The sequence below is a fragment of the Lethenteron reissneri genome, chromosome 20, assembly GCF_015708825.2.
Source record: "Lethenteron reissneri isolate LAM-NWPU_2019-01 chromosome 20, ASM1570882v1, whole genome shotgun sequence".
NCBI lineage: Eukaryota > Metazoa > Chordata > Hyperoartia > Petromyzontiformes > Petromyzontidae > Lethenteron > Lethenteron reissneri.
Genome location: NC_083798.1, coordinates 12,196,038 through 12,317,933, shown reverse-complemented (window position 1 = coordinate 12,317,933; position 121,896 = coordinate 12,196,038). Strand labels below are relative to the sequence as shown.

The window sequence follows — 121,896 nt, the reverse complement described above, 5'->3', positions numbered from 1 at the left end:
CTCTATGGCTCAAGAGGTAAAAAAAAAACATCTGAACCTGGCATGGGAAACCCTCTGCGGGTGCCATGAATTTGCCAGATGAGAGGGCCCACGTCGGATTGGCTGGCCCCGTCTACACCCACACAGCGGCCACATCCAATGGTGCCGCGGCTTGCTTGGCCAGAGGCCAGCAGCATAAATAACATCTGCGTCAACTAGGTTTGTGGCTGGAGCCGCTGTTGCCGCTTGCTATTGAAGCAGCACCGTATACATACAAGGAGGGGGGTAGGGGTTGGTGGTGGTAGTGGTGGTTGTTGTAACGCCGCAAAACAACAGTGTCGTGACGGCCATTTGCCTTCCAGGAAAAATCGCAACGACGAAGAGGCGGGCTGTCATAAGTGTCCGTGTGCGCCCGTGTGTGTTTGTGTGTGAACACATTTCACGCAGAGAAGAGAGAATGGGTCGTCGTCTTAAAATGAAAGTTTAAGGGGAGGGGGAGGCCGCTGAGAGAGGAACCGAGACCCCGTGACACGGGAGCCGACTGGGGTTTGGCGTGAGAACGTTTCTCCCCTCTGGGGTTAGGGTTTGGGGTGGATGGGTGGGTGGACTTGCGAGAGAGACACAACAACAACAACATCAACAACAACAACATCATCATCAGCAGCGGCGGCGGCGGCTTGGGTTGTCAGTGGCGCGAGAAGAAAAGTTTGGAAAAGCCAACAGGTCGGTACGGACGTTTCGGTGGCTATTCTTCAATTTGGCGAGTGGTTTGTGTTTATTATTGACAATTTTACAGCTGGTCCTGCGTGCACAGAACGGCACCACACATTTGCTATCTTGTTTTGAGCAACGTTTTGAATGCAATGAGCGTTGTTGTTGTTGAAGGACAGGGTTAGGGTGAGTGGCATGGCATATGACCGTGTGTGTGTATGCATGTCTGTGTGGTGTTTGTGTAGGATCTGTGTGTGTGTACGGTAACCACATTTACTTATTTCCATCCCCCCATTAGATACTGTATTACATAATCTCGCACGCGTGATAACTGGCCGAACCGAGTACTACAGCGCTTGTTAAAGCTTTATAACACTGCGTCTTCAATGCTATAACTCAACAGCAGCCGTGCCGATTTAAAAGTAGATACGATGGACGGCCAAAAGCCGCCTGCCACTCGAGACCAGATGACATTTGGGGCATTCGATCTCTCTTCGACATCGGCCTCCCCCCCGTAATAATGATCATCGTGTACTGACGCCGATCAATTGACCGTCGTCAAATGTCAAAGTGCGCACGTGGTCGTAAAATGTTGACGCAAATGTCCCCGTTATCTCGGCTATTAGCGCGTGAAAAGCCAGAACCCTGCGTGCTTATGGTGACGGAATTATAATTTGGCTTGTTTGCACAAATCTGGACAACATTATGGAGCAGTATTAAAAAAAAAACCCCAACTCCTCGAGAAAACAACATACCGGTGATAAATATTGCCATTTGTCCGTGAATTATGGGTGAACTGCAAGGCATTTAATTGTTAGCACCGGCTTAGATTGTTTGTTTCTTGTGTGTACGCCACAATTGTGTCTTGTCTATTTGTGTCCGTGTGTCAATTTGTGCTGATTGTGTGTATGTTACGTGTATCTTCTTCGGTAGCTGGCTGTCCAGCACCTGGTCCAAAGGTCTGTTAAGACCATCATCATGTGTCTTTGTGTGCGTCAGTCTTGTCTATGAGTGCGTGTCAGTGTCTCTGTTCATCTATTTATCTGTGTGTGTCCATGTGTCTTTGTGTATCTATTTTTCTGTATATATTTATTTGTCTATCTTTATGCCGGTCTCTTTGTATCTGTGTCACTGTCTCTGCCGTTTTCTGTCTTTGTGCTGTCTCTGTATTTGTTTGTATCTATGTACGTGTTTCATTGTCTTTGTATAGCTGTGTATTTGTATTTGTTTGTATTTCTGTGTCTATATCTGTGGCCGTGTTTGCGTACCAGTACGTGTATGTGTGAGCCTGTGTCTCTGTGTTTCTATCTGTGTGTCTGCTTTAAGTGTGCCTGCATATCGGTATCTATGCACGTTCCAGCGTTTCTCTGTTGCATGTGGGCCCACCTTTCAGCGGGGTCCAAACATCTAAAACTCTGCCATTTTTTCGCAATGTTCCTCCAGGATTGTGAAATGGGTCGTGATGCCACTTATAGGATGAGCGTAATATCACCCCCTTCGCCACTGCTTCTGCCTGACATTGGACAAACGCACATTGTGATGTGAATGTGGGCAAACTCGTTCGAAAGCAGTTTTTTTTCTCTCCCCTCTCCATTAATAAAGTGCTGTAAGGTATCTGTTTATTTTGATAGACTCGTAAATTCAGCATTGCAGGGGCAGACTTGTGGTTCAGTGCAATAGCCGTCGGCTTAACTTGATTATCTTCCGATTGTGAATGACAACCCTGCCATAACACTCAAACTGATGTCGTTCACCTTGGTTTGTCTTGTACAAGGGCACACTGAAATAAACAAATAAAATAGCTCATTGCTTAACAAGTAAAGCTGGATTACAGTGGCAGATTAATTGTCTTATTTTCTTGCATAGTTTAGTGCAAATGTACAGCATGAAAACACTGCAACTACCTATACGCATTAAATACATTTTCATTTTGAGGTTTTATATAATTGCTACTCAAGGGGCAGCTGAATTGTTATAATGTTTTGCCAAAGAATAGCCATCACACAGTCAAAGGATGGTCATCCTGAGATTAAAGACATACATTTACAGATTCCAGTGATACAATGCTCTCTCTGTAGGATAGGGTGCGCATGCACAACGCAATTTCCACTGCCGTTGTGAATTCCACCGTCGATATTTCAGGCTTGGAATTCACTTGCCGCTCGCTTCGTCATCAATTCCCATGATTATTCCCGTGGTGTGGGCGGAAGCAATGGAGGTGAGGTTTTTACGACATCGCAAGCAGATAATTTTGGACATGCGTTCAGGAACTATAAATTATATCACGTCTGTGTAATTCGTCTATTTATGAATACAGAGACAGCTGGGCAGTGTTTACAAACTGTGGAACCGATGAAAAGAAAGCAAAATATTTGCCTAAATTCAAACGTGATTTCCTGCTCAAATGACCATTGAGACAGTGAGTGATCTTCTGTGTACAGTCCTGAGCCAGTAGTGGCAATTCCACAGTCCTATGACAGGGCGAGTGTATCCACATTGTAACCACTGTTGACTTTCCCACACAGTGATCCAGATTTTCTCGACCATAGAGGGATTATGGGTTGAATCAACCATCAACCAAGATATGTACTTATAACCTTCCGATTGCGAGCCGCCTTGCTGGTCGATGGCTATTTGATAATGAAAACCATTACCCTTACATTTTGATCTGAACTGTGGCATCACAATCCTGTACGTTTCCATTGTCCATGCTGGCTCCATCATTGTCAGAGCCATAAACGGAGAGTGATGGGCCGTTTTCTCAGAACAGTGGCTTTGTCTGTGCATTTGCTTTGACGTTTTCTTAAAAAGTACCAACGCATGGGAAATGTTTGTGATAATATTACCATCTTCAGACCCCCCCCCCCCCCCCCCACGAGGAAATTATCTATCTTAGTTATTGGAAGAGACGTTTTCTCAGAAATAAAATGTAAAGTGTGATTATTAAGTAGATCGTCTGCCCACTGTAATTCCAGTAATGAAGAGCAGGCCACATGGGGTTATGTGCAACATGCATGAGTGGATTACTCTTATAGCCATGTCCTTCTGAATAGAAAATTGACATTTGCGCATAATAGGATGCTCTGTTTATTACCGCAACAGATTCTGCCTTGTTTTAGTTATCCTGATTTAGCCTTTCATTTTAATTTTAGCAAAAGTGGTTTAATAAGTGCAGATGCAGCATTTGATACTTATTAAAAGGTTTCAATTAATTACGGTATTCTTTCACAACCATTGTCATTTGTCGTGGAAACAAGAGGCGATTAGAAAATTAGATTCAGACATATAGAAAAAATATATATAATACGAGCATTTGTTTATGTATTCATACGCAGACCTTTAAACGTTAAACATATCCGCAGCGGTGGTGTCAAATTTAATGGCAATTATTAACAGATGCATGCACGTTATGTCGTTTGATCATTCAGTTTCAATAGACTTCTGAAAGACTCGATTCGCACAAGAACATGTTTAGAACGTTCTGTTGATAATAATGAAATCGTTGGATGAGTGAAGTGAACACTGCATTTAAAATGACTGTATTTGCCATGAGTGGTTTCACAAAATTATTTACATTTTGTTGGGGGTTTGACCTTTGATCTGAGGAGTGTACATGTGTAACCACTCTACATTTGTCTGGTTAATTTCTAACTTGTAAAAGATCAAAGTCTTGCTTTGAATAAATCTGATTTATAACAATATAAAACCAATAGACAACTTCCCCGATTCACATTGAAAACGGCGGGAGCACACGCACTCAACACGTGGTGGGTGTCGTTTTCAACTATCACTCCTCGCATTATCCTCCCCCACCTTGCTCTCAAACAACGCCACAACCTTTTAAACAATGACATTTACTGAAAAGCAGCCACTGTAGGGGGAAATTTGGCTTGGGGTGTGCAATCAGTTTTCACCGCCAGCACACACTCACAGCACATGCGCTGTCGAGTAAAACTATTATTAGTACCACCAGCAGGCACGACTGGCTGCTTGAAATATGTGAAGTCATGATGTACTTGAGTGTCTTGTTTTTTTTGAGGCGGTCAGGAATACACTGTAGCGTGGCGGATCTTCGAGTTACTAGAATGCAGCTTGTGGGGAGGAGTGTGGGTTGGGTGGGTGGTTATTGGGCAATCAATTTGTTTTGAGCTCAGTTCTGGGCAAGTGGAGATGGAACACCGGATTTACGAGCACACGACTGACGGCGTAAGAAAACAAATACGCAGACAATGGCTCCTTCTCATATCCGTCTCTTCACATGGAAAAAAAAAACTAAAACAACTCACAAGTACAGTTTTACCTCGACATACGAAGTAGACGTGTTCCTGGAGATTCGTTCGCATATTTAAGTTACAGAGGCGTTCCCAGCCTCTGTAACTTACCATTTAATACTGTAAACGCATAATAGCTTGCCATTCATATTTTCAACAAAGACATTTTGTATTTAAAATAATTTTTTTATACTGTATTAAAATAAAATGAAAAAAAACTGACGTAAATAAAAAAGTGAAGAAACATAACTTTATTCTTATTTATACAGCACTGCAGATCGATTAATTTCTTAATCCTTTCACTGTATTTATAATTTTGCTTTTTTTCCTGTGCAAGAAAATGGTGCGAAAAAAATCCAACGTTCATTCTACCGAAGCTTTGTTTACCAAATATACATGTATCGAGGTATTATTTTATTTCTTACACAACCCACATCAGGCACGGAGTTCGATTTTTGCAGATTTATGCCACCGTTTTATCCCACGTCATAATTTGTATTTATTTAGCTGCAATGCCGAGTGGCGAAATTGGATCACGTGATGTATGTATGTTGAACTTCTTTCGCACAGTGCCTAGCCATCCATCGTGCTCATCAAATGTGTGGGGGAAGGAAGACAAACTCTAAACACAAACAGTTCTAAAGAAATTAGTAGATTTAAAAGTGCATAAGCTCCAGTGGCTACCTAATATCGGTCGTTGCCCATAAAAAAATCTGGTGGTTCACCAGCGTTATTGATTCAAGCAAGCCACACTGCTGATGAGACGCACTGTGTCGAAACCAGACCAGAGATTGCTTTGTACGTAATGCTGCGGGAATTATTCACTCCCAGAAGGCCGTGCGACTGATGTGGGTTGTGTCAGAAATACTTTGATATTTTTGTTTATGTGGAAAGATGAATAAGTGAAGGAGACATTTATCCGCTTATACTCACCGCAACGTCACCGATGATTTATTTTCAGTTGTATACTATCCTAATTATATATACTATATATAATGTATAATTTTATAACATCAGTACTTAATTGTAATACTTAATTGTAATATATAGTATAATTATATATTATTCTAATTATATGTAATTTTAAGTTATATACTATACTTTAGTACATTCAATGTGCTGGAAAGATGACACAAATCTCGGAGATAATTCAGAGATGGCTATAGATGGTACGGGAGAACAATAGACATGAATAGATATACAGCGCTGTATATAAATGAGACGTAACAGGAGAGCTGTAGCCCTGGACCAAATTGCCCGCAATGTGCCCAATCTTGTCAGATCTCAGAAGCTAAGCGGGTTCAAGCCTGGATAGCGCTTAGCGGGTTAACCACCATGCGCGAAGGACAGGCGTTATTGACAGTAGAGGGGAGTGCAGCAAATTGCCATATTGTTCTGTACTCCGTTTCACTAACTTGCACCGCCCAGCGTGGTGAGGCATGGTCAAACGTCCTCTCAAGGTGGTGTGGAGAAGTCCTCATCCAACCGGCGGATTAACAAACAGGCTGTGCATGTACCTAGCCTCGTGTGCAGTGGATTAATCAGACTCACAATTATGGTTGTCACCTTCCCAAAGTACAAAAAAACGGGGCATATCTTGGGTAGAAGAACATTTCGCACTACTAGTAGAGTGGAGCACTACATGTACTCCAAATGCATGTTCTTAAGGGGCGTATACCAGACTATTATTATACTATTATTACGCAACCGACTTTTAATGTCCCAGGAAAGTCTTACAGATTTCCCAAGATTGCCTATCTCAACATGAGGATAATCCTGGCAATCCCACTGCGTCGTCAAGAGTGCACATGACACCAGATCCTTTTGAGCTCTTGTAGCCCCAGCTCTCGATGGACCCACCGCACCACACTGTCTAATATTTTCCTGACTGTTTTTCACAACAAGCCCCAGGGCTCGGGTGAAACCCTAGTGAGTGCCACCCATTAGGGCCCAATAACCCAGCAGAGAGAGAGAGTGTGAGCTGATGCCAGCGGGGGGTCAGGAGTGCGTTGGGTTATATCAGACCCAAAATGCTGGAGGTCCAAAATGTGGTCTTGGCTTAGAGCCCAGGATGACCCTAATCTGGGCCTGAGATTCAGCCTGCACAACACGAGCAACTTGTTACTCAATGCAGTTATCCAAAGACGGGGCGATTGCACCACTGTTGGGCTGTGGGAGATGGCTTTAAAAAAACACGTATTCAAGGAACTCCAGCAGATTAAAATTGATTTATTTTCATGGCAGAAGAATGCCAAAGCGTAGCATTTTTAGCACTCTGTAATCGGTAGCGCTCCCAACACTTTGTGAATTAAATGGAAATGGCACGTGTTACGCGATAGCAAGCAACGACTAACGATGCTCCCCCTTCCCACCCCTGCTCTGTGTAGCCTACACAGACTGTTGGGGCAAGTGCTGCAAGTGAACCACCAATTAAGGGTGGCACATCGCACGCTCGGTACCCTTTCGAGTTTCTCCAGTGTTGATGTTCCCACCGCACGCACCTGCGGCATGTTCGGAACGTGGTCCCGAGGATCACTCCGGTGCTGGATTTTTGTAGCACAGTAACCATTGAGCCAACCGTGTGTATGCGCACGCACACGCATACACATGTATTTATGTAGGTGCTTGCGGTTGTTAAAAATCGGTCTTTTATTTTGCATTACCTGTTAGACCAGGGGTCGGCAACCTGCGGCTCCTTAAGGACTGCTTCGTGACCTTATTTATTAAGGACCGCCGTCTCATATTCATCACAGTGCATTGCGGCTCTTGAAATATTGAGGGTTTTTGAAACAATTGTTTTTGCTATTTTGGTTGCTGACCGAAGCGAAACGGTTACCAGTTTTTGCCGCACATAGGAATGTCGGGGAATGAACGTAACAACGTAGCACGTTTACCTCCTCGGCTGAGAGATGGAGGAGAGCTGTCCTAGTCTAATGGTAAGTACACTGGCCTCTGTCCACCCGGCAGTGTAGACGAAGATGATGCAGTCGATCGTGGTGGGGTTAAGTGTGGGGGTACTCCTACCTCTTCCAAGACACGTCTGTTCAGCATGGAAGAGTAGACCAAATACCCCCCCCCCCTCCCACAGCTAGCTACCTTGGAGGCACGGCCCGCCAGCAGTGTTCTAGCGATTGCAGGACTGTTCTACTTTACCTTTTAACGGAGATAAAGATTGTGAATGAATTTGACTTATCCCACCATGGGACATGCCAATCAAGTGCGTTCATTACTAACTTTCAAACCGAAATGGTTACCGATTCTTGAAACCTTACCGGTTTACTGGTTCTCCTTTAACAACCCTCGCCAGCACAAACAAAGGCAAAGATCCCCCGTGTAGTCTTGACAGACTTGGGGCAAGTGGTGCTAGCAAGCCTATTAAGGCCGGTACGGCACACGAGGGGGTGGTGGCCAACACCACGCCCGGCCACCTTTGTCTCCCTGGCGGTGATGTTTTCACACCACACCAGGTACTTATTTGAGGCTGAGTCGACCTAGGGAAGGCCCAGGACCAGTTCGGATAATCGTCACTGGTGTTGGCTCTGAGTGGGAATCTAACCCAGGTTGCTGGGTTTGTAGGGCAGCACGCTAATCGCTACACTACCGGCACACACACACACGCCGACGATTGGCACGCCTTAGTGCGTGCTGCAGCCCAAAGCTGTGTAATCTCTGCTTTGCTAATACGACAGTGGCCCACTGTACCATACCCACATGCATTCCATCCTCCATGGATTCCCGGTTAACATAATCCTCATCAAGACGGATTCGAACAGTTTAAGTAAAGTACATGGCAGTGTTTATAGCAGAGGCCTCATAACGAGGTGGTGCTGGCTCTTGAGAATGTTGCGTGGTTATTTTTGTCTCAATACTAAATCGCCCTGCTTGTTGCAGGTCAAGAGAATCAGTGGGATTCGTGATAATTCAATATTAGGTACGATAGACCATAACCTATAAACATCACCCCCTTTACAGCCATATTCCCTAAATCCTAACTTTAAACTCTTAACTCGTAAATCATGTACCCTAACCTTAAACCAACAATCTAAATCCCTAAACCACAACCCTAACTCCTTAATCCCAAAGATCTGACCCCTTAACCCAAAACGAAAACTAAAGATGTGACTTCCCTTATTGCAGCAACTGAAACCATAAGAACAAGAGTTGTGTGATTGGACAAAAAAAATATGTTCTTAATGTTCGTGCAGTACAGTATATATATGAAAAAAAAAATGCAAAGACAGTAGCGTGCCACAGAGTTTATTTCTGCAAAGTAGCAATTTTTTAAAATATTTTCTTTCATATCGTTGTACTCCGAGCGAAACGAGAGAGAGAGTGAAATAAAGGTACAAACAAAAGTGTAGGAAAAAATATTAAAAAACCCAACGTCAAATTGGGAGGGGGGGTTGGGGGGGTTGGCGAGATGTCTGAGACCGAGGATAAAGAGCACAAGCGCTGTACTTGGTGTTCTTTGTGCATCAAAGGCCCCCCCACCCCCCCGAGGGGCTGGAACGCGTCGAGTCGGCACGCCGTCTAAACAACACTGATCAGGCCCCGGGCACAATGGCGGTGGCGCGTTGTGGCCAAAGTTAACAGGGCCCAATTTCAAAGGACCACCGGCGTTCTTCGTGATGCTCGTGTCGTGGCAGCCGCATGCGCTGGCATTGTGCCCTGTTGTGGTCGGCTGTACACGCGCGCGTTCTGTTGTTGTTGTTGTGGGTGAGTCCTCAGTGCGGTGTGTAGACGTCGACACTGGGGGAATCGATGGGCGGCCGGATGTGGCACTAACCACGCTGCTCACTCGTGTACTGTGTCGGCCTTCACAGCTGCTGCTCACTAACAGCACTTGCCCCAACAGTCTGTTAAGGCTATGCGGGGGATCTTTGTGTGTGCTGAGGCCACGGGCTAACGCTTGTGGGGAGCGGTAGGGTAGTCAGCGCGCTGCGCTGCGAACCTGGCGAGCCGAGATCTATTCCCGCTCACAGTCAACAGCAGTGACGATTATTTGAACTGGTTCTGGGCCTGTTCTAGGTCGACTCGGCCTCAATTGAGTACCTGGTGCGGTGTGTAAACATCGCCACTTGGGAGACAAAGGCGGACAGGTGTGGTGGTGGGTCCATCCACCCCCTTGTGTGCCGTGCTGGCCTTCATAGGTGCTCGCAAACAGCACTTGCCCCAACAGTCTGTTAAGGCTATACGGGGTATCTTTGTATTTGTGTGCTGAGGGATAAGAGGACGAGAGATGACGTGGGCTGATGTGGTGCGGGAAGATATGGGACTGATTAGACTTGTCCGATGACTGGTACCAGCGGTGTCAACAGCGACCTTTGTGTGGGAGGCTCGTCAAGGATGCTACTGGGCAGTGCCAGGCTAGGTACACTTTGAGGCGACAGGGCAGTTGGAGGCAGAGCGAAGCTGGCACAGTGCGTTTATTTAGTAGCCATTCCCCCGCACCTGTGATGAGCATGGTTGGCTACGTACGGTGCGAAATATGTTCGACATACACACATACGTACATGGAACCAAAGCGCACGTAGCTCGGCACACGCGCCCCGCGATAACGTCGCTGCCGCTCGGACGGCGGTTGTCGGTGCGCGCCGTTGACGAGTGGCTCTTGCCGTCGCACAGGGTCATGTCGGAGCTGCCCTGCACGTCGGTGCAGAACACGGTGGTGAGCACGTCGGCCTTCCTCACCGAGGAGGAGGAGGAGGATGACAACGCGCCACGCATCTGCGGGGTGTGCGGCGACCGGGCCACGGGCTACCATTTCAACGCCATGACCTGCGAGGGATGCAAGGGCTTCTTTCGGTAGTACTCACCCCGCGGAGACCTAATTCTGCCACTCACCGCAGACCTCTCGGCAACCCCCCCCCCCACCACCCCCCCCTCTGTGCGCTCTTGGCTGAATGTTCACACATGGCCACCCCCTTTTCTGTTTGACCCTTTCACTTGTTGGTGTCTTTTACGTGTTTGTTGCTGCTGCTGCTGTTGTTGAGGGGAGTGGGGCTGTTTGGTGATATTATGGTGGATAGAGTACTGAGAGTGTTCCCGCGACCAAATCGCCCCTAATGTTTGCCCGATCTCATTAGTTCTCAGAAGCTAAGCTTCCCAAGGTGTGGGGAGGCCCTCGATCCTGCGGGGCATTGACAAGCGCACTTTTCGTGTACACGCACGCGTACTCCAAATGCGCGCTTTGAGAGGTTTGTTTTGTTACGGTGCAATATGGTACGTTGAACCTCCTTGGCTACCGTACGTAGCCAACCGTGCTCATCGGAGGTAATGCGGGTTGTCGTTGGTCGTGTGACCGCTGCTGTTTGGGATTCCGAGAAAGGCAATTGAAAATCTGCTTTTGGGCATTTGTTTGCTAGAAGCTGTGTGACGGCATTTTTTTGCCTTTCTCACTGTGGCCGCGCGTGTAGTGAACCCTGTGCATCGCCGTTCACGTCCTTGGGCAGCTTATCTCAGCTGTTGATATGAACGCTTTTGCCACAAATAGCGGAAACTTCATCAAAACGAATATAGGCGCAGGGTAAAAACAAGCACCAAAGATTTGCTGTGATATTATTTCAATGTACTTGTTTACCCAGGAAGCCTGAGTCTTATGACTGTTTCAGGAGGGTCTTTGTCAAGCTTCTGCAGAATGGGGTGATGTTACTATGCATAATCCCAATTGAGTGATTGGCATTTCTTGGTTGCATTTAAACGTTTGTGAATACTAGTTAAACTTTTTTTTTAATCTATGAGAGGAATCCAGAGATCCTGGCAGAAACCCATACAGAACAGGGGAAGAACATACAAACTCAAACTCCGTACAAAAGGCGCCCCAGTCGGGAATTAAATCTGAGGCGCCCTTCTTACTGAGAGACAGAAATGATACCACTGCACGCTACCCTGCCGCTCCAGACCAAGTCAAAACTGACACGTGTGTGGTGGCTATAATCTGCAATCAGAAAACATGAGCCGCTTCTGAAATCATGCACAAATGTACGATGGTGCAGTGTTATTTTTCGCAGCAGATGACATGCACATTCCCTCCTTTAATCTCTGATCGTTGTAATCGGACAAATCAAACGTGATGTACACCTGGCAGTGGAGATTATAGACTGCAATCGGAGAACAGTGGCTACTTGTTAAGCTATGCACAAACGTACGCCGGTGGCGTTTACAGACGCAAATAGGTAAATGGATTTGGCACACAGCCCTTCATTATCTTCTTGGTTCTTTCGGTAAAGTCACGTAGAATGGAAATAATAAAATAATAAAAATAAAACATAATAAAATAATTCTCACGACGTTTCGGCCACAACGCAAGCAGCTGTCCTCAGGTGAAGAACAGGTCTGTCAGAAAGACAGCGTCCGAAGTTCAGACGCTGTCTTTCTGACAGACGTGTTCTTCACCTGAGGACGGCTGCTTGCGTTGTGGCCGAAACGTCGTGAGAATAATTTTATAATGTTTTATTTTATTATTTTATTATTTCCATTCTACGTGACTTTACCGAAAGAACCAAGAAGATGAATCCCTGCAGTCACGAAAGCTTTAAATCGAAGCCCTTCATTACTTAAGTATCTTCAAGCAACATAAACTTCCGGGCCTTTGGTAGGGTTTTTTTTATCTGACACTTTTCACTTGCGTTGTTGCCAATTTGTTTTTGCCAGGCCTTCTGACCCTCCGTGCATATTGTGTACAGGCCTGGCTCCAGCTCCTCTCAGATGGTGGGGGGTGGGCATGGACAGTATTCCTGTTGTGTGGGGGGCCACCACAAGAAACTGAACTCTGGTGCTCCAAAGGGACATTTGGTGGTGCAGAGCCCACCCCAGCACCCCCTACGCTCGTTGGATATTTCAAGCCTTAGCTGCCAGTAACTGCGTGTTGGGACACGGACGGTCTGACTCCCCTCGTGATTACAGTGATCAGATCGACAAGACGTGGAGATCCAACTCTTGAATCAAATGGTATTTTTCTTTCACATAGTCATTAAGAGATTGTTGATTTCCCTAATAATTTTTTTAGATTTATTTGAGTAATGGATCACTGACTATCAATTTGAATACTCAATCGGATAATAGTTACGGGGAGGGGGGGTGGTGCGGGGAGGAAAATGTCACCTCTGTTGCCACGTGTGCCATTGCTGGAGCAGAGCTGTGGCTTAGTGGGGTGCCACGGTGGCAAGATGTTAACTACCTCGCCTGCTATACAGGAGGTATTGGGTTCGATCTCGACCCTGACGCCTGCATATTTGGAGTGTGCATGTTCTCCCCGGGGTCGCGTGGATTTTTCCCAGGTCCTCCGGTTGTTATATGCACATTTAGAAACATGCGTTTAGAGTTTTAGGCTGCTATAAACTTCCACATGATAAGCCACTTCGTTAAGCTGTCATTTGTGGCCATAGCTCTATGGGTCTTAGCTGTTAAAAAAATTATGCATGGGTATGGTCTAGTGATGTCATTGGCATAATTGGTGTTACGCTGGGCGTGGCTTGTGGAGGTTTTCCGTCTTTCAGAAGGCTGGATATGGTGTCAGTTGCCATTTTTTTTAAAGGGGCCCGACCACAGCAAAATATGGAGTTCATCACAATGTACGTAAATCTCTGCTGAGACGGCCCATGTGTACAGGAGTGTTATTATACCCTATATATTGTTACAATCCTTTAATTTCTGCGTCTTGGATTTCGTTCTCAAAAAGCTTTCACAGCCGCTTGCGCGCTCGTGCGCGTGTCTGTGCATCATGAGTTTGCATAGGCTTGCCCAAAACTATCGCTGTGTTTGATGGACTTACTTTGACTTGCCGTAACAAGAAACTGGCAAAATGCTACACTCTGCGTTGGTGACTGTAATCCAGGGTTTAGTTTAGTATGTTCCAGGCAATGTTCGGGGACACAGAGAAACTTGATATCTCACTCATTCAAACTAGTAAACTTTTCTTTTTTATTATACGAGGTAAGGCCGACTGAGCTATATAGCTCTTTCTCAGAAGCGACTTGGTCACTAATGATCGCTCAATGAAGTGGCTTATCATTTGGAAATGCACAGCAGCCAAATACTCTAAACGCATTTCTCTAAATGTGGAGGGAAAAACCGGAGGACCCGGAGAAAAATCCACGCAACCACCGGGGGAACACGCAAACTCCAAATGTGCAGGCATCCGGGTCTGGATCGAACTCACGACCTCCTGTATACCGGGCAAGGTAGTTAACATCTCACCACCGTGGCACCACCCACCTACGCATCTCAAGCCTTTGCTGCCTGGAAGATGATGAAAGCACTCCTCAAAACAGTCTTCATCAGCCTTCAAAGGCACTGCGTGTGCCGACAATTGATACATGCAGAATTATGAATGGTAATAATGTACAGCCCTTTGTCAATCCACTACTGGATGAAGGCCTCACACGTTGTCTGTTTATGACCACACGTACTTGGTTGTCGAAGGGTGGGGGTGGGCGGCCCCTTGATTGATTCAGATATCGCTTGCGGCTCTTTTTAGCCGTGGCCAGGAATCAACAAATTTGCATTGCTAGGTTCATAGGGTGGTGCACGAACGATGCGGTAATCGCAAAACATGGTCGATGCATCTGTGCGTAACGCAAAGCGATCATGAGCGTCGTTGTGGAGAATATAAGTCGCACAATAAATAAGCGGACATTGCATCGCATTCCTATATCTTTCTGTCCACGTAAAAATAAACATTTCACACATCCCGTCATCCAGAAGACTTGGAGCTGCATCATTTCAGCAGCTTTGGTTCAATACTAGCAAAACTTAGGACCAGTCTTGACATACAGTGTCTTATCAAGAGAAGTCAGGCTCAGGTGAATCAACGCTGGTGAACTGGCAGATGTTCTCGTCAAAGGATACTCTTTGTCTCTAGACATGGGCCCGAGTTCGATGTGAAGGTCTGTGTGTGTGTGTGCGCGTGCGCGCGAGTTCTATGTTTGCTTGGTGTCAACGATCACTGGTCTTCGAAAGTGTACTATGCCCTGCAATTTTACGACCCAGCTTTAATGAATAACAAAGCAAATGTCCCTCAATTCCGAGAAGGATCTGGACATAAACATGATTGGTGGGGGGGGGGATCATAGTTTGAAGGACATTCAAACACCTAAGATTGTAAAGTACTGGAAAGAGTGGACGTGGTCTCCCATAATAATAGCTCGGGGGGGGGGGGGGGGGGTGAAGAGGGCCCTTTAGTCAGTCCATAGTCCAGCTGATTGTGGTAGGTGAGGCAGGAGTTACAAAAGGTCATCATTCTTGGGAGCCGGGCAGAAGGTTTCAATAACAGCAGTAAAGGAAAAAATGGGATGTCAGATTAAGCAAAGGCCAGATAAGGCCAGGTGAGAGTTAACTGGGACAAAAAAACATGCCCTTTTAAAGAAGATAATGTGTGCAAGTACCCATATACACAGAGTGCACAGATAAAACAACAATAACAACTTTAAACAAACGGCAGCGTTTGTGTGGTACCCGACAATACTTAATTGATTCTTATGGCGGTACCCCGGGGTACAAAATAATACAAAATGACCGAGGCAATTAAATATTTTACTTCTGGGACACTATTTTTTTTCCAGGGGTGTACTTAACTTCACGACTGGGTCACCAATCAATACGAAATCAGTGCCACTCCGCGATGTCGTAACGCAGCGAGGACGATTGCGCCGAAACCCTGAACGCTCGTACGCACCGTAGTGGTGCATCGTGCACAGCTCGTCGAGATGAGTCGATTGCCGCATCGCCGACCATCAACAGGCTAAAAATTACAGCATCACGGACATGATGCGAGAGCCGGGGTACTATGGTACCGCCAAAAGGTTCAATTAACGCATGTCCCAACATCCGAAGCAAAAACAAACGTTAAAAAAACGACAGGCTCTCCTAAAGTGTTCACGCAATAAAATCAAAATAAGAGTGGAGTTGCAAGTAAATCGTCACTTTACAGTGCTGACAGCAAACGGAAAAGAGTGAAGCTTTATATATTTTTTTCCGTCATGAAGATTGCCTTATCGCAGAAAACATATACGCCTAAACAGGCCGACACTTTTGAACATTTGTCCTCATAGTTATTATCTGTTGGTGGTGAATCGGTCAACATTTATTTTATTATTATTTTTAAAAGTTGTGTGTTAACAATTGCTAACGTCCGGTTGGTGAGTGACGATCTAAACCAGTCCTGCCAACCCCCTCCACTTCTTCAGAAACCTGTGCCGCTCCATAAAATCTCTACATTTCTTGGGCAGGCCTTCATCCGTTGTCAAATTGAGAACGGCTGGAGTCAATAGAAATGCATGCCAGCGCAGTTATTTTTACTTGCATGCTTTTTTTTTTTATCGAATTACATTGTAGCTCTTCGACTCTTATGCAAGCATAGAACACAGCGGTATGAAATGTGTTGTGTAAAACCGTACGGGGTGGATGCTGAAATCCTCTTCAATTCAAAATAATGGAAGGACTAACGATTTGGACAAAGTAATGGGATTTTGTAATTGCGTTAGAAGTGACATTAAGGTCTTTGGCCGAGCAATCTGTGTGACAGTGTGGGAGAGGCGCGGGCTGCCCATGGGGCTCATTGTAATCGCGCGTCGTGTGACGTCATGCTTTGATGTTAAATTAAAACGCAGTGCAGACTGAAGTGATGAAAATCATCGGAGTAGACATTTATGTACGTGTGTATATGTATGTTGAACTTCTTTCGCAACGTGCGTAGCCAACTTGCTCATCGGAGGTGCGGATAGAGCAGATAGAGTTGCATTGGAAGTAACTGTAAATATCAATCGCTGGATGAACACCACCCCCAAGCTCCCGTGTCGGTCATGGCGGATGTTTGAGCATACTTCACTACGCTGGCCAGTGCGTGAAGAGGGCAGTGGCAGTGCAGGACCAGTTCAGATATCGCCCACCACTAAACGCTCGCCACGGCTGGGAATCGAACTGAGATCGCCAGGTTCTTAGTGCACCGCAGTGCACCGCAGTGTAGCACAGGAGCAGCTGGATGCAAAAGCACAGTTCTGGTATAAGCATGGTGGTGAAATGTTAACTACCTTGCCTGGTACACAGGAGGTCGTGGGTTCGATCCAGACCCTGATGCCTGTTTATTTGGAGTTTGCATGTTCTTTCCGTGGTCGCGTGGATTTTTCTCCGGGTCCTCTGGTTTTTTTCCTCCACATTTAGAAATCTGCGTTTTTGACTGCTATACATTTGTATTTGGCTGCTATACATTCCCACACGATAAGTGACTTCATTGGGATACCATTTGTGGCCAGGTCGCTTCTGAAAAAGAGCTATATAGCTCAGGTGGGCCTTACCTGGTAAATCAAACATAATTTGTACTTTTTATAGTTTTGCATGGTTTATAAACAAATGTTTATGTTACTGTACTCTGGTGAGGGGGGGGGGGGGGCAAAGGACAACTTCTGACGTTCGATTTGAGCCACAGCTGGTATTACTCGCAAAGGGGTGTGCTTATATCCAGCTTCTACCGAATTACGGTTTCTGGATTCAATGTGAATGTCGTGACTGATGATGCTTTCGAGCAGAGAGCGATCACTCGGGCCATCTCAAGATGGCAGAGAGCGATCACTCGGGCCATCTCAAGATGGCAGAGAGCGATCACTCGGGCCATCTCAAGATGGCAGAGAGCGATCACTCGGGCCATCTCAAGATGGCAGAGAGCGATCACTCGGGCCATCTCAAGATGGCAGAGAGCGATCACTCGGGCCATCTCAAGATGGCAGAGAGCGATCACTCGGGCCATCTCAAGATGGCAGAGAGCGATCACTCGGGCCATCTCAAGATGGCAGAGAGCGATCACTCGGGCCATCTCAAGATGGCAGAGAGCGATCACTCGGGCCATCTCAAGATGGCAGAGAGCGATCACTCGGGCCATCTCAAGATGGCAGAGAGCGATCACTCGGGCCATCTCAAGATGGCAGAGAGCGATCACTCGGGCCATCTCAAGATGGCAGAGAGCGATCACTCGGGCCATCTCAAGATGGCAGAGAGCGATCACTCGGGCCATCTCAAGATGGCAGAGAGCGATCACTCGGGCCATCTCAAGATGGCAGAGAGCGATCACTCGGGCCATCTCAAGATGGCAGAGAGCGATCACTCGGGCCATCTCAAGATGGCAGAGAGCGATCACTCGGGCCATCTCAAGATGGCAGAGAGCGATCACTCGGGCCATCTCAAGATGGCAGAGAGCGATCACTCGGGCCATCTCAAGATGGCAGAGAGCGATCACTCGGGCCATCTCAAGATGGCAGAGAGCGATCACTCGGGCTATCTCAAGATGGCAGAGTGCCCTGCCGATCTCATCGGCGAGGCTGGTTCACGATGTGCTTCTACTTTGGTGACTTTCCGTAACTTGTTCTGCATGTCCCCCTTCAAGGTGGTTGCTGCAAAACGTGTGTGTCGTTCAGATTTGCCGTTATTTAAAATGTCGATAAATTGTACGTTCGGGTTATGCCGGTTCGTGCTGTAGGACTTCTATGCTTTTGAGGACCTTAACAGATGAGATGCTCAGAAGTGGGGTGGTGGCAGGGTCACTGAGCTTCCAGTAGGGCCGGTCGCACGCGTTGATGTTAAATAAAGTAATGGGAGTGTCCGGTGAAACGTGAAGTGAAAAGAGATTTGGAGGGGGGCCTTTGTGACCTTATTAAATGAGTTGGATATTCCATGGATGACTTTATAGTGACACTGCAGGTCACCAACACTTAAAATATGTCTGCTTCTTTTCTCACTCTGGTACACTTTGGAATTCGATCCAGTCGTCTTTTTTTCCTCCCATGATGTTATTAACACTGCTGAATTGGAGAACGCATATTGCCCCTTATGTCTGATACGGTTGTGAGATGCTAACTACCTCGCCTTGTATACAGGAGGTCGCGGGTTCGATCCTGACCCTGACGCCTGCTGTAGTATTTTTGGTGTTTGCATGTTCCCCCCTCACCCCCCTGTAGTTGTGTGGATTTTGCTCGGGGTCCTCCAGTCTTTCCCTCTACACTGAGAAACATGGGTTTAAAGTATTTTGGCTGCTATAAATGTCCACATAATAAGCCACTTCTTTGGGCTATCATTTGAGATGGCCAGTTTTGCCTCTGAAAAAGAGGTATGTAGCTCAGTAGGCCTTATCTGGTAAAATATATATTTTTAGTTTAGGATGCCTTCAGCAGTGGGCCTGATGTTTCGAGTGGCGAATTGAGCTTGCTCGTGGTCGAAAGGTTACGAGTTAAACTCCTGGATTGGGGTTGACTCCGGAGGGATGATGGGCCCGAGTCGATAAAATTAGTACCACAATTGTGTGTAAGTCAACCATTGTTGGCTTATGGAGAGTTTGCCACCCCTCACCATAGGAATGTAGAATTTACACACCTCGCTCAGGGCTGTAAACAGGAGATGGATGTGGAACACCGACACAAAATTCTCATGAGCAAGAAATGACTTGGACTTGTTTTTTTTTATATAAAGCACTGTTTGTCGCTGACCACTTGGCGTTTTGGGCTTTTTGTGTGCGCTGTACGTTCAGCAACGGCGATTTTTAAAATACAATGGTGAGCGCTCGCTCGTTGCTGGCGCTTGGTACTGTCATCGTTTACGCGGTGCCCGGCGTGGTAGTTGGAGGGCTTACGTAATGCAACGGTTAAACTTTGCGGAAAGCGGCAGAATCTCGCCGTAGATGTCAACTTGACCAACTACAAATAAAAAAAAATGTCCTGCTATCCACGTACCCTGTGGCGGCGGCGGCGCACATCTTGAAGGACACAGCAGTGCCTTTGTTCTTCTTGGTTCTTTCGGTAAAGTCACGTACGTGACTTTGTGACGTGACTTTACCGAAAGAACCAAGAAGATGAATCCCTGCAGTCACGAAAGCTTTAAATCGGAAGTGCCTTTGTTGTTCACCTTGTTCATGGAGTACACTTATATTAATAATGATTTGTTTTAATCTTGACTTAAAGCCTTCGTGACTGCAGGAATTAATATTCTTGGGTCTTTCGGTAAAGTCACGTAGATAGGTTCAAAGAAAATAAAAAAAATAACAAAACTACGACGTTTCGATCGCAACACAAGCGGTCGTCTTTTCTTGAAGACGACCGCTTGTGTTTTTTGTTATTTTCTTTGAACCTATCTACGTGACTTTACCGAAAGACCCAAGAATATGGATTTGTTTGGACTAGAATCATTTTGAATTCAATTATATACAGCAGCTCGGTCTGATTTCCTGAGCTACGGAATCTACATTGCGTTTTTCAGATCAGATAATCAGATTAGTAGTAGGAAGCGGTTTTGTAGCGTTTGCAAAGACAATAATGGGAACTTATCCTCATTTATAACAAAATGTCTTAACTCTGGAGTGACTGAGAGCCGGAATGGTTCTCAAGCTACGATTGGACACGATGTATCAGCCTTCCAGCACGACGTACTTGTACGAGAATGTTTAAGCAACAGACCATGAGATAGAAATTAGGACATTGGCTGTGTTACACAGCTGAATTTGGCCAGGGCTTAATATGAAAAATCGATTTTGTTTGGAGTGGTTATGTGGAAATCCACACTTGTCAATATTAATTAATGCTTTCGCATCAATTGGCGGCGGTGGCAGACGTTTTCTCATGGCGGCAAACTCGGCCACACTTGGAATGGAATGGGTTAATATTTCCCTGCCATTGCCTTGGGCCTTTAAGTGGAGTTTTGATTTCATACACGCTCAACATGTTGTAGTAAGTATATATGGAGGCTTGACGACAGGATCGGAGGCACACTTATTTATTACACCAACACAGTTAGTACAGGTCACTTGGCTACAGGGATTCTCGACAGCTAACCCCTCTAGCCTATACCAACTCCTCCACTACGGGACTAGGGGAGGCTATCTGTCCCAGCTTAGTTAAGCTGGGACAGATAGTTAAGCTGGGATCCCGGCTCCCTGAGTCACCAGACCAGCTTCGTCTGGGCTCTCGGGGCCACGCCACCGGCTTGCCCTGGTCGGCCCTTAGAAGGACAGCGAGCCAGGGGAGCTCCGGGGCCTACACTAGCAGGTCTTCCGTCTTCTCTGGTTATAGCTGAGTCCCGACCTCGAGCCCTCGAGCTCATCACCTTTTATAGGACTCGCCCCCGAGGGGGGGGCCCGTGGGGGATACACATGCGGACGTCGGTGCGAGCGCCACCCTTGTGTACGGCCGTAACCCCGCCCCTTGTGTTTGTTGGCCATCCGTGGCCATGCATAATCACACCTCAACATTCGTAGCCATGCGCAATTACACCTCTACATCACCCCCCCCTGTACAGCTCGCAGCCGTCCCCGGCTGCAAAAAAATCAGAATAAAGGTGCATCCCTCACGAAAACCCCGTGTGTGTGCCTCGCGTAATTTTTTCTTTAACAAGAACAAGAAAACCTCAATAAGAACAACAAGAGGAAGAGAGAGAGAGAGAAAAAAAATAACCCGACGCACCCTCCCCGGATAAATACCCCAAGACCAACACATATATACACTCCGGACGCCACCTTTCCCATTGTCTGCAAGGCCCCCCAACGGCCGACCTCACAACACCCCTTCCCTTTTGTCCGCAAGGCCCCCCAACGGCCGACCTCACAAAAGTCTGCGCGTTTTGGCGCGCGTTCTCGCGGCGGGCCCGTCACAAGGGCCCGTCCCGGCACGCTCAGTGACGGTTGTAGACGGTCCGGGTGCAAGAGGGTCAGGTGTCGCTGCCGAGTGACCCCCGACCCCTCCGGGAGGGGTTGGTGGGCGTGGGCCCGTCACTCCCGTTTCACCTGGGGACGGAACAGTTGGCGTCAGGTCAGGCGAGTGCAGCGACGACGGGGAGTCGGCAACACCCTCACACGTTTGGCCATGCGTGTGTGTGTGTGAACCACGGGGCGGCGTGACGAATGGTTTTAACCTTGAGGGGTGCACATACCACCGGCGCCTCCCCCATTTGACGCGAACACATTGCGGCCGCAACACCTGCACGACCTCCACTGGCCCCCGCCACGGCCGTACCAATTTCGACGAGGTTGCCAGCGGCACCTGAGGACAGTGCAACCACGCCCTGTCCCCTGGTTTCCATTTGACCACCTGCACCCGCCCCAACCGAAGCCTCTCGTTCGCCTTCTGGCGGAGTTCAGAATTTTGCACGGCCGCTTCCCGCGCCTCAGACAATTGAGCGATGTTAAATTTAACGTGTTCGGACAAATTAGACTTCGCCTGGAGCGCCGAGAGCTTCAGCTGGGTCGCCACAGGGGGGTTAACTTCGCGCCCATACATTAAAAAGAAAGGGGAAAATCCGGTGGCCGCATGGGGAGCCATTCTGTAGGCCTGCAACACACCGGCTATGCGGAGGTCCCAATCCGTCTGGGATACCGACACCTGCTGGGACAGCATGGACGTGATGGTCCGATGCAGCCGTTCCACCATCCCGTCAGTTTGTGGGTGATACGGAGAGGTCCGAACCTTCTCCGTACCCAAGAGGTCGCACACCTCACGTAGGAGTTTACCAGAAAAATTCCTACCCTGGTCAGTAAGCAGCCGTTCCGGAGCACCCTTGTCGAGGACATAGCCCTGGACAAAGGCCTCCGCGATGGCTGCTGCCGACTGGTTCGCCAGGGGCCAGGCCATAGGCCATCTCGTGAAGTATTCAACCCCCGTTAGTAAATACCTATTGCCCCTGGGTGTAGCGGGAAATGGGCCAAGTATGTCCAGAGCGACGAGCTCGTTAACCCTGGAAACTTTTATGGACTGCAGCGGAGGGTTGGACCCCCTAGCAGGTGGCTTCCTCTGCGCGCATTGCGTGCATGACCCCAAGAGATCCCCCACGTCCTTTTCCATGCCCGGCCAGAAGAAATCTAGCTGGAGCGTGGCAAAGGTCTTATGAACCCCCAAGTGCAGAAGCCGCTCATGAACAGCCCATACCACCTTACCCCTTAAAGCAGCAGGCACCACGAGCCGCTGGCGCCGGGTTTTACCATCCCAGTGCATTAAAAGTCCCTGGAACAACCCCCACGAGTCAACGTTTTCCACCCCCTGGCCAACCCCCCCGGCGCGACGGCGCAGAGCGAGGAGGGAGGTGTCCTCCATTTGGAGGCGACCCCATTCCGCGACCGACAACCCCAGCAACGAATCCCTCCCTTCTTGCTCGATAGGACCCGAAACCGAAGGCGCATCGGCAGCGGCCACGAGGACCGAATCGGTGGTGACGTTCGGAGACCTACAACGCCCCGAACCCAAGAGGCACGCGCACTCCGAAGTGGGTGGCAATCGCGACAGGGCGTCAGCGTTCGTGTGGCGGAGACCCTTACGATATGTGGTGACAAAGTCATAGTCTTGGAGAATCTCCAACCATCGAGACAACTGGCCCGATGGTTGTTGAACCCGCAGGGCGTATTGTAGGGCCGCATGATCTGTACGGACGGTGAACCGCCGACCGTACAGATACGGGCGGTACTGCTGAATGAAATAAACAATCGCCAATAATTCCCGACGGGTAACGCAGTACCGCTGTTCGGCTGGAGACAGTACCCGACTACCGTAAGCCACCACATGCTCTACGCCCCCAATGAGCTGGGACAGCACGCCCCCGATGCCCGTGTTACTTGCATCTGTATCGAGCAAGAAGGGTTGTGAAAAATCGGGGTAATTCAACGGCGGAGCCCCCACCAAAGCATTCCGGAGGGCGCGAAAAGAAGCCTCCTCCTCCGGCCCCCAATGAAACCTGACTCCCTTGGACGTCAAGGCATGCAATGGTTTCGCAATCGTAGCGAAGTCAGCCACAAATCGCCGATAATACGACGCGAACCCAATGAAACTCCTGACCTCTCCCACAGAGGTGGGAGTCGGCCAGGAGCTGACGCATTCCGTTTTGGCGGGATCAGTGGATATCCCCGAGCGCCCAACAATGTGACCCAAATATCGCACCGATTCGCGGAGTAAATGGCACTTCTGTGGTTTAAATTTCAAATTGGCAGCCCGCATTTTGAGAAAAACAGCACGCAACCTAAGAGGGACGAGCATCTGAGCCCCCGGAGGTACGCGCACAGTTTTTGTCACGAGCGCCTGCACGGTGGCAAACGCCCGGCGCTCCGTGGTGGGGGAAGACAAAAATGTAACGCGTCGGCCCGATGGGAGCTCAATGCACCCCTGGTCAATCAGGATACGGATGGGCATTTTGGCCAAGAAATCCGTCCCCAACAGGCACGGAACCGCGAGTGAGGAGGAAACCAAAACAGGCCCGGATAATTTAATGTCTCCAATGCAGATAGTGGCGCGGATTTGCCCAATAATGCCCAGCGAGCCCCCGTTAGCAGCATAGCATGGCACGTCAACAGGGAGCAAGGGACGACTTTGAACGGGAAGGATTTTATAAATCAAATCAGATATAATGGTCGCCGATGCCCCTGTGTCAATTAAAATCCGCACCTCTACCCCATCAATATGACCGACCACAACCGATGATCCCGCCGACGCAGCAACGACACGATGGGCGAGCTCCGACCACTGACCCGGTTGGAGCGCTCGCCGCATTATAGAACAATCGCGCGCGACGGACGGGGAATTTGGAGCCCTGTTTGGTTGAGGGCGTGAGTGTGTGTCGGATGTGTGCGTGGGCCAAACGTGTGAGGTGCCGCGACTCGCCGTATTTCTCTGCTGGAGCTTGGGAGGAGACGGCGTGGCGTCCTGACGAGGTGTCGCCCCGCGCTGACGGGGAGCCCGGCATCCTGACGCAACGTGGCCTTGCAGGCCACAGTTGTAGCAGCGTGTGAGCGCCCCCGATGTCCTGGGCTGCTCCTGGCGGCTCGGTCCATTCCGAGCCTGTGGTGCCGCCGCTCTCCATTCCCCTCGCCGCTCCACCCCGCAGACCTCCTCCGATGGGAGGGCGGTAGCCGCCATGGCATGGCTGGCCGCCCCCTTTGCCGCCTTTCGACGCAGGGACCGCAAGCCCCCGTGGATGTGGCGCGCGACCAGCAGGGACGACATCTCCGCGTCGTCCTGAGCCAGGACGTTGACGTCCAGCTCGTCAGCGAGTAGCAGCAGCTTCTCGGCCACCATGGCATCCACTCCTTCCTCGTCCATCCTTGGGAAAGCAGCCTTCGCCAGAGCCAGGAGGGCCGTCCGGAAGGCCAGGGGTGACTCGTTGGCGCCCCGACTCCGATCGTGGAACAGCTGCCTGCAGTCCGAAGGCGGCCCATAGACGGCTGACAGCAGCTGCAACGCCAGGTGTAGAGTGGCGCGCTTTTCCCTCGGCGCCGAGGTGAGGGTAGCCAGGGCGTCGTTGTCCAGCATCGCTGGCAGCGCGCGTAGGGCCTCGGCGTCCGACCAGTTCGCCATCTCTTGATGAGCGATGAACCGCCTCTTGAAGCCGCCCCAATCTCCGTCAGCGCCGACAAATTCTTTAAGAGGCGGCAGACGCTGTTGTAAGGCGGCGTCCGTGGCCGCAGAACGCTCTCCGTCGCTCCCCGCCGATGATAGTGTGGGCGGGCCGTGCACATGGCATCGCCGGTCGCTCCGATGTTGACGCGCCGGCCGGCGTTGATGATGTCACGGCTTGTGCTTGGCGCTCAGCAGACACGTGACGCGGGCCGGCCCCGCCCTCCGCTCGTACTGTAGATATGGCGGGAAATTTGACCGCGAGCCGCGTCGGGGTGGCGGGAAACGTCGCCCCGCGCCGGCTGCCGTCGTCGACCCGCGCTGCTCCTCCAGCCCCCAGCCGCGTGATCTCCTCCAACGCGGCGGCCGCGGCGTAGAGCAGGTCCGCCAGGCGGGAGTGGGCCAGCCGGAGTCCTTCGGCCGACGCATCCCCCTCCTCCTGTCGTAGCGGCGCGGGCGTACTCGGCCCCGGCTGCTCCGAATCGACCCCGGCCATCTCTGGTGGTGATTCGGCCGCGGCGTCTTCCATCTCCGACTCCCTGGTACGTGTCGTCCCTCGTGTGTCCATCGTTGGACGTTTACTTCTGACCCCAGATGTAGTAAGTATATATGGAGGCTTGACGACAGGATCGGAGGCACACTTATTTATTACACCAACACAGTTAGTACAGGTCACTTGGCTACAGGGATTCTCGACAGCTAACCCCTCTAGCCTATACCAACTCCTCCACTACGGGACTAGGGGAGGCTATCTGTCCCAGCTTAGTTAAGCTGGGATCCCGGCTCCCTGAGTCACCAGACCAGCTTCGTCTGGGCTCTCGGGGCCACGCCACCGGCTTGCCCTGGTCGGCCCTTAGAAGGACAGCGAGCCAGGGGAGCTCCGGGGCCTACACTAGCAGGTCTTCCGTCTTCTCTGGTTATAGCTGAGTCCCGACCTCGAGCCCTCGAGCTCATCACCTTTTATAGGACTCGCCCCCGAGGGGGGGGCCCGTGGGGGATACACATGCGGACGTCGGTGCGAGCGCCACCCTTGTGTACGGCCGTAACCCCGCCCCTTGTGTTTGTTGGCCATCCGTGGCCATGCATAATCACACCTCAACATTCGTAGCCATGCGCAATTACACCTCTACAATGTTATGCAAGAATGGCACACCATGCCATCAGCAAGGCACGTTCTGGGAATTAACAATTTTCTCATGCAATATTTTTGAAGAGACTAGCACGATATTTCTGAACTGGGAAGACCTCGATTCAATTACCAGGTGCCACCATGTCAGCTTAACTGATCAACCACATACCAGCTCATAATAAAGTTTTTTTTGGGTTAGATCGCGTTATTATATATGTGTCGCAACCCTCCACCACCCGACACGGCCAATCAGTAAAAAATATGTCACGTTAACAAAACGCCAATTAGGTACTTCTTCAGCCCACCGGTGTGTTTGAAGAGTGAATCCACAACATTTAGAATTTGAGTACGACGTTTCGCTGGTAATTACATCCAGCATCTTCGGGCGATTTGCCAGAATAGTGAAGCCATCCACCTGCTTCCGGTCTTAAATAGTGCAGGATGACGTCGTACTCAACTTCTAAATGTTGTGGATTCACTCTTCAAACACACCGGTGGGCTGAAGTAACTAAATGGCGTTTTGTTAACGTGACACATTTTTTACTGATTGGCCGTGTTGGGTGGTGGAGGGTTGCGACACATTTATAATAACGTGATCTAACCCAAAAACCTTTATTATGAATAATTACTGGTCGCGAAAGCCTGCTACGTGTTAAACTCACTTACCAGCTGCTGCGTTAATTGCTTTGCATTTCGAGTTATTAAGCAAGGATGACTTTTTTCTTCCAGGGCAAGCAAAGATTTTGTTTTAGGACCTTGTGAAAGTATTGATGTAATCTACAAGACATCGTTTAAGTATATAAAAAAATAAACAAAAATTAGCAGCATTTCTTCTACGTGGTCAAAATAGAAAGTTAGGCATCTGGCACTTTAATGAACCGGACAATGCGTGTCTATCACAACACTTATACTACTTTATCATTAAATTGCATTGTGGGGCCTGCGTTTACAAATACAGGTAGTCCCCAAGTTACGATGGTCCGACTTACGATATTTCGATCTTACGATGGCGATAGCGATATGATAAAATTGTAAAATATTTGACATTTCGCGCGGCAGGCAAACGCAGCAGCGTACGAGGTACGATACTGAAACTTTATCATCGCCATCCTCCTCTTCCGACAACTAAGTTAGTGTAGCCATCAACAACCTAACATCGTTCAAGTGTGCAGACGACGGACAGAATCTTGGCGAGTTCAGTGCAATATGATACGTTACGATACGTTCAATGCATGTATGATACGTAGTTTTAGCGATTTCATTTTAAGGCTACCACGATACGATACATACGTCGAATGCATGTTAAAAGTTTTTATAGCAGATAGGATTTTCATGAAAAAACGTTCTATTAAATTGTAGTTCATATAGGTAGGCTAAGAATTGACCTTGTTTTTTACTTTAAATGTTACCGTGCAATACAGTATTGCAATTAATAAATACATACAGTTTATACAGTACGGTACTGTAAATTGCTCTGTTTTGCTAAATTATCACCAATCTTTAAGACTCCTGGGTAGGCTAGGCCATCTTCGACTTGCGACATTTTCGACTTATAATGGGGTCGTAGTAACGCATCTCCATCGTAAGTCGGGGACTACCTGTATTGCTGTCTGAGGGTGGAAGTGTGTTGCTAACCGACGACTGCTCTGCCCCGAGCCTCTTCTTGTGTGAAGCCACTGACAGTGGTGGATGATCGCTCTCTGTGTGTCTCACGTGCCGGTGTTATGTTATTACGTCGTAGATGGTCATTGTTATGCGTGCTGCAGCAGACGCTGCCAGATGGGTTGTTTCTTCTAAATCACGAAATGAAACGCTCGTCGAAGAGAAATTCGAAATGTGGTCATTGCACATGAAATAAAATCTCCAAATTATTTCGCGCATTGATCGGCCTTGGGTGCAATTTTTTTTATTACCGTATAAATATATATTTTTAGACAACCATTTGCTTTCACGTCTTGGCAATAATATATTTAAAATGTACGCACTGCTCTTACAATATGCACGTGGGTGTATATTGCCAGTGGTGTGTATCGTATGTTCTGGACAGTATATTCCTACGTGTCTAATGAACCGGGAATGTTTTCCAGGCTGAAAATGCAACAGATTAGCAGGAAAAATTCTCGCAAATCAGTGGCCGTCCAAAAACGGAATGTGCAATTATCCGTTTTTTTTTACCGAGGTCAAATGTGAAGCGTTAGTGCAGTGCACACATCATCCACAGCAGAGTGCTTCTCTAAATTGGCTCGAGGCCAACACACATCTTACTGTAAAGTAACCCCCCCCCCTGCCCCCCCCATTATAACCAGCAGCAACAACGTTAAATCTTCAAACCCCTGGCAAATACGTTTCTACGAGGCATTGCAGAACACGAGAGGGAAAACAAAAATCAACCCGCTTGATAGCGACAATAACAGCGCAATTCTGGGGTGGGGGATCACTTTGTTTTCCGCGTGATTGCTCTGGTAGTTTGTGTTTCTCTGATAAAAGCCACGAGTTAGCTCTGCACGCCGCTGTGGTTGGCGTGGACCGTGGTCACGGAGCGGGCGGCGTGCGGTGACATTTGCACTCGCGCTCGGAACTCGGCCGGCTTTCTAAGAGCCGTGCCACGTCTTTATGGGGCGGCCCGCTGTGCTTGTTTGTTGTTGGGGAGCACAGCAAGTGACCGCAGCGGCGGTGGGCGGGCGGGGGCGGTTAGCCACCTTGCAAAGTAAAACGACCGCTATTGCACAGTGTGGGTGCGTGTAGAGGCACGCCAGCTGATTGGCGATTTTGCTCAATCACCGTCCACGTGCAACGAATGCAGTGCGGCCCTTTTAGCACGTGCAAGGTTGCCTCCTGGTCCACGGTTTTCTCAGGATCGTCGTCTTGTTGAGCTAGCTGTGCTGGGAAATGTGTAAGTACGTGTTTAGTTTGTTGTCCTTCCTCTGCACCTCCGATTAGCACAGTTGGCCATGTACGGCGCGAAAGAAGTTTAACATTCATACATAATACCGCCTCTCAACAAAATGCATTTTACTTGTAGTTCTCCCCTCTTATTTCTAGTATTATGAGTGAGGTTTTTTTTTCTTCCATGACATGTCCTGGTTTTTGTATTTCGCAGGTGGCAATCCTAAGGAGGGTGGCATGTCCTTTGAGTTGAGGCGAGCCTGCCTTTGTGCTTGCCGGTCTGTGGCTCATAACTGTTATGTAACCGCCTGTTATTGAAGAAGGACGACGGCTCTAAGCTATTCACAAGCGCTGTAATAAAAAAAACATGATGTATTTTCCCTCCAAATCATGAATCCCACTCCTCTTGCCAACACATTTGGATGATGCCCAACACGTGCTTGCTGCACATTCTTTGGCCCTGCGATTGGCCGGTTTACCTGTCGTAGTTCCGCGTTTTTGTTTTAGGGGGGAGGGGGGAGTCAAACTCGTGATTTTAGTCAAAATGGTAGCCGCAGTGCCATGTTGTCGAGCGTTCCGTGCCCTCCTCCCTGCCATTCTTTTAACACCCTTGAGGCCAATTGATTTCGTGGAAACAACAGCAGCAGCGCATAAATCATGTGTCTATTACAGTAAACAAGCTGGCTTGAGTTACGCATATAAATGCAGAGCGGCGAGTTACTCTCTTTCCGACCCCAGCGGTAGTCGCACAGTGTCACCCATCGTGGTGAGACACTGAGGCAGGCCTATGCTCGGGACGTTACGTTACCACGAGGCCCACGGCAGTACGAGAAAACTCCTCCAGTCCGCAATCCTACGAGATAAAACTCCACCATTGCTTTCTTCCAACCATCCGCAGTTTTATTCTCCCCATCCTGCTTTTGTGGAACGGCCTCCTTAATTATCCCTGATTTATTTTCTCTTTCCCGCAGGTAAGCGAAGTAAATTCGCAGATAACCCACACGGGATAATAGGACTCGCGACATTTGACCCCCACGTTACCGTGGCTGCAAAGAGTTGTGTATTTTCACATTCTGTGGCACATGTCAGGGGGTGGGGGTATGTGGGTGTTCCAGAAATCACATGTTAGGATGATACAGGATGCAGAATCACTCTTATTGTTCCTTCACATTGCAAGCAGCGATTTCTCGCAGGGTTATTCAGAGTTTTTACAATCGTTTTTTTTGTTGCTGTCCGGGTAACTGCATGGAACACATCGGTAAATATGTGTTCAGTGCTTTGCCACATGTATAGATATATTTAGCAGCAAGCGTATAATTTGTACTTTTCTGAGACACGCAGGGAGCTAACACAGAGGTGAAATGGTCAGCACACTGGACTTGAAGTTCAGAGGTCGCCGGTTCGATCGGTTCTCCCAGCTTGGAAGCTGAACCGGCGCAATTTTATTAAATCCCCCCGCCCCCACCACCACCTCTGTCCACCCAGCGGTACAAATGGGGTAAAATGTGGGTGCGCTCGCTTCTTCCGCGACGTCTGGTCTGCACTGTAGAGTAGACCAATGAGCACTTTAGAGCTCCCCTTTTTAGTGGCGGCGCTTCCACCGGCAGTGGCGTGAACGAGTGAGCGACCAATTGCAGGGATGCACCTTTACCTTTAGTTAAGGCGAAACGAGGATCCAACATGCCGCCCGGTGACTTGTGCCGCCGTGCCTTTTGCATGTCGGCACTTGCAGATCGGCGCCTTCGCTAAAGTCCTGCTTGAATCGGTTGCCTCCGTTTGCCCTTCTGCCTTCCGGAACTGGGAATCCGGTTCTGAAAACGGTTACCCGGTTAACGTTTAACAACCCTGTTTTTTTTTTCACAAATGGCATAATCGATTTGGGGCAAAGGGGAGTAGACCACGGTAGGGTTTTCTCGATGACTTTTGCATTCCGGTCAAGGTATAGTGTGCTAATTCACAGACACTAGTAGGAGGTACTCTCTCTCTTTTATTCCGGCCTTCACAGCCTTAGGGGATGACCACTCACCGGGTCGGGACAGCCAACACGCCGCCAGACCCACGGCTTGAAGAGGGCGACGATCATGACGATCACGACGACGACGGCACGACGAGTTCCATTCCAGATCGCAGCAGCCCCGACTGTGAGTCGGAGCTCGCCTTTTATCCTGCCCAGCGTGGCCAGGCTCCGCCCCCCCCGCACCCCTCTCGATCCCCCAGAAGGCTCCGTGCCTTGCCCACAGGTCCAACTGGTAGAACGGGCTGCTACCCCTAATTCCATTGTCTACCAATCTCCCAGCGGCAAGCACTACAGCGACTCATTCAATGTCACTACAAAGATCTGACGGATCTCTCTCTTTCTGCGGGGTGTAAGGAATCTTGAAACTGCCCTGATCCAATGTACAGTACGTCGGTACAGTATATTTATAATTTAAAATAAAGCAGACGCCACATCGTGTGCGGCGACTCGTGAACTTGCACACATCGGTGAGCGCGCCGTGTATATGTCGCGACGTGTATTAAATGTGTGTGTCTGATCTAGCACGGCAGTATTTAAAATTGCTGTACAAGTGATTGTGCAGTACATTTTTTATTGCAGTAAAAGCGTAACCGATGTCCGTTGGGATTTTTTTTTATTGTGGTAAACACTCAAGCCCGGTACAACGCGTCCTGTGGTTTCTGGGGGAGGAGACAGAAAAGCCGTGGTGGGGGGGCTCCTTGGCCGTGTATAGGTGGGGGGAGGAATGCTCGGTGCCCACCAACGTGAATTTGTTTAACATTTTTTAAATTAACTTTAAACAAATTAAGACAAATGATGTTTGTAACAAAGAATTATATCTGGGATGGCTGTGCCGTAATTACAAAACCTTTGACCCAGCAATCGCAAGGTCACGATTTAAAAAATTAAATCCTTGTCATAATTCAACGGCCCGTAACCTTTTGTAAATTTTTTTGTTGTTCGTAAAAATATTTCACCTGGAAAACCCCCTCATGAAGCCGCACGTTCATTTACGCAGACAATCTAGCACGGGCCAGCCCAGTGACGACACTCAGCACAGCTCAAGACATCTTGAACACTGACCTAAAGAAATTGGAAGATTATTTCTACTCCTGGCGACTTCAGCCAAACCCAACCAAGACAGGATCCTCAGCGTTCTGTCTCAACAACGCGGAGGCAGAAAGTACGCTGACGATCGAATTTTGTGGTAAAGCCATCACCCGCGACCCACTCCCGAAATAGCTTGGAGTGGTGCGCGATCGAAGTCTCACTTTTAGGCAACACATTAAGCAGTTGAACAAATAGATAAAAACATTGCCGGGCGTGGTGCTGACCACCCACCCCGTCGTGTGCCGTGCCGGGCTTCATTGGTGCTCGCGAACGGCACTTGCCCCAACAGGCTGTTAAGGCTACACGGGGGATCTTTGACTTTGTAAGCAGCTATGAACTCGGCCACTCGAGTTCGATTCCTGGCAATGGGTAACATTAGTGGCAGATATCTGAATCTGACCTGGGGCAACCCTGGGTCAGCTTGTGCTTAAACTAATACCCCGTGCAATGTATAAACATCAGCACTGGGGAGATAAAGGGGGCCAGACGTGGATCTGTCCACACCATTCCTTCGTGCGCTTTGCCGGCCTTCATAGCGGTGCTCATGAACAGCACTTGCCTCAACAGCCTGTGTGATGTATGATTATATCTGTAATGTATGATATATTTGTAATGTATGATATATAATTTCTCCAAAATAGAGGTTTTTTTAGGTTCACTACCCTGGTTTCACAGTTGTACTGAATGGCTCTGCTTTAGGGTGGTAATGCATGATGTTTAGCATGAATGACACCAGGAAACACATCAGAAAGCTATACGTTTATTGTTTTTGGCCATTTTTCAATTCACTGCTGGGTGAATGAAGGCCTCTCCTTGCTGTGCCAGTAATGGAGGCTATTCGACCAAACTCCACCACTCTGCACAGTGCGAGTTGCTGAATGGGATGCCCAGGATGGCTTCAGATCATGGCCGGGATTAAAACTCGGGTCACCGGGTTCGTAGTGCAGCGTACACTAACCGCCAATCCACCCCATATTACCTCATTTCACATTTAACCATTGTAATATGTGGAGGAGCAGTGTTTGTGCAGCAGTTGGCAAACCGAACTATGAACCCCGCAATTTGAGCTTAACTACAGCCAACAGCAATGTCATCTGGACCAGTTCAGTACCCCCCCCACCTCACCCTCCCCCACCATTACTGACACATACTGACCAACGGGATGAGGTATGTGTCAAGTATCCACCACAGCCGACACGGTATCGGGAAGATCTCCAGCAGTGGATTGACAAATGGGCTGTGCAGTACGTGTGGCTGTACGTCTGTCTACTGGCAACAGCTGACTGCGCCACCGCCTGCAGACTCAACGAAGTCACAGCTCTCGGATTTGTGGGGTTGTTTTGGCCGTCGCCGCACGTTTTCCGCTGTCACATCCGACGTTTCTGGTAGCTTCTTCTCCACGTGGGGTGAAACGTCGAGCATCGTGCCGACCGATACGTTGAGATTATTTTGCTGCTGTAAATTTCCACACGATAAGCCACTTCGTTGAGCTTTCATTTGTGGTTAGGTTGCTTCTGAAAAAGACACTAATAGCTCAATGGGCTTTACCTGGTAAGGAAAAAAATAGACTCGTTTTATTTGTATATTTTTTTAAAGTGATTTGTTTACCTTTCCTATACTTGCCACTCTTGTCGTGTTTTTGTACTGTTTGTTGTTGTTGTAACGTTCTGGCCTGCCCCTACCGGACATCTGTGGCAAAAGAGCTTTATAGCTCATCGGATTCCTCCAGTATAAATATTCTCATTCTGACACGTGGCACACGGCCCGAGACCACACGTGGAGAGCGACATTGCTCAGCCCAGCCGCGGTAACGTACAGAGACCGCTACCTTCACAGAGGGATCGCTCGCACGCAGCCTTGCACCATGCCAGCTGCCTGGAAAATGCAGAGTGGACTTTGTGTGCACTCCCTTTAGAGCCCCATCTTGCAGGTGTTCCCATTTAAGTGAAGTGGATTTTTTTAACCAGGTGGGAGCCTGTTGAGACTACGAGTCTCTTTTTTTCAACAGAGAGCCCACCCCGGGGGTTACGAAGCCAATAAAATCAAAAATGCCAGACGTAAAGCCTTGAATTAGTGCTGCGTAGGTTTTTGCTGTTGTGGCTGTGTGTGGCTCTGCGTTGTGTTTTTTTGTTCATCGTACTGTCCAAAGCTTTTCTCCGTATGCTGGGAGCATCTCCCTAAATAAGCTAATCCCTTGAATTACATAACAGCTGTTATATATTAAATATACTGTATGCATATATCACAATGGATATTCTTTTCACAAATCTGGAATTGAGAAGCAAACTAAGACGAGTTACAATGCAATGATAAAAAAACATATTTACGGTACGATTGGCAAATCAATGAATGCAACTCGTTACAGAAAACTTGACTGCGAGGGTCAAGGTAAAGGTGCAGGCCTGAAATCTGTTGCTCACACCACTGCTGGCAGAAGGCCATCCGCTACAGAGAGCGCTCTTGAGTGCTCCTCCTGGAGGTTTGTTTTGGGCCACTCTTCCACGCTGGCCAGACGTCCCTCTCTGTAGCCTTAACAGACTGTTGGGGCAAGTGCTGTTACCGAGCACCTATGAAGGCCGGCACGCCACACGAAAGGGGTGGGTGGCCACCACCACGCTCGGCCGCCTTTGTCTCCCCAGTGATGATGTTTGCACGCCGCACCAGCTACTCATTGGAGGCTGAGTCGACCTAGAGAAGGCCCAGGACCAGTTAAAATAATCGTCACTGGTGTTGTCCGTGAGTGGGAATCGAACTCTGGTCGCCGGGTTCATAGTGCAGTGTGCTCACACTACTTACTTACACTTCACCACACCCGGCCTGCCGATCCACCAACGGCGAAGTAAACATTTCCACTGCTGGCTGGACAGAGGTGGTGAGGGGTGGGGGTTGTAAGAAACTTGCACCGTTGTTGTTTCACCTGACGTGCAGGTCGAGAGGCAAGAGTTGTTAAACGCTAAAGCGACCGCCGTATATTTTTTTTCGTCCGGCGCAAGAGCTGAGAAAAGTTTCACAGACTCTGCCGGAATTCACGGTGGAGCCGTGCGTGGCTCAAGCCGATGCCCCCACCCCCCACCCCCCCACTTGTCAGTGTGTTCGGTTTTTAGCGCCGCTCTTGTAATTGACGATTTTGGATTTTTGCTTTTCCTGGAAATCGGAATTCGCCCTGGCACTTTGCCGCGATTTGCATCCCCGTAGGAAAGCCGCGTGGGCACGGCCGCTGTGCCCACGTGGTGGTGATAGAGGGGCCGGGGGGGGGTGTGCCTCGATGGAAACTCGTGGGGGCTTGCTTTTAAAATAGCCCTCGAGCTGCTCTTGGGGCCAACTTCCCAATCGGGAAACTTCACTTCACGTGGCACACACACACATCATCATCATCTACGCGAGCGGAATGTGCCACCGCGCATTGCTAACACCTGTGGCGATCAGTAAAAAAAAAACTCGTTGCGGTGCCAAACCCGAAGCGGATAATAATCGCGGAGCAGTATTGCTCCACGTGGCGGTTGTTTGTCGTTTACCAAACCACGCCACCACCGCCTCCTGTGCTCGTAACGCGCTGTCTCACCGCCGTGTGATTTATTGGAAGCCTCTGTGAATGCCGATTTTAGTTGACCTGCTGCGACTGTTTACGCAAAGCTGAACACTTAACTCTGTACGGGCATTTGTACACCCCCTCGTCATATTCCGATGCTGTTTTTGTCTTAAGCGTGCCGAATTGCGACGCCTTTCGTGAATCGGGTTGCCTGGAGAAGTAAAGATTTCACTTGCTTGGTTACTCTTTCACCGCTACCACTGCTACGTTTGGTCACTGTGTCCGTGAACTTCACACCTTGACACCTACCCCTGCTGCCGATGACTCATTTTAACAGATGCGCCGTTTCCCCTCATCCTTCCACCTCATTGTTGAAATCGACCTCTCTCTTTCCCCACACTGCTCGACTCAGAATTACATCGGATCGTCTCCTTTTTAAATTTTTTTTTAGCCTCGCCTCACTCGATTCCCACGACGCAGTTGTTCGTCTCCGCCAGCTTTTAACCGCTCCTCGGCACTGTCTGCCGCTCGCCTGTTTTGGGTTTGTAGGCCTTCAGGCCCGAGCACGGCGATTGTGCTCTAAAGCAATAATGGGCTCAGGAACGCGGCTTTAATTGAATTGGACACTCAGTTTCAGATCTGGCGCAGGCCCTGGGGGAGCAGAACATCAAGCCACCGACCCACCCCCCCTCTTCACTCTTCATAACCCCCCACCCTTTTTTCCACTCGAGGCGTCACAGAGAGCGACATCCCCCTCCCCACCACCATCTCCCGCGTGTTTATCTCAAACTCCCATCTGACAGCACAGAGCCGAGTCAGGCAGAGACAGGAGGGGGGGGGGGCATTGGGATTCAGAAGAGGTTGTCACCCGGCCTCTGTGTGCGTCACTGGCTGTTTTTCTCCACGCAGATTTGGTTTGAAGAAATTATTCGTGCAAATGGAAGTCAAGTGCCCGCACTTGTGTTTTCAGACAAATTGAGCGAGCTCCGGGGCTTCAGCTAAGCCAAGTAAATAATAATGACGATACCGAACAACAGGGTTGCGATTTGCGCACCAATTTCCGCAAACATGCTGTTTTCGACCGCATTTCGCGGTAGTTTCTGTGACCCTCTTCCGCACAAACTTCCGCAATTTGCGGTGATTCCTGGGAAGACTTCCGCAAATCGTGACTTCGATTCCCGCCTATACCGGTGCCGTACTCACGCGGTTGGCGCACATATCTCGCGTCTACCCACTTGCCTCTGCCGTAGCTACTCTATACCTCCTGCAAATAAATACACTTTACTGCTAACGATAATAGCTCATAACATCACACACAGATTCAAAAATGAGCAGCACCCCCACCACCAAGAGCAAGCCTATAGTCCTCGAGCGCTGGTTCCTCGGCCGCCTGTGGCTCATGTACGACGAGGAGAAAAGCGCCTTCTTCTGCACCACGTGCTCTGCCGCCGGGCCGAGGTCGTGCATCTTCCACAAGGGCAACAAAGGATATACCCCGGGCAAGTTTTCCCTCGACCGCATCGTCGACCACGGCGACAGCATCGGCCACCTCAAGGCCGCCGAGACGCTCCGAGCGAAGTCGGCCTTGGAGTTGGCCTTCCAGCGCAGCGGCGAGCAGGAGCAGAAGAGCATGAGCGCGGCGGCCGGCGAGTCGGGCGCCGCCGACTACACGCTCTGGCATTCGCACGCGCTGCGGTGCGGCTACTTCATTGCCAAGCACAGTCTGCCCTACTCGATGATGGAGCACATCTGCGGCCTCGTGCAGACCAGCATCAACTCGTATGCGGGCAAGCAGGCCTTCTCCACTGCCAGCGGCACCTACGGCTCATACTGCTCGCGCGACAGCGCAGTCGACATGGTGGAGATCTGCAGCACGTCCATCTTGGAGAAGACCGTGCACGAGATGCGCGAGGCCAAGTTCTTCTCGATCAGCTGCGACGAGAGCACGGACGTGGCATCTAGCAAGAACGCCGTCGTCATGGGCCGCTACGTATACTGCAACGCCATTTGAATCCGCATGCTCGGCGTCGTCTCCCTTTCGAGCGGCAGCGCCAAGGCCGTCTTCGACGCCATCATTGAGCTGCTCGATGGCCGCGGCCTCGACATCGAGGACCTCATCGGCTTCGCGAGTGACGGTGCGTCCGTCATGACGGGCTGCAACACGGGCGTCGCCGCCCGCCTCAAGTCAGTAGTTCCACGTTTGGTTTCGGCACATTGCCCAGCGCACCGTGCTGCTCTTGCGGCAGAAGACGCTGAGAGCGAGTACGAGGAGGAGCGCATGCTCGTCGTCGCGGGCATCTACAACTACTTCAAGAGGTCGCTCCCGCGCAAGGAGCTGCTCAGCGCGGCCATGGACAAGCTCGGGGCCCCGCACCTCAAGCTGCTCCTCGGCGGGTTCACGCGCTGGCTCTCGCGCGGGCAGTCGTTGCACAACATGCACCGCCTCGCCCAGTCCGTGGCCGAGGTCCTCGCGGACGACACGAGCTCCGTCGCCGCCGCCAAGTACTACAGCTACTTGCGCTGCGTGGCCTACCACGTCTGGATCGCGCTCATGTCGGACGTGAGCGGCATCCTCAACATGCTCAGCACGGCGCTGCAGGCCGACGACATGCACATCGTGAGCGTTGGAGGCATCGTCGCCGCGACCGTCCTGCAGCTGCGCTACACCTTCTTGACCACTTTGACGCTCGACACCGTCTCGACACCGGCGCTCCTCGAGCTCAACGAGCGCCTCGGGGGCAACGTGCAGTCCGAGGACGAGGACGAGGTGGCGGCGACCTGTCGCGCCGGGGGCGAATACGTACAGCGCCTTGTTGCTCATCTCGAAGAGCGCTTCCCAGAAGAGACGCACTCCACGGTACGGGCGCTCGCCATGCTGTACCCAGACGAGATCGCCAAGGCGGCGCACATCCAGACCTTTGGCGTGCACGAGATCGTCGCGCTCGGCAAGACCTACCTGCCGGACGCCTCCTCCTCCGAGCTCGTGACGGAGTACAACCACTACAAGTACTTTGCCATCGGCAGCTTCCGCGGCGTCGGCGCGACGGAGATCCTCAAGGTCGTGTGCAGCAACTCGCACATGCAAAAGTCCCACCCCAAGATCCTCACGCTCATCAAGATCGCTGCGACTTTGGCGCACGGGTCTGTCGACTGCGAGAGGGCCTTCTCTCTGCAAAACAACATCAAGACCGAGGAGCGGTCGCTCTTCACGTGCAAGCAGTTGAACGCGCTTATGGTTTGCGCCCGCGACGGACCAAAACTCAGCAACTTTGATGCCGAAGACAACATGAAGCGCTGGAAGAATGCGAAGAAGAGAAAGTACATTTGCTCGTAATCACGCTCTGCCTTTGAATAAAGTACATTTGCTCGTAATCACGGCTCTGCATTTGAATAAAGTATGTGGTTCTTGTGCGGAAATGCGGAAATCATATATTCATTGCAATCAGTAGCTCAAAGCCCTGCGTGATGTTGGGCCTTGCATATATCCTTTCCAATAGAACGCATTAACGTGTTGTTAAAAGCACGCGGTCACAGGAGTAGTCTTTCCACCGTTTGCGGTTGACATTAGCAGAAATGCGGGAAAAATTGAACCCTCCTTCCGCATTTTCCATGCCGAAATCGCAACCCTGCCGAACAACAGGTTGTACGATCGGACGGATAGGCTACACCCCCAGTCTGTATATCAGGCGGGGTCCAAGTGCATGCCGGCTTTGCAGGAGCTACCGTTGTGCGAGTGCCCGTGACAAGGCTCGTGCCGCTGCCAAGTGATTGACGCGAGAGAGACGCGCCCACAAGAGCGCCTGCTTATTTGGCTAAATGGTGATGCCACCGCTGCTCGTCTTGCCTGGCGCACACAGTGAACTTACCGAAGTGTGCGGCCACCACGGTTTTCTATCTTCCCTGAAGGGTGGGCGGTGGGCCCCTCCCCACCTTCTGTGGCGACGCAGCGTGGCCGATTAAAAACACCAAACCTATTGGGCTCCGCATTGATTTCGCATAGGTGTTGCGTTTGTATTCTGTGCGCGTCCCCAGGTGAATTGCCGTCGTGAAATGCCATTAAGTATTGCGCCACAGTCGCGAGCTGTATAATTATTGTGTTATACCCCTGCTGTCCCACGGTGCTGAGGAAGGTATTTGGAATGTCTCTCCTGGCATATTTAGCCCCCGCTCGTTTGCGCTGCCTATTTGTGACGTTATTTAACGTTAACTCTTTTTTTAGAAGAAGATAAATGTTTAAACCCAAAATAATCTAGTTTTTTTTTTCAACGACCACCAATAACGGCTGCTTACAGAAATGAGCCCTTTAGGTAATCTTATTGGTTCTCTGTTATTTAGAGAACATTTTAAGATTGTCATGGGTTGAGATTTCAAATTCTGGTCGGGGTTTTTAGCCAGCCCATCATCTCTCCTGGGGTCGATAAAAAAGCAAGTCAACACAATGGTTTTTCTATGGATGGACTCGCCCCTGCCATAGAAATGCATAATTTTTACCACAGCCTCAGGGCTGTCAAACCATAGATGAGCACCAATGCCAAAGCGCTCATTTGAGCAGCATGACACCACTCTGGCTTTTGAACAGCCGCGTACAGAGATCAGCCTGAATGTTAGACAATGTGGTTAATCTCATTTGAGGCTGTCACTGAAGTCTGGGTATTCACACTCTTCGTCACCCTCGAATAAAACGACGTGTATATTGTCCGCGGGACGTACCTCATGGTCGGGGAGACTCATCGGTCTGCGGCGCACGCGCCTGCCTGCATGCGTGCGTGTGCGTTGTGTGCGTTCGCGTGTCGCGCAGGAGGAGCATGAAGCGCTCGGCCTCCTTCACCTGCCCCTTTGACGGGAGGTGCAGCATCACCAAGGACAACCGCCGCCACTGCCAATCGTGCCGGCTCAAACGCTGCAAGGACATCGGCATGATGAAGGAGTGTGAGTGGACAATGAAGACGTGCAAATGTCCTTTCACTACACAACAGAGTCGTGCCGGGACCCCATGTCGTGCAAGCCAAAAAGATTTTCCGTGTCGCGAGCGTCGCACGCGGTCAACGAGTCGAGATGCGCGTCGGTGACGCGGCGCCTCCGCCGTTGTTTTAGTGGCGCTAACGTACATTGCACACGAGGAGTGTCGCCATTAGTGCTGTCCCTGAGCCCGAATCAGATGTCTTACGAAGCATTGTATAACGGTTGGGTTCTGGATTGGCTCGGCAGGATAGCCGGTGGAAAACTAACCGTACCATGAGGGGCCCCCTGACTCTTTCTTGGCTCGGATGTGCAGGTGGAAAAGGGACAAAAGACAAAGGTCACCCCCCCCCCCCCCCTCTCAAATATAACCTACACGGGCTTTTGGGGCAAGTGCTGTTAGCGAGAACCTAATGAAGGCTTGAATGGTGGACATTTTGTCTACACAGTACTGATGTTAACGGATTTCCAGGCACTCATTTAAGGCTGATCCGACCTACGGGAGGTGCAGGGACCAATTCAGATATTTGCTACTGATGATGTTCGTGGCCGGTAGTCAAATGCGGGTCCCTGTGCTCGTGCTACTAAGTTGGACTGACAAAAGGGTCGTAGTGCCCTCCGCCCCGCATTACACTAACCACTACTCCACTGCTCTATCCACGCATGCACGCATGCACACGTGCACGCATACACATCCGGTCTGTGCTGCAGATGTGACCGTTCAGAACTGGGTGGAAAAGGGAGCTCAAAAACAACACGTCAAAACGAAACAAATCTCTGACTCACCATTGGAACCTCCTTTGCCAGTAGCAAAATATGATAATTGTTTTTTTACCCTTTTATCTGGAAACAAAACTGACACTTTTTTTTATAAGGAGTCTCTCTAAGAAAAGCTGTCTCGGGTGTGGACCAATCAATTTCGAGGACAGTGCATACATTATCAGAGTTGTGTTTTTTGTTTGCATTCCGACCGCAGGTATTGTGGTCAATGCAAACATGACTCCTTGTAAAAAAAAGGTGTCAGTTTTGTTGCCAGATAAAAGGGTTAAAAACCAATCATATTTTGGTACTGGCAAAGGTGGTTCCAATGGTGTAAATGCTTACCCCGAGCTCTCATTCTCTGATGGTGCATTGTCTTTGAGTTGTGCGCCTTTTGGCGTCATCTGGTCCAACACCATGTGAGACTAGGCTTTAAGAAAAGCTGTCTCGGGTGTGGACCAATCAATTTCAAGGACAGTGCACACATTAAATTTGATTTAAAGCTTTCGTGACTGCAGGGATTCATCTTCTTGGTTTTTTCGGTAAAGTCACGTAGAAGGGAAATAATATTATGTATAATAATATTATGTTTTATTTTTATTATTTTATTATTTCCCTTCTACGTGACTTTACCGAAAGAACCAAGAAGAAAAAAAGTGCATACATTATCAGAGTTGTGTTTTTTGTTTGCATTCCGACCGCAGGTATTGTGGTCAATGCAAACATGACTCCTCGTAAAAAAAAGATGTCAGTTTTGTTGCCAGATAAAAGGGTAAAAAAACAAATTATCAAATCTCTGACTGCAGTGCAACCGTGGCGCGCGTCAAGCGCACACAACAGAAACGCGGCATGTTTGTCAATAGCCACTGCCTTCAAAGGAAACATTATATAAAGGGGCGACATTTCAGACCGTGACCCCTCTTTTTTATGGCACATAAGCAGACTATGGTTGTTAAACGATAACCGCTAAACTGGTAACCATTTTCACAATCCGATTTACCGGTTCTGAAAGTCGAGCACCGGTAATTTTATCCAGTGGAATTTCGGCAAATGAACTACACACCGATTTGGTGGACGCGAAAGTACAAGCAGCACGGCGGCATAAGTTACTGCGTGGTTGCATGTGCCCTCGCTTGCAGCCCTGCCATTGCTCACTGGCTCAGTCACTCAGGCCACTGCTGGTGAAATGGACTCTACGAGAGGGAGCGCTCGAGGGTATTTGTCCTACTCCTCCACGCTGACCAGATGTCTCGGAAGAGACGGGGGCATACCCTCACTTTATCCCGCCACATGTGACCTGCCGATCCACTAACCTTGGCGAACCCATTCATGCTTCCGGGTTGGTAGAAGCACGGGTGGATTTTTTTCTTTAATAAAACCTTAACCCCCCCGCATTGTTTCAACTGCTGTGGCAGGACATGGAATGAAACCAGCGACCACTGTGCTAACTCATAAACCATGGCGGCTCCCCTTAATGTTCCTTTAAAAAAAAACTATTTAGGTATTTTATTTGCTCGGCGGTTTCATTTTACGTGGCAAATCCTGTAGAATGTAGTTTTAGCGGGTTTTTTTCCCCGTGCAATTACCGGTAATGTAAATAATACCAAATGTAACCACCCTCAAAGCAGACGCTTTTGAGGCTTGCTTGGGATCAACTGCGCGCTGCAGGGAGCGTGCGTAACTGCTCGGTGTCGTGCGTGCACCTGAGGCGTATTTGATCTCTCTGTCGTAGCAACTTTGAATGACCTCTGCCCGACCGGGTTTGTGTGTTTCCCCCCCCCACCAACCCCCCCGCTAAATTGTGATTGGTTATCTCATGAGCGTGAAATCAAATATCCGGCTAACTTTCTAGGCTTACAGTGAGGCAGCATGGTTGCCAGAGTGGTAACATGTGTTGCCTCACAGCAAGAAGGGCCTGGGCTTGATTCCCAACCTTGGTGCCTTTCTGTGTGGAGTTTGTACTGCATTTGACAAACATTCCAATGCCGAAAATTTACTTGCAAATTATTCAGAAGGAATTAACACATGGAAACATTGTCTCCCACTCACACAAACTTGGCAGGACCCTATGAAAAGGAGTCTTGAGACTGGGTAAACAAGCGGAATAATAATAATATTACATTTTTGGGCAGTTTGCCGTGTTGAGTGGCCCAGACTAGTCGCTTAAGAGTCGGAGCCTGGCATTCACACTGCATGCTAATAGCGGCTCGTTTTTGACAACTTGCGTTGATTACACTGGGCACTTCGTATGTAGATACATACGTATGAGTGTAGCCAAATAAATAACTCTTCAGTGGAGCCCATCATTGTGAGTTTGCCTAAAAGAGCACTTATTCTTGGTTCTGAAACGCAATAGCTAGCAGAAAGATTGCTATCCATCACGTAAGCTTGCTGCAAGATCACCTGTGGCTCCACCTTTCATCCCAACCTTGACAACTCCCCTGGGCCCTGGCGTCAAGTTGTGCACACAGCGCTGACGTATGTGAGTGCGTGCCTATCTGTCAACCTCGAGGTGAACCAACCGTGGCCCTCACTGCAGTCCATTCTCATTTGCTGCATTCCTAATTAATACAAAAACAACAACAACAAAACGTATAGTGCCATAACATATGAGGCCATTACAAGGCCGCTGAACAAGCGACAAAAGCGTTACATGTGAGCCATTAGTCCATAGCAATGAGCAATAGATAATGCACTTGATCCAAGTTGCAGCAGATGACCAAATCACCCAGAATGTGACCCATCTCGTCAGAATAACAGAAGCTAAGCAGGATGGAGCGTGGATAGTGACGACAATGCATAATAACTGTTGACGGAGGCTACTGTGGCGTTACATTGTCCGCAGGCAGGCAGCGCAGCAAAATCAATTGTGGTACTGCACTATGCCTCATTGTCTATGCTACCCGCCTACAACCCGCGCTGACCGCCACGGTGAAATATGATCAAATATTTAACACCCTATGACCCACATGGCGTTGGGAGGCTTTCATGCAGCAGTGGATTAACACAAGGGCTCTAGATGTACGTGTACTCGAGTCACAAAAGGCTAAATAGTGAAGAGTGCACAAAGCAACGTGGATTGGTGCATGCTTGGATTACATTTAGACATATAGGACACGTGGATCAGATGATATTTGCGAGTTATGTGCATGGTCAGTTTAACACGTAGGCTTCCGGGACCAATATTATCCATAAGAGGTTTTATTTGGGTTAGAGTGCGTAAATATAAATGTGGTGTTAAACCCGCCACCACCCGACACAGCCAATTAGTAAGGTTTGTCACGTAATCGAATTGTAAATGTTTTGGATTTGCTCTCCAACACACCGGTGTGCTGTACTAGTAACGAGTTGGCATGATTTGTTTACGTAACAAATCTTACTAATTGGCTGTGCCGGATGGTGGCGGGTTTAACGATACATTTATATTCACGCGTTCTAACCCAAAAAAAGCCCTCTAATTGATATGGGAATGCTGTGGTTACTCTCAGCTCTTCCAAAACGTCCGACCAGCATGACAGAGTTACCCAAATACCCTCGATAGAGCGGTCCCATGGAGCGCCCTCTGAATGGAGGCCCTCCCGCCAGCAGTGTCGTGAGCGAGCAGTTTCACAGGCTGCACCTTTCCCTTCACTGGAACATTCAGTGCAGGTGCTGTGGATGTTGAATTTCTTGTTTGGCGGTGTTGTGAGGGATGTGGCAGTGTATTTGTACGCACGTATGTTCAACTTCTTTTGTACCGTACATAGCCAACCGCGTTAATCGAAGGTGCGGGGGATAGACAACAAACTAAACACTAAAAGCAGTTCTAAAGAAATGAGTTTTCAATCTCGATGATTTTAAAGTGCATAGCTCCAGTGGCTTTCCTATTTCGAAAGAAAGAGCATTCCAGACGGACGCAAAAGCTCATTTTAAAGTGCGGGTTGCAGTGACCGGCTTTCTTCGATGGTTCGCCAAAATCTGCTGCGAGGATGACTTTGGTGGGGTGGGGCGGGGGTGTGCGGGAAAAGGGATGCCTTCATCCAGCAGTGGATTGGTCACGGTGATGACGAATAAAGAAGAATCGAGAACAGTTACTTCTCCTGCACCTGCCGAGTCTTCCGGAATTCTGTTTGAGTCTCCGTTAGGAGATGCGGCAGATCTGTGATCGTCAACCACTGCTCGACCCGTAAAGAGCTGCAGCGGATTTTATGAAAATATGCAGATGGTGCATCGGTTACATTCTAGAAGCTGTAGTCGCGATATTAGCTAAGTTTCCTTTTGCCTGTGCAAGGCCATGAAAGGACATAATGTAGAGTTCTATTGAATTAATTTATCTTTCATTTGTGAGCAGACGAGGCCCCGCATTGAGATAGGACGGCTATCTTTTTTTTCTCTCTCAAAGTTATTGTTAAACATTGTCCTTTCCCCCCTCCAAGGGTACACGATAACGAGCGATAACGGCGCTATCGTTAGAACCTGCATATTGTGTTCTTAATTGCGTGCTCTAACGCCGTCGCAACGGCCACTGCCATGGCATCGCACGGGGGTCGTTCACGTCCGTCGCGGTGATATCAGCAGCACGGTGTTGAACCGTCGGCGATCCCGCGCAAACCGCCACTCTTTATCCGACGCTGTATTCTGTCCGTCTTGTCCAAAGCCCGAGCGCTGTAACCATGGCTCTCGGGACCGCGGTAAATGACTTGAGGTGACCGCAATGTGGCGTTTTGCAGAATTTCATCGCATTGCGATTTCTTTGTTGATCATTTTATTTATTCTTCTTAATTATTTCCTTCTTCTGACACATTTCATGAAACAACAAAGTCGGTAATGAAAAATCTGAAATAAATAGCGATTATATGTTAAATTATTTATTTGCGATGTTTTTTCTCACCGAGTAACGGCATGGTAAATATAGAATGTCGTGATTTTCGTAGTTAGTTGAATTGCTCAATAAGGTCTTGTATAACTGACAGCATTTATGTTATGAGCGTTTTTTAATATATATTGTGAAGTTCCAATGATTAGAAGATATACGGCAGCTTAGCATTCCATGAACTGCAAATAACTTGTGAAGTGATTCTAATTCGGACTTCCAGCAAAGCACAAAAAATAATAAAATAACATTTTTTTATTCAATAACAAATTTATGGGAAACTGACGTCGCGATAACCATGATATCATACAATTTTAGAACGTACCCGAGTAGTAACGGACATGGCGAGCTGTTTAGCGAAACGTGAAGTCAACTACTTGGTGTGGAAGAAATGCCGCTGTTTGTTCGTTGATGAGACGGAGCGCAGATTAAAGTGTCACGCGGCGTTAGGGAGAAACTCTCGCAGCCGGGTTTACCGATGAGATACGATGTCTGTTTGAAACTGCGTCGACGTCCCGTCACGTCATTGCGTAGCATCTGACTCGTTATCCCGGCGTGAAATCTCGCCGGGCGCTGACAAATGACGAGCTGCTTATAGAAGGTCACGGACGCAGCCGGCACAAGGGAGGTCGCGCCCACGCCTTGGCGCTTTCATTTCGGTGACTCTGTCGGCTGTGGCAAAAAATAAATGTGAACGCGTGCACGGCTTTGCGATCTGTGTGGGAAGAGGTGGAACCCCCCCCCCCGGCCAGCACCGGGTGCCTCCTTTGAGAATCAACGAAATTAACGTGAATGCGAGGAGCAATTCTTTGCAACGTAAGTTGTAAACGATGGCAGGCGTATTGCTGTCTCGTCATTGTCAAAGTTGCGCCGCTTCTCTCTCCTGTCATACGCGGTTCGACTCAATGTGGCGCCATGGTGGCGAGATGTTAGCTACCTCGCTTGGTATACAGGAGGTCGTGGCTTCGATTCTGACCCCTGTATATTAAGAGGTTGGATGTTCTTCCTGTGTTCACGTGGATTTTTGTCTGGGTCCTCCGGGTCTTCCCTCCACATTCAGAAACGTGCTTTTCGATGCATTTCCACGTGATAAGCCACCTGTTTGAGCTATAATTTGTGGCCAGGTCGTTTCTAAAAAAAGAGTTATATAGCTCAGTGGGCCTTACAAAGCTAAATAAAAATAGTCTAAATAGTTTTAAAAAAGTTTTTAATAGAATGTATTCGGTGCCTGCAGAAACTGCCCGGCATGTGGAGTAAGATTTTAAGACGCCATGGCGAAAAAAATTACACCTAGCGCACAGCCTGGACACACTGCAGAGAGAAGGGTGAAACGTATGGGATACTACATTTTATTTTGCCTCCCCCTACCCACCACCTTCCATCGAACTTTCAAACTTAGCTAGTTTATTGAATGGACAATACCACCTTGTTTGTGCGAAACAAGGCCGAGCGCAATATCGCCAGCACACCGTGCGCATCCTTGCACGTGCGTTCCCGTCGAGCTGTGGACGCGTTTGTTTTAGGGGGCCGCACGGCAACACTCGCCGACTGGTGAAACCTGCGCTGCGGGGGGCACCACGTTTTGGCTTTTTTTTTTTTATTCCACAAGCGGCAGTCTCCCTGCATAGAGTTTCGGGGTTTTGACCATTTTGTTGTGCCCCATCGCACGGCAAGTCGGGCTCGGCGAGGATTTTTTTTACTTTGCTGCGACGGGCAGCCCCGTAGCGTTGGCGGGGAGGGCGGCTGTAAAGCGACTGAGCCCCCTACCTACCCCCTGCTGATGGCTCAGGCCCCACTCTGGATTCGATCTTATCTTATATATTTAAAATATATATCATGCCTTATTCCAAGGTGCTTCACAGCAATTACGAAATTGCACGTACGATTATAGTGGTTGAGATAATAAAGAGTGTGGTTGTTATTGAAAGTGGTTGTGTAGTTATGGGGACAGCGAGGAGAACACTCGGGGAAAGGTTAAGGAGGGGTAGTTGAAAGGGCTAGTGTTGAGCGTTGGGTTAGCGGTAGGGGTTGAGGTAGCTAGAGTCGGGAGCCAGGGGAATAGCAGTGGCAGGATGGGCCAGGGCAGGGGTCGGCAAACCAAATTAACAAAAGAGCCTTTTTTTCGAATTCGGGAAAGAGCCCCCCAATATTTCAAGAGTCGCAGTGCAATGTGAACACATTCCTGCGGAGGGAGCTGGTAGGAACGTTGGGTTGCTCGGTCAATGGCCAGGGTCAACGGCGGCGTGGTGTATTCCGCAAATATGGCCCACTGTGAGGGTGGGCACAAGCCGGCGTGAGTAGGTTAAACATTGAGTTTTATAAGGGCACCACGGGGTGACCAGCTCCTCCCCACCCAGCCCCACCGTTCCCACCCCCCACCCAGCCCCACCCTCCCCACCCAGCCCCTCCCCACCCTCCCCTCCCCACCCAGCCCCTCCCTGCACGACGGAAAAGTGCAATAATCCCCTGTGGGCTGGTGTAACCAGGTGGTTCCTACCAGTAATATCTGACGGCTGTCCTTAGATAACGTCACGAAGCAGTCCTTAAAGAGCCGCGGTCGACTCCGGAGCCACAGGTTTGCCGACCCCTGGGCTAGGGAGAAGAGACATATCGATCGCCACCCTCGTATTTGGGGGTTGGTGTCCCCAGGACAGCTACGTTCCAACCTTTGTGATTTTCTCCTTCCCGAGGTAGACGGGCCGGGCCAGCCTTCGTTCGCTGCGTGCTCGTGCGGTGATGTGCATCGCGCTTGGCTTGCATTCGTTGTCTCTGCTTGATGCTCATCGATGCCACCGATTTGACACGACAACGTTTAATATTGTTGAAGCTGGGAGAGCCGGCTTAAAGAAATAAAAATGTACCAAGTGTGTCTTTTTTTTTTCTTCTGCTTCTTTTACCGCATAATGGCATCTGTTAAATAAAAAGTGTATAATGCGTCGTGTTCCAAGTGACAAACTGTATCTATCGGTACCAGTTCCTTTAATCGGTCATTACAGCTCCCTGAAGTCTGGTGTGCATCAAATGTGATGTTGTTTTATACGATAATGACACATTACAGCAGTTGACCAATTATGCCCACTCAAAATCAATTTTCAAAGCCAATTATGTATTCGCGTCTAGACAACGTGCAGCAAGTGCACACAATTTGTGTGTGTGTGCGCTTTGGAATTAGTCATTTAAATCACGCTTTATGTCACCGTAACCCCTTTGCCATCATTTAAGGGCTTGCTGGCTAACTCGGCTACTATTAGGGCACCACGGTGGCGAGATGGGGCCTACCTTGCCTGGTATACAGGCCAAGGTAGTTAACATCTCGAACCTGACGCCTGTATATTTGGAGTTTGCATGTACTCCCCGTGGTCACGTGGATTTCTCCCTGGCTTTTTCTACATATTTAGAAATGTGCTTTTAGAGTATTTGGTTGCCACACATTTGCACATAAGCCGTTTTGTTGAACTATCATTTGTGGCCATGTCGCTTCTGCAAAAGAGCTATATAGTTCCGTGGTGTTGTATATATTGTGGGCCTTTCCTGGTAAAATAAAAATAGTTTCGTTTTAGTAGTTTTAGTATCTGTATAATTTAAAAGTCTGTTGCCTCACATGGACTATACTTAAATGCATAGTGTGCAACCGTTCCTAAGAATTTAAGTTGATGTAATTGGGCCTGGGAACATTCAGATGTATGCTTTCTGTCTGCATTTGCATCCAGAAGCAAGCTGTTGATTCTTGACTTAAAGCTTTCGTGACTGCAGGAATTCATATTCTTTGAGTCTTTCGCTAAAGTCACGTAGATAGGTTCAAAGAAACAAACAAAAAACTACGACGTTTCGATCGCAACACAAGCGGTCGTCACCGCTTGTGTTGCGATCGAAACGTCGTAGTTTTTTGTTAATTTCTTTGAACCTATCTACGTGACTTTACCGAAAGACCCAAAGAATAAGCTGTTTATTTTTCATATAGATTTTATTACGACTGCGTGGCAGTCGTCCAAGCAAAAAGAATGAGTGAGGTGCCAGGCCAATTGGGGACACAAATGTGGTCTCTCCAGAAATTATGAGGAATCTCGAAACTTAAACTGCAAACAGCCAATTATGACATTTCTACCGAATAAAAATTGAGGCCTAAATTGTGAACGTTAGACTTTATTGGGGGGGGGGGGGGGGAATTCCTTCCAGGATTCAACATGCAGTGGCATGTTGCAGGGAAGCACGCTTGTGATCGCTCATGTTGAAGTGTCTGTTCTGATACTGTATTCACACGTTCAGAGGAGACTCTTGCTAGAGTGGGCACAGCTGCTTGAGATTGGGCATTGATATTTCCGTGAAGTCTCTGTCCCTTTCCTGTAGCCCTTGCCCGTCCACTTGGCACTACCGGCTGGGCAATCCCTGTTGGAATCGTAGTCGAGTTTTGTAATAAAATCGTGAGAATCGCCCAGATGTATTCCTTCAAACAGTCCATGGCTAGCGCCCCGTGCCGTTTCCAACCCCCCATCCTTGTTAATAGAAATTAACATTTATCAATCGTAAAATAAATAACTTTGCACCCATTTGAGCCACCCATCAGCTCCCTTTGCCAAGACCTTGTGTCATAAATCATTTTGATCATTGCGGAATGGTCTTTCAATTTAGCGTTTGAGATTGTGTGCGATGACGCTACGACGATGATGGCGGTGCTGCGTGCGGTGTATATATATATATAGCGTGGGACTATGCGTTGTATCACATTTCGGTCATCTCGTCTTTTTCTGGAAAGGAAAAGGAGATATAAATTCAAGAAGTCCCTCTTCGGTTTCCTATGCCATTCTTTAACAAATGAAACCGGTCGTATCAAGATCATCATCGTTTGCATGTATGTAGAACTTCTTTCGCAACGTACCTAGTTAAAGTGCGCTAATTGGAGGTGCAACTTTGATGTTTATTATACCGCGCCTCCCATGCGGTACACAAAGGGGGTGATTGAGATAATTACTCCGCGTAGGAAGTGTTTGCAGACCCAAATACTACCGTGATCATGAACAACAGCTTTGTGTGCTTACTGCGTATGTGTGTTTTTTTTCGCGGTTGTGCTGTGCAGCTCTGCGCGACGTTGCGTTTCTGGGTTAAGCCGCACATGGCCGGCACGGTGTCCGTCATGCCGAGTGACGAGCGGCACAGCCCGCACGGAATGCTCATCGCGGAGAGAGCGGCAGCAGTAGCTTGGTGTACGGCCTGATCGCAACAGTTGCCCCCCCCCCTTCCTACCGTCGCTGCCCCCCCCCCAACCCCGATGTGGTCACGACCTCGCAGTGATAATGACGGAGGAAGAGCTCCAGAGGAAAAAGGAGATGATCATGAAGAGAAAGATGGAGGACTCCTGCAAGGAGAAGTGCCGGCCACAGATGTCGGAGGAGCAGGAGCAAATGATAGCCACCCTCATTGAGGCTCACCACAAGACCTACGACTCCTCCTACTCGGACTTCGGGCAGTTCCGGGTGAGTGGCGCGAGGATAGGACGATGGCATCCGGACCGGCTGCGTGGCAAAGTGGGTTTACATTCCCCGTCTGCTCATGACAGCGGATGGTGCGCGTTTTTTTTGTTCCGGTCCCATCCCCCCAGCCCCTGTGAACCCAGGAGTACGAATGGGTTCCACCACAGTTGGTCGATCGGCAGAGGTCGCATGCGATGGGGTTAAGTTTGGGTGCTCTTACCTCCTCCAAGACGCGTGGCGGGCGTGGAAGAGTGGCATGAGCAAAGCCATTGCAGTGCTGCACCTTTGCCTTTAACTCATGGTGTCACGAAGCAATAATGTGCATCTCGGCTCTAAATGCAGGGCTGCCCTGTGTGTGGGCGCGCCTGTGTTGGTGTCCCCACGCAATGACACCGTCGGCCCAGTGTGGTCTGGATATTGGTTGTGCAAGAGGCATTTCACGTCAAGATGTATTACATTGGTTGTGTACAGGAAATATATGAAGTACAGTATATGAAATAGTGTTATAGGTCATTGTAATAAAACATTTTTTGGTAAATATTGTATTTAATAATATTGGTCATCGATCTGCCTGTGGGCTTTGCTCATTGTTACATTAATGTGACGTTTGTAGCATGTTTAAAGCTTAGAAGTTCAGCTGAACTTGAAAATGTACGCGTCTACTTTATAGCATTGGCATCTGGCTCCCTTTTAATTCATCTTGAGCTTCGATCTATCTTCTTGGTTCTTTCGGTAAAGTCACGTAGAAGGGAAGTAATAAAATAATAAAAATAAAACATAATCAAATAATTCTCACGACGTTTCGGCCACAACGCAAGCAGCCGTCTTCAGGTGGAGAACAGGTCTGTCAAGTAGACGGCTACTTGCGTTGTGGCCGAAACGTCGTGAGAATTATTTTATTATGTTTTATTTTTATTATTTTATTACTTCCCTTCTACGTGACTTTACCGAAAGAACCAAGAAGATGAATCCCTGCAGTCACGAAAGCTTTAAATCTTCGATCTATCCACTGCTGGATGAAGGCCAATCCCCATCGTAGGCAGCGCCTCTCACTCTGCCTACGATGCAGCAAACCCATTTGTTGACAATAACGATTTGATTTTGATGGAGGGCCCCTTGCACCGATGCATCTCGGAGCGCCTTGCACACGATAAGCGACGCCCCCAGCTCCTGCAGAGCGGCATTCTCATCACCTACGGTCGCTTCTCCTGTCCCGGCGCCCTTTCCGGATTCCGAATTGATTCGTTCCAATAAAATATCTATCTAGCCTTTGCTTCCATTGTTCTTGTGAGCAATTCTTCGCTAACCTGAAATTTTATTTTCAAAACTTTTGAATACGTTCACCCCCTGGCACCCTGCAAGGATGTCAGGTGGAGACTCTGGCAGGTTGGCACTGTGGCAGGACGGCACCAAGTCGAACTCACCGACTGAGTTCGATTGATGACTCCAGCGCCTCTCTGTGTGGCGTTTCTGTGCTTTCCTCCTGCTCTGCGTGAGTTTCTTCCGTGTTTCTCTGGTTTCCTCCCACAGCTAAACATAGGTGGCATGCTTGGTTTTGGCAAAAGATCCAAATGTAGCAGGACCCTCCTGAAAAAAAATTGTTTTTGAACTGAGGGTGGCTTTCCGCTGTTAAATAAACTAATTAACGTAATTTCCATGCAAGGCTTGACGATATCGTGCATGGACTGTTGTTGGAATATCGTCGACAATTTACCCGTGTGACATGTCGTTCAAACCACCCACGCTGAGCTGTGTTGTGGAAAGCAATCGCTGAAGTGTGTTCGGGGCTATGATGAGCTATTTGTAACACGGTCCCCGATGATTTGATGCGCCGGGGATAATGCGGCACGACGGAGCGATGTAATGCTAAACCAGAGAGCGTGATAGCTTTGTCGATACAAAGTGTACTTTGTCTTTTTCACGAAGGTGCTTTCATCCCATTGATCAGAACAATTTAGCCGTTCTTGTTCTGGCTTTTCTCTCTCTCATTTGCACGGCTCGGACGCAGTTCGTATTACCGCCGAGTTCTCGACTACCACGCGGTGGGAATTGCTCTTTGGGCAAACGAATAGCAAAGACGAAACACGCTACCGTGGGTAACTATGCCATGGAGAGGAAATTATATAAAACTTTACATAACCGCTGCTTCCCTCTACGGAACCGCCTCGTTTGGCAACCTTTTGGCCACCGTCCTAAATGTCACCGACACTGCATTTATTGCTATTCAAGGCAGTGTTATATATATATTATTATTTGTGGTTGTCTGGCACCACTACCATTGTAGTGTTATATAAAAAACATTTGCTTTTATTTTGTAAGCTAATTAGGTGGCTGCAGATTGCACTGGAGGTGTGGGAACAATCCTGACCTCGCCTGGCCTCCGGTGAACCCGCGGGTCAGGCCACGAAGCTGGCGCACACATCGAGTTAATTTAGTTAAAAACATTTTTTTGTAATAAACGCTGGTGTGATTTATGCAATGTACTGCGGTATTATGTGATGCTGCCACTGCGGTGTGATGATCAGCACATTGGGCTTGCAATCCGGAGCCCGATGGTTCCATACGATCTCCCGGCACAGCAGCCTGTATATTTGGAGTTTGCGTGTCTCTCTCTCGCTCTCTCCTCGTGGTCGTGTGAATATTTCTCCGGGTCCTCCGTTTTGCCCCTCCCTCCACATTTAGAATGAACATGCGTTCAAGAGTATTTGACTGCTGCTATACATTTCCACGTGATAATGCGCTTTGGTTGAGCTCTTATTTATGGTAGCAAGGTCGCTTCTGAAAAAGAGCTATATAGCTCAGTGGGCCTTACCTGGTAAAATTAAAAATAGTTTATAGTTTAGGGTTTTAATCGTTTATCGTTGAAACGATTGGGCACAAACAGAACATGCCAATTTGTCACTAGTGCAGCACACCGATGTGTTGGAGAGCCAAGCCACAACATTTACAATCTGAGTACGACGTTTCGCCAGTAATTACAACTAGCTTCATCAGGCGACAGCCAGATATGTACTAGTTGGCTGTGTCGGGTGGTGGCGGGTTTTAACGACACATTTATATATTTACGCGATCTAACCCAAAAAAAAGTCTTATGGATGATATAGGTCGCGAAAGCCGACGTGTTAAACGTATTGGGCACAATACGTGCCCAATACGTTGTCGAGCGAAACGCGACTGTCTTTGGTGACCGTTTAATGCCATTTTCGGCATTTACGAGTGATGTCCGCGGAGCCGCCGTGACAACGTGGAAGGACCACAGTGAGCCGAATAAAAATGTATCGCAGAGTTATTTCTTTTTCATCGTTTGCCACAGCGGAGAGAGCGAGCTGTGAAAGAAAGCACTGTGGTAGTTGACCACTGTTTCTCTGTGTGAGCGCGGAGAAGGTAGACGCGACCTTATCGAACGCGATACTACATTTTTAAAAATGTGTGCACCCTTTCCCACCTCCCCATCATGCGATATCGTGTGCAGCCCCCTGTGCGCAAGGATGAGTTCGACTCGAGTGACGACTGTTCCATGCCGGAGGCTCCCACGGACTGCTCCTTCGGCTCCTCCACGCCAGGTGTCCGTCCACTCCGCACATGTCCACACCTTACCTGCACTCTTGAGCAGAGGACTGTAGCCCACACTGCGACTGGCGGTCAGAGTTGGCCAAAGGTACCTGGTGGCCCGGAGTCGAAAGCCAATTGGGGTGCCCACTTATTCCTGAGTGGCAGAAACTAAAAATGGGCCCATTGTGGCGCCTTCTTTTGTGTGAGGCTCAGGGCAATTTGTCCGCTGGCCCCTCCACTGCCCGACCCTCACCACCACCCCCCCGGGCAGCCAATTGTACACCCACACGGCGCTCATCGGTCACTACATTGTATGTTCTAACAAAAATAAAGATACTCTGTATCGCCTTAAGAGGATATTGGAGCAAGTGCTGTTAGCAAGCATCTATTTAGGCTGGCACTCTATACGATGGGGTGGATGGCCTATGCCACGCCTGGCCACCTTTGTCTCCCTAGTGCTTATATTTTCACACCGCATCAGGTACTTATTTATAGCCGCGTTTGCTTCGGGGAGACCCAGCACTGGTTCAGTTATTCACCACAGTTATTGGTCGTGAGCTGGAATCGAACCCGGGTCACTAGATTCGTAGTCCAATGCGCTAACCTCTACACCACCGCTCCCCACCCCATGTTATAACTAGTGCCTCGAACTGCAAACCTTTTCACCACTCAGTCGTGCTGCCACCCCATCAAGAGGTGTTGGTTGTGTTTTTACCGACAGTGTGACCCTTGTTATTCCGAGTTTCTGCACTGCCACAACGTGTCCTTCTAAAAATGATGGATGCTACCATTAAAGTTGCTTTAATAATTCTGCTAATGATTCTGGTCAAGCTCACACAGTGATTATTGTTTTTGGCCACAAGGCACATTTGTACATACTTTTGGTCCGAATGCTTCTTATACACCCGTAGACACACACGTATACATCGCTTGTATGGAAATGAACATAACATGTGCGTGTGGTTATTTTTTTTGATGCCTGCATAATTTGAATCATACTCCTGCATGTGCCACGAGAGACTGGGAAACTCATCGCATTCAAATCTGACAATGTGCTTCCTTTGGTTGGGGCTTGGGCATTTGTTGTTCTGCTTGGGTCAGCGTGACTTGAATGCCAGGCCTCTCCAAGTTATCTGCGTTGCCTTGGTTTCTGTAAACCATTTAAAGTATAATATATCCCGACAACCGGGCAGCTATCCAACATTTTATTCCCTTATAATGCCTAATGCATTTCCTGCGCAGGTTATGTCCAGACCAGGAGTGATGTTTGCTCAAAATTGTTCACATATTCAGATGAGCCCCTGTCTGTGATTCTGCTCAAAGGGGCATTTGAATTAACCACAAACCAGCTTCTCCTCTCCAGTGGAACACTTCCCCCACCCTGGACCCATCGGTGACATTCGTTTTATTTCGATATGTCTGTCCCAGCGCGTCGTTTTTACTTTCTCGTGCAGGCTCATGCTATTCAGCTGATAGTGCGTGCTTTATTGCCCACAGCTGCATGCCAATACCTGCTTGCCTATGCTTTGTTTACATTTTTATGAACAGGTTTCTCTCAATTTATGCGAATTCGGTTTTGTACGATTGCACGCGGTATATACAGCTAACCTATTTCTACCCAGAATTCGCGATATGTGCTTTGAATTCACTCATTTGGGCGGGATATGTGGTCGGACGTGGGACAACATTGCGTGTAATGTGTGTGCTACTCTGCAGATAGCTGCCTCGTACTGAGTGAGCATTGTGGGTTGGGTGACCGTTGGGTCCATGCTACACCTACGCTTTGTGCGCCTTTTTCTTGGAACGTATCTACCACATAAAGTGAGGGAAACCTATACAGTCCTTTTGTCAATTCACTGCTGGATGAGGGCCTCCCTATTCTGTGTGGGCCATGGGAGCTCTTTGAAGTTACAGAGAGTACAGAGAAAATCTGGTTGTGCACACTGATATTATACATGCAATGGCTACGCATACTGTCCGCTTTAGCCTATACTTTATATGTGTAGTGGAGTCCAACCACGCCGAGACGAGGAATACTGTACACTCACACCAGTGTAGGTGCCCCTCTTCACTTGGACCTGGGATAACGATATACGTCGGGCCTTACTTCGGCTACCCCTAGGCTCTCTCACCCCCCGTCTGCCCGGGGCGGGGGATCAGCCAACATGGCCCTTCGACGAGGAGAGAGAGACCTCTTCCAGCCGATCCTTACCCTGGCTCCCCACGACGACCACGTGTCCGTCACGTGGCCGCCCTTAAGAACCCTCTCGGCAGCTCCTCCCCCCAGCTCGGCCCCACCCACTTTCCCGAAAGTGCTTTCCCAAAGGCCCCCCCCCCACGCTCATCCCTCATTGGCTACTCACAGTACTCCTCTACATATGTACCCGCTCAATAGCAGTAATAAACCTCTGTACATGTACACTCATGTTTGAAATCCACTGCTGGATGAGAGCCTCGCTATACCTTGTGGCTCATGCGGTTATTCAACCATACTTTACTAAGCTGGTTGGCGTGTGTTGATGAAGGCGAGGTGGCATAGACGTTGGAGCATAGGTACAGTACAAAGAGTACTGTTGTTTTTTTCCGCCACTGCTCTCTGCTGACAGTATAGCCCCACACAAGAAATACGGTGGTTGCCCATCCAAGCACTCTCCAGACGCAAACGCGCTTAGCTAGTGCAACTCCGGGTGAGTTGGTAAGGGGCATCGAGTGTTGTGCCAACGCTGGCCATTTACCCCTTGCCCGCTCGCACCCACACGCTCATTCACCTTACGCCAGCGTTTCGCACCAAGCGTGGATTCCGCGCCCGCCATCGGCGCCATCCCCCTAACCTAACCCTAACCCTTACCTAACCCTTACCTAACCCTAACCTAACCCTATCCCAACCCTAACCTAACCTAATGCTAACCTAACCCTAACCTAACCCTAACCGAACCCTGACCTAATCCTCACTTAACCCTAACCTAACGTAGCCCGAAACCTAACCCAACCCTAGCCTAAGCTTAACCTAACTCTAACCTAACTCTAACCTAACCCTAACCATTACCCTAATCCTAACCCGAACCGAACTCTTTTTAGTCGGGCACTGCGCGATATCTTCTTGCGGTGACTTGACGCCTTGTGACGTTCCTCTTGACGCGTTGTGATGCTCCACTTGACACGAAGCCGCCACTGGCTGAGAGTGCTCCGTGAAAGCGGCACGCTGTCCCAGTAAGGTGGTCGCAAGATGTGGCTTTGGAGGAAAGCAACTGGGGACTTGTGTTATTTTATATTACAATAGGCCACACTCTTACCAACACTTGCATGGAGTGCCTTATAAAATTGGCCCCTGGTGGATTTTTTTGAACAGGCACTGTGAACTTATAATGAAACCGTACAATATCTTGTGAGACAGTGGCCCCTTTCTTCCGTTCTGCATTTATCACCTTTAAAAAAAAATAAACAATGCCTTCAGCAGCATCCTGTGTTTCTGACAAAGGACACGCTGCTCTAATTGCACATTACATTGTTGCGATGTGTGTGGAGTGGCCACCAGGCCCCCCGTTTCGAGTGTTACATTGTGCCGACTTTTGATTCACCATCAGTGCACTCTCCACGAAGTGTAAAACACTTCAATTGACGCGTGAAGTTTGTACGCGAGGCAGTGTTTCCGTAGTGCCATGCGAAGGCCGTCTCAACTTAAAGATTAAGAAAGATAAAAAAGGACTGCGCTATAAATATTTATATCCCAAGCACATCACAAATGCAGTGCGTGTTTTCCCTGGTGTTTGTGTAATTGACTATTTTCATTATGTCACAGTTAAGGAGTATTGCATAGACGTCGGATATATTATTCACATACGCACATACCAATTATCTTGCCGCCCCTGCTCACCCTATATATATATTTGTAGTTGAACAAGATTAAAATGTCATCTCCTGAACGGATGAAGTGAAAATCTAAAATATTGAGCGACGGGACGGTGGTTAGCATGCTGTGCTGTGAACCCAGTGACCCAAGTTTTATTCCTGGTGACGGCTAACATCAGTGGAGAGGGACATAAGAACTGCCCCCTGCTACCCACCCCTTGGAAGCCCTATGGAACAGAGTGGTGAAGTATGGTACACACAATGCTCATGATCCACATGGCTTTGGTGGGGGGGGGGAGGGCCTTTATCTGACGGCGGATTGAGACTGGCTTTTATTTTTGTTGGTTTAATACCTGGGCATGATTACCTGCCGGACAGTTGCAGCAGTATAGACCTGGAGCGGCTCGCAAATCGGAAGGCTGCGAGTTCAAATCCTGGCCGCCACGAGGTGGCTCATCACATCATCCCTTTGGGGTGGGGGGGGGGGTCAATAAAATGAGCAGCGTTTTTGGGCGAAGTCAACAGTAGGTCGTCCTATGTATAGACCACCCCCGCCCCGCCATAGGAATGTGGAATTCACACACCACCGTGCTTAGGGCTGTAAACAGGGAGAGGGGGGGGGGGGTGCTCGTTCGCGCCAGAAATAACAGAAATAACTCTTGGACTCGCTGGCCTGGACAGCGGAGGAGGCCGCCGGGGGCGGCGAGCGCAGTAAACGGATGTTTTCCAAGAAACCGCTTTCTTGGTGAGGCACACGGCAGGTCATCGAGATGCACGGTGGCAGCGCGGCGGTCTGCGGTCTGCCGTGTCGTCGCCGCCGCGCCCGCTGCGAGGGACAGAGTCCACCCGGGCCCTGTAGGCAGGGGCAAGGTGTTGGAAGGCCAAGGTGTTTGTCAGAGGCGTTTATATTGCCAGGCCATTATTAGGACTCTGCGGGGAGTGTAAAGGGAAAGGTTGTTTGTGCGTTTTGCAGGGGGGATAGGGAGGGGGAGAGAGGGTGGCGGTTGTGTGCACTGGACAAGAGACCCGCACGCCCCTCTTGGACACGTTTACCCATAGCGAGTGGGGAAATCATTCGGGCCAAGCAGAGGGCTAAATGCGCTTGAACAATTTCCTTTGGTTGATCCGTCACTGGTGACGTATCGTCCTGTGTGATCGGCATCGTGGGAGGCATGAGGGGGTGGTGTGGCTGGTCGTTGTTCTGCATGCAGTGGGGTTGATTGAGGGTGGCTTCGGGAGAGGACAAAAAAAACAATGTTAATGATTACCTGGTAAAGAGATCATTAGGGCCTCGAATTTCCACAAGATGTCAATCATTGTCGAAGTTCGCAAACAGCAAAAAATACCAGAAATAACCAGGAACCCAGATGCCTTTCAGTATGCAAACCGACGTGAAAAAAATGCCACTTTTCCAATGCAGTGTTTTACAGATTCTAAAGAACATAGACATCCGTTTGTTGTTCTAATGATGAATTTGCTTATCTCTGCAACATTTTGTACGAAAGATTCTGTATTTTTCTATAGAGATACCTGTGGAAATAAAAAAGCAGCTTATTCCTGACGTTTCATCAGTTATTACGTCCCGCGCCATTCACTCTGTTAAGAAAATCAAGTGGGCTTGAGCAAGTGGGCTGGGGCATGACACTTCGCGAGCAGGCAAGGCGAAGCCCTGTGATTAGTACCGAAAGGGGTAGACATTCACAGTGGAGATGGAAGGAAGAAATTAGCTTCGTGTGCCGGTGGTAAATCGACTGTTGCATTGCAGGACCGTGAGAGATGGGAATGGGTTGAGGAGGTTTTCAAACTGCATTGGATTGATCATGTTTGACTATGATGACGATTCCTTCACAGTTGTGTTACTGGGAATAATATCTTTCTATCGATTTAATCGCTGCTCCTATAGTACACCTTCAACACATCGCTCATTAGCACTTAGAGAATAGTTTTTGAGTGCGTGCGATTTGGTGGCTGTGTCGTGCAGCTGTAATAGCGCGCTGCGCTATGAAGCCGGCAACCCGAGTTCGATTCCTGCTTACGGCCAACACCAGTGACAATTATCTGAACCGGTCCTGAGCCTCCCCTAGGTCAATTCCGCCTCAAATGAGTACCTGGTGCGGTGTATAAATGTCAGCGCTGAGGAGACATAGGCGGCCGGGCTTGGTGCTGGCCACACCACCCCCTCGTGTGCCGTGTTATCCTTCATTGGTGTTCCCTAATAGCACTCGCCCCAACAGTCTGTTAAAGGTTATATGGGGGGTCTTTGTGTATATTGTTGCCACAGCATCTTCAGATGTTCTTCTGTTTAAATGCTTTACAAATGCAAGTTTTTAAAATTTTTATCGTACCTATTTAAAAAATGTTTCTGCAAAAATGGAATACCTCCATTGTGAAATGATGCCTAAATATTGAAGGCCAAACAGATTTTAGGAACTAATGGCCCATGAGCCTCATTACACGTCTCACTAAAATCATGTACGTATGGTGCGTACGAAGTTAAACATACACACATACAAAACACTGAACAATGGACAATTTAGAGGCCAACCAACCTTCTCAGCTGCATTTTCCTTCCACTAACCACCTCGTAAAAGAAATGCTCGAAAAGACAGACGAATATTGAGTACCATTATGGCTGGGCTTCTATCGATGATGAAAAGGCATTTTATTCGGAGTGCTCAACCATAGAGATCGAGCAACGATATCTTATCTTACATTCGTAGATCGCCTTCACTAACGGCGCTTAATAAAGTAGAAACAACGGTGACAAAATGAAATGATTTAGATGGCAGGGGCATGCAAGGGTTTAACGAATGAGTGACCACGATAGAGGGGTACATTGGGGTCACAACAGGGTAGGGGAGGGGGGACGGGAAGTGGTAGGGGACGGTGAGGGGGGAGGGAAGGGGAATAGAATGGAGTGCTCGACCGTGGAGATCATGGGTGGAAAAAACCCGATTTTTCCAGCGGCAGGCATCGGAGTTTTTAAAAATACATTTAAACCCGATTTCGGGGAATGAAAACCTGGTTTAATGAATACAAAACTCTGATCCAAGGCTTAGGCTGCTTCCTCGTCGGTGCTGCTATCGTACTCGGGGGGGCCGTCGGTAGTCGTAGAATGCGGCGGGCAGGTTGGTCTTGATGAACACGAGGAGCTTCTTCTCCACAATCGTGGGCACTGCCAGCGAGTTCCTTCGCTTGGAATGAATGAAGCCCATCGTTGAGAAGTTGGGAAGTGCGGTTCTGCAATTAGAACCAATTAAACCGGATTTCTCCCAATCTCAGATGATCGGGTTTAATATAAAAAGACAATTAAACCTGATTGTAAAAAACCCGACTGTACCACCCTTGGTGGAGATAGAGCGATTGTGGCATCGCGAGACCGTGCGTTGCAGGATTGCAGTGACATACTACTACTATTTTACGTCTACATTATTACTTTACTAGGTAAGGCCCACGGAGCTATTTAGGGCATTTTTCAGAAGCGACCCGACCACAAATGATACCTCAACGAAGTGGCTCACTGTGTGGAAAATTATAGCAGCAAATACTGTAAACGGATGTTTCTAAATGTGGAGATAAAAACCAGAGGACTCAGAGAAAAATATGCTGTATAACTCCAAATATACAGCAGGCATCGGGGTCGGGATTGAACCCACGACCTCTAGTATACCAGGCGAGGTAGTTAACATCTTGCCACCATGGGGAGGCCTTCTTTACATCCAGCAGTGGATCTATCACCAGCATCATGGCCTGCAGTGAAAAAAATATTACTCGTGCTAAAAACGACACGTTTGTAAATTGCGTTTTGCGGAACTACACTTGAATAACGCGCACCGCGACCCCCCCCCCCCCCCCCCCCCCCGCGTGTCTGCAGTCTTTAGCGCGCCAACTTGGCCTCAGTGGCGCGATGTGCGACGTGTGTGACGTGCCCTAATGCCAACGTCCGCGAATCTCCCTTGCAGGGGAGTCGAGCATGGACTCGGGGAACCTCGGATTGCTGGCCAGCTTCGAAAACTTTGGCCAGGGTGCCAGCAACATGACGTCGCCCTTCTCCATGCTGCCCCATCTGTCCGACCTGGTCAGCTACAGCATCCAGAAGGTCATCGGCTTTGCCAAGAGCATTCCCGGATTCAGGTTAGTTCTACAAAATCACGAGCACATTTGCTATCCGCAAAGGCTATGAGGAAGGCGTTATGTCTGGGAATGGGTTTGAAAAGGTCTTCGTACGGCAGTGGCTTGATGACTTCTGACGAGGATAATGATGATGATTTTTTCACAGTTGTGTTACTGGGAATAATATTTTTCTATCAATTGAATGCTGGTCCGAGAGAAAGTCTGGTTGTCACTGTGCACGTCGACACATCATTAGTGATTATGCACTGTCTTCAGTAGTGTCACAGTAGTAGGGGGCGATGTTGCTGTGTAATCCCAATTGGGTTTTTTTTTCCATTTCGTACTGTGCTCACGCACGTTGATCTGGGCGCGTGAAGCCGACGGGCGCTATCCTAGCGGAATTAAACTTCCACCGCGGGGTATTGTTTTCATTTGGAATGTGCCAGATTAAGAAAATGCAAGTCCAATTGTGAATGTATCAGAATTTTTAGTAGGTTCGACCATTATGCTGGTGCTATCTCGTCAAAAAATGTTTCGTACGGACATCCCCAAATATATACGGAACAGATAGGCTCACGAAAAGTTTTCCCAAAAGCAAAATTCTGCATATCGAGTTGCTGTAGAATGAGGGATGACTGACTGTATGTGAATCGATATCTGTTTTTTGATTAACGATTTTTTTATGTGTTCCTCTGGAATGTGTACATTTTGTGTTTGTGCATTATATATCCATTATCAGTACGTGACTCAGGTTAAAGTAAAACTTTTGGAGGTACTGTTCCTATTTCAACAATTTATTAAGCAAGCTTAAATGCAGCGAAACGGTATGTGCGTCGCTGCCTTGGCTTCGTAACAACGTATATTCCCGTTTATGTACATATTTATTATTTTCTTTTTTGTGATAAAAGAGTTGCACAGCTTTCATACGAACAGCATTACGTAAATGATGTTATATAAATGCGAAGTGGTTTTGCAGGTGCTGCTGTGGTGTGTTATGTGGCTTATCTTTCCCAGTAACCACGAGCAGAAGACATTAACTCCTAAGATCCCTTCTCTAGCTCGCTCTCCCTCTCTCGCTCCCTTTCTCTGTCCGTCTCCCATCCATTTTAATCTTTTTAAGCGGGTGTCTCAAAAATTCGAGTTTTTTTTATCCCTAATGATTATTCAGTGAAACATTCACTTCCAGAACGCACGTGCTCTCTCGCTACCAACAATTCATTTAAATTTTGGCAAAACGGATGGTACATAATTGCAGGCTACAGCCCTTCATGCGACTACAACTTAGCATGATTTCCCCAACGACTGCCTCGTGAATCACTGCCATGCTCCTTTTTTTTCTTCAAATAAACCTCTTACACTTCTACAGTTCATATCAATATTAAGCTGCGTGTCTATCCTCCCTCCCGAGAGAGTGGGGGTCTGCCATAACGGCTGGAGTGAGTAACTTGTGAGAAACACTCTGTTTTGTACAAATGTCATAGGGCCAAAGCAGAGTTGAGCCTGTTGACAGCGCTCGGTTGAGTGACCAGCATTGCGCAAACAAACGGGCTGAGTGGGCATCGTGGGCAGAGTAGAGAGAAGTCGGTGCAGCAACACCCACTGTCGTTTTCGGCGGAGAGCCGAACCGAACTGAGAAGCGGAAACTGAAAAACCGCAAACCGATAACGGAACGCAAGTCAAAGTCGTTTATTCCTCCAGAGCGGTCCGCAACGTGCGGCCAGGAGCGTTGGCGCCACGCGCCCCACCGGTGGGGCCTTCCGCGGAGCTCCATTCACAGTGCCAGAAGGAAAGTCCCTTCATCCTCGGCGCCCGTTGTTTTTTGTTTGACACGCGGCAAGAGAGGGGCGATAGCACAAGCGGTGCCGTGCATCACGAGTCAGGTCCGCGGTGGAGGCGAAGGCTAAATCTGCACGTCCCACACACACGCAGATGTTTTTTTTCTCTCTTTCTATATATTCCACATCGTGGCCGTAGAGCTTTCCGTGGAGGCAAGATTGTCCGGATAAATAATAGCAGCTATCAGATCGCGCCAAAAACACCTTTCTTTAATTCTGGGTAGCATGAAATGAAAGAAACAGCGGGGAAGCTTGTTTGCCGAGACAGAGAGGGGCTTGCAGTTTGTGACCTTGCTGTCTGCACGACAGAGTGCAGCCTGTCTGTGCGCACAGTGCATAACATCCATGCCCTCTGTCGCTTTCTGCCCATTCAAAACACCGTTCTCGTCTGCATTAATTTGCCTTTAAAATCCCGCAAAACTCGCACGGGTCACAGACTTCTCCAAGCGAGAGCCAAAGTCAAGGTGATTTAACTGCTCGAATGAGCATGGCGATACATCTGCGCTCAATCCGTTTACGTTCATGAGCTATTTGACAGACTGAGTCGACTCCCAACCCAGATTCTAACTCTCGCAACCTTCCGATCGCGGAAGCGGTGGGGGGGGGGGGGGGGCACGGGGTCGTTTGCTCTGCTGCTGAAACCACCCGGCCGTATCGAATTGAAGAGCAAGAGCTGCTCCTCATTCAGGCGTAAGCTTGATTTAACAACAAAAAAGGAAAAAGCACCGCCTAAGCCAAGGGGACCTTATCTTGCTCTGCGTAACGTGGAGCGAGATACCCAGGGGAGAGAGGGGGAGGGAGAGAAATCCTCGTTTTGCATTCGTTCTCGGAAAACCTCGGGGATGTCTTTAAAATTTGCCGCGTGTTGGTTTCGACTGAATTGAATGTGCAGCTATGCCGGCTCCGGCATTTGTCAGAACAGTGGGATAATGGTTGCCGGGCGTGGCGTCCCGTGCCCTCCCCTGCCACAGCCTTGTCCTGGGCCGACCTCATTTGAATGCTCACTAAAAACAGAATCAGCCAAGCCATCGCCTGCAGCGGCAACAACAATAATATATAAGATATTTAAAAACTTTTTTTTACAAACCGAGCGTTACAAGCCAGACGTTATCTCGTACAGTGCACGTGGTGTATGTGTCGTGGGAAATGTAGGCGAGACAAGTGAGCTGCTGTCTCGTGCAGAGTGCACTTGAGGTTATGTTATTGCGATGCTATCGAACGTTACTGGGCATGTGGCATCATTTTTATACGTCCGAGGGAATTCACAAAACTCGAACGGGACTAAATTAGGCGGGGCTGTACAAAAAAAGCATGACTGATGATGGTGCAGTGACCACGACTTTACCTCACAGAAAAGTTAGTGCAGTGATGTATCGTATAAATACGGTATTATATATCTATTTTTAAACATAATCAATTTGCCATTAGCACCAAGAACCGAAAGTCATGTTGGAACGATTCTAGCGGCACGGTGTGAGGCGAGTGTTGTGGGCCCTTCTGGGTCACCTGCAGTGCTACTTGACTTTGGGGTCACATTGAAGCCCTCGTGGTTTAAAAGGACATTCCCCTCCCTCCCTCCCTCTACCACCACCCCTGACTGCCTCCCCACGCCATCCTCTTTGAATTGGCGCTAGCTCGCACTGTTGGAATTCCTCTGCAGCGGTGTGTAGAGTGTTCGTTTCCAACTTAATTGGCACAGATGCAGAAACTAGACAACTGCCGCCCTTTAATTGCGTGTGCGAGTGTGTGGTACGTTGTGGGGAGCGGTGGTGTAGCGGTTAGTCCGCTGCGCTACGAACCCGGCAACCCGAGTTCGATTCCCGCTCACGGCCAACACCGGAGACGATTATCTGAATCGGTCCTGGGCCTCCCCTATGTCGACTCGGCCTCAAATGAGTATCTGGTGTGGTGTGTCAACATCGCACCACTTGGCAGACAAAGGCGGTCAGACGTGGTGCTGGCCACCCACCCCCTCGTGTAATGTACCGACCTTCATAGGTTCTACTCACTAACAGCACTTGCCCCAACAGTCTGAACGCTATACAGGCAGTCTTTGTCTTATCAAGTTTACCAGGACAACGCTCAATTATCACAATGCTTGGGTCACCGCCTCTCACCGAGCATTGTGATAGCCACCTCTCTAGAGAGGGGCTCCTTGTCGATGTGGCTGTGATGCAGTGGTTGTCACCGGTGAGTTTAAAGTTCTCAGGCTGAGGTAGGGGGCGATTTATGCTGTGAGCGAGAGCCCTTGACAATGAATGTCCTTCGATTCATTGCTTTATTCATCTACCTTGACGAGGTGGAAAAACCTCTGTCGTGTAGGCTGACGACATCCGCAGGGTTCTGTTGGGAAGACGATGGGCACGTGTGGCTGTGGGTGGATGGGGGAGGCAATGCTTGTTGTAGGAATGTATTCAGTTAGGCACTAGGTTCAGTTATTTTTAAACGTTAGTCATGTTTGCCTCCACATGCGTACTCCTTGTGTTTAAATAAACAAACAAGGCGCTGTCAAAATTCTGCTCGCTTTTCAACATTCCTCCTCAGGCTTGCTGAAATTTTTAAATAAATTGGCGCATTTGTCCATCGCATGACAAACTTGATTTGATTGGGCGCTGTCGGATAAGGGTAGGTTATAGTTAAAACATTTACATGACACCTAAACGATCTAACCCTGGGGAACTTTAATTGTGAATCACAGTTACTGCAACCTCTTGTAGTGAATTCACTGGAACCGTTATTCCTTTATAAGGTGTGGCCTTGACTGCTTGCGGATGCGTGGCATACAACCTGCCAGCCAGCCAGCCAGGTTTACTCGGCTATGCCGGGACAGTCGGCCAGGCTGTTTTGGAGGATGCGAGATGCGGTGGGTCTGAGGGAGGGACAGCACTAATAGACATCGCTCGCCGTCACTTGGGAAATCACGACAGGTTACGGGAATCCAGGTTGGTGTTGTCGTGTAGAAACGGTCCGTCGCTTTATCCAGTCGTCGGAAATGGTGGATGTAGGCGGGGTGGGCGAATATCCACAGCCAAACGTTTTAGAAGCAAGAAAACCCGCTGTGCAGTTTGAATTCACTTTTTAAAAAAGGCAGGTTCCGGAGCACCGCAGGAAACGCGAGGTAAAACTTGTGGTTTAATTCCTGGCGGTCACAAATAAGAGAGTAATGTTTTAATAGATGAATGCAGTGCGACTGATCCACGTGTCAGAGCAGGCAATATACATGTAAAAAACGTGGATATGCAAGGATATAATTAATAATAATTTTAGTTGTATAGAGCGTATTATATATGCTAATTGCTTCTGCCAACACTGTCCGATAATTATATACATAATCACGTGCACGGTTAAAACGTTTATAGCAATTATTGAGTGTGAAACCCTCGGAAAAAAAATGAATTAAACAAATCACAAACTCAGGCACTGAAAAGTACGCAAAGAAGTATGGTGCAGTGCACCTTTGGCAATACTTTGAGAGATTAAAAGTGGAATACGCGGATTCCAGAAGAGGCTAGAAACATTTTGGTCACTATAAAAAAAACGTAAGCTTTTTTGGCCAAGACACGTCTCGAGCCAGGCTGATGGCTGGCGGTTGAGAATAACGCCGGAGTGGCTGCCAAAGGAGGAGGGCTTCGTCCACCAATAGAGATGGAGCGATGACAGTGGCGCAGGTGCTCGGTGTATGTCACTTTGTGATAATGGCCGTCACCGCCCGCTGGACGCTCACGGTTTTACCAACCCGAGAAATATCCCCGTCAGGCCGGATGGGAAGTGGAGACTGTTTTTTTGGGGGGGTTAGGGGTAGGTGGGGGGCGGAGGGGGCACTACGCACCACCCACAACTTCCCCTCCCGGTCGACGTGACATCGCAGGACAGTGAGGGACGGTGATTGCATGGGGTGGGCGAGGGCGGCCTTCGTCCAGGAGTGGATAGATCACCGCTGATGACGGTGACTCGCAACAGCTCGCACGCTTTCAGTTCCAAGCGTACGTAAAAAAAAAGTGGAAATTAATGAAAACAACACCATTTCCCCTGCTGACCAACCGACCAACTCGACGCTGTTTACCAGTGTTTATGAAATCCATTTAAAACCCCGTCGCCATCTTACGAGTCGGAGGCTGCCAGAGGCTGTGCGCGGAGCAAACTCAAGAATGCTGCATGTCATCTTCACATCGTAGCATGCTCTGACATATTTGGCACGCAACGAAGCTAACGCTTCCTGTTGTGTATATCCTTGATGTCAAAATATTACCATCGTTTTGTGTCTCCAGCCAGCATGTTTCTGGCGAATTGGTTTTCTCATTAGCTACAGAGGACGCTTTGATTTTTCTCATTAGAATGCTGATGCCATATTTCACCATCTCTGAAAAAGGACGGACGCTCCATTTCATCCTGGAAAATATTTGCCCGAGCTGTGCAACGCGTTTCTTTGGAGAGACGGCTAAAAGAAATAAAACAGATTAATTTTCGAACAAACACAAAAAACAGTGAAAAAACGGCCAGTCTCTGCATACCTCTTGAACCAAATCTCAAGCTAGTGATTTTGGGGAAAAAACATGGCCTTGTGTTCCTGCAGCTTAAGGCAAGCATAAACATGTGGTGTAGCATGCAGTCATTGCCCAAGCACCAGTCCGAATAGCAGCAGCAGCAAGCTCTGATGAGAGTGTCCATGGGGTTTGGCTTTCAGTGGAGGAGGGCATGTTTTGATAGTGGTGCTGCGTTTTAAAAAAAATCTATCCTGGGTACACCACTGGGTTTGCTTGAATGGCGATGAAACGAAGCGAGAGCGTGGCGCTACGGTGGCGAATTAATGTTGTTAATAAAGTTCGCAAAGACGCTTCGGTGCGGTCATATAAATATAAATGCGCTCTAAAGGACACGGACGGGGGCGGTGAAAGGGAGTAGCGTTATGTAACGTTAGACACACACAACTCTAAATTGAGAAATATAAATTCTGCGCGCGTGTCTGCACGCGCTTGATGTATCTTCTGGCGCAGCAATGCTCGCGCGCGTACAAGAGTTTCCTCATTTTCAGTTATTTCCCCGCGTATATCAATGGCCGGGCGGGCCAACTGTCAAACAATGCATTTTTTTGCATTGCGGCCTCGTGCAAAGCGTTGCAGTGATTTTCAAAAGAATATGCAAGGGGGTTGCAGATTATACCAGAGAGAAAAAAATATTGAGGAGTGGGGAGAGATTTGCGGCCGCCTTGGGTAAAGCAAATGGGGGGGGGGTGGGTATTTTGGGAGGGGGGGGGTTGTTGGGGGGGGGGTATTTTGGGGGGGGGCGGGTGGGGTGGTGGGGGGGGGGTGAACCACGACGTTGACTGAGACGTCTTGTTACGAGTGATTTCGGAACACGAAGCTTGCATTGACAGAATTATTACAGTACCGTGTATTTGGATCTGGTTGTTGGCTTTGGGATGGGTGCCTCGAGTCTCTGTATGTCGTGACTGCCACCTGCTGGTGCCTGGTCGAATGGCAGCGTCAACCCAATGGCAGCATCGGTGAGGTTGAAATGCACCTGTGTACGTGCGAGGTGAGCGGCGTGCAACGGTGGTGACGCAAGCCCCGTGTGAAGTCGACAAAACGGGGGTGGGGGGGGGGTTGCTCTGTCAGTAAATTAAATTAACGATTCGCACGATAACTGTGAAGGTTTCGTTAATTGCTCGCAATGTGTTAATTACATATTTTGATGCTGCGTTGGTATTGTTGCACGAGCACAGTAAACAAAACACGGGTCTCCCACTAGAGGATATTTTGGCCTACTCTTCCAGGGTGGCCGGACATCTCGGATGAGATGGGTGTAGCCACGTGTTACCCCGCCGCACGCGGCCTGCCGATCGGCTGACCTTGGCGAGCCCGTTGATACCGCTGGGCGTGCACAGGGGCGCTGGGGTTCCATTGCCGAAAGCTGCCCTCGTGTTCCAACTCGGCGCGCGAAGGCGGCCGAACCGAACGTGCGACCCGTGGGTCCCCGACCGTGGTTACCGTGCCATCTTTCCCGAAGCACGCCTTCTTTGCCGTCGCCATCGTCGTCGTACGGCCGATGTTGATTGAGAGCATCGGCGATAATTTTACGCCCGAGTCGGTTGAGTTGCGTAATTGCGTCAGGAGTAGCGGGAAGTGGTGAATTGTCCCTGCCGCGACGATGCCTCCTCCTTTGTAATTTGTGAATCGGGCTCCGGGTCGTTCTGGTGGGGACCGACGGTCGCACACCCGGCACGTCGCCACCAGCCAGGTTCACGTGATACGAGAGGTCCTCGTTTTCCTTTGTCTGGTCACTGTTGCGGCCAATAATGGGGTGGTGTCAATGTGCAGAGAACTGAACACGGAGGACCAGATCGTGTTGCTCAAGTCCAGCGTCATCGAGATCGTCATGCTGCGGTCCAACGAGTCCTTCTCCTCGGAGGACAACTCCTGGGTGTGCGGCAGCGAAGAGTTCAAGTACAGCATCAACGACGTCACCCAGGGTTCGTCCGCTTACCCCCGACCCCCACCCTCACCCCCCACCAGCTGTGATGGTGGACTCCCGTTCTCTTTATTCCGTCCCTAGCTTAATCGGATCGATAAAACCGTGTGGCGACGTCAACCCCCTACCTTCTCAATACCAGAACTATATTAGCTCCTCTATTAAACCTTCAATCGCGCTCGTTGTTGTTGTTGTGGGCTTTGCATTGTGGCCTTTGGCCCCGTGTGCTTTGCAACTGGGATCAACGAGACGCAAGATGTCTGGCGGTGTTTAGAGTGACACGAGCGTAGGCCAAACGCAGTGGGCGTGATCCTGTGCAGGAACCGTTTCGAATTGAGGCTTGTTTAACGGGCATTTTGTCAAAATTGTAGAAAGACGGAATGTGTGTAGTGCATTGAGACGGCAGGGACAACACCCTTCCATTAAACACAGCACGATTGTCTGCTCGAGAGTCTGAAATTCTTGTTTTTACGCTGCGGCGTTTTCGCAATGAGCAGCAAGCGGCTCACCCGGTGCGCGCGGCGACGTAAAACGTCGCGTAGAGTTTTCAAAAGCAAAATTTGTTCGGACAGCCACATGAAAACCGATGCTTTCGGGGGGGCAGGGGGGGGGGTGGAGGGTGGTCACGAGAGGCAAATGGGAGCCCTCGCCTGGCCAAGCCCTGGCAGGCAAAGTGACAGCCAGAAAGAGAATTATTGGTATCGGAGAAAGTGGGTGGTGCGATCTTGTCCGAGGTAGGACACGCAGATTTTTTTTTGCTGCAGTAAACTTCCACTTGATAAGCCACTTCGTCAAGCTGTGATCTGTGGCTAGGTCGCCTCTGAAAGGGGGCTAATAGCTCAGTCGGCTTTACCTGCTCAAATAAGAAATAGTTTAAATGCTTTATTCGTTTCAGACACACACACATACTCTGGGTCCTGTGTCTGTTCCTGGTGCTGTGAACCCAATTCTGAAAAGAACCTCTTACATTCACCTCGTACGAGCTGGTAGGTGAAGTGTAAATCTGTAATTTAACAACACGCGCAAAGGTATGCTGCTGCTCACAGACAGCAGGAAGTTATGACTCCCATCGTGCCTTTCGTGCACGGTCATGCAACCACCACATGGCATGTACAGTGGTCTCAGGCTTGTTCAGAGCATCAGCTCAAAAGAGCTAAACTTTTGGTCGTATTATTGTTGAGACAACCAACTGAAAGTGGAGAGTTGAAAATGTCCCCATCAAGCAGCGGTGTTGCGTGGTGATGGGTTTTCTCACTGCACAGAAGGGCCTGGGATCGACTTGTGGTATGAATATTGAGGCTTTGTTCCTCCCCAGCATCTGAATTAATACTCATGATTTAGTGTTTTTGCTAATGTCTTGTTGTATGTATGTTGAACTTCTTTCAGACCGTGCGTAGCCAACCATGCTAATCGAAGGTGCGAGGTAATGTTCATCAGCTTAAAATGTAACAATTACCTACAATACGCATGCATTGTAAACAATCAATTCTTTACGCACATTCACGCCGACGATACACGATGCGCGTAATCGTTGGCGTGAGAATCAATTTCTAATCGGCGAATCGATGGATGTTACATGTGTCGTAAACATTCAGTCCACTTGGCAGAACTTCAATAGCGATGGCTCGGGGCCTGCAGCTACGGAGAATTACAAGGTCAGCTTTGGGATTTCTAGGATTTGCTGATGGCGGTTTAATTGATAACTGGATTGCGCATGCTCGGGCATCGCTTAATAATTCACTCGTGCTTGCCCCGTAGCCAGAGAAGCTCTCCTGGGAAGTGGTGTTCTTTCCAGTGTAGCTGCGTCGAGTGGGGGAGAGGAATCCTGTACGAAGCAGCCAATGCCCTCTGCAGTCTAGCTGCATCACATTGGTCCACTTTCAGGCAAACAGCGGTGAACCATACAGCCTTGGGTGCAGTTTGGTGTCACTTGCAGTTTGTGGAGTACTTTTGGGGGGAACGCGATGTATGTCTGTCTTTATGTTTGTTGAACTTCTTTCGTACCGTACGTAGCCAACCCTGCTCATCGGAGGGTACAGGGGAAGGACTACAAACTAAACACAAAGAGCAGTTCCAAAGAAATTAGTTTTGATAATGAAAAGTAACAACAGTTTTATTAAAGAGGACTTGTTTTTAATCGGTGCATCGGTCAAACTTAAATCTAACTTTATTCCTTTTAAGGCACCTCTCTTTAAAAAAACTCGGCCCCCTGTACATAAATGATTATCCTCCATGAAATCCTTCCAACTTTGCACTTAAAACAGTAATTAGGTTAATCTACAGCCATACTTTTTTTACACATTTTTTGTAAATGCCAAGCTTGAACAGTTAAGTAAGTTATTTACATGTTGGACGGTCAGGCAGGCCCTTATCTGATGAGGTAGAGAATGTTGCATGGTGGGGGCCGTGTAAGCAGAATGGAACGAGTCCCCAGATGTTTATTCGTAGTCGCGTATCGCCTGCGCCATGAGCATTGACCTTCCTGGAAAAATATTGAGCAAAAACCGATAAGCGTAGAAGTAAGCTTGGAGAGTTGCACGCTTGGCTGTTACATTTTACAGATAAAAGAGAGGCACACATGGATATAAGAGCATACAAAGGTTATTGACATGTCATAGAATGGTTCAGAAAAGTAAGTGGGTGTGGGCAGGTTCCATGTGGCTGGATGGGATGATGTCCGCTGGGTCAAAAATATCTCTGGACTGACATCCAGACGGGAGGGTACGCACCCTTGAAGAATTTTGCTCGTGCCGATCGAACGATGAATTCGGCTTGCGTGGACGTGGTGCTGGTGGCTCGTTACATTGCTGGACCATGAGATTATGGTGACGGCTTGGGGGAGGGGGGGGGGAATCCTTCGTGCAGCAGCAGACAGATCAAGGCTTTCGAAACGGGGAGCTGCCGACGGGTATAAAGTAGTTCCTTGAGAGAATTTGCAATGGCTTTGAGAGGCTGATTGATCCGGCAGTGGATTCATTGTGGCTTCAGCACGAGGTGGCAGCGCCAGAGGATGGTGGCGGGAGGAGTAGGGGGGCAACACAGTGGCAGTTTCAGAAAAATAGAGCAAACGCAAAAAGACCCCTCGGTGGTGGCGGCTTCGTCCTGCGACCCGTTGCCCACAACCCTTCCAGTGCACGTCGGCGCGTTTGAGGACACGCACGTGTTCGTAATAGACTTGGAAGCACTCTACTTGCAACAGGGGTGATGGATGAGTACTGTATTTTGTATGTTGAAAAACCTGCCCATCTGTCTACTGGGAGGGGGAGGTTTTCCATTGGCGAGGATGGATCGGCGGCATCTGGTGTTTTTAAAACACAACAGTGGCTTTTGTTCATGATTTGGATAGCGCAATATATGTTTATATATTTTTTTACGGCATGAATTTGATTTTCTGTTCAGTTCAACGAGAATATACGCGTAAACCATTGTACAGTGATATACGTACAAAAGGTGAAGAGATGCACACGTTGTATTCGTGCGATACTGAGAATGGCAACGCCCAAGGACACGTCACTGGGAGGGACAATGCCCACTGGTCGAGACGAACAGCGGAGTGGCACACACCCCCAAGAGGGAGGGCCCACCACAGAATTTTATCACGATTTTTTAGCACGGTTAGCTACGCACGGTGCGAAAGAAGTTCAACATACACACATACTTGGCTTACGATGACGACGATAATGAAGAAGAGCGATGGCGCAATGCTAAGCGCACTGCACGGTGAACCAAGCAAATTCCTATCCGTGGCCGACATAGGTACCATGTGGTACCTGAACCGGGTACCCCAAGCAACACTCCCTCTTCACCAAGCCGTACTGGCCGGCGTGTGACTGTATAGTCTAACGACCTCCATGACTGAAATGCCTTCATCCAGCTGTGGATATAAAAGGCCTTGTAAACGATGTTAATATTATAATTGGTTATTTACCCTTCTATCTGGCAACAAAAAAAAGGTGTCAGTTTTGTTGCCAGATAGAAGGGTAAAAAACCAATTATCATATTTTTTACTGGCAAATGAGGTTCCAATGATGTTAATATTATCCATAATACAGGTTTTTTGGGTTAGATCGTGGAAATATATAAATGTGTCGTTCAACCCGCTACCACCCGACACAGCCAACTAGTAAGGGTTGTCACGTAAACAGAACGTGCCAATTCGTTCCTAGTACAGCACACCGGTGTGTTGGAGAGCAAAGCCACAAGAATTACAATCCGAGGACAACGTTTCACCAGTAATTACAACTAGCTACATCAAACAGGAGGATTTCTCCACAAATCTGGCTGTCGCCTGATGAAGCTAGTTGTAATTACTGGCGAAACGTCGTACTCAGAATGTAATTCTTGTGGCTTTGCTCTCCAACACACCGGTGTGCTGTACTAGTCACGAATTGGCACGTTCTGTTTACGTGACAACCCTTACTAGTTGGCTGTGCCGGGTGGTGGCGGGTTTAACGACACATTTATATATTTACGCGATCTAACCCAAAAAAACCTGTATTTTGGATGATATTGGTCGCGAAAGCTTACGTGTTAAACTGATGTTAACCTCGTAGGTTAACATTCTTGTCTTCAAATTAAATAATTTTTTTAAGGCCTGTTATTTTCAGAGGCAAGCAATGTTTTCAACGCAACATTTGTGTTGCTTATCCGCCCCCCTCCACCCGCATCAACATCATACATTTTTTACAGGCGTGGCAATTGTTTACAAGACAATTTTAGCCTGAGCCGCCGCCTTGCGCACACCTTTATGTAATTTTTAAGCTTTGCGAATTAAATAATTTGCCAGATAAATAGAACCACGAGCGCATTGTTGCATCATTAAGCCGGCAGCGTCGTCGTCGCGTGGCGGCGCGGGGTTGCGCCCGGCCACGGCTCCCAGCCACGAAGCGGCGGTTTCCTCGGGCAACTTCCCCGCTCGATGGCCGCTTTGATTGTGGGGGGGGGGAACTGTGGGTGGGGGGGGGGAGCTGTGGGGGGTGGGGAGCTGTGTGTGAGATGCGCTGCTGTCCCACACCGACCGCGGGACCTAGCTGCATAGCGTGGCTGCGTTGAGCCCTGGTACGGGAAATTAAATGCAGGTGGGCCCACTCTGTCTGCCCCCACTCTCCCCCTGCCCCTGCACCCACCCCCTCCCGCTGCCCGCTACCCCCTACTCTTTTCTGTGGCCCAGTACCTGGGCCGGAAGATGGACGAGTCGGCGACGTCTGGTGGCTTTATTGACAACGTTTGTCGCGTCGATGAGCGGCGCGAAAGTGCGACGCGAGCGACGCGTTGACACGGTTGCCGGTTCTCGACTCAGCCCACGGCTGCTGTTTGGTATTAACACCCACCCCCTCCACCCCCTCCACCATGCGTTGTCTTCTCCGCAGCTGGACACAACATGGAGCTGCTGGAGCCTCTCGTCAAGTTCCAGATTGGACTCAAGAAGCTGAATCTGCACGAGGCAGAACACGTGCTGCTCATGGCCATCTGCATCTTCTCTCCTGGTGGGTGTGCTCGCTTGCTTGCTCGCTCACTCACTCACTAGCTCACTCACTTGCTAACTAGCCAGTGCATTCACTTGCTCACTAGCTTATTCAGTAGCTCACTCACGAGCTCGCTTGCTCACCATCTCACTCACTAGCTCATTCGTTCACTCACTAGCTCATTCACTCACTCGCTCACTCACTAGCTCACTGGTTTCACTCCACGTGCTGCAACCTACTTGAGCAGATGAATTTTATTTAGGGGATACGTCGGATGTCATGCCGATCGGCACTGCGCTGCAACCAGAACACATAGGAGACTTTCTTTGTTGTTCATAAACAGGTTGGCAGGATCTCAGCAGGCAGTGCAATTGTAGGTGTGTGGTAATTAAACGAAGATAAAGATCCCCCGTGTAGCCTTTAACAGACTTGTGGGACAAGCGTTGTTAGGGAGCACCTATCAAGGCCGGCACGGCACACGAGAGGAGTGGGTGGCCAACACCATGCCCGGCCTCCAGGTACTCATTTAAGGCTGAATCGACCGAGGAGAGGGCCTAGTAACAGTTAAAATATTCGCCACTTATTGGTCATGAGCGGTGAACGAACTCGGGTCACCGTGTGCTAATCACTGCGCCACTGCTCCCCATTCTCCAGCAGCCCCTCATTTTGGTTGTCTCGTTGGTATCGCTGCTTGGTTTTTTTCTTCCTCGCGTGCGCAGTTTTGTTCACCCGCGAAACTAATTGTAACTTTGGCGTGCCATTTGCATGAATAATTAACTCTCGCACGCACAATTGAATTATATCGGAACAACTTGTACCTGGGTAAAACAAAATGTTAAAAGTCGCTGTTTTTCCGCTTCAGTGAGCATTGCTTGGCACTTACTTCCCCGAGCCAGAAAGGTACAGGCGCAGCCCTCCAATTGCTCGCTCACACCACTGCTGGCAGAATGACCATCAATAGAGGGCGCTCACAAGACCTTCTGTGCCAGTGTTCTTCAGAGGGGGGGCGGGGGGGCACTTTTGCCGATAAGACATCAGCAGGCTGAGGACCGCCACACATTTGAAACCATTTGGGTTTGACAGCAGCACGATGATGGGGGGGGGGGGGGGGGGTTACATTTGTGTGTTGTCGGGGGTCACATGTCAGGGGGCGCACTAAAGGCCACCCGAGTGCCTTGCAATGAATACGACTGCTCTAGAGGGTTTTTGGTTTACTCTTCCACTCTGGCCAAATGGCCTGGAAGAGGTTGGAGAGGTGGAAGTACCCACGTTTTACCCCACCAGATGAGAGCTGCTGATCGACTGTGGTGCTGTGGACAAAATTCTAAACTCTCATGATAGGGGAGGCCCAGTCTCTGCATACCCACAGCCAAGTGGCAGCTTACGTTTCACGAAAGTGATTTTATGAACCGCGCTACAGATGATGATGATGACAATTCTGGGTAAAAAAATCGCGTCTTCTTCTTCTGTCTCTTCTTCCTCCACCTCCTCCGCCTCCCCTGCCACGATCGACAAATCGGCGGCCGCAGACCGGCCAAGCCTGCTGGAGCGCGAGCGCGTGGAGGCGATCCAGGAGCGGCTGTCTGAGACGCTGCGGGCGTACATCGTGTGCAATCACCCCCCGCCCAGCAGCCACCTGCTCTACCCCAAGATGGTGCAGAAGCTGGCCGACCTGCGCAGCCTCAACGAGGAGCACTCGAAGCAGTACTTGGAGATCTCGCGCGAGGCCGGCGACGCGAACGACCTCACGCCGCTGCTCCTCGAGGTGTTCGGCTCTCCGCTCTCCTAACGGCGGCCCTGCCGCACGAGCCTCGGTCGTTTCTGTTTGCATCTGGAATTTTTTTTTTTAATCCTCTATTTCACGGAACTTTTGTTGTGGTTGTTTTTGTTGTTGTTTTTTGTTATTGAGTCGACGTTGAGATGCAACCGGCGTGTGCTGGTGCATTGCAGATCCTTGATTTACCTGTGTTTTATCAAGGTCGCCAACTTAACGAGTTTTTGTCCCATCCTGGTGCTGGTTAGAAGTTTTGCATCGTTGGTCTTTGTTTGTCGTTGGGTCTGGTCGCCGACGTTGGGACATCTGGGACGCGCGGAAAGAGGATGTCCTTTTGTTGAGGTCTTCGGCCAGGGCGATTCCTCCCTTTGGGGAGATGACCCCGGCGAAAAGGGTTCGGGCATGAGGTCTCACCCGGTTTGGTTTCAAGGTCACGCTGACGTGGCTTCTTCTCCGTCTGGCCCCCTGAACTTCGCGTAAGCGATCAGGTGCTGGTTCCAGCTGACACGCGTTCTCATGGTTGTCTCTGTCTTCATGTCATTTATTTTTTTCCCTTCCTCTCCACATTTTACACATTACCTCAAATACGTACGTATCTCTCCACAGTGGCTGCTCAAAAAACCGTCCCGCTTTTACGCAAAACCAGTGCCATATCAATCCTCAACGACGTGCCGTTTTTGGTTGAAATGTTCACTCTTGTCGAGTTTTTGGATCGTTAAATATTGTAATTATGATGATGACGACGACGATGATGATGATGATTGTAAGAATGATAGCGATGGTAAACTGTTGGGTGTGGACTGTGCATTGTGAGTGATATTCTAAGCAGATTGCATGACTTGTTAAGTCAGTAGGGTTTTTTATCGACGCTGCAACAGAAAAATGCGTCTTAACAAAAATATAATTTATTTTTACAGATATTCTTAGAGCTGCTATGTCTGTAAAAAAAATAACATTGCGATCCGTTTCACACGCATACTTGTGCTGTTTACGATTTGCATTGTTAACTTTTACAAATATATCTCGAAACAAAACTAGATGGACCGGAATTCGGATCGACAGCGCAACGGGACCGCCGGAATGCGACGAAAGTCGGAGGGAGAGAGAGACACCGCTCGCTGTCGACCGTCTGCAAGAGAGGACGGCTCTAGACAAGACGAGATCTCTCTCAAAAAAAAATCCTAGGAAATATGCAAACATTACCGTAGCGAGTATGGACGATGTTCGCACCTCCATGGATGTGGCACTACCAACTTGAGTGTAGTGGACTCGGGTGCAACTGGTTCTCGTGACCCCAGGCCTGTGCTTGGTTGTCGGTGCGGTTTGGTGCGTGGCAAATATACGTTGTGAGCTTGCATGGCACCTTGGTGTCTCTCTCTCTCTCAATAGAGAGACACGACCTCTTGATTAAATAATTCACAAAATGATTGTTTAAACTACCTCTGTGTGAGGTTTCTTTTTTTGTTTTTACTAGAGCACATTCAGGAGATGATAGGAAAAATGCTTATTTTCCACACCAGCAGGCATAGCAGCTGCAACTCTATCGCTTGTTTCATGAATGAGAAAATTTTAGTGAATAATGTTGTGGCTGTCAAAAACACACACACGAATAAAGTGTCATTATTGCATGTTAACTTTACCAATTTTTTTAACCGTTTTTTTTTCCACATTCCAAATTAATCTGTGACAACCAACAACAAGTTTTGGTGAAACAATGTTGGTGTTTTTTGACATTTACGTGTCATGTATCCACGCTTATGACAATTAAGTTTCCCAGGCATTGCGTGTCTTTGGAAGAATGTGTAAATCAAGTAACCCACGTGTTAGCGTGCAAGTTCATTCCTGACAATCAAGCTACATGTGCGTGTGTCACTGTTTTACTTTCTTGCAATGTGGAAATTGATCAGGCAGTTTGTAGCGGCAAGGCATTAGCTGCACTCGAGTTGGCTATTTATGTCTTAACCTTTTTGACATCGGAAACATTGCAAAAGACCAGGGCTGTCCAGAGTAGGGGAGAGGGGGCTTCAACAAGGGGGGACATTGCCCCTTGGTCTCCCACAAAAGAGACCCCCCTCAGGTAAGCAAAGAGCGCCTGGGTATTTTTTTGTCGCGAATGAATTAACGGCGCACCCCCCCCCCCTCCCACATGGACATTCTACTCTGCGGCTCTCCAGCCATCGGGGGCCTCCATGAACTTCTCTGCACACAACACAGCCAGCCCTGGGTGGCGGGGAGAGCGGGGAAAGCGCCCCTCCTTGTTTCCAATAAGCCTCATTAAATTGGCCTTGTTTTCTTTTAATTTACGTTGTGTTTTCAAACTTATAACCCGATGCCTGCTTTAAAACGTTTACCCACGTCGTTTATATACCCCCAAACAACCTTATCATGTTCTTGGTTCTTTCGGTAAAGTCACGTAGAAGGTGAAGACGGCTGCTTGCGTTGTAGCCGAAACGTCGTGAGAATTATTTTATTTTATTATGTTTTATTTTTATTATTTTATTACTTCCCTTCTACGTGACTTTACCGAAAGAACCAAGAAGATGAATCCCTGCAGTCACGAAAGCTTTAAATCGAAACCTTATCATGACCACGTTTTATTTGTCCCTTACCCGCTGCAACGACGGACGACAGCTGTGGTTAAAGAAACACTACTTGGGCAGTCGCATGAGCATTGAAATACACGTTGTCTATATTGTAAATTATTAATGTGATTAAAAAAAAGTGTACATTATTTTTTGCAAGTTTTAAAGGCTCTGGGTTCTGAATTATCGGTGGTTAACGTTGATGGGCATTTAGATTTTTCTTGTGTTTTCCTTTGAATAGTTTTCTGAACTGTAGTGTACTTGCCTTTTTCCAACGGACCCGTTACTCTTGTTAGTGCTTTAGTGGAGTGAACTATGACATTGAGCTTGCTGGATTGCTGCGTGCTGTATTTGATTAAGCAAACTTCTACCTGGAACTCTGTCAAGGGTGTGTTGTCGCTCTCTGTGTACTCGGTGTTTCTGGATGTTGTGACAGGGTTGACAAAACTGAAGGATGTGGTGTCATCGTCACTTTGAGATATGCGCTGCTTTTATTGAGGGTTAAAACCGCCCTGTTTTAGAGCGACCTAGTTTTTGGACGGTAAAACGATCCTGTGTGTTTCTAGGTTGACGAAACGTTGCTGGCGCTAATAAGAAATCGCTCGTTTTTCTCGTATCATGAGCTCCCGACGAAAGCACTTATTTTTCACGACGATATATAAACGACAGAATGTGTCACTAAAAGTGGAATGTTGTTTATGATAGAGAAATTATTTTAGGATTAAAGAGATATATATATATGCGTGTGACGTGGATGCGTATTAACACAATACAAATTGTCATACATTTTATATTTGTACAACGGATGTCCCCTATGCACATACTTTATTATTTTTCTGCTGTACCGTATACTTTACGGCATTTTAAGAGTTCAACTTTACAGAGATGGGAGAGAAAACATATTTTATGATATGCTGGTGGGAATCTATGTCAGAGATGTTGTGTTTGTTACATTGTTTTTAAGATAAATTGGTTTTACGCAAACAACGGTGAAAAAAAGATGTTCAGCAGAAGCTGATGACGTGCTCTTTAAACTAACAACCTGATACGTATCAATTTTGCACTACATTATTTCTGACATAACTTTCAAAGTTAATTACCATGGTAACAACTAAATATGCATTATAGGATGTCTCAGTGGAAAGATATATATATATATAAACCTCTTGGTTGAAAAACAATGAATGTCGCAACAGCCATATAAATAATATGATTTGTTTATTCGGTAATTTTAATCGGTCATTTGCTCTTGAACGCGGTCCACCCATCGAGTGCGCATGCACTGAGCACGAGAGGCACAGAAAGCGAGCAGGATTTGTTTTTACTCGTCACGCATTGCGACTGATGATGACGACGGTGATGGCTTTTTGCCGATGGGTATATTTCTTAGGAGATTTGACATTTCTCTCCTTGAATTGGGGTGCTTGCTTTCGTACAGCAACAACACAAATATGAACAGGATCTTGCGTTCCAGAAATGAGTAGAATAGAAACAAAAATGATTTGCTCATCTTGGCCTTGTTGCCTCTCTCCTCCTCCTCCTCCTTGTCCCCCCGACCTCTGCCCTTTCTGCAAGCATCACCTCGCCACGCATGGCACAGTCCTCCTCCTGCTGCTCCTCCTCATCCCAGCTTGATCTCTCTGTCGGGCTGCCAAGTTCTCAACAAACCACTCGGCGTGTTAAATGGGCATTTCGCACAAATACACACAACGGGAAAACAGGTCGGGGCGATTCGGAGAAAGGACCCCCCGGGGTAGGAGGAGCGTGTAGATGCCTCCGTCGGGGCGGAACCGACGGAGACTCTAAGGGTCCCGTCGTCGAATTGGGGTGAGAGGGGGGGGGGTAGAGAGTGTCGTTTTTTTCTCCGCGTCGTTTTGTGTCGCTTTTTGTTGTTGTTGCAAAACCTCGCTAGCTACGGCGGCGGCGTTACGTGCAAAGTAGCATTCGTGCACGAGATCGCACGCATCGTTCATCCTGCTGTAATGTTAGAAGAAGAAGAAACCTAAGCCATTTTAACAAAGAATGTTTGTAAGCGTGTCCTTGCTTGTATATATCACGCCGTTTATATTGCGATGTCGTTCCGACGTAGAATTTGTCTCTGGAGACGCAATCTCATGATGGTTTTGACGAGGCACCAACACTTTGTCTGCGCACGTGGTCATGCGTTGCACTTGAGAATAAACAAACAGCTCTTATAGAGAGGTGGGTTTGTTGCCGTTGTCTTGGTGCAAGGAGTGGTTGTTGGCGTTACCCGCACGCTGCAACAAGTGTGCTGTTGAAAACAGGGCGATCCGTTTTTTGGGGAACCCCGCTGATTTATAATGGCCCGATTTCTTCTCAAGCGGTTCTTGATTTGTGTGAAAACGCTGGCCTCTGTATCTTACACAGGAGCGTATTTCGTCCATGGGCCGGAGCAGAAATCGGTACCGCCTAATTGGAGCAAAACGTCAGTCGTATCCATCTATATGGCCACCGCGGGTGTATTATTTGATAACCTCATGCATTTCAAGTGGTTATCACGTAATTCACTGTTATTGGCCACGCAAAGAAATGTGGCCCATGAAAGGTATGCCACCTCAGGTGGTACAAACCAGTTCAATATCTGGGCTGGGTTCTCATGGACTGGTTAAAACGATTTAATACGTGCCGAGCTATCTGTGAGATACATGCAAAGGTTTGTATATTATTAAATGTTATTTTCCCGCACAGTAAAATGCGTTCTCCCTATTATTTTGTGACGGGGGCAGGGGGTAATCCATAAATTGATCACCCCGTCGAATAAATAAAAAATCATGATCATGCCCGGAAATTCACCTTTGCAAAAACGGTACAAGCAACAAAAACATTCGGTTCGTGATTGGACGGAGTCAGAGGGCGGGAGACGTGAAACGGAGCGGACGAAGCCGCCAATAATCCTCATCTGCGGTCATCGTGTGCGCCGATGCCTTCCGCATTTGGCTACCGCGGTGTGGGGACGTCGTCTCGCCTTTTGAGAAGCAGCAATTGTGGGCGTGGGGGGGGGGGAGATAAAGGAGGCTCCGTATGTAGGGAGCAATGCAACCACTCAAGTCCGTGCGAATCACGAGACACGCGTTCCCACAGGAACCATGAATTTTGTGAAATCGGGTTACGGGACGGCGGGGACACAAAAAACAATCGGGTTTTGTGCGTCGCAGTTTGTGTTCTGGATTTCAACAAAACGCGTGATCGCTCTGGCACAAACCTCTGCAACTGGGCGCTCGTGTTGTGCATTCTCAAGCTGCGCCCGTAGCGTTGCGCGCGTCGACTGTGCTCTCGGTAACGGTGTATTATGAATGTATACGGTATTACCAAATGACTAGAGTGACTTCTGACCTGTACCGGAGGTGCAACCAGCATTAATACAGCAAACTTGTACCCTATGTAAAAACAACCAAGAAAAATCCATATATATTTCATGACTAAAAGCTGTATATTTTATGTGCCAACGTTATGAATTTATACATAGGATGCTTGAATGTTTCATTGGCTCCTGTCGTATTTATACTGCTGTTAAAATATGACCCCCTTCCCCGCAACGACTCACAAAAACACATCCTAGTGTCGTTCTCGACTGCAGGTCTTCGGAGAAATGCCTTCGTTTTCTGTCGCGCGATTAGCAACCAACACAGGCATTGTTCACAATTGTACTCTTATGCATTATCACTCCGCGTGGTGGTGGGTCAACAGTGCCGCACAAGGCCGGCCCTCAGGCTTTTGACGTTAGGGTCAGGTACAAAAAAAATGCCACGTCCCGTTTAGCACTGCGTAAACACTGCACTGGGCGCGTTCGTTAAATGTTTTTGTTGGTTAAAAATGTGAATGTGTCTCCTCGCCGCGCCTCGACTGACAGGGTAACCAACAAGTGATGGCTGATGTCCAGTGATATGTGTACACGTGTGTGTGCGTGTGCCATCGAATTATGTTGCTGCTGCTGCTGCTTTTGTAGCTACCGTCCACTGACTGATCGGTGGACTCTTTTTCGAGGGTCATTAAAGGCCCCTTTAAGGGTTGTGGGATTGCGGTAACAGATGTTGTTGCGCCGTGTCGTCGTGCTATTGCCGGGGCTTGCTTAGAGCCTAGAGGAGCTGCTGCCAGTGCCGAGTTGGCTGGGTGCAATGCGGGTGTCGTGGGTGTCAGTCTGGATAAATCGCCGAGCGAGAGAGCAGTGCTTTATCACGTATGCATGTACCTATGTTGAACTTCTTTCGCACCGTACGTAGCCAACCGTGATACTCGGGATGTTGTGGGGGAAGTACAAGAAACTCAACACACAAAGCAGTTTTAAAGAAATGACACCTGCAACAGATGCTGCTCTCCTCCTGCCCCCCCCCCCCCCCCATGATTGCACATTGACTCTCAAGCGTGATGGACATTGAGAGGCATGCACAACGTATTTATCTCGTGACGTCGCTGCATTCGAGCCGTTCCACAAATCCGTCGGCACTTAAAACAAAAACAGCATTGCGATTTCGTCGATCCAAACAGATTCCCTCTCCTGTGACCCCTCGCGTTTAGGTGTTGTCACTTTATTTGTTTTTTAAAGAGCTGTGCGCCCGTTTGTGTTGAACACCTTGAATTAAAGAGAGCAAACACAATTTCATAGTTTAACGATGTGCACGAAATACATGTGCAAAATAGAGAATGGTCTTCAGGTGTTCTACACAATCAGCCCCGCTGTTTTTTTGTATCGTACGATTGTTAATGTATGCAGCAACATTGCTTCGTGAGCTTTACCCCCATCAGCGTTTTGCCATCACCTTGTATCCTCGTAAAAAAGAAACTTGCTGTCGCTTTTTATTTAAAAACAAATATATATGTGTCCATCTCGCAGCCCTTTTGCAAATACTGTATATACACAGACGCACAGCACAAGCTGTGCATATGCGTGCACACCACACACCTGTAATCTTTACAATAAAAAAAAGAATTAATCTTCTGAACGTTAAAACGGTATATTTGTTTAGCTGAGTGTGCATACGATTGTAAAATGAATGTGTCGTGAAATACAGAGAACATAAAAACGAAAACTGAAGTCTGTTTCATCTCAAATAATGGCGCGTACATGCATATATATGCTGACCTACCACACAAGGCGTTGTGTCCTGTACATATGGGTGTAAAATAAAGGCTAATTTAGGCATTTAAAGTATTTTTTGTAATTTTTTAAATTGTACATGACTTTGTTTTTACAGTTATCATCATCATCATCATCATTTGGGGTGGCAGCGAAGTGGTAACACACATGCCTCGCTAGCGAGAAGATGAAGAGTTCGATTCCAGTCTCGGGCGCCTCTTTCTGTGAGCTGTTGATTCTCCCACCGAGGATTATTCCGCGTTTCCGGTTTCCTCCCAGAGCTAAAAAAAAAACCACGATTCCCTGTATTTGGTGTTGGTCAGACATTTCAATGTGGACAGGATCCTCCTAACAAAGAGTGTTTGGGCTTCGTGTGGTGGCTTTCCCGTGCCAATACGTTTAATTACAATCACCCACGATCTGTCCGCTGCTAGATGAAGGCCTACCTATGTCGTCACCGTGTCTCATGGCCTTTGCATCCCTGCATCAATTTGCACATTCATAGTCGAGGACAGCAGGAATCATGGAGATTGATATTCATGTCTTCGAGAATATCAATCAAACTTTATTTCTTTAGAGGCACCTTTATTGAAACCAAGGCATGTATGTTGAACTTCTTTCGCACCGTACATAGCCAACCGTACTAAACACGACATAAAGGATCCGCCATTAAAAATGTAAAACCAGAGTAATTATGTTACTCTACAGCCATACCTTTTGTATGCCATGATAATCGGGGTTAGGGGCCGTCCATAAATGACGTCACGCATCTAGGGCGGGGTCAGACATTTGTGACGATGTGTGACAAGGGGGGGGGGTTGAGAATTGTGACATCACATCAAAATGCGCAACTTTAAATAAATATAGACAATATTTTCTAATTAATTAAATATATTTTTAAATAAACGTTTTCTCCTACAACATCAGAGTGCAGCCACACATTAAATACGCACTACAATGACAATAGTTTAAAGCGATTTGAAGTATGTTTTTTTTTTTGGGGGGGGGGGGGGGGGCAGAGCTTTGTGACGTCATATTTGAGGGGCGTCTGACTTTGTAACGCCGTGTGACGAAGGGGGGTGGGTCAAAAATAGCGTGATGTCATTTATGGACGGCTCCTTACGTATTACGTTTTTTTTCTGTGTGTGTTTACTTTGGAGGGTCAGGCAGTCAGCTCCCTTATCCGACGAGGTATAGGGAATTGCACAGAGTGGTTGGGGAGGCGGCGGGGGGGTTGGGCATGGAAGCAAATGGAACGGGCCCCAGAAGTTTGTAGTCGCACCCTGGGGAGACATGTAGCGAGCGATCACTTCACCGGTGGATGATTGAAGCGGTGTGTCGGCCCAGTGGCTAAAAATCTTCGCTCTCAGGTAGCAGCATCCCAGGTCGTCGCCAGGGATTTACCTGTCAGGAGGCCGCCATCGCACCGGCAGCTAGTCCAGTCCACGGAGTCACCGACTTCATATGACCGACCCTAACCCAGTGCCCTTCATTGCAAGGCCCGCGGCCCCCCTGGCCGCGCCTGGTGGACTTTAGTGCGGCCCCTGACGGGCAGACCCCGACAATACAGAAATGGTGAAAACACCATCCCCCCCCTCTCCACCATCATCACCATCATCGTGCTGCCGTCCAACCACAAAATGTTTCAAATGTGTGGCGGCCCTCACACTGACGATGTCTTATCGGCGATGGTGCCCCCCCCCACCGCCCCCTCTGAAAATTTATGAAGAACACTGCCCTAGACGAGCCAACCAAGCGACTATGTTCGACACTCTGTCAATGCTTCTCAAACTCCAGTCCTCGCGACCTGCCACGCGACGCGTTTCCGCGACGACCAATTTGCTCCCCATTCAAATACAAAGGAAGTCGTCCCACGTGGCACGCTGGGCAATTGACGCCGTCTGTCACGTGGGACGCGTTCACGCGGACACCGAGGTCACAATCTTATTTCGAAGCGGCTTCATTAACGCAATAGCCGTACTGATTTGTATCTTCCTTTTTCTCTCTCCAATGGCAAGTTTATCAATGGTCCTCTCGTCTCTTACGTTAAATCTGCCTCCGCGTTCCAAGTCTCCTCTGATGATGCACGTGGCCTGTCATGCCGGCACTGCGGGTGCGAGGGTTGACGGTTCGCGCGCACGATGTCACACGACTCTGTTCCCTTTTGGGCGTCGAGGTGCCGTTCTCTGGCTTGCCAGGAGAATGCGGTGCAGTGAAGTGTGGACTAAATATTCTTAGATTTTTTTCGGTAAAGTCACGTAGGTAAAAATTAAAATTAATAAAAGTAAAATAAATAAAATAAAAATCACGACGTTTCGGAGGCAACACAAGCTTCCGTCTTCAGGTGGAACCGTCACAGCACGATAGCTGTATCGGTTGCACCTGAAGACGGAAGCTTGTGTTGCCTCCGAAACGTCGTGATTTTTCTTGTATTTATTTTACTTTTATTAATTTAATTTTTTACCTACGTGACTTTACCGAAAAAACCTAAGAATATGAATCCTTGCAGTCACGAAAGCTTCAAATGTGGACTAATTCTCCACGTGTACCATCTGTAAGGGGATAGAGTGTGTCCCCCCCCCTCGCACGCGTTTTCTCCGGTTTTCTCCCACACGTGAATAATAAACACTCATCACTGATTGGCCCCAAACCCCTAAACATGCACGCACCTCCATGTGTCGAGGCTTTGTGAGTATTGCGAGATGCAGTTCGCGTGAAATGCACTGCTGTATAATAAACGCAATCTCCATATGTATAAAAGGCAAAGTTGTGAATATGTGTCTGTTCAAAATGTTTAGCGTACTTCCCGACATGCAACAAACTTGAAATTTGCCATGTGGGTACTTTCCAGACGGTACACCATGCAAGAATCATTAAAATATATTTTTGGGGGGGGGGGGAGCTCAATAATGCAGATATTTTTTGCACAAGTGAGCTGTGACGTCACATCTGTCACGTGACCCGCGCACGTGGAAGCGTAACGCATTGTAGTGTAGTGGTTAGCGCGCCGCGCTACGAACCCGACGACCAGAGTTCGATTCCCGCTCACGGCCAACACCAGCGACGATTATTTGAACCGTCCTGGGCCTCCCCGAGGTCGACTCAGCCTCAAACGAGTAACTGCTGTGGTGTGTCAACATCGCCACTGGGGAGACAAAAGCGGCCGGACGTGGTGAATCTAAGTCCTGGGCGAAGCCGGGTAGTAAAGCTAGTTATTACAGTATTATTGTTTTGCCATCAAAGCAGTTAAAGATAACACTGCTTTGTTCCACTAGGTGGCGTTGGAGGCTACGGAATGTAATTGTCCTCTCCGTGCTTTTGCCATCGACGGCTGAGTGAATGTTTGGACGTTGGATTTATTTCGTACCGTACGTAGCCAACCGTGCTAATCGGTGGTGCGGGAAAAGGACAACACACTAAACACAAAAAGGAGCTCTAAAGAATTGAGTTTTCGCTGTGTCCGGCATTAAAATAATCACAGATTTCTCTGTTTAATTCACAAAGCCGTCATTGTTTTTTTGGCAACGTTTCCTTTTATTTTCAGTTGATCGTCATCATAAATCAGTCTCGAATGTATCCACTGCTGGATGAAGGAGGCCTACCCACGCCGTTGCCTTCGATGTCACGATGCATCTTCTTGCACTGCTGCTACGATAGCTGATCTCATCACGGTGGCCAACCTGCATTTAAACATCAGCAAGACATAGGCGCTAACTGTAGGCGATACGTGTGGCGCATCATTGATGGGTCCGTTAATATATCTCTCTCCTTGAAAGCTAATTTTATATTGAACTAGTGTGTCTCTCTGACGCCCGACCACTGAGTCGTGACATCGACTGAAAGTTTCGCTGTATGCATTTGGTCAGTAAATGTGCAGTGTATCAAAAAATAAAAAAATCATCCATGCCTCGAGTTTCAAGGCTGGCTGCTAGCTGGGCTCCTCTCCACCCCAGCAGTAACTCTGGCTGCGGGCCGTTGCCACCTAAACTCGCTGGGTAACTGGCTACACGGGATTTTTTGTGTGCAACAAAAAAGCATTGAGTTGAAACGGCAGAATAAGAAGTTCGGAAGACATCTACTACTACTACTAATAATTGTAGAAAGTGACACCGAAGCAGTGGGAGTAACGAATACAGAATAAGACTGACCAAGGATCATTTAAAATTACTCTACCTTTTCAATCTGTGCTCATTTTCATGTAATTATTTCACCAGAATATATAATTTCCACAGAATAGAAACCCACCTCACAATACACATTAGCTTGGCATTTTATTAAATGAAAGCGGATTACTTTTAGTGCTCCCAGTATGGGAGGAAAGTGAAGATGAAAATGACAGAAGCTGTCTCTCTTTTTTTATCCCGTTGCAGAGCCAAAATTCCAGATGCGAGCCGCTCGTTCTGCCACCGAGCCAGCCGGCAGGTTATAATGTCCTGCTAGCAACAATGAAAGGAAACAAATACTAATGCAGGAATTAGCAATGCAACCAATCAATGTATGTATGTATCAATCTTGATTTGAAGCTTTCGTGACTGCAGGAATCCATACTCGTTGGTTCTTTTGGTAAAGTCACGTAGGTAGACAAATAATAGATCACGATGTTTCGATGGCAACACAAGCAATCGTCATCAGGTGGGACAATGACAGAAAAAAAACTGCTGAAATAGGCTTACTTCAGCAGATTTTTTATTGCTGTGGTTGTCCCACCTGATGACGATTGCTTGTGTTGCCATCGAAACGTCGTGATCTATATTATTTGTCTACCTACGTGATTTTACCCAATGTATGTATGTTGAGCCTCTTTGGCGCCGTACTTCGTAAACCGTACTAATCGGAGGTGCGGCGGAAGGACAACAAACTATAGACAAAAATCTATTCTGAAGAAATTATTTTTTCAATCTCGATTTAAAAGTGCATAGCTCCCGTGTCCCAATGCCAATGGGTGAATGCCTCCCTACGTTGTGTAGGTCATGGCAGGTGTTTGACCATACTTCAGCACGCTGGTCAGTGCGGCTTGGTGAAGGTGGGAGAGCATAGACGTTGGCGCAATGTACAGTACAACAATGGGAAGAGGGTAGCGTAGGGAGGGGAAAGGAGGAGCACACGACCGGTACTGATACCCACTTGCCAAAAATGAATAATCGTTGCCGGATTCGTAGCGACACAAAACGTGGTCCCATGACATTTCCTTACCAGAAGGTGCCGTGACACTGTTATCCATCATCATCATCCCAGGCCTTCTACAATCGGGCTCATCCTGGGACAGAGTGCTACACGGGATTGACAGCGGGGGGGGGGGGGGGGTGTGGGGGGGGGCACTCGTCAGCATCAGCCAGCACGAGGAGAGGTTAGGCCACCGATGTAACTCAACGTCGCAGTCTCTCTCCCTGGCGGTGCGTGGCGCTATCCCCAGCGCCGTCAGCAGGGGGCAGAGGCGACACGCAGTTGGTGGGCGCCTAGCGGCACGCGGCAGCCACGGGCGTCACGAGACCACTCCGCCGGCCTCACGGCGACAGCGAAGTTCGCTGCGAGAACTCGCAAACACAACGCCGTGCTGCTGGGAGAGGCCCCAACGCAGGAGATCCCCGGGAATTTGATCTTCCAGCGAAGCTCACGGCTCGCCCTGAAACCGCATCAGCACAAACCATGGCCAAGATGCGGATGCCAGATGTGCAAAGGGACAGAACAAAAAAAACCCCCACCATCTCTCAAGTCTGCGGTCATCCAGAATAGACGATCAGACGTATAACGACGCAACGCCCGGTCCACAAAGAGGAAGGAGACGTCGCAGCGACGATCCACTCCGCTGCTCGTGACACCGTTGCCTGCCGTGACTCACCTGGGCGTCAAGTTGACGTTGTTGCGCTGCATCTACATCAGGCGGACGAAGATAGGGAAAGTTGAGCGCGTGAATCGATCACCCCCCGTGATTTGATTTGCCTCGCGGTTCTATTAAATTACCGGATTCATTCATTGATTCACTGAAATTACGCGTGCGCCAACTCGCACTGTTGACCAGAGCGGTGAAGTATGGTCAAACACCCCCCTCCTCCTCGCCCAACGTGACATGACCACCACGGCGTGCGGTGGTGGACTTCTGTCCAGCACTGGATTGGTAAACGGGTGAAACACGTTGATTGTATCGTTTCGTGATGTCTGCACGGGCAATGCTTGTTTGCGTATGCGAATGCGCGGGGTTTCCTTTCGGCGAATTTAAGTCCAAACAGGCGGCAGATATGTAGAGATACACGCCTGTCTTTAATAACCCACGCGACATCTCAGAGGTCGCGGTGATCACTCCGTGCGTTCACCCGCACGTGGCTACGTGGATGTGCGCACGTGCGCATGTTCATCGACATGTATGTTGCGTACACACGCGTACAGTGTGGAGGACTCTCACCGGAGACTGGCATGTTCGATCAACTGCTGGATGAATGCCTCCTCCCCCAAAGCCGCCGACCGCCGCCGCCTTTCGCGGTTCTGCGATGTAACCATAATAATCATATTAATCTATCATCCTTGCGAGCCTGTTGCGTGATGTATTTATTTTAACCAAGACCCTTCCTTGAACCCTGTGTTCGAGAACGGCCTAGATTGTTCTCAACGGACTCATCGCTGACTTTGAGTGAAGGCAGTCATCGACCTAACAGTGCCATCGATCATAAATACCGCCGTGTATTTTTAAACACCGCTTGTGTATGGCCATTTATGGGCTTTTTAATTATTTATTTCAGAAACTGGGTTAAGTCATAGGCCAATGATGAAATCACCTGGAATGCGCCCAGTGTTTTGCCAAACCTCGGAAGCTAAGCAAGGGTTCGAGCCTACATAGAGCCGTGAGTCTGCATAGGGTCATGAGGCTGCTGTTTGTGCGGAGCGACCGTGTCAGTAGCGGGGGGTTGTGCGGTAAAATCCACTGTTGTACTCCACTCCAGTGCTCCAACGTCTATGCCCCACGCATTCACTCACTCGCCCGCACTGGCGACAAACGTGGTGAAGTATGGTCATAACATCTCCCCCCCCCACGCGCCCTCCCCACACACCTCGCCCCCCGCACGACGTAGCGAAGACCTCATCCAGCTGTGGATCGATAACATGTCTGCACAGCACGTAGTATTGTTGTTACTGTTGTTATTAACGACGGGGTAGATTTATGAATGTTGAATCTGTACATTAGTTGGCAACAGCAGGACAGCACGCGTGTGTGTCCAACGCCTTTTTGTGACATCAGCCGGACGCAACAAGATTTCTCTGTGAACTCCCTCCCCGTGTTAGAATCTTTTTCTCGACCCTATTTTAAACAAGAACTCGCCACACATCCCAGGCTGACATTCGTGACGATCACGGGATTCTGCTGGATAATTACAATTTGAACAATTATAATTATCATTCATTATCACGACATATATCACCTTGTTTTCTATAGTTCACTTAAACTGTGACTTGACAATCAAGATATGTGTTTCTAACTGGGAAAATCGTTTTTTTTTATCCCAGGTTATTTCGCCGAGGCTCTTGTGTGCAACAAAAAAACCGGTTTACATATTCGGTTTTAATGAAATGCAAGCGTACGATTTTACGTTGCATAGAACGAATTCTATACCTACGTGTCATTGCAGAAAGTGGGCCCATTGAGGTACAACTTGCGCGGTCAGCCTTGGGAGTCGTCTGATCACACCTGGCCACTGCGGGTCGGTGGAGAAGGACTTTCATGAAACCCGCTCAGATGTCAACCGCCACTGTTGCTCCAACGGAGGTGGCCTGGTTTCATAGGCCTAGGTCGTGCCACTGCTTCTAATATAAATCCCATACATCGGGGCATTATCTGCGAATGGGGACCATTTGAACACCGCTCGCTTTGTATAGCGACACTTGTGGGAAATATACCCGTGTTATTTTGAACCTGAGTAATTGTTAATTTGAGCATCTTTCTATCGATAGCGCCTGCGTCTGAATCTGTATCCTAGAACTTGCTGTGCCTAATGTGTGTTTTCGTACAAGATATAAAACATATATTTTTGCCAGTCTTATACAACCATAGGAGGAGGCGTCAGTGTGCATTTGGACAACATATTCCAGCGCGTACAGTTGGAACGTGCATACATCTCAGATGATTGTTGTTGTTATGGTTGTATCTGTTGTTGTTGTTATGGTTGCAGCTGGTGTTGTTATCGTGGGTCCGAGTTTGTGAGTGGGCCAACGTGCAGAGTTGTGAGGGTGATGAGGTTACGGGGTGAGGTGATCGTGTGAGTGATGGAGGGAGTGGTGACGAAGACATCAGAGAGTTGGAAAGGGAGGGTTTGGTGAGTGGCGAGTGAGGTGGTTGTGAACGGTGGCTGTGAGTGGTGGTGTGTGGTGAGGGATAACTGAGAGATGAGGTAGTCTTTGGTCACGGGCGCGGGGGTGAGCGAGGTGGTTGTGAGGTGATCGTGAGTGGTGGTGAGAGCTGAGTGAGGCCAGGGTTTGTGTGCGGGGGTGAGGTGCTGCGGCCGGTTGTGGATGATGATGATGGTGACGGGGAGTGGTGAGGGAGGGGATGAGGGGAGGAGGTTCGAGGGGGAGAGGGAGGGAGGGGATGGCGCAGAGGGCGAGGGGACGGGGCTGCAGGGAGGGGGGGGGGGGGTACAGCATCGTGCACCTTGGGGCCGGCTTATCCAATGGGGCTCCGGCCCGACCCCCGCGCGGAGTCTCCACGCATAAAAGGCGCGCGCCCGCGGGACCCAGCACGCGCGCGCCACAGAGAGCGAGAGAGATATTTATAGAGAGAGAGATACAGAGAGACATAGGGGGGGGGAGAAAAAAACAGGTTTGTGCTCTCCGGCTCTCTCCGCTCGCTCACCTGAGCGCGCGGGGCCAGGCCGGCGCACCTGTTGTACCTGCAGACACACTTACCTATCAGCGGGAGGGCAGGCGACAGGTACAAAAGAGGCACTTTTACCTGGGCAAGGGACACCTTCGGCACACCTGGAGAGAAGACGCGTCGACAGAGAGAATATCGCGCTGCGAAGAGAGCAAGCCTCGAGCGAGGAGGAGGTGGAACACCTGAACGCGACTACACCTGGAGAAGATATCCGCCCAGCTGAAGATCCGTCCGCCAGGAAGGAGTCTGCGTAGACACCTCCGGATCTTCGGACGACAACAGCAACAGCAGCAAGCAGGCACGGCAGCTCTACCTAGGAGACGGCACACCTGTAAACGCAGCACCCCTGTCTACGGCAACAACAACAACAACACACCCGCCAGGCCGTTCGCCTTAGTCCGCGGTCTAACATGACGGATGTGTTCGACTGCGGCTCGGCTGACCTGCGGCCGGACTTCATGAAGAGAGAGGCCGACTTCTACGGGCTTCACCAGGCGCACTCATCCCCGACTCTCCCCGAGTCCACGTCGACGGACTCCAGCATGAGCTATTACCCCTCTCCTCCGAGCGCCTACGCTGGCTACGGATCCTACTGCGCGCCGGCCTACGGGCAGCAGCAGCAGCAGCAGCAGCCTCTCAACCACTACCCCTACCAGCTGCCGCTGCAGGGAGCCGACAAGTCGTACCACCAGGGCTACCACCAGTACGGGGTTTTTGGTAGCGCCTACGAGGCGTACGGGCAGAGTGCGCCACCCAAGGCTACGGAGGATGGTGAGTTACCGATCTTTCAGACTGAACCCCGTTCACGATGGTGATCGTAATCACCCGTGTGGTCACCGTCATCATCGCCTTCATCGTGATAATCATTGCTATCATCGTCGTCATCAACATAATCATCATCATCAGCAGCAGCAACAGCGGCACCATCATCATCGCTGTCGACATGAACCAGTGGCATCCACGAACGCTTTGGCGCAGCGAGATGAGATCGTGTTTAAAGGTTTATTTTTTTGCTTGATCGATTTGTGAATTTACCAGAGGTCTGTACCCTTCTGCATCAAGGGTTACCTTGCTCGACGTATGTATACTGTGTGTACGCCTAGACTGTAGGTTTGTACGTATGTGGAAACCACGTTATGGCGCGTGTTATTAAAGCGCTCGCGCGCGCTATCGTCGTCGTGATGGAGCAGATGTGCGGCGTGGACGCGTGGTGACAGTTGGATTGATCGGCGGCGGACACGTACTCGACGTGCGAGCACCGCTCTAGTCAAGGACTGTTGCGCAGTTGTGGCGCACCAAGCGATGACCACACGTATGTCGCTGCTGTGTTACAGTGTTCAAAGGGGGCCCCACATTTATCGGCAGCCCTTGAGCGAATATCAAAACATCACAGCGTACTGTGTAATACGTTGCTTTTCCTCCACGGAACAGCATCGATGTTTGATACGGATGAGATATATTTCCGCTCTTGAGCCGTCTTCATGATCGTTATCATCTTCGGGACATGATCAATCCACTGCTGGATGAATGCCTCCCCTAAGCCGCCGTCAGAGACTCTTAGTCGATATCAAGACGAAATGACACAATCCCTCGCTCGTGTCATTCCATCTCTCGATCAAGCCGCTCAAACGATGACTGAGCGCGCACGACTGTTCGCAACTGATGACCGCGTTTGTGTGTGTGTGTGCGCGTCTCTTTCTTTTCTCTCTCTACCCCTCTTGCTCGCCCTCCCTCCGTGCGCAGTGGACGAGAAGGAAGAGGCGTCGCGAGAGAGCGGAGTGCGCATGGTGAACGGGAAACCCAAGAAGATTCGCAAGCCCCGAACCATCTACTCGAGCTTCCAGCTGGCCGCCCTCCAGCGCCGCTTCCAGCAGACTCAGTACCTCGCTCTGCCCGAGCGCGCAGAGCTCGCCGCCTCCCTGGGAGTCACGCAGACCCAGGTGCCCCCGCGTGACACATTTCGCATGCGCGCGCGTGTGTGTGTGTGCTGGTGTGCGTTGCGGTCCTGGGCCTCCCCTAGGTCGACTCAGCCTCAAACGAGTAACTGGCGGCGGTGTGTTAAACGTCGCCACGAGGGAGACAAAGGCGGGCGAGCGTTGTCAGCGAACGGCCTATTTTGGACGAGCGCATTTCGTGCGCGTGTCTAATACCACTTGCTCCCAACAGTCTGTTAAGGCTATGCGTGTTGGGGTAACCCTTTGCCTTTGCCTTTGTCTTTGCCTTTGCCTTTGCCGTGGTGGGGTCAGCCAGTCGGCCGGCCGCGTGTTCCCGTGGCGTCCGACGTGAAACCACGTACCGCGCGAGAAAACCATCGGTAATGTTGAGTCAGGCTTTTAGGCGAGGCCCCATTCGGCAGGGCTCGGCTCGTAACACGAAGTGGCCACTGCTCGGTTGGCGTGCGTAACGAGGTCGTGTTGCGTTACGACACCGGCTCTCGCGCAGAGCGCAGCCCGCGGACACGAGGAGGAGGGGGGTGACACGCCCGGCCCCGCGGTGATGCGCGCACACCCCACGCGTACCTTCTGGGTCGAGGCGCCAAGCCTCGAACTTCGCGTCATTTTTGTTGTTGTTGTTGCGTTCTCTGAACGAGCCGCGCTGTCACCGAACGCGGTGTGCGGGATGAGCGAGGTGCGGCAGGGGTGGAAAACGGTGGCGAGGTGTTAACTATCTCGCCGGGTATGCAGGATGTCGTGAGTTCGATCCCGACCCAGACGCCTGCCGCTGTATATTTGGAGTTTGCGTGTCTCTCTCTCTCCGTGGTCGCGTGGGTTTTTATCCGGGTCCTCTGCTCTTTTCTCTCCACATTTATAATCAATATCACGCGTTTAGAGTATTTGGCTGCTATACATTTCCACGCGATGAGCCCACTTCGTTGAGCTATCATTTGTGGCCAGGTCGCTTCTGGAAAATAACTATATGGCTCGGTCGGCCTTACCTGGTAAAATAAAAATAGCTTTCATTTCAAACGGCGAGGCCTCCTACTGAACGGTGACAAGAATAAATAACCCATATATTACTCCCTCCTCCCCATATGTATCTCTCCACGTTAAACAAAATAACACTTTCTTACACATCTCATCGGCCCCGCGTCCTTCGGGGAGTTTCTTTTTTTTCCTCAGCAGCTTTGTTTTATTACAGACAAACTCTACACTGGGCTCGCTCAAACCAATGCTGCTTGAACCTACTCGAATGTCAAAGGGTGTCTAGGGCTTTTTCTCATAGAAATGAGTCGTAGGTTCGACGCAATGCGACGTGCTACAAAGAAGGGTCATTGCCCGAAACGTCACCTCTTGTATATTCGCTTTCCCTTGAGGACAATGGTATTGGCGAATGTGTAGAGTTGTTAAATGGAGCTTGCGGTTGGGAGTTTGAGGGCTTGGTCGAGATGAGTGGCTGGGCACTGGAGTCATAGGTGCGGCCACGCGTCGTTATGCACACACTCGTCGTTGTTGTTATGAACGGAGACGTGTGGTTTTTTTTTATGATGTAAAAGTGAGGGCTGAATAACCCCAAATGTGACCAGACAACTCCTGGCGTTGCCTCCATTCAGCAGCGCGTTGAGTAAGGACTGGACGTGACTTTGTCGTACATACTCGGTCGTTTCTGAAGCCAGTGAGATCCATTGAGTGTAGGACTGTAAATTTCGATGTAAAGCTTCTTTCGTGACTGCAGGGATTCATCTTCTTGGTTCTTTCCGGTAAAGTCACGTAGAAGGGAAATAATAAAATAATAAAAATAAAACAATGAAATAAAATTCATCTTCTTGGTTCTTTCGGTAAAGTCACGTAGAAGGGAAATAATAAAATAATAAAAATAAAACATAATAAAATACAATTCTCACGACGTTTCGGCCACAACGCAAGCAGCCGTCCTCAGGGATGTCGGAAAGACAGCGTCTGAATTGATTTTGAAGGAATTCAGACGCTGTCTCCCCGACAGACCTGGTCTTCACCTGAGGACGGCTGCTTGCGGTGTGGCCAAAACGTCGTGAGAATTGTATTTTATTATGTTTTATTTTTATTATTTTATTACTTCCCTTCTACGTGACTTTACCGAAAGAACCAAGAAGATGTTGGACTGTACTTTATATGCGACCACCTCCCACGTTCTCCCCGCACACGTTCACTAATCGGCACTGACACTGTTGTGAAGTATGGTCAAATAGCACCCCCCTCCCCCGCGACCCACACGGAACGAGGAGGCCCTTCATCCAACAATAGGGCTGTCTGTGTGTGTATATATATATGTGTGTGTGAAACTGTGTGTATGAGACTGCGGGTATGAGACTGCGTATATGTGTGTGCGCGTGTTTCAGGCGGCGGAGTAAATAACAGTACAATTGCAAGTATAATTTTTGCATTGTACATTTTAAATGGGAGACATTAATGATTAATGGTTTTGTTTCTTCCGTTTAGCCACAAACTATGCGAATCATAATCCACGGAGACCGCGATTCCTCGCCATGTACTTTAGCGACCATGAACGAACCAGGATGTTGAAAGTAACACACATTTATTCATACTTTACTTTAATTCCGCATGAAGTTAAATCAGTTATTGTCGCCACAATTAAATCAAACTCATTTATTAGATTTGCCAAACACCTTAGCGGCAGGCGAGCTTTCTGAAAGATACAGTGTCGAGACTCAGCGGAGCTCTGCTGTATGGTGGCGAGATGTTAACTACCTCGCCTGGTATACAGGTGGTCGTGGGTTCGATCCCGACCCTCACGCCGGTATATATGGAGTTTGCACGTTCTTCCCGTGGTCGCGTGGATTTTTCTCCTTGTCCTCTGGTTTTTCCCCTCCACGTTTAGAAACGTGCATTTTGGGTATTTGGCTGCTATAAATATCCACATGATAAGCCACTTCGTTTAGCTACCACTTGTGGCCAGGTCGCTTCTGAAAACTAGTTATACAGTTTCGTGGGCCTTACCTTGCTTGTATGTGTGTATGTTGAACTTATTTCGCAGCGTATGTAGCCAACCTCGGTTGGCTGCGGTAGTTATATAATGTATTTTTAAAATGTAAACATCGTGTAATATTTTGAAACCACGTTCTGAACCCCTATTTTATACACACTATCATATATATATAAGTTTAGTTCCTTAGTAATACCTCTATTTTGTAGGACACTTCTGTACATATGTTTAGGAGTTCACTTTGTGTACGTTTAGTACTCTCCGTATCTAATTGTTAATCGGAACTTCGGTTTGTGGTTTGGGTTGTGAGTAATTGTTTGAGCTGATTCCTGAACGACTCCTCGGCCTTTGTCGCCGGATTTTGGTAAGCAGAGAGCGATATATATTTCACTCGTAGTGGGCAGCAAATAAAAGTGCTAATTTCATATAACAACAACAACAACCCCTTTCACACCTACCATCTTCCACAATTATTGGAACACATATCCCGGGTGCATCATTACTTTTCCGACTATTATATGTATACATTGTGTGTGTGTGTGTACGTGTGTATGCCGGTGTTATTGGTTTGGCGTTGAGAAAGGAAATATCATGAGCCACAAAGCTCAGTGCTAGACACTGAGCAGAAACTATCGAGTCACGCGTGTGTGTGCGTGTGTGTGTGCGTGTGTGTGTGCGTGTGTGCGCGTGTGTGCGCGTGTGTGTGTGCGTGTGTGCGCGTGTGTGTGTGCGCGCGCGTGTGTGTGCGCGTGTGTGTGCGCGTGTGTGCGCATGTGTGCGCATGTGTGCGCGTGTGTGCATGTGTGTGCATGTGTGTGCGCATGTGTGCGCGTGTGTGTGCGCGTGTGTGTGTGCGTGTGTGCGCGCGCGCGCGTGTGTGTGCGCGTGTGTGTGCGTGTGTGTGCGCGTGTGTGCGCATGTGTGTGTGCGCGTGTGTGTGCATGTGTGTGCATGTGTGTGCCGTGCCGGCCTTCATAGGTGCTCGCTAACAGAACTTGCTCCAACAGTTGGTTAAGACTACACGGGGGATCTTTGTCTTGTTTGGGGGGGGGGGGGGTCGTGCCTAGCGCACTGCACTACGAACCCGATAACCCCACTTCGATTCCCGGCCACTGCGAACATCAATAGCGATTATCTTAACGATCTCAACCAGCCCTGGGTCAATGTATAGCCATACGCGAGTAACTGGTGCGGCGTGTAAACCGTCCACAATGGAGAGACAAAGGCGGCCGGGCTTGGTGGTGACCACACCAGCCCCCCGTGAGCCGTTTCGGCCATAACTGCTCGTTAATGACAAATGCCCCAACACCGGGGGAGAGTCGAGGGGTGTTCGTGTGCGTGCGTTCGTGCGATTGGCATCACATCCATCACTGTCTGCAGCATCTCACACCTTCCACGTCTAACCCGAGACCGCTTCTCTTCCCTTGACGGAGCGCAGGTGAAGATCTGGTTTCAGAACCGGCGCTCAAAGTTCAAGAAGATCGGCAAGCACGGCGAGATGATGCCCACGCCGGCTCAGGCCAGCCCCGCCAGCAGCGACCCCATGGCCTGCGACTCGCCGCCGTCGCCGGGCCACCAGCTGGCCCCGTCGTCCACCACGGGGGGCCCCGGCCACCTGGGCCCCGCGTCATCCCCTTGGGACTGCCCCAGCCCTGCGAACAGCACGGCACTCTCCGCCGTACTCATGCAAAGCGCCCAGCACCAGCAGCAGCAGCAGCAACATCAGCAGCATCAGCAGCATCAGCAGCATCATCAGCAGCACCAGCAGCAGCTGCATGCTCAGTACCCGCCGGTTGGCCCTTGGTTTGGGGGGCACTCTCACCTGCAGGGGCCGTCCACGTACGGGCAGCAGCAGACGCCGCCGCCGCTGCTGCACGCGCCACACATCGACGTGAGCGCGACCGCCGCGTTCTAGCGAAGCGGAGCGAGGGGCGAGGGGGGAGGAGATGGAGGATGCGGCGACAGAGCAGCCACGGGCGTCACTTGCGCGACTGGCGAAACTGTTTGGATCAACACGTCCTGTTGTTGTTGGTATCATTACCACCACCAACCACCACCACCACTACTACTACCTACCACGAGACCACGAGCACCGCCACGACGACCATCTTTCATGTTGCTGCTGCCACGCGACGGGGACAATCCGAATAAAATCCGCGCGAATTTTTTTAAAAGACGCAGGCCGACTTGGTGCAAGCTTCAGATGCGTGACATTTCAAAACGCATTTGTGTTTTTTTTACTCACTTACTTACCACCAACGAGTAATTTAAAAAAAATATATATAATCGTTGGGTCGTCGCATTAAGTGCATCAGTTGAAGACAAAAAAAAACAGCGTAGATATTTCAGGGACAATGGAGGTGTTCGTACGTTGACTTTGTCAGTCTCTCGGGGTCGAGACTCAATGTATTATTATTGTTGTTGTAGCTGTCCTTCGCAGTGCCTTCCTCCGGTTATAGACAACACACACACGACACTTCTAATTTATCAAAGCTTGCAACAACGCAATATTTTCTGAAACAACAACAACAAGAACGATGATGATGATGATCAAAAAATGGTAAAACAAAACAATTACGAAAAGGTATACGGAATTAAATATAAACACAGAATTGTACATAACCCTCTACAACGATATCATTATACCCCACCTCTATACTATTGATATATATTCAGTGTCATATATATAAGTTATTGAATTTCAGTGTCGCTCCCGTGAACGTTTGTTTCGCGTTGTGTTCAAGAAAACAAAAAAAAATATTCTAATATCGCTGTAAATATTTTGGTGGCATCTCGCCATCAGCTTTGCGTGTGCATCATGCACCAGTGCACGAACCTCATTGGGTATGGGTCACACACGCGCACATCGTCACACGTGCGCGAACACACGCACGCACGCGTGTACAGACAACCCATAGCTAAACATATACAAAAACACACACCACACGCATTCACAACAACAGCAACCAAGGAATTTGCACGCATGCACACACACACACACGATCACACACGCACACACTGCTTCGCACATACATATACTCAATCATAATACAACATCCATACATAACATACAACACAGACAAAGATCCCCTGTATAGCCTTAATATACTGTTGGGACAAGTGCGATTAGCGAACACCTATGAAGGCCGGCACGGCACACGAGGGGTGGTTGGCCAGCACCACGCCCGGTCGCCTTTGTCTCTCGGAGTGGCGATGTTTACACACCGCACCAGGTACTCATTTTAGGCTGAGTCGATCTAGGGGAGGCCCAGGACCGGTTAAGATAATCGTTACTGGTGTTGGCCATGAAGTGGGAATCGAACTCGTGTCGCCGGGTTAGTAGCACAGCGCGCTAACCGCTACATTACAGATCCCCAATCAAAATACACAAACATAGACCCCCCCCATATAGCCTTTAATAAACTGTTGGGGCAAGCGCTGTTAGAGAGCGCCTAGAAACAATCACACACGACAACCAACACATTCACGCACAGACAAACACACATGCACACACACACACACGTACACGCACACTCATACACACACAAACACGTACACATGCACACACGCGTACACACACGCACGCGTACACACACGTACACACACACATGCACAAACACGCACACTCAGAAGGTTCCGTTCACATGAAACCTTATCCGTCGCTCTTAAGTTTAAGCGCAAAAGGGCGCGCACTTTTGCACGAGTGCATATGGGTAAGCGTAGCCCCTTTACGACAACTTTGGTGGAATATGATGTATTATTTATATTCATTAAAGTTCGCAGTCTCAGTGGCCCCGTAATTTATTTGTAACATGAGACCCCCACCCCCCCCCAATCCCCTGCGCGCGGTAATAAACGTGGACGTTTGTACATTTCGCCTGCTGTGAAATTCACTCGGCCCGTGGCATCCGTGGGCACCGTCACTCACTCCCCACAGCGGCGCTGACATCGGGCGCAATTGCATCGTCTTGTCTCCTCGCCTCCAGACATTTCATCTCTCTCTCTCTCCTGCCGATGCCAGCATCTCTCTCTGTCTGTCTCTATGTCGAGCATCTCCTATTATCTCCACTATCTCTCGCTCAACTTTCTTCACCAGTAAAAGAAACAAAAATCACATTCATAGATTGTAACCGCGGAGTATGGAAGCGTTCAATTTTGCGCGTTCCAAAAATATTATCCATGCGGGTTGGCAAATTTGATACTGTAAACCATTTAGTGATGGTAGGGTGCTCATTAGCTGTACAGTACAATTTACGACGTCACTGGGGTGTTTTAGTTTTTAGTTTTGGATCGAGCCAGTTCAGTGCGAGAGTTCGAATGTTAGTTTTCGCAAATCTTCTATCATGGTTATGCATTGTAAAATGATACAATATCTAGCTTACACGTGGGTTTGCGCGTACATTATAATTTTGCCGTTGGGTATTATTTTGTTTATAAACGTTCTAAATTGCCAACAGATTTACGCAAGCAAACATCGGCAAACTATTGTTCACACATTCATGAACAAATGCGTACAAAGTCGTTCGCCGTTTTGTGAACACGTGCGTGGCACGCCCCGACGGAGACAGCGTGGCCGATGTATCGTGCACGCGGGCATCGCAGAGCCGACACGCTAGCGCGATTAATCGTGGAGTCTGTTCCGCGACAACCCAGTAAACAACCACGTACCAACGACGATGGCGGGCCCAACATCGTTGTTCGCATGCGGTTGGAAGCGTTGCTGGGACGATGTTGGCCAACCACAACGTTCCATGTTTCACTGCGCCGCTCGCTCCTAATAGTGCGGCTATTCATAGGCCAATTTACAAACCCATTCATCAAAACGCGTAAAAAAAATACACCCCACGCATTTTATTGTAAGGCTCAGTGGTTTAAAGTTCAGTCTCCAACATTGATTATCCATTCTCTAGCCTTTCTATTTACGCGTGCTATATGAGGAAAGAGCCATTGCTCGAAACGTCGTCTCATTGCGTACTTTTCCTTTTCAAGGCCACGCACGGTGTTATCGAGGATCGCGTTGAGTTATTACTCGACATGACTCCGCGTTTCAGGATCCACCAATCGCTCGCTCATTCACCATCAATCGCTCGCTCATTCACCACCAACCACCACGACGGCGCGAGGTCTCTGTGCGATATCATCTCAGTCGACCACTTCGCGCAATCACGACGCGTCGTCCCGCTTACGCGTTCCATGGAAGACGCAGAGTCGGGGGAGATTTTCATCTCGTCCGCGCCCCTCTTTCCCGGTCGGCGAGCCGGAAGACATTGTCACACCCGGCACACCACATCCAGTTAACGGATGTGGCCACTGTTTACTTGCATCTTCTTGGTTCTTTCGGTAAAGTCACGTAGAAGGGAAGTAATAACTTGCAGTTCGATACACATTTGTGGAGCGATGAAGTCGTTTGTACAGTAATGTACACATACATTTCGACGCGTCCTTGACAATTTTATTTGCTTCGTCATCACCTCGTCAATCCCCGGTCTAAACATAGTGCGTTTACCCATAAACCAATTAAATAACGTTATCGTCACACAGGCACGTATGTACGGTGTAGGCGAGGTGAAGTCATTGCCTCACGGAACTTCGTGCCAAGAGTTCATTGCTGAGCTTTTTGGCATCGGCGAGCACGGCGTGTCCACTCTGCAGCGCAAACTCCTCTCTCCACAGCACGCGCTCACGCACACGCGGCGGCTCCACTCGGGTGGTCGGTAACGCGGAATGTGCGCGCACCACATCCAGTCTCCCTCTCGCGAGTACGGCTGTGGCAACTACCCACGGGCTACACACTGCTCCAGTCTAGCGGTTAACCCGGTCGATCCTTGGATACGCACGAAGATGCCCCGTGTCGCCTTAGCAGACTGTTGGCACAAGTGCTGTTAGCACCACGCCCGGCCGACTTCGTCTCCCCAGTGGCGATGTTTTTACACACCTCACCAGGCACTCGTTTGAGGCTGAGTTGACCTAGGGGTGGCACAGGACCGGTTCAGATATTCGTCGCTGGCGTTGGTCGTGAGCGGGATTCGAACTCGGCTCGCCGGGTTCGTAGCGCGGCGAGCTAACCGCTACAATACCTCTCTCCACAACATAGTGCATTGCCCATATACACACAAACACACACTTACATACAAGGTGATTAAATTAGAGATTCTCCGTTGATTTGTCTTGACTGCCAAAGAGATGTCTTCATATCTCACAGAAAACGAGAGGAGGAGATAGCAAGGGATGGGGGAGTTTTCGATGTAATAAGTATACAGCATTGGGATTCATGGGAGACATATAGGATTTAAAATATTATATTATACACTATATGTAATTCTTCCCTATGTGTTGGGGTACCCATCTATATACATGCAGGGTCGGAGTGGTGGTAACGTAAATAGCGCTTTGTGTACCCGGCGACTCTAAGTTTGATTCGGGCTCACGGCTACCATCAGTGATGACTGCTGAGTGATATTAACACCGGGGTTGTCCTCTCTCCTCCACCCCTTTTACCAACTCGCGCTGACCAGTGTGGTGAAGTACGGTGAAAAAGAAATCCCCTATGACCGACAACCGCGTGGAGAGGCCTTCATCAATAGGATGGCTGGTGTTGTGTTTTATCCGTGAGCCAACCTGCACACACACACACAGCGCTGTAATCTAAATCGCATGTATCTCATCGAGAGCGCCGTGCCTGTGTTCGTATGCGCGGAGCGACAACGTAGTGGTTAACGCACTCAAGCTACGAACGCGGCCGCACCTGAGTTCGAATCCCGCTCACGCGGAGGAAGCCTCCAGTGGCGAATGATAGAACACGCCAACTATCGGAACTGAGTTCTCTGCATTTCCCTCTGTAGGGTCGACTCAGCCTTAAATCAGTGACCTTGGCGCAGTGTGGCCAACGTCACAAGTCAGCGTGGGCTACGTGACGCTGTCCTAAATAGGTGATCGCAAACAGCAGCACTTCCTTTGCCCCAATAGCCTTGTGCAGACTCGGCGGTAATTGACGCTGCGTAACTGCATCATCGCACGCACGCACGCACGTGTGTATGTACGTGTGTATGCATACAATGCAGCCTGCGCGCAGTACGCATGCCCCGTGCGGAGCGGAGCGTGTTTACATTTATATGTCACGGGGAATTCGTGTGCGGTTGCTCTTTTTTGCCGGAAGCGAGGGCCATCGGAGCGCGGTGCCGATCGCACGCAAAGCCCTTTTTGTTCCCGAGAAATGGCGAGAATGCGCCCTCCTTGCTCAATGGGTTCTCTTTCTTATCCACGGCAGACAGAAGGCCTCGTGTGTCTCTCTCCCACACCGCCCCCCCCCCCCTCTATACGTGCGTCGCGCACATCCTCATTGCTCTCTCCACTGCTGCACACAGAACACGAGGAGGATGAGGAATTGGTGGCTTGAGTTTGGTGGTTGGGAGGCTGGGGAAGAATGGGGGGGGTAGGAGAGTTGCAGCAAGTCCTCAATAATAATAATAAATATATAATAGCCCGTTGTCTACATCATCATGAGACTGGATTATTTAGACAATGTGCACACACCATAACAATATTGCGCTGAGCATTCCGTCCACGGAGGAATATCTCCCTTTAGACGAATTATCGCTGTTTCTGCCTCGCACGCCGCGTCCAATGTCACGCACGTGGCGTGTAACGCAGAGCTCAGGCGGGGGGAGGTGGGGGGGGTCGAGTGGCCTCCTCCCCACGCCGCGTAGCTCGTTGTGCCCGGAGTGCGTGGGGGTATTTGGCCATACTTCACCACGACGCTCAGAGCTTCTCGTCCCTCAACCTGCACGGTGTTGTTTTGTTCGTAGCCGATTACACAGCCACCACCGCGGAGGCGATTCCACGGTCACGGAATTACAAGACGACTTGCGCGGGCACACTCGTTATTATTATTCTACGCGCGCACCGCCTCGATTGGAAACGATGCTCTCGCGATTCATCGCACGCGAGGGACACGTAGGAGCCGCGCAGCACGCTCCACGGCTCCAGCCACGGCGGTAATTGTCACGCTCTGGGGCATGGTCGGGTTTCTGAGTCATGCGCCGTAATTCCGTTACCGCCGGAATCGACGCCCGTGCATTGGTGCACATCGCGATCGGTGCACACCGCGTCCGCGTCTTAGCGCTGCCCGGCGCGGCGCCCCCTTGCTCGCCTTTCGGTCGTCGAGAGCCAAAGCGAAAGGCGCGCATATCAATTGTGGCAACAAGCCCTGATGCCGCTGTTGCCCTCGTTCCAGTTGATCTTCTTTCAGTTGCTTCTCCTGTTGCTGCCGCCGCTGCTGCTGCTGCTTGCTGCATTAGCCTTCATTTCCGCCCAGAGCCAGGGCTACGTAATCCACGCGCAGACTCTCTGGAGCCGACACGCCGTGAGTGACAGCGAGCCAAGCCCAGCGCCCCCGGGCAGCGCTCGACTCTCATCGCACCCCCTTCTCCCCCTCTCCCTCCCTCCCTCCCCCCCTCTCCCTCTCCCCCCTCTCCCACTCTCCCTCTCCCCGGACTCGCTCCTTCTCGCTCTTTCCCCTCGCTCTCTGCCCGGACTCGCTCCCTCCTCCCGCCCTGCAACTCTTCCCAGACTCGCTCCACTCACTCTCTATCTCGGGCTCCCCTTGTACTCGCTCCACTCGCGCTCTCCTACCTCTCTCTCTCTCTTTTCTTTTTACGATCAGTGGAAACAAGAAGATGCTCGGTGTATTCGACACTTTGCTTCGTTCATCATTTCGTATTTCTTTTTTATTTACATTTTAAACTCTGCTTTATGTAAAGCCCCACCTCTCGCTCACTCTCTCGTTCGCTCTCTCTCGCTCTCTCCGCCTCTCTCTCTCTCTTTCCCCGCGTTCGCTCCGCTCGCTCTCCCCGATCTCTCCTGGCACTCTCCCTTCGTGCCACGCAGTCGTCTCTACCCTGCCCCCCCTCCTCCTCCACCGTGTTTCGGGAGGGCCAGGCAGTCACGTTCTGTCGCCGGCAGGCCTCGTTCGGGGTGTGCGTGTGTGGGGGAGTGTGTGGGTGTGTGGGGGTGTGTGTGGGGGTGTGCGTGTGTGTGGGGGTGTGTGAGTGTGTGGGGGTGTGTGTATGTGGGGGTGTGTGAGTGTGTGTGGGGTGAGTGTGTGTGGGGGTGTGTGTTTGTGTGTGTGGGAGTGTGTGGGGGAGTGTGTGGGTGTGTGGGGGTGTGTGGGGTGTGTATGTGGGGGTGTGTGAGTGTGTGTGGGGGTGAGTGTGTGTGTGGGGTGTGTGTTTGTGTGGGGCGAGTGTATGTGTGTTTGTGTGAGTGTGTGTGGGGGTGTGTGAGTGTGTGTGGGGGTGTGTATGTGTGTGTATGTGTGTATGTGAGTGTGTGTGGGGGTGAGTGTGTGTGGGGGTGTGTGTGTGTGGGGTGTGTGTATGTGTGTTTGTGTGAGTGTGTGTGGGGGTGTGTGAGTGTGTGTGGGGGTGTGTGTGTGTGTATGTGTGTGTATGTGTGTATGTGAGTGTGTGTGGGGGTGAGTGTGTGTGGGGGTGTGTGTATGTGTGTATGTGAGTGTGTGTGGGGGTGAGTGTTTGTGGGGGTGTGTGTATGTGTGTATGTGTGTGTATGTGTGTGTGTGAGTGTGTGTGGGGGGTGTGTGTATGTGGGGTGTGTGTGTGTGTATGTGGGTGTGTGTATGTGTGGGGGTGTGTGTTTGTGTGGGGTGAGTGTGTTTGTGTGGGGGGTGTGTGTATGTGTGTATGTGTGTGTATGTATGTATGTGTGAGTGTGTGTGGGGGGTGTGCGGTGGTGCAGTGGTTAGGGCGCTGCGCTACGATCCTGGCGACTCGCTCACGGCCAGCACCAGTGACGATTATTTGAACCGGTCCTGAGCCTCCCCTAAGTCGACTCAGCCTCAATTGAGTGCCCGGTGCGGTGTATAAACCATCGCCACTGGGGAGACAAAGACGGTCGGGCGTGGAGCAGGCCTCCCACCCCCTCGTGTGCCGTTCCAGCCTTCGTAGGTGCTCGCTAACAGCGCTTGCCCCAACAGTCTGTTAAGGCTACACGGTGGATCTTTGTCTTTGTGTGTGAGCGACCGTGTTTGTGAGAGCGTGCGTGACTGTAGTGTGCGTGTCCGTGAGTGTGTGTGGGTGAGTGTGTGGGTGTGTGAGTGAGTGTGTGGGTGTGTGTGTGGGTGAGTGTGTGACTAAGTGGTGACATTATGCTATGTATAGCCATGTGTGTATGCGTGAAACAATACATTGGTGTATATACAGTATAGGCACACATGCCCATATATACCGCCACGTGCACTGCAGTGCTCAACATACAACACACATCACGCTCGGCCCTGAGGAAGATGTCACCAAGGATGTCGCTTTACGTTGAGAGCATGCGGCAAGCGACATGTCACAAAGTGCACAAAATATGCATCACAATCTACATCCTTTGTAGCAAAGTACAATTGGTGCAAGTGACAGTTGTACCATAGGCTTGGTGATGACAATGATCATTTAATATTAAAATACATTTGTAAGATGGCAACATTGTTATGAAGGAAGACCTCATGAACCATGAGCAATGGCACTCCAGCTCATGAAGCAGGCTGTGCCGACCGAAACGTCAATACTTTTTTTGCTAACTTCGTTTAAACCAAAAAGACCGGTTTATTTGTATTTTTTTTGTATACCATATATAAACGCATTAAAACGAATTTTGTTATCATATTTCCATCGAGAGACGAAATGCCTTCATCTAAATCGGCTGTACAAAGTAAATGAGACGTAGTTTATCCTCCACGTTTTGTTTTTCATTTTCGGTAAATCGGAAAAGAGAGAACGCGTGTTCGTTGTTGTTATCGTTATTATAATATTTACTGTTCCATTTATTATTATTTTCTGTTGTTGTGATCGCGAGACGCTGACAGTCCCATCTACTTTCCGAGAAACACAATTGCAGTGTCTCCGACAAGTTGATGAGTGGCTACACGCGCGTGCATGATGCGAGCCTGTGGTTATGGCTTTTGCATTATTACGTACATCTTTTGATAGTTATACACACATGCATGTGTGTGTGTACACGGCGCGCTTTATTTATTTATTTACTCTCACTCGCGTATTACCCCCCCCCAGCGAACGCAATGGCGCGCATATCAAAAAATACGGCCACGGTTTAAAAAACACCCCCCAAAAAAACCAAGCCAATGTTTTCATATATTCGTGCATTAGCGACCACGATCAATCCACTACTGGACGAAAGCCCACCTGAAATGTGAATAGTGCGTTCTCCATGCCACCTCACCCGCAGGGACTAACCCCGTGTGGTGAAAGGTACAGCCGGCCACCTCCCCCCATGGCACTCTGTAAATGAAGCAACTATGCCAGTGGTGTGGTGCCGTAAATTAATGTTCAACACAATTATCCCACGATACCCGGACGTTTTTTATTGTGCTCCACTCACATAGTTTTGAACCTCTACATTTGTTTCAGAGTCTCCCTCGCAAAGTATACATTTGTCTCAATGGGCACTCACCTACTTGGTTATATATATTTGTGTGTGTGTGTGTCAACAACACTGCCTTCAAATATAGCAGAAGAAGGGCTGTTGCCCGAAACGTCGCAGATTATTTATTATTTTCAGGAAGTGTTTTTTTTTATTGATTCTGCTTGTGCACCACCGACAACGCAGCATCGTCAATGATTCGGTTCATATATATCGTGTGTATATCGTGTATATATAATGTATATCTAGTATATATATACAGTGTAAATTTTCAGTCAAATGTCGCTTCCCAAAGAGGACCTGTATTGAGGTGTTATGTTCATGCATTTTTCGACTTTTTCGTGAAACTGTAACGCAGTGCGCTACCGCTGCGCTACGAGCAGGGCCACCTAAGTTCGACTCCCGACCACGGACTACCATCATCGCCACGTGATATCTGAACCGATCCCAACTCCCGCCTTCCTTCACGAACCCCGTAGACCGGCCAGCGTGGTCAAACAATCCCTGTACGCGACCCGAGGCGGGATAGGCATTCATCCAGCAGTAGAGTAGCAGACGACTGTGAATTATTTAGAGCCCATTCGTCGAGCTCTCACGACACACGTCACGTGGCGTTAGCGACAATATTATGATTATTAATTCAGTGGCAGCACACACACAGACAAACACACAGACAAACAATGGCATTTATAGGTTAGAAGATGCACAGTTACATACCAGGGTCAAAATCATAATTGTTTTTGGGGGGCGGCACCAATACCTGCCCTCCCTCCCTCCCCGATTCCTTTTCCGAATACAATGACGTCCATCATCATCATGCTCCTCCTTGCCGCCCATCTTTATACACCCCGCTAGGAATCCTCGAGCGTGCCAGCTGTTGAATGGGGGGGGGCGGGGGGGGTCTCAACTCGCACGGCGAGGACGAGTATGACGAGGGCGATAACCGTGTCTCGCGATTTCATCCGGGTCCACACCCGAGCGAAAAGTTGCACGCAACTCGGACACAACAAAAAAGTATAAGGCAGCGAGATGGATGCGGATGAGTGCCGATTTACATTTCTGGAACAGGGTCCGTTTCGGACCCTGTCGGCTGCTATTTAAGAAGTTTTTTAAATATATCTTTTTATTTTACCAGGTAAGGCTCACTGACCTATGTAGGTAGCTCTTTTTCAAAAACAACATGGCCACAAATGATATCTCAACGACGTGGCTTATCACGTGGAAATGTATTGCAGCCAAATACTCTAAACGCATAATTGATTCTAAATGTGGAGGGAAAACACCAGAGGACCTGCAAAAAAATCCACGCGACCACAGCGAGAACATACACACTCCAAATATACGGGATCGAACCCACGACCTCCTGCATATCAGGCGAGGGAGTCAACATCTTCTAGCCACCGTGGCGCCGCGTGTCGTTCTGTGTTGTACTGCGCGCCGCGAAGCGGCGTGCGTGTTGAACTGTTGCACCCGTCGCGAGATTCCGCCAGGGATGCAAAGAGGCACGAAACGTGGAGGATGCATGTCTCTCTCTCCCGTGGGTGCACCACAACGCGTTCTGCCAGTCCGCGTGGCGCTCAGCAAGATGCGTCTGTGTTTACACGTGCGGCCTGCCTTGAGCCTGGTGATTTCTGAACGTAGGGAAATGAGAATGCAGTGTTTGTACATCTTAATCCTAACACAGCTCGTTTTGTGAGCGTGTTAGTGGGGAGCGGTAGTTCGGCGGTTTGTGCCGCGCTGCGCTACGAACCCGGTGACCCGAGTTCAATTCCCGCTCACGACCAACACAGGTGACGATTATCTGAACCGGTCCTGGGCCTCCCTAGGTCGACTCAGCCTCAAATGGGTACGTGTGTAAGCATCACTGCTATGGAGACAAAGGCGGCCGGGCGTGGTGCTGGCCACCCACTGCTTCGTGTCCCGTTCCGGCTTTCATAGGTGCTTGCTAACAGCACTTGCCCCAACAGTCGGTGGAGGCTCTACGGGGGAGCTTTGTCTTTGTGTATGTATTACAAAAGTGGCACAATAAACTAACATTTTCATCTTCAAAGTTAAAGTCTAAAATATTGCATACTCTTGGATACACGAAGAAGGGTCATTACCGGAAAAGTCGTCTGTTACATCTTTATTTATTTACATTTAAACGTGTTGAGATTTTCTTATTTTTCTACATTTTGTTTAATACAGCCAAGGTGGCTGGCAAAGTGAAAAACTCGCGACATGTCGGTGCACAGCAGGGATCTATTTACCAAATGAGACGTTTCCCCTGCGGACGTCATCGTGAGCCTGACATTTCCTCACCGTTACCACAGATGGTGGGCACGGGACCCATCGGGGGGTGTGAGGAGGAGGTGGGGGGGGGGGTTGAACGGGCCATCGACTCATCCGCGTACAACGTCTCTTTAGTGGATCCACAGCTGGATGAGATGAGATGCCACCTTCGACGCCGTGCGAGTCGGGGGGGGGGGGTGATGGGGGTTATCTGACCATACTTCACCACGCCGGTGTCACTGCGGGTCGGTGGAGGCGGGGAGCGTAGACACGAGAGAGCAAGCAGGGGGCGTTGGGGAATACAGGCGACGAGGAGGTTTCGTGAGATGCGTGACCTTCAGGAAACTTCATGGGAGGGGAGATATCATTTGACAGATGGCGACGGCTTGGAGGAAGCCTTTGTCGTCCAGCAGTGGATAGACCACGGCTGCTGACGATGATGATGATGATGATGGACCTCTGGGTGGGATCTGTCGCGAATCCAATGAGGTTTGAACCTTGCACGTTCTTGTTTTATTTCATCCTTTAATCTTTAACTAAATAATTTTTAAGGGGTCAGTTACGCGCGAGCTCGTTTTTTTTTTTTTTCCACTGACACGTCGATTACACTCGCATCACCTGCAGCCAGGAAGACCTCGTCAACCCACTCTGCACCATGGCCAACGACGCACCATCAGCCCGTCATATCATCTGAGCTCTTCCGTGATTTCAGTTTTTTACCATTCTCCGCCTACTAATCTCCCCCCCCCCCCCACTCCCCACCTCGGGAAGATATTTCCATGATCCCCTCACACTGGACGTGTGTTTTAAGACGTGTTTCTGCTTCATTTGAACGCAAGACAAGTTTTCCCTTGCGGCAGTTCGGCCAGACGGGAACCGCGACGGAGCAATGGGATGATGTTGATGATTCTTTAGATTGCCATATAAAAAAAAGACAGCTTTAATCGAATTATGTTAGTATTAATGTACTGATTGTGAGTTATTGTTTTGCTTGTTGATAAATGTGGGCTTTGGCAGTGGTATGTGACGGACTCCTGTTTGGAAAGCTGCCAGCTCGTGGTGTCTTTAACGTGCACCTTGCAGACGACGGTACGCTTTGGTAAGCCCCCACAGCATCACTGCGCCCAAGGTAGGGCTCAATTTCAGCCGTAGCTTTCCGGATCTGAACTCCGGAAAATATCCTCCTTCCCCCCCACCCCCACCACACAACAATATTCTTTGAGAAATCACTGGTACAGTGTCGTAGAATGCCAATCTTTCAACAACATACTTAATGTCCTCTTACCTCTTAAAAAAACAAACTATTGACTTGCAACAATCATTATTGGTAACTAAGTTCCATCAATCGAGATGATCATTATGGAATGCAACTGCCGTTGGCCTGGCAGGGGCTGTGATCGTGCACCCACGACAGTGTCCTCCGATCCCCTCCGCATGAGGCTCAGGCACCAAGGTGGAGGCTCTCTCCCTGCCTCCCTCCTTTTTTTCGATCAGAAGAAATGTAACAAAAATGCTCGGTTATTCGACACTTTGCTTTGTTCATCATTTTAGTTATTGCATGTTTAGCTTTTATGGCCTTTAAAAAAAATAAAAACATGAAATCTAACATTTAATCCCTCCCTCCCTCCCCCTGCCCTGTCTCGTCATCACTGACTGATTGCCGAGGTCATTACGAGGGGACTGTGGCAGCAATGTCTCGGCCCTTCTCCGGTCACCCCCACCCCTCCCCCACCCCGGAGCCCCCCCCCCCGCTTTCACTCCCCCGTTCCCATAATGCTCTACGGCAACGCTTACTGATTTTGTGTTCGGTATTGCTTTTGCTTTGGCTGGGTTGGCAAGATTTGTATGGAGTATGCGTGGATACGGCACATTTAGTCGAGCGGCAGGTCACGTGTGGTGGGGTAAATTTTGTGGGAGCTCCCTTATGTTCCAATACGTATGGACAGCGTGGAAGAGTAGGGCCGAAATACTCCCCCAGAGAGGGCCTCCATCTAGGGCAGTTGGTTTGCACCTTTTGGGCTTTCTGTGACATTTAACTGTGGGTGTGAGCGTCGCAGGCCGTGGTGTTAGCACAAACAGCGAAACGGGGTTGGGCCGGTACCACTTAGGGTGACAAATGCCTCTCGTACCCATCATGGGCAAGACGCGCAGTATCCATTCTGCCTGTTTTATTGACACACTTCATATTGACTCCCTTCACAATTGTTTTTTTTCCAAAACAACATTTGTCTGCCAAACATACTGGCGAAATGATTCATAATTGGGTTACTTTGGGTGAGACCGTGTAGGTATGCAAATTCTTGAACGAGTATAATACGACAAGCTCCCGTCACGATATGTTTTTCTCTCTCTCTCTCATAAACAGCTACCACCGTGACTTTGCTATCACGTAGCGTCGTGATCTAGAGATAACATTCTTTCATAAAATCATTGTTATAGCATTGGTCACCCAGGACTGGTACCAGTAAGATTTTTTTTTCTGGGAGGAGCGGGGGGGGGGATGATAAATCAATGTTAATCTCAAGGTCTACGCATGAGTTTGCTGGGAGATCTGCCGTGCATCTCAGCGAGCAAAAGAGCCCGGTCAAAGGGAACCCGTGTGTAATTACCGGAGTGACAAATCGTGCAGCCTTCCTCGCGGGAAGCGGCCAGGCGAAGCAGAGCGCGCATTCATCCCCTTCTCTCCCTGCGTGGAACGGAAGACATTCCTGCACTGATGTGCAGACGGCAATTACGCACGGACCGCATGCTACTCAATTCGTTCTATGTGCGCGGAACGGAGAGATCTACTTTGCACACGCACACTCGACACACACACGCGCATACACGCGCGCAGGAAGGCATGCAAATGCACAAACCCACGCACACGCATTGCAGGCACGGTGACATGCATTGCAGGCACGGTGACATGTACGTGCGCGTACATTGCACCGTGCGTGCATGCACACTTGTGCACGCAGGCACACACGCACACACGCACGCACGCACGCTAACACATGCTTATATATTGCACTATGCGTGCGCACTTACGAACGTACACAAACGCATGCGTGTGGCCCATTACGTACGTCCACACGCTTAGACGTGCACGCCAACACTTATTCACGCATGCACCAACACGCTCATGCATACACACACGCAACCAAACACGCATGCACACGCAGCCGCACACGCATGCACAAAGACATGCGCAGCCACACACGGAATTACACACGCATGCACAAGCATGCACACACATACGCACGCTCAAGCACACACGCACGCACATGCATACGCACGCACACGCGCGCATGCGCACATACATACAAAGACAAAGATCCCCCGTATAGCCTAAACAGACTCTAGAAGCAAGTGCTGTTAGCGAGTAGCACGGCACACGAGGGGGTGGGTGGCCAGCATCACGCCCGGTCGCCTTTGTCTCTTTTGAGGCTGAGTCGACGCACATAAACACACACACACGCACACACACACGCGCACACACACGCGCACACACACGCGCGCGCGCACGCAGGGGCACACACATGCTGGGCATTGCTCGCTCTGTCAAATTGCAGGTTAATTGCTACACGATGTCTCGCGGTCGATAACGTGGGGGGCTTTTTGCAAGAGGCTCAACCGTGGCACGCGCCTCGCGAGCAATCCTCATGCGCGCCGCCCTCTTCACACTGCACTATTGTTTAACGTGAAAAAAACAACCCCGTAACCAAAAGGGGGCATGAATATATTTCATACGAATGTAATATATTTGTAAAAAAAAAATGCACAATCGTCATCATTGCCCTTTTTTTTGGCGTGACCTGTACGGGGGTAAAGGTGGCTTCCCCGGGTTTGAGGGCACCCACACTGAGAGAGAGAGAGAGAATGAATGTGTAGCACAAGCTGTGTGAGCCCTTTAGCTACGATGCGCATCAAGCAGCGAACATTCAAAACATTAGCATTATTTTGCGTTCTGTATTTGTGCCACTGTATTGGATGGGCAAAAACGGGATGGGTTGGGGGGGGGATTCTCAGTTGAGTTGCAAAAATCTGTCATTTCCCAGCAAACTGTTAAAAAATGATAAATGATATGCCTTTGTGCGCGGCTAAATACCTTTAATGTCTGATAATTATCGCTATTTGAGAGCTGACGTCGACGAGAAGATTGTCCGCTATTTGTAATTATCTGCATTTTTCCAAATTGCCCACAATTTTGAATGCTGTACAAGTTCTCGACTGCGCCAATTTCATCAGTCTAATGAAGGGCTAACACGCGCTCTGATAAAGCCATCTCGCATAGAATATATAAGCGGAAACGAGGCAGTAGGAAAAACACGTTTTCACACCTGCGACACGCATCTCGGTCGCGCCGCAAGCCGGTCGCGACTCGAGACGAGAGGGAAACTGCGAGGAACCGCGTGTTACACACACACACGTGTGTTACACACGTGTGTGTGTGTGTTACACACGTGTGCTCAGTGAGCGCGCGTGCGTTTATCCGAGCTGAGAAATCCCAGCCAAGGCCTTTTGGGATGTTCAACAACAACCAGCCACGGGTTCCTGCTGCGGAGCTCGTAAACGTTTCCAGGTTCGAGGCGCCAACCGAGGGGGCCCTTTTGCCTCCCCCTCCGGAGCGAATGTCTGCCACGAGGATTGCGGGTAAGAGGACGCACGGACTCCCGCGCGCGCTGTGGTTTACCGAGACGTCTGCTGCCATCGCCGCCGCCGCCGCTGCTGCTGCTGGCTTTTTGCGGGTTATTCTGTGTGCGCGTGTGTGTTGGCGGCCATACCAGCTCGGGGCTAAGTGGTATAGGCGGCAGCCGGCTGCTGTCGCGGCGGCGGTGGTGGTGGTGGTTTTTTGCGCGGTGCGGTGTTGTTTGGGTGGGGGTGGTGGTGGTGGCTCTGTGGGTGTCTCGCGGATGTGAGTTGTGTCGCCGTGAGTGCGGAGGTTTTGTTGGTTGCGCGTGAACTGAACTCTTTTTTTTTGCGTTCGCCAAAGAAACCAAGGGCACGGGAGCTCGCGTGAAACACCCACCACGGTTGTTATTGAGATGCATTTATTTTTTAAGACGTTGTATAATGCGCCCGTGAGTCCGTGCTCTTTGGCTGTGCCGTCTTGCCGCTGTCTGTCCCCCTGCTTCGGCTGCTGCTGCTGCTGCTGATGCTGCTGCTGATGCTGCTGCTGATGCTGCTGCTGATGCTGCTGCTGCTGATGCTGCTGCTGATGCTGCTGCTGATGCTGCTGCTAATTAATTCGAGGAGCCACTGCAATGCGACTGAAGCGCACGCATCGCTGCGCTGTGAAGGCGACACGAGGCTGTCAGTGTCGGAGGAGAGCCGCGCGCGATGCATTTCGCCGCGCTAAACGCGCTTTACAACCAACACACAAAGTGCACGCGTGTGTGAGTGCAGATTCGTGCTTTCTATACGTGTATTTAAAGGTGCTCGCTGACAGCACTTGCCCCAACAGCCTGTGCAGGCTATAGGGGAGAGGGGGGATCTTTATCTGTGTGTATGCATACGTGCACGTGTGTGCATGCATGTTTGTGTATGTATGTGTCCCTGCATGTGTATATATGTGTGTCCTTGCGCGTGTGTGTACGCATGCATGTGTCTGCATGTGTATATGTATGTGTGCATGTAGGTGTGTACATGAGCAAGTATATGTGCATGCATGTGTATAGTGTCATATACACGCGTGTGCACATACATGCCCATGCGTCTTTTGTTTGCACATGCGTGTGCAGTGTACGTGCCTTGCGTTTTACGAAAGGGAATTGGTTTGCGCGTTCTCGCCGAGACGATTATATAGAGAAGAACAAAAAGACCCCGTTGCTTTTCACGGCGACACGGGGAGCGAGCGAGCGACGTCGCTCGCCACAGCCACGACAGAGCGGCTCTATCAGCCAGCAGCGCCGGGATGCGATCATCCGCCGTCTGCGGGATCGGATCGGATCGAGGCGATCCCTCGGCGGTGTCGAGAGCCGCGCCCCGAAAGACTGCGGCAGAATTGGGTGGCGTTCCCGTTTGCGGAGTGAGCGGCGGTAACGCGACGCGTACGGCGGGGAGGAGAGGGGGGGAGGAAGGTGGCTTCTCGTGGTGGTGGTGGTGGTAGAGATGTGGGGAGTGTGAGGAACGGGTAGGGGGGGGGGGTTCGAGGAAAATCCCTCTGTGTGTGCCCCCCCCCCCTTCCGACACCTTCAAACTGAATCGGAAGTATTACATCTGAAACCGTGACGAAGATGAGCGCCCCCCCCCCCAAGCACGGGGCCCAGGGCGGTCGCCCCAATTCGCCGTGTGCCCTAGGGACGGCTCTGGCGAGGAAGGTGGTGGTGGTGGTGGTGTGTGGGGTAGGGGTGGCGAGAGGGTGACGGTGCCTGATGGTGGTCCCGGTGTCATGGTGGTGATAGAGGGTGAGAAAGGTGGTGGTGGTGGTGTTGGTGGTGGTGTCAGGGGCGAGGGGGGCGGGTTGGTGGAGGCGAGTAGGCGTGGTCTTCTCTTGACACCGCACGCTCACCACCGAGCTCTCGAGCAGGCAGGGACTGGCTACTCGAGACTTGTTCACCGCGGCTTCTGCCTGCTCAGCTGATCGAGTCGCTGACCATGCCTGGCAACATCCCTGCGTCATCTTTGTCCTGCAAAGCGATCCACGCGCGCGTTGCTCTTCGCTAATTAAAACTGCAAAGCTGTGAATAATTCAGGCGACGATTGTGTTTAGGTAAACAAGACGAGACACAAATTAGGCGCGGTGGGGGGCGGGGGGGCCTGGGGGGGGGGCTGGGGGGGGGGCTGGGGGGCAGCCCTTCCCCCACTCCTTTTGGTCCCTTGAACCTAAGCCGTGCGGTGTGCGCGCGGTTTATGCGTGCACGCACAAATGCGTCTGCGCGCACTCTCCGCGCGTGCAGATGTCTCCATACGTGTGCACGCGTGTCCTGTGATGACATTGCGTGACCTTCGTACGCTCACGTATTGTATCCCCCCGCCCCCCCCCCTCTCTCTCTGTCTTCCTCCACGTGACACCTCCCGTCTCAGAGACTTTGGCGGTGACGGCCTCCCTTCCATTTAGCTCTGTCCATGGTATTTGCTCAAGAACCTTGCATTGTGCACCGATGTAGTTTGAACTCGCTTATGTTTACACACGTGCGTGAGTTATGACATATATATTTATTGCACGTGGATGCCCGTATCTGTAAGGTGAGAAAGGGGGGCCTATGCCCGTCTCGCACGTTGACATCCGACTACACCTGTTCGAATAATCGTTCGTGTCATGCGGCTTTCCCCCACACAGGCATACGCCGAGATATGAAACACATCCAGAGGCTATCTTTGAACGCGCCGCTGAATGCATACGCATGCAACAACAATGTACATACGTCCGAGGGTTGTTGAAATCGTCCCTTTGTTGGATTGCCGTATGGAAAAAATTTTATCCAATATAAAGAACCGCACGCGCAGGGCGTGCTTATATATATATCTTATTTACTTATGCCTGTCGTGTTCAACGCGGCAAGTTGTAATGTTACATTTCTAATTATGAAACTACCATACACACGCGGTATATGCGCACGTCTATTTGTATGCGCATTGACGTGTGTGTGTCTGTGTGTGTGTCTGTGTGTGTGTGTCTGTGTGTCTGTCTGTGTGTCTGTCTGTGCGTGTGTCTGTCTGTGTGTGTGCCTGTGTGTGTGTCTGTCTGTGTG

The 121,896-nt window shown here is 49.3% G+C and overlaps 2 protein-coding genes across 2 annotated transcripts; both read left to right on the top strand.

Moving 5' to 3' along the window:
* Positions 1–200: 200 nt before the first annotated feature.
* Positions 201–86,680, top strand: LOC133344769 (vitamin D3 receptor-like). Its single transcript, XM_061554910.1, has 9 exons — positions 201–702; positions 10,587–10,766; positions 40,755–40,885; positions 51,813–51,997; positions 55,467–55,557; positions 63,358–63,529; positions 71,661–71,812; positions 77,181–77,297; positions 78,806–86,680. Exons 2-9 carry the CDS (start codon positions 10,591–10,593, stop codon positions 79,063–79,065), a joined length of 1,284 nt encoding a protein of 427 aa, XP_061410894.1. The 5' UTR covers positions 201–702; positions 10,587–10,590; the 3' UTR covers positions 79,066–86,680.
* Positions 86,681–95,467: 8,787 nt separating this feature from the next.
* Positions 95,468–104,363, top strand: LOC133344768 (homeobox protein DLX-5-like). The gene is made up of 3 exons (XM_061554909.1): positions 95,468–96,358; positions 97,331–97,527; positions 101,946–104,363. The coding sequence occupies exons 1-3, from the start codon at positions 95,998–96,000 to the stop codon at positions 102,420–102,422; spliced, it is 1,035 nt and encodes a 344-aa protein (XP_061410893.1). The 5' UTR covers positions 95,468–95,997; the 3' UTR covers positions 102,423–104,363.
* Positions 104,364–121,896: the final 17,533 nt, after the last annotated feature.

Bases quoted from the DNA above. Each gene is read 5' to 3' on its own strand.
- LOC133344769 (XM_061554910.1), top strand. From the start codon at position 10,591: ATGTCGGAGCTGCCCTGCACGTCGGTGCAGAACACGGTGGTGAGCACG. The intron at 40,886-51,812 runs GTGAGTGGACAA...ACGACCTCGCAG, and splicing joins CATCGGCATGATGAAGGAGT to TGATAATGACGGAGGAAGAG. The intron at 55,558-63,357 runs GTGTCCGTCCAC...TCTCCCTTGCAG, and splicing joins CTTCGGCTCCTCCACGCCAG to GGGAGTCGAGCATGGACTCG.
- LOC133344768 (XM_061554909.1), top strand. From the start codon at position 95,998: ATGACGGATGTGTTCGACTGCGGCTCGGCTGACCTGCGGCCGGACTTC. The intron at 96,359-97,330 runs GTGAGTTACCGA...CTCCGTGCGCAG, and splicing joins ACCCAAGGCTACGGAGGATG to TGGACGAGAAGGAAGAGGCG. The intron at 97,528-101,945 runs GTGCCCCCGCGT...GACGGAGCGCAG, and splicing joins TGGGAGTCACGCAGACCCAG to GTGAAGATCTGGTTTCAGAA.